Source organism: Stomoxys calcitrans, chromosome 4 (assembly GCF_963082655.1).
Source record: "Stomoxys calcitrans chromosome 4, idStoCalc2.1, whole genome shotgun sequence".
Classification (NCBI taxonomy): domain Eukaryota; kingdom Metazoa; phylum Arthropoda; class Insecta; order Diptera; family Muscidae; genus Stomoxys; species Stomoxys calcitrans.
Genome location: NC_081555.1, coordinates 182,651,776 through 182,773,598, shown reverse-complemented (window position 1 = coordinate 182,773,598; position 121,823 = coordinate 182,651,776). Strand labels below are relative to the sequence as shown.

At 37.8% G+C, this 121,823-nt stretch overlaps 2 protein-coding genes and 2 long non-coding RNA genes across 4 annotated transcripts; 3 read left to right on the top strand and 1 right to left on the bottom strand.

Moving 5' to 3' along the window:
- Nucleotides 1–1,097: 1,097 nt before the first annotated feature.
- Nucleotides 1,098–14,903, top strand: LOC106095882 (protein lava lamp). Its single transcript, XM_013263315.2, has 7 exons — nucleotides 1,098–1,174; nucleotides 1,458–1,699; nucleotides 1,762–4,114; nucleotides 6,327–13,883; nucleotides 13,946–14,057; nucleotides 14,119–14,267; nucleotides 14,334–14,903. Exons 2-7 carry the CDS (start codon nucleotides 1,622–1,624, stop codon nucleotides 14,423–14,425), a joined length of 10,341 nt encoding a protein of 3,446 aa, XP_013118769.2. The 5' UTR covers nucleotides 1,098–1,174; nucleotides 1,458–1,621; the 3' UTR covers nucleotides 14,426–14,903.
- LOC106095883 (uncharacterized) lies at nucleotides 14,836–15,371 on the bottom strand. Its single transcript, XR_001222818.2, has 2 exons — nucleotides 15,087–15,371; nucleotides 14,836–15,032 (listed from the first exon to the last, which is right to left on the bottom strand). It is a non-coding gene; the product is annotated as an uncharacterized LOC106095883 (long non-coding RNA).
- A 4,902-nt stretch (nucleotides 15,372–20,273) lies between these two features.
- Nucleotides 20,274–118,352, top strand: LOC106095884 (uncharacterized). Its single transcript, XM_013263318.2, has 5 exons — nucleotides 20,274–21,777; nucleotides 68,620–68,841; nucleotides 106,270–106,444; nucleotides 112,951–113,096; nucleotides 116,976–118,352. Exons 1-5 carry the CDS (start codon nucleotides 21,115–21,117, stop codon nucleotides 117,540–117,542), a joined length of 1,773 nt encoding a protein of 590 aa, XP_013118772.2. The 5' UTR covers nucleotides 20,274–21,114; the 3' UTR covers nucleotides 117,543–118,352.
- Nucleotides 30,751–33,020, top strand: LOC131996685 (uncharacterized). The gene is made up of 3 exons (XR_009397933.1): nucleotides 30,751–30,924; nucleotides 31,002–31,159; nucleotides 32,541–33,020. It is a non-coding gene; the product is annotated as an uncharacterized LOC131996685 (long non-coding RNA).
- Nucleotides 118,353–121,823: the final 3,471 nt, after the last annotated feature.

The following is a 121,823-nucleotide window of genomic DNA, read 5'->3' as shown; positions in this document are numbered from 1 at the left end:
TTGAGTAAAATACTAATTTTCCACCTATTTTTAGCCAACGTTTCGCCGAAATTTTTTTATATGGAGTTTGACAGCAATCCGCTTGAAAAGCTGAACAGAATACTCAGCCTTATGTCAAATGATTTGTTTAGATTTTAAAGTTTTTTCAACATGTTTTTATTTTTTCACATTTGTAATGTTTTAATTTATAATTCATACGTTTGTAATCACAAATCTCTTAATTTTTTGGCTGCTGCACGTGGCCTTGTAAATAAAACTAAAATGTCAATTTGACAGTGTACATAAGTTTGACAGAAGAGTGGGAATTTCCATGACATAATTACCAGTTAGTGTACCGTAAACTGTTGAGTACAATTTTTTTCTCGCGAAGTACACTATCTGTTAACGATTTTTGGTTGTTTGTGTGTGTATTACAGTTAAAAACCACAACACACACACAAACAACGAAAAATGGCGCGAGCTAGTAGCATACACAAAATCAGAGTTGCACTAATCACTGATTTTGACAGATACAACTCTGATTTTGAGTAGTTAACACTTCGCGTCATTTTTCGTTGTTTGTGTATGTAATGGTTCTTAACTACAATAAAAACACTTAACCAAAACTCGTTGACAGATAGTGCACTTCGCGAGAAAATATTGTACTCAGCTGTTTACTGTACACTACCTGGTAATTATGTCACGGCCCTTTTCTGACACGAGTGAAACCACCTTTTTAAATCAGCCTTCGCAAGTGGCTTAGGGTTGGTATTCAGTTCTGCTTTCGAAATAGTCGCAGGAATGTTAAGTTGTTTCACGAGCAAAATTTGACAGTAATTATTTATTTTTAAGCAAAATAAGTTTTTTATTTGCACTTATGGCTTTATATTTTTTCACTATAAGCAGGGTTTTACTTTGTCGCCTATTTTTCTCCAACGTTTCGCCGACTTTTTTAATTTGGAGTTTGACAGCATTTCGCTTGAAAAGCTGAACAGAATACCCTACCTTAATAAATAGATACGCCATTGTCTAGGTCCTAATTTTTATGAAACTGGGATCTCTGTTTAGAACACCACTGTGCTGGTTCGTATTTTATCATCGCTGTAATTGTACCACTGCAGATTTTACCAACACTGTTATTTTTGCTGACATGGAATTGTGTTTTTCTGTTGTAAATTTGTTCAATAAATTTATGGTAAATTAAGCAACTAGTGCATTTTTTATTACAGAAATATCTTTAATTGAGACAGCTTTCGTAACTTTTTCCAACGACTTTCAAATTCCATAAAATTAAGAAGCAAAAGTGTCATAATGTCGGAGAAAAAAAATGAATGAACACGTCAGATGGCATTGTTAGAAGAGAGGATAAATTGATGTCATATTTATAAAAAAAAAATACATGGCTTTCCGTGCCACATAATTATGGGCAAGTTTTCGAATTCGGACCCTGGTAATAATATGTTTTATTCTATTTTCAGTACAAGTACCACCAATGTTGATGTCAAGCATACGAATTAATTACGAGCCAACCCTAAGCAAAAGAAAAAACTAATAAATGCCTCATTTTCTGTGGCCACAACCAATACCAACACAAGAATTCGATTTGCACAGTAATTAATATATAGAAAATCCCTTTACGAAAATGTCGTCCGATCCGAACGAGCACCAGCAACAAACTCCAGATATAACAAATCTGCAGGAAAGTTTTTTGCAACAACAAGTAAGTAAAATTTATTTATCAAAACCCAACGCAATGTTTATCAAATAGGACTCATATTCTAGGAGAAGATATCAGCCCTAAAGGAATTAGTGCGGAAGTCGGGAGCAGCACATGGCTCCAGCAAAACGGCTGCTCAAGAGAAAGTAAAGCACATAGCTGAAAGGTTACTAAAGTCCAAAGCTAAATCAAAGCAGGGTTTGAATGTGTCCACCTACTCGACAGAAGTGACTTCGCATGAAGCCTCTTTGGTGTACGAGAATAAGCCCGCCAGCCTAAATGTTTCTCAAGTGTCGTCCCCAATGCCTCCGACGCATTCCTCTACTCCCAATCCGACGCCAAACAGGAGTCAACCCTCCATCGCTACCACATTCAGTACACCTGGTAGTGAGAAAATCGCCTTAATGAGGCAACAACTAGAGCAGAATAAACTTCGTATGGCCAAAAAAGCTTCTAGTAAACAGCATCTCGAACAGTTGGTTTCGCAGTTGAAGGAAAAGTTCGACTCTACACAACAATGCTTGGAAAACACCACGGAATTGGGTAGATCTATGTCAGACCTGAGCCATCTTATATACACACCAGCTAACAGAGACCGGCACAAATCAGCAACTGATTTGTCATCACAAAATTTCAGTCTCGAAAAAGAACGCATAAAATTTCTGGAAAATAGATGCCGACTTCTAGAGAAACAACTGGAAAAGGAGAAACAGAGCAACAATCGCAGTAATAACCCTGTGCCCAATACAGCAGACCTAGAGAGGCGGGCCGACGAGCTACAAAATGAGTTATGCGAAAAAGAGAGAACATTCCAAGGAGAACTGTATAGGCTGCAATCTATAATTGATGGCTATGAAGCTCAGCACAAGGATGCGTGGACCGACGGAAACCTACTCATAGATCAGGAAAAAATAAAATTAATTGATCGCGTAGATACTCTGACCAAGGAAAACTCTAAGCTTACAAAGGAACTCGAAGAACTATCCCTACAAATACAGGTAAACAAAAATGAAGGTGACGAGCATTTGAAGAAGCAACTGGACGAGCTCTCCTCAGAAGTTCCTACTCGTTCCTCCGATTTGGAAATGGAAAATCAACAACTTAAGAAAGAACTCGAAGCGCAACTGGAACGTATTAGAGAGTTGAATGAAACCAACGACATACTTGAAACAGCCCGTTGCGACCTTACATCCAAAGCAACACAACTGGAAGAACAAATTAAACAACTTCGGGCAGAATTAATTGACATCCAAGAGAAGTTCCGCGTTAGCGAAGACAATTGCAAGCGACTCCAAATGGAGTTGGAATCAACTCAGAAGCCTGCTGACAAAACGGACACCGATGTTCAAGTGAAAGCTGAAATGGCCAAGCAAATTCAAGAGCTTATGGATGAAGTTGCAGAGTTGCGGGCGCAAAAATGCAAACTCGAACAATCAGTTGCCGAATGTGAAAAACTTGAAGTTAATGATTCCTCCATTGCCGAAAAGATTGCCAGTCTGGAAGCAACTGTTATATCCCAAAGAGAAGATTTACTTAAAGCACAGGAAGCCCAGCAAAAGAACGAGGAGGAGTTAATGGAAAAGACTATCGAGCTTAATGTGCTCAATGCTCAATTCAAGGTTCTGGAAGAGAAAATGGAAAACTCAAGTAAATCAAAGCCATTATTTTCATCGTCATCGGTCGTTGGTCACGACAGTGGTAGTGCAGAATTGGAAGCAGAAAATCAACAGCTAAAACAGAAACTTGATGACTCCAATAAAGCCATGATTAAGTTGAAACTCAAGTGCAAGCAAACCGAAAAGCAAATAGAAAAACTGAAAAAGGGTTCGGATTTGCACCAGGAAGTGGTTAGACTGGGCAAGGAGAAGGAACAGTTGCAGCAAAAAATTACTGAGTTGGAAGACGAAAAGGGTCAATGGCAACTGACGCAAGTCGAACCAGTTGTACCAGTTTGTTCACATGACGATAAGTTTAAGGAATATGATGACAAAATAGCATCTCTAACGGCGATACTGGAAGAGAAAGAAAAGCAATTTGAAGCTCTTCAACAAGGGGAACAATCTCGTGTGAAAACCGAGCTGAATGAAGTCCAACTAGAAGAGCAGGTCAATGATCTTTCCGATCAAGTCACGTCGCTGCGTAACGTATTGGAAAGTAAAGAAAAGTCTTTACAATCACTACATGAAGAAATGGAATTGGTCAAGAAACAAAAGGATGAACTGGACAAGAAACTCGAACATTATCTCAATGAAAACCTTGAACTTTTAGACAAGGTTGAAAAGCTTAGTAAATCGTCCTCGTCCGCAGAATCCATAGAAATAGTGGAAAGACTTACGCACCAAGAAAAGCAAGAACTAGAGGAATTCAACAAGCGTTTAGAAACAGGAGAAGCACAGTCGGATATGGCGGTTCACAAAGGTGAGTCTAATGCCTCATGGTTTTTGCCAAATATGAGAGCTGAATTCGGCTTACGTAATACCAAAAATGCAAGTCATTTTTCATCTTCGACCACCACAACTTCAGTTTGTAAAAATTTTCTAATTTGACTACACTTTCGATAACCGGTATAAGAGTGATTATTCCTGCCTATGTTATTTTGTCCTTAGTGACATACTTAGGCCAGATTATTATTATACCCTTGTTAAATATTAATGCTGTGCTGTTAAATACAATGCTGTCAGATCAAACAGTTGGACAGGTAAAGCCTTGTAGCAATTTAAACTATTCAGCAACGCTAGACCAACTGAACAACTAAGGCTCAGTTGTCATTCACCTGCCCTTGCAATGCAGGAGAGTAAGTAATAAGGGTATATTTTTTTTGAGAAGCTTTTTGAAAATAGATTGTTTTCAAAATATTTTGTGGCTTGCTCCTAGATGATTAAGTCATGCAGGACTATGAGTTCATTTCACATCCATTAAATCACATTTGGTAATTTGAGGTCCTTCCTGTTTCAATCCAAATTTGAGGCATACATTTGTATCCCGCTACCGAATTTTTATCATTGGGCCGGGACAACCTATATGTCCATTTGATGTTTTTTTTTTTTTTTTTGTTAAATACACCTTTCATTTGTCCCAGTCACCTTACGTCTCTCTTTGGTCTTTTTTGGGGCATGCGACCATAATTGGCGTATCAACTTTATACTCCACTCCCATAGACTTTGCATTTGAGTATAACATAGTCTTGTTGGGGGTTTTTGGGGGTTACGGCGACCTTCAGGCACTTTGCGATATATTCATACCAGGTTCGATATCTACTTCCAATGATTTTTCATTTGATACACATTTTTGGGTCGGGCGGCACAATACAATTTTTTTATCTGATTTGTACTGTACTTCTAACTACCTTTTATTTGAAACATCCTAATCGATAAAAGTGCCTTGTTGGGGTTTAAAATCAAATTCGTACTTTACTATTAAATGCCATTTGATACCTATATTTCCTCAATAGGTTGTTGTTATTGTGGCAGTGTGTTGTACACTAAAGCGGTAGCCCTTCATCGGGTCGATCCGGTTTATACAACCGGCTGCCATGGAATTGTCCCCTATAGTTAAACAGGTCCTATTGAGGGTTATTTGAGGGTAGGGCGATCCCCCAGACACTTGGGCACTTAATATCAAATTCGTTCTCTACTCTTAAATGCCTGACAATTGATATCGCCTCAATAGGTAAACACGTTGTTGTACCAGTGTGTTGCGTTCTTTCTTTCGTCTGTATAATTCTATTGATTATCCTGATCCAGGAACTCTACGACTAAGATGGGGTGCGTCCAGGGGGATCTGGGTCTGAGTCGAGTGCGACTGGCTGTGCAGTTAAACAGGCTACGTATGGTCCCAGGTAACAATCAGGACACACATCCTGCACGTTGGCCTTAATCCTTGCTCTGTAGGAGTTGAGGCGGTTGCATCTGCCGAATCGCAATTGAGCCAGAACTAATCTGGTTACCCGAGGGATCTAATTACTTCTTGCTACCTCGTCTGCATAAATGTTGTCTAGACCAGCTTAATATAGAGGTTCTCTCTTGTAGCGTTCATGTAGATCCACCTTAAGGCTTCTGGGCAATGGATACCTATCCACAAGATGATGATTTGGATGGTCGCTGCGATAACAGCCCAGAAGGTATTGCTTAAACAGCATGAAGTTATGTCTTCGCACAGGTAGGATGTTTGTCTCCTAATGGAGGTGGTCCACGTGGGAACTCAAGAGACAGCCCGTCGCAGTTCGAAAAACGGCATTCTGACAGATTAGAATATTATTCCACCACGTGTCACATAGCTGATGAGGCCACTCTGGCGTTGCATAACTCTTTGACTGGCCATTTGCTCAATTGTCAACAAAGTTTCTTTGTCAGCACATGTCCTGTTGGGCGGGGTTAGTACTAAAATGGAGTGGTAATGATGGTGAGAGACGGCTTGCATTGGCCATTTTGACCACCATTTTAATTCTTGACTACTTTGCCATTTCATCAAAGCATTCTGCACTTTTGGGCTAACTTCCGTATTCAAATGCGCAAGTAAACGGCTTTACGAGGTCTTGTTTCTGTTTTTTGTTTACTTACTTTATTGGTTCCACTTTTGACAGCCACTGCATGGTACACACAGCTCAAAGATAAATTCCTTTCTTTTTCAGAATCAATTAATGAACTAACCCAAACTGAAATGAATCCTGAATTGACGGAAAGTCTCAACCAACTTCGAGAAGAGAGCTCAGAATTGATTTCTAAAATAGAGCTCTTTACGAATGAACGCAGGGAAGTTTTGGAGAAAATGGAAAATTTGACATCCGAAAACGTTGAGCTGTTGGCGCGTATTGACGAACTGAAGGAAGAAAAGGGTGATTTGGAATCGAAACTGGATGCTTCTAAACAAAAACAAGATGAACTTTTGTCCCTGCTTGAAACAGCCACCAGGGAGAAGAACTCTCTTACTGCCCAAATTGCTGAATCGAAAGCAAACAAGAGTCAGCTGTCACAAGAACTGACTTCGCTCCAACAATCTTCGGAGGTAGTCGCTGCCCTAGATAACAGTGACACTCTATTCGATAAATGTGAAAAGTCACTGTGCAAGTTGAACTGTGAATTGGAAGCATATCGTAAGGCGCACGACAAAAAGTCAAAATTCAATGTGTCCAAAAAGTTAGCCAAAGAAGCTGAAAATGCACACACACAACTAAGCGAACTGTTGGTTAAGGTAAAGGAAGCCAGCAGTGCTGTGGAAACGGTGACAGTGGTGGAAACCGTGGTGGCCGTCACAGCGCCCAACGGCAAAGCTTTGGCAGAATATGAGCAACTGACTGCGCAAAATAGAGAATTAAAAGCCTCCAACATGGAACTTCGAAGGCTATTGGATGAAGCCAGGTACAGTCAGGATGATCAAGCCGACAATAAATTTTCAGAAGAAAGGCAGGCTATTGCCTCAGAGAATGAACTTCAAGGGAAGCTAGACAATGCACTGCTACAAAATGAGGACTATGAAACTCAAATGGCCGAGTTGCAGTCAAGAGTGGAAGACCTTAGACGTGAGTTATATGAATCCCGAACGGCTGATGAAGAGAAAATGGAAGTGATAAGCAAGTTAACCGAGGAAGTGGCCAGCTTGAAAAAGCTGTCGGAAGAATTTGATAGCTTGATGAACGACAAAGAAATGGCGCATGAAAAACAGGTAGAGCAATTAACGCGTCTTCGCAAGGAGCTGGAATCCAAATGTGACACCTACGAGCAGGAAATGGAAATCCTGCAAACTCTGGTGACCGAACAAAAACAACAACTGATTGAAGCCTACAAAGAACATGAACACGAAATGAATGTCAAGCTCTTGGCCCTGCAACACAACGAAGAACAAGTGCTCGAGCTAAGACAAGAGCTTTGTGAACTCAAGCAAGCATCCACAACGAATGGATCCGATCTAATGCAAGAATTGCAAAGCGAATGCGACAAACTCAGAGAAGCTTTGAAAATCAACAAAAATTTAGTTCAAGAACAGCTCAACGAGCTTTCCAACAAACAAGAAACAATTGACACTCTCAATCAACAAATAATAGACCTTTACAAGACAATGGAAGACAATGCCACGAAGATCATCGAAAAAGAGGATGAAATTTCTTATCTACAGGAAGATCTCAATGAAAACAAGCGGCAACTGCAAGATTTACAGAGACAATTGGAAACGTCGAACAAGGATCTGCAAGAACACTTGCGAAAACTGTCGCAAAGCGAAGGGACGCACAACCAACTTGAGCAACGCAACAAGGATCAATTGGAAAAACTAAAGAAGTACGCTGCTAATCTCAAGAAAAAGGCGTTACAATGCCAGGAGTTGGAAAATAAGCTGCAAGAGGTACAAGACCAAACCAAGGAATTGGATGGCCTGCGCGCTGACAGAAACGATTTGCAGCAACAGTTGGTGGAAGCAAGAAAACAACTGGCCTCAAAAACCGAAGAATTTGTGGATCTTTGCTCGGTCAGAAAGACATTGGAACAGGAAGTGAAACAACTACAGCTAGCTGTCAGTGAAAAGGAGTCTTCCATACAGGCCCTTCAGGCCAATGCATCGGCCAATATTCAATCCTCATGGGCCATTGATGATCCTTCTGAAGTTGAGCAATTGCAGCAAGAACTTTTACTGAGTCAAGAGGAATTGAGAGTGCGTAACCAACAACTTGACGACATCAAAAAGTCTTTGTCACAAGCCGAAGACACCATATCACAACTGGAACAACAACACCTAGAAACAGAAGCACTACGTATGGACTTACAGATCGCCCAAAATAAAATCATCCAGTTTGAGAGTGAATTGGCATCCGCCCGGCAGGAAACCTTCGAATGGGGCGATAATTCAGAGGCTGATCGGCTTCGGGAGGAGTTGATATGCACCCAAGAAAATCTTACTCTTAAAACACGAGAAATCGAGGAGCTGCGACAATCACTGATGGCTGTACAGGAGCAACAAAATGATTGGGGCAACTCCACCGCTTCCATCAAAAATGCTGACTATGAAAACTTATCTAAAGTCCTTGCCGATAAAAGCGCCCAGCTTGAGAAGTCCGAAAGTGTAATAGATGAATTGGAAAATGAACTTATGACACTCAGAGAAAAGGAACACGAAAGCGTGCAGACAATCAATGAGTTGCGGGTGGAATTGCAAAAAGCTTCAGTGCCAGCACACGATGATTCTTCAGAGCTTTCAGCCATTAGAAGTGAGTTGGCGTCTCAGGAGCAGCGTCTAAAGGAAGTTTCTGAAGAACTGAAAGCCAAATCTCTCAAGTTTGAGAAGTCCAAGGCTGTTATAAAGGAACGTAATGGCCAAATTCAACGTTTGCAGGCCCAGCTTAAAGATCTACAGGAAAAGCTGTCTTCATTGCCCGAAGAGGAGGCCACTGTTTCGCCCATGCATCAATCTCAAGTTGCTGCTGCGAACACGCAAGCGCCTCTAAGAGCTGAGCTAGAGGCTTTAAAGGATTCCTACAATCAACTCAACGACAAATACCAGCACGAAAAAGCGAACTTCCAGCAAACCATAACACGTTTAGAAACTCTCCATGACGGTATTCAGGCCAAGCTGCAGGAGGATATGTCCTACATTGAGACTCTCGAGCAAGAGAATGCCAAGTTCAAGGATAAAATTGGACGCTTGGAGGAATGTGTTGCCTGTTTTGAGGAACGCAGAGCTTCGATGGAGCGCAAGGTGAATATAATGGACGCCCAGCTGCAGTCGAATTCTGAGGAGCACGCCAAGACCGAAGATGAGTTAATATATCGACTGAACATGCTCTCCGAACACGATGAAGTTATTGCCCAACGATTAATCGAATCACAAAGCGATAAGGAAGAAATGGAAGACAACTTCAGCAAGCTTCTCACAGAGCATAACAATCTGCAGGCAAAATACACCAAATTGGAAAGGGAATATGCAGAGTTCAAGACGGACAGTAACTCAGAATTCGAACAGGAAATGGATGCATTGCGTGAACAGCTTTCGAAAACCGAATCCGAGCTGGAACGGCAAAAGGGCGTTTATGATGGCAAGTTGGCTGCCAAAGTCACCGAGCTGGACGAACTAGAATGTGAGTTGAATGAGCAATTGCAACAGACGAATGTGGAGAAGCGTGAACTCTTGGAGAAACTCGAGAGATTATCGGATGATTGCGCCCAGCATCAGAATGATATTTTGCGTCTTCAAGAAAACGTCAACACCCTAGAGCAGGCAAAGACCGAATTAGAGCGTGAGACATCATGGCTGAGGATGCAAAGTGAAAATTCACAGCAGGATTTGTATGACCTACAAGAACTGCGCATGCAGTCAATGCAGGACAAAACCGAAATTGAAAACCTGCGGCATCAAATCGAAAGCCTTTCCTCGAACCACGAGAATGAACTTCAGGCTTTGCGCACTCAAATAGCCGAACTAGATACGCTAAGAATGCAAGTGGGTCAGGGACAGAACCAAACAGATGACCAAGTTTTCATTGAGACAGAAAATAAGCGCCTTACTGATCTATTGGCTGAAAAAGAAGCCATCATCGAAAACTACCAGAGACAAAATTTACAATTGCAGATGGCAGCCGCGGCAGCAAACAACAGCAACCAGGTCGATCCATTTGCCTTGGCATTTGGTTTGCCACCACAGAGTTCTGCAGCCGTTTCAAACGTGATTCCGACTGCAGATACCAATGACATGGAACGTCTTACTCAGGATCTAAATGAGAAGAATGCTCTTGTATGTCGTCTACAACTGGATCTAGGCAACCTTCAGACCGAATTTAGCAGCCTTCTTGAGGCAAACCAAGAAATGCAACGCCAAATAAATGAACGCCACGAAAATGCTACCAATGTGCATACTTTGCAAAGCGCCGTCCCCCTAACGGAAGCACAGCCTAGTGATGTTATACCCGCACCGCCAATGTTCTTTACCTCAGAGACATCTGTTCGCTCGCCCTTTGACGACATTATGCAACCCACTGCCCATAGTGTGGATGCAGCGTCATTAGCTCCGGCTACAACAGAACAACCCACGATTGAGGACCTTCAGCGCAATGTTTCTGACTTGGAGAAGCATGCACAAGATTTGGAACACAAGTTGGTAATGCGTAATCAAAGGGATGCCGAACACGAAGAACGCTTAAGAGATCTTGAAAGTCGTCTGCACGATAGGGAAGTAACGCTTCAACAAACTACTGCCGAGTTACAAGGTGTAAAAGAAGAATATAAAAACGTTATGGAGAAGCAAAGCGAGCTAGTCCCTCTCCAGATCGAGCTAGATTCCCTTAAGCATCAAGTTCAAATCCTTGAGGGTCTTCTCCGCGAAAGAAATGACGAGTTGGATAGGCTGAGGCGTGAGCATCGCGAACACAAGGAAGAGTTACAACTAAAGAAGACAATCAGCTCCGTGGAGAAGCAAATTGTAGACCCAGTCATACAGCCAACACTGGACATGTTCTTTGCCAATACCCCAGATCAAGTTTTTGAGCCGTTCATTATACCTCAAGTGTCCCAAGAACCTGTGGTAGAGGAAATTATTGTTCCTAAGAAGGTGTACGATTGCCATCCCGAAGTTAAGCAAGACCCTATCTCAATTGCATCACTTGATATTGGTGGTGACGACTGGGGTGATTCATGGGGCAATAGCGAAGCAATGGCCGAGGCAGAGCACTACGAAAAACAAACCGTTTCCCAGAGCGGTGCCATGGCCCAGCCGTCGTTGATCCCTAGAGAAAAATTGTTGGAGATTCAAATGCAGGAACTCAACGAGCGTTTGCAAGAGCTGCAATTGGCCTTGGATCGCAGTGAGGACCAGAAGAAGGAGCTGCACATAAAGTCAGGCAAACTTATGAAGAAATTAAAGGAATACAAGGTAAAGATTGACGAACTTCAAACTTCAGCAAGTTCAACCGCAGCATTCCGAAAATCTTCCTCCATAGAATCGGGCTCAATGTTTGATGATCTCGACGCAGCCATTCAAGATGAGCTCAAAAACCAGATCAAGACATTGGAAGCAAAATTGGCAGAACAACTTAAGGTGCAAGAGCACATGAACACGGAGAAGGATAAGCTGTTGAAGCGAATTGATGTGTTGACAGCCGGCAACGAACGTATAACCGAGATGAAAGAGCGCCAAGACATGGAAGTGCAAATGTATCAAGCCCGCATAAAAGAACTGCAACAAAAGCTCCAATCTTTAGATGATTGGGGCAATGATGGCAATAGCCAGGAACAACCGGAAACACATAAGGATATTGAGACTAAGGAAAAGAATTCTGCTACCACTTCTACTACTATCGGCGAAAGCGGTCTTCAGCAGAAACTTACAGCTCTCTCGTTAGAACTTCAAGATAGCAATGGAGATCGTATAGAACTTCAAGCTCTGCTGGAAGAGGAGAAAGCAAATTCACAGCGTGCAGAGAAAACTATTGAAACGTTGCGTCAGAAACTTGCCCTTGTGGAGGAGGAAAAGACTAGCGAAAACGAATCTGCTATTCAGCTTAGTAATCTTAGAATTGAGGTACAACACCTGCTGGACGCCAACAAAAAACTTTCTACAGATTTTCATACGCAAGCCGAAATCTTATCCTTGTCACAGTCTAATGAATTGCGGCTCAAAGAAGAACTTGAGAGTCTCCAAAAGGAAGGGGAGAATTTGAGGGAAACTCTTGCCAATACCAAGCAAAGTCTTATTGATTTAGAATCCGAATTATCCTCATTAAAGGCTCTTAAGGAAAAGCAACTGGATGATGCATTGCGCAAACCAACAGAAATTCCAAACCCAGAGTGGGAGCAACTCAAATCGGAGAAAGAACTTTATGAAGAGCAGGTGCGAACACTTAATCAACAGATGGAGGAATTGAAAGTGGCCATGTCTAGCGGCAGACATTTGGAAGAGGACCAACAGGCCATCGAAGAAAAACTCAGCAGGCTTCAGGCTGAAAATGATTACTTAAAGCAGGAGAAGAGTACAGCAAACAACAGTGACGAATTGTGCGTCCAGCTCCAGGAAAAAGACTCGGAAATACTACACTTGAAACAGCGCATCAATGACCTCATGAACGAAGATCAGACAGAGAAACTTGTACTGGAAATATTGACCAAAAACCAGGAAATCCAAATGCTTAAAATGCAGGTTAAAGAGCTGGAAGAGGACAAACACGAATTGGAAAACAATCTGTCAGTGCAGATAACCAAAGAAATGCATGCCAACAAAGAAGAGACCTCAAAAGCCCAAATGGATGCCTCCAAACAACATGAGCTGGAAGCCCAAATCAAGGAGTTACTAACGGAGAAAAAGCAGATGGAGGAGGAGCTGCAGGTTCTCAATGCTCACATTATGGAGAGTCTACATCAGGAGGATAGATTGAAGGTGACTGCTCTGGAATTGGACACCAAGAATTTGGAAATTTCGGAACTGCGTAAAACCATCGAAACTCTGCAGAAAGCTATAATGGTAGGTGGCCACAAAGTAGAGCAACCTGAAACCTCCGTTGACATTACGGCTCTCAACGCTCAATGGCAGGCCGTGGTAGAACAGCGTTGTGGGGAAATAGCTAAAATGTGGCAAGAACATGTTGAGCAGCGCGAAAAAGATTTCAAAGCCCTGGAAGATCGCCTCCGAGCGGAAATATCTGAACTAAGAAAAGGTCACCAATCAAACGTTGCCATCGAACCTGTGCAACAAGGTGTTTCGGTCGAAACAACTTCATCTTCCACTCCAGTCTCCGAATCGACCACTGCCTCGGGCACTACCTCAGCCGAGGCCTCCCATGATGGAACTCCATTGCGTATCAGAAGCCATGACAACGAGGCGAACGTCGACGCAATAATGGAGCAAATGCAAAGTGCTTTAGAGGCACAAGAAATGGAAATTGTAACCCTAAAGGAACAATTAGCCATACGATCGGCCGAGTATGCTCGACTTGCTGCTCAGTACGATCCATTTAAACTGCAAAATACTTCCTCTCACATTGGTTTTATGGAGAGTAGAAAATCAAATGTAACAGCTGACGTCGCCACAGTTCCTAAGTCGGAATTAGATTTGGCGCTGTATATGCTGCACCAGCGCGATATGCGTTGCGAGGAAATGACCGTGGAACTGGTCTCCCTACTAGAAGAAAGGGACACCCTGCAGCTTAAACTGTCCAATACACTTAGACAGATGGAAGCAATAAAGTCTACCACTCAAACCGGAGGATCGTCTGAAGGTACTTTACTAATGACCCACTGCAACACAATATATTTATGTTTTTCTTTTTGCCTACAACAGCGCCACTTTCCAGCAGTCCATCTGCATCCCAACACAGGGTAGACACTATTCCGAGCACCTCCTCAGTTGCGGGTTCAACTGCGGCCCCTGTTGACGATGAACTGAGTTTAAAGTAAGTTAAGTTATTGGGTAAAACTACCAATGCACTGGTTGGTACCTTTTCTCTTTTCTAGATTGTCCCAATTGCAAACCGTAAGCCATGCCAAGGACAAGGTTATTAAAGAGGAACGCGAACAACGAATACTGCAAATGGAGAAACTAAAACAAGATGTAGCTAAAATGCCTCCAGCTGCTGTTTCAGAACTAACGGGGAGTGATATGTGTACGTATAAAGCCCCATCTCATTTTGATATGTACCGAGTTAACAAATTTTCCAACACCTTTTTAGCGCAAGCGAATCAGCCTACGTCGAACGTTTTACTCAATTGGCTCTGGGGCAACAAAAGTGGCCATCCAGGGAGCGCACCGCCAGATTTCTAGGAATTTCCCAACTTAAAGCCCCTAATGTTTCTTTCAATTTCTATAGTCCCATTCGATTCCTCTGACGATATTCGTTATTCTTGTATTTTTATTGCATTGTGTACCTTTTGGCATCTGCAATTTCTTTCCTATATCTATATATATATATATATGTAACATATATGTAACAATATTTGTATATATCGTAAGCAATAATTTTAACGATCATTGGGCTCTACTGTCCGGAAGTACTCAAAGCCTTCTCGAGACCTTTGGATCTTCGATTCGTTTGTTGTTGATGCCCATGCAACAGTTTGCATGCGATAACCTAATGTTAATTCTAAATTAGTTAATTTTTTTTTTTTTTATCAGATGTAAGTTTTTATCTATAATTGAAACATTTTGCGTATAGCTTCTAAAACAACATTCAATTTAGGATAACATACCATTTAATGTAAACTGTTTACAAAGAATACGAATAAAATATCTAAAAAAAATATCAACTTCGTCCTATCTTGGAGCATTAGTTTGGCGTTGGGATTGGCAAAAAACAACACTCTCGGAAAGTTGGGCATGCACCTTTGATTTCTCATAATTTCGAGTACTGAAAGTCAAGACCCTTCATAAACTATAAGGTAGAGTCAAGTAGCCAGCTCAGTACATGTTTAAAATAATGTCTTACTCTATCCGATATTCAGGACATAACCAACAAAATAATTGTTGTTATCAAGCTCCATAGGTGAGCAAGATCGTTCGAGCCCAGCCGGTCAGATTTGATACACAAGAAAAAAGAAATAAAAACTTTAAATTTCTCAATAAAAAAATTGTGCTGACTGGTTCGCGGCTAGTGAATTTTGTCAACAATCAAATTGTATAGCAGGCAATCTGTAAGACACGCCCGTAGATATGCCATATCGGTGACAAAAATCAAATTGTCTCAAAGAAGTATTTGAAGACAATGTCAGGATAGACGTTTGGACTGCTGGGTATATTTTGTAAATCAGCTTAATTTCAAAATGGCGAATTCTATATATTTCTGCCATATTTTATTTGTAGCGTTTTGTCATGACTTCCATCTTTACCATGACTTCTTCCCTGAAAGGCACATTTGTTATCCGATTTGGCTGAAATTTTAACAACAAGCGTGCTAAGTACGCTCGATAAGCCACTCGCTTCATACCAGCTGGTCGAATATCGGTTCATTTCCCGGTTTAGGCAGTGGTCTAGCTGACGAGCGTGATAGTATTCGTTGCACTGACCCCACTAACCTCAAAATCAGCGAGCTAGATTTTGAAATAGGGTGGTCAACGAACGAACGTAACTATTTGTGACCGTAAAAGCGAGCTGTGGTCAACAGAAAGTCACTCGCGAACCCCGGAAGGGATGACGGGACCTCTGTCACTTTTGGTGATGTAACTGGGACTGATCCGAAAAGATGCGCCAGTTTGATCAGTTGTCAATTTATTGAGCATCCCGAGAATGAATGATAGAAAGCCATCACAATTACCCATGGACAAAGTTACGAATGCAATTCGCTTCCCCAAGTCCTTCAAGACGCTGGTTCCCGACAAAATCTCAACAGTAATGGCAAAACAAATCAGAATTTTCCTGGAGTCGAGTACCTTACAACTGTCCCAAACCCGTCTTTGAGCACTCTTAAAGTAACGTTTGCTGTGCTTTATTTAGTCTTATCCAGTGCAAGTCAGATGTTCTGGATAAAATATTAGTGCAAATATTTAAAGGCGACGAAATATTTAAAGGTGGTCTCATTTGTACAACAACCACAAATCATATGGTGCAATCCGACATCTTGCCATCCGGCTGTTAGCAGCTGTTTGCGTGAGACCACCTTCTTAAAACCGCCTTGAGTGCAAGGTTGTACTCGTAAAAAATAATAAATAACGATTAATCACGATTTGCACTATATAGCATAGATGTTAGAGCTGGCAAACTATCGATAATCGCAACATTCGATATTTTCGATATTTTTAAAAATAAATATCGATAGTATCGATACTATCATTAATGTCCCATCAACTTTATTTCAAACTCTCCAATAGGCATAATCAACGAAATTCCTGACAACGAATCTTCGCATTACGAGCTACCGCAATTCTACGTCAAGACAACGTCTGGTTCACACAGAGGCAGATACTACAAAACTAAAAAGTAATAACAGAATACTAATAATGCTGATCTTTCATAATAGCGGACACATCAGTTATAGATTATATATAAATCAAAGCAGTTTAAGTAATTTTTTTTCATTTTAAGGCCGGTACTATATTCGGTTTTCGCGTTGAAATTCCATACCAAAAAAAACGGAAAAATCTGCCAAAACGTGTTCGTTTCGTCATAACTTGTTTTTTCATCTAGGGAAAATTTACATATCACGACGCCCAAAAAGAGCACAACCACAGTCGCTGTGCAACAAGTCATTTTCTTACTCAAAATAAACGCAATCGCCAAGCTTCTTATTGTAACTGAGGGTGATAGTGTTATTGATGTTGGTCACATGTATTTTCTTGGGTGAAAAAATAAAGTGTTTGTGGATGCACAGAAAGAAAGTATTTTGTAAATATAAATAAATATGCTCGAAATAAATATCTCTTTACAACAAGCAACTCAATCAATCTGTACGAGGTAATAAGGTTTGTGTAAGAATGTGTTGTGTTTTTGTGTTGCAATTGCAACAACAATATTTGGATAAAAGTGGAGGATGCTGACAAAGGCTTTTGGAAAGTTGTGCTAATTTAATTTATAACTGCGACAATACTACAAAATCTAATTATTTTAAAAATAAATGCTGCATTTGTCTCTTTTAAATTGTTTTGCACCATCTAAAATTGCACACTCTATATGCCTAATGTATCTTAAAGGATAAATTATGTGTCGGATCGCTTATTTTTGTTAAAATTTGCAAAAAATTTAACTTTTTCGATAGCGTCCATCGGAAAAATATCAATCGAAATACAGCCATCTATTGGGTTGCCCAAAAAGTAATTTTTTAAAAGAAAGTAAGTGCATTTTTAATAAAACTTAGAATGAACTTTAATCAAATATAATTTTTTACACTTTTTTCTAAAGCTAGCTAAAAGTAACAGCTGATAGAAAGAATGCAATCACAAGCTGTGAAAAAATTTTTTCAACGCCGACTATATGAAAAATCCGCAATTACTTTTTGGACAACCCAATATATTTTGCCAGATCTAATAGATGTTAAATATGGGGATAACAAGTTGAGACAAAAAGTCGTCTTTAAGACTTTTATCCAAATAGTAAAAGTCGATTTTTCGATATATTTTTGTAGAAGTCGATTTTTCCTCTTTCCTACGAGTCTTCGTTGACTTTTGCCATATTGACATAATCTTGTCTTTGTATTTTCATAATGGGGGGCATAAAGAATAATTTTAAATGCGAAATTGGGGCAATATGGCTTATTACAAAAGTTTCCACATTCTCGTTTATTTTTCACATTTTTGTTTTTGAATTAAAGCTTGAAAATTGTGGGTACGTTAATACCCTACACCTAATGTTGGACCCACTTAGACCACATTCACATTTTATGGGCTTAAGATTTTTAATATGGAATACAGTTGTATTGAAAATATATAGCTATATTCAGCCCATCCTCGAACGTAAACGCTTAATGGATAAAAAATACAATTATGCCTTCCGTTTAAATAACTATTCAATTTAAAAAATATGTTTATGGCAACAAGAAAAAACCAAAGAGCAATGAATCCTATCACTTGAGAATAAAGTATCCAAATGCATCTCAGAAAAATTGGAAACAATTTTTACCTAGCAGCAACATAAGCAAAGCGAACTTGTATCTCTGTGCAGCTTTCTTTTCGACTTCAAAATCGATTATTCGACTTTTTAATCATTGAAAGTTGACTTCGACATTTTTACATAAAGTCATCAAAAGTCGACTATGGGATTGCTTGTTCAATACTAAACATGTATTTTCCGACTCTTTCTTAATGCGCTAGGTCTAAAGCTTAGAAATAAACGAAGAAAATTGAGAGAACATAGAGTTTTGAGTGCTGTGAAAGAGCAATGAAAGAGATTTAGCTAAATTTAAATCGTTTGTGGTAATTTTTTGCTTTAAGCATAAATTTATTTCAACAAAACATGTTTTTTACTTTGTTTTTAGCTTCTTATTGTTAATTTATTGTGTTTTTTATTAGTTTTTATGTTGACTCATTTACTTTTTTCTCTTGAGTTGACTTTTAAGTCTAGTACTGACTTTATTCGCACTGAAAATGCCTATTAAATTATTTCGAAATACGAAATTTGTATTGGCGCAGCGACATGTCGCTACTATTTTGCTCATAGAAATCAGTACCACTCAAGATATATTTATTTACAGGTAGGGGTAGTTGCCCAACAACAAATTATTGAGTACACTATCTGTCAAAATTAGTGATTATGATAGTCAAGGAGTTTTGGTTGTGTGTTATAGTTAAGAACCATAACACACACATGCAACGAAAAATGGAGCGAATTAGTTACGTACACAAAACTAGATTTGCACTAATCACTGATTTTGACAGATATTGCGCTCAATATTTTGTTGTTGGGCAACTGCCACTACCTGGAAATGACTATATATTGGTACCACTCTAGGTAGATTTAAGAAGGTAAAGTCATAGGCCTGACAACAACAATACAACCTTGTGGGAATGGAGGTAAAATTCCCAATCTTGTGTCAAACTCTACACACACAACCAAAACTCGTTTACAGATTTCTTATCTCAAAAAAGTAATCGGCGAAAAGATAGCGAAAAACCAATAAAGTACCAGCCTTTATACGTTTTTATGGAGTTTGACAGCTGTTCACTTGGAAAGCCAAATAAATAACCAGCGAAGGCGAAGGCGAAAAACTCCTCTTAAAGCGGGGTATGAATCTCTAGCGAAATTTTCGGCTAAATGAATTAATAAAATATAATGAACAATTTATCGTCCCGAATTGCACAAATATCGTTCAATTGGTTTGAACGGAGGATCAAATTGGGGTATCTATGGCGAAACAATTAAAGGCGGTCTCATTTGTACAACAACCACAAATCAAAGGGTGTAATCCGTCATCATGCCATCAAGCTGATCGACGTATTGCCAACACACTCAAAGAAATTTGTGTGCGCGTATTTATACATGTGCATACATGAGCTGAGAAAGAAGTTGACAACAAAGAGAATGCAAACAAAAATCTGACATCTTAATACTATCAGACTTGGCCGGTTGTTAACAGCTGTTCGCGTGAGACCATCTTCATAAATCCGCCTTGCTGGAACACTAACAAAAGTTCAATCCCATGGCAGCCGGTTGTACGTACTGGATTGACCCGATGAAGTTCTTCATCGGCAAGGGCGGAGGCCTCGGTGTATAACACTGCTACAACAACAACTCACAAAAGTTAAACAACAACGACAACATCTTTGAAGCAGAGGTGATTGGTGTCCATCTCGAGAGTGTTTAATTGCATTGGCAAATACGTATAGCGAAATTTTTTATTGGCGCAGCGACATATCGCTCATATTTTATATATAGAACGCAGTACCACTTCTACAGAAAGTGTTCGTCACCACTTTTTTATTATGCGTTTTGACAGTTGCTCGGCCGAAAAGTCGAAGTCAGTAGTAGGCTTTACCGATCAAGGTAATTTCGTTGGGGTACATTTTTTGTTGTTGTTCTAATGAGCCTACCTCTTAATTGTACCATGCTGTGTAGCTTCCTTTTCGACTATACGACTTCAAAATCGATTATTCGACTTTTTAGTCATTTAAAGTCGACTTCGACTTCTTACACAAAAATTCGATTAATCGATTAGTCGAAAGTCGACTTTAGGTTCCCTATCGTGCTCTGGTATTTGTTGTGTTGTGTTGTGGAAACGAAAGTCATCGGAGGAGAGAGCGTAGCGTGAAGCGATTCGGATTCAAATTCATAAATTCGAAAATACGAATATCGGTTAACACATTTTTATGTTACTATCTAAGAATATGGACAATTTAATAGAGAGATGCGAATATTCTGACTTACTTTATTGTATTAATAATTCGAGATCATTTATTACTTCAGTGACCTTCGAAATTTGGCAACATTGAGTGCGAAAATTCTAATCATATTGTTGCCGAAAAACGAAGTATCAAAAGGAAAAAATCAAGCAAACGACGAAATATATTTAAAGAAACAACAACAATTTGTTTTTTGGCTTTGTTTTATTTACTTTGTTTTTGTGGTGCAGAAAGAAAGAAGGCGAAGTAAGGCAAATGATATCTCAGATAGAATCCATTCGGAAAGTGGGAACTTGTTGAATGCATTTAATAAGTGAGAAACAAATTCACACACGAAACCATTTCCATGAGAAATTCGAAATATTATCTAAGTTTGATTTGATTGTAACATATATAACATATAATAGCCGAAATTAATGTACATTTCGGTGGTGGTGTTTGTCGGTTAAATAAAGAAACGAGAAAACGAATATTTCGAACAGCAAGAGTGTGCTTTTGTCATACACCATACGGTAAAAGAAAGAAGTGATCGATCATAACCTCAATATACATTCATACATACATATTAGCAAATAAAGTGAGTGGAAGTGAATCAATTTTTGGGGTGTGCGTGCCAGTGGAATAAAAGTGGTGAGCTGTTCTCGGCTTTTGCAGCATTTTGGGGGACTTATACGCCATCACATATCCACCATGGACCTTTTGTGCACGGAGAACATAATACAAGAATATGAAACGGATATATTGTGTCACAATCGCCATCACCAACAGCAGCAAAGTCGTCCAAAACAGTCCTCCTCGACAACGTCGTCTACAATATTCAAAGTTGAGCATAGCAAACAACATCAAGAACCGCAGTCCATAATTACCACCATCAGCAGCAACAGTAACACTTCACCACCTTCGCTGTATTCGAGCAGCTCGTCACTATCCTCATCGAGCTGCTGTTCATCGACCAACTCTTCGGGTTACAACTCGAGCAACAGCAGCAGCAACTCAAGTACTGGCAGCAGCAGTAGCAGTTATCCACACACTGCCAAGCTGACGTGTGAGGAAAATGCCAACAAACCATACCTGGAAACATGTGCTGAACCGGCGCAGGGCTACCTTCAACAAAAGCAACTCACCGGTGGAACATCAACGACTCAGAATGTTTATACAAGCAATTTGATAAACCGTTCGTTGGATTACGTGAATACAGCCACCGAGGATCCAACCTTTCTCACCGATCGTTGCTTAGAAAATGCCCTCAAAGCAGAGGAGAAAAGACCCCAACCAGTATGTACCTACTTCAAGACGGTACAAAAGGATATAACTCCACCCATGCGAAAAATCGTGGCCGAGTGGATGATGGAGGTGAGTGTGAATTTTGTTTGATCAAATTTTAAGTCAGCCGCAAAGCAGTAAACCGGCCACAGCTGAATGATACATACATACTTGCATAAAACCTGCCATTGGTATGCTAATGCTAATTTCCATTTTAATAATGCCAGGGCACAAGTTACACATGAACTTAACTAAGTGGTCCATAATGGTATTTTATACAGTAATAACGCCATTTAATGAAAGGGTATGAAATAGTTCAAGTTACTACTCAATTCTAAAGGTTGATACAAAGCAATGCAGAACGTTTCATCAGCATGCTTGCTTAACCCTTTTGTGTTTACTAACTTCGCACCAGCATCAAAATGATCGGATATGTCGAATTTGGCCATTCCGATGCATACTCTGCCATTTACTGATCTGTTGTGTCCAACCGAGTATTGCTGCATAAATTTACTTACGGATCCATCGGAATTGCGTTCTCAATGCCCGAATATGAGCCAAAAACAAAATTTTCCATTATATATTTGACCCGACCATCCGTTAGTTGTTTCTATTTAAAAAAAATATTTTGGCAAAATTCAAAATGTAAGAGAAGTGGGTGCTTTTCTTAAAGCACTTATTAAAGCGATCTACATGTGGACACCACCTATCCATGAAGAAATAGTAAGTAGAGTACATTGCATGCAATTACAATAAAAATTTGTTTAAGTGATATAAGGCTTTTGGACAGAGCAAACGCATACTTTTTTTTTATCGCTTTGTTACTAATGAAAAAGATTTGCGGAAAGTGAATATTTCTTTGAAACTTAACCCATTTCCGAATGTTTGGGTCCTCTGTGGATGCATTGAAAACTGTTTTCTCGTCCTTCTCAGTCTGCTTTGCCCTAACGGCTTGCTACTAGATAAGTCGGAGTCAAATAGACCAAACTGCGACCGCTAGATTGGAAATGCTTTATATTAGGGCGCTACATTTTGGTCTTTCCCACTATGCCTATAGGTCTAACCAATGTCGGCACTCATCGCACTCGCGATCATCCAGCATGTTCAAGATAAAAAGCAAGACTGACTCAACATTTCGATAATTCTTTTATCAGCATAATTTTATCGCTTCTTGATAAATATAAATTTTGTCTAATTTTCGCCTCTGCCATTACTAATCTATAAATTGGAAAACAATGTTAAATGAATAGATAAGAATCTCTAATTTTGCAGATTCTTGTCAATCTGAAAAAAAAAATCGTAATGCAAAATAAATAAAATGCAAAAAAAATATACTTGATCATCCAGCCTGCTTCCAAACTTATCACAATGAGGTATACGCTGTAGGCCATCATTTGCAATGTGTTTTGTGTATGTTGTGGAACTTAAATCCAGATATGAGGCGTTATCCAAAGATGCCTTTTCCATTAAGGAAAGGGGACAAACTTCTCACACATCTATGTTGTCCAAGTCAAGTTTTACCACAATGAGTTTTGCCGCAATGCGACACCTTTTTGGGAAGTAATTTTTACATTGCACATTGCCTCAAATGTTGCCAGCATTAGAAGGGGATAACCACCGCTGAACATTTTTCTGATGTTTTTGCCCGGATTCGAACACAGGCGTTAAGCGTCATAGGCGGACATGCTAACCTCTGCGCTACGGTGGCCACTAACTTAATCATTTATCTAAACGTTGGAGAAATAAATGTTTTGAGTGCTTTATTTAAGCACTGCAGAGTGCATATCAAGATTTATCTTTTATCGCATGACATCGATAACTATCAAGTAAAATTTTGCACTGAAATTCTATCCAGAGCACTGACATGTACTGGATAGGAATAAAATTAAACACCTCAATTATGTGAACCCGACTAACACTATAATAATATGGTAAGTCGAAGAGCAATGATATAGATTATGTTATAGTTAGTTTGAAGACGATCACAACATTGCACTAATTTTAAAAATCGATTCTAAATTGATTGATTTGGGAGAGCGAGAAATTTGACACATAGAGAAATGAGAACCTGCAAATTTGCAACTTTGAGAAGATGAGCTTCGCTGTTTTATGCAAGTAGCTATTTTATGAAAACAAAAACTTAATTTTTATGTGGAGGTAGCGATCCTCATCAAGCTCCTGTAGATGAGCAAGCTCGTTCCGGTCCAAAGAACCGATCACCGCGGGAACAGGTCGGCCATTGGTTATTTTAATGCGCCAATAACTCGTCTTGTCAACATATGCGCTCACTATTTGTGCAAAACCGGTGCCGCCTGGCCTTTCACAGAGACTCTCCTCTCGATACCGGTGAGTGTCCGCGACTGCCGTATGGAGCTACTACTCAGTGTTCAACATACTGCTACCAACACAATGGAGAAGCTAATGTCCAAAATTATAGCCAAATCGGATAATAATTAACCCCTTTAGGTGTTCAAGAAGTCAAATCGATGGAACGTAGCTCTCTGCTGAGAGATGCGGTACTCATACTCATCTTGAGCCAGGAAGATTATGAAGCGCCTCATTCATTTGTATATTGAATCAGAGTATTTTATATGGTGTCACTTTACCAGTGCATTGCGAAGCCCTTAGATTTTACCTAGAAGTCTTACTCTTATGAACACCCAGTTGGGTTAGAAATGAAAAAATTTATTACTGGTTTTTATTCGAACGGGCATTGCAATACCAAATAATTGCCTCAGATCGTTTAGATCTCAGCTGTAATACTTTTACAAGAATTATTCTACTGTTCAAATTTATAATTTTGGAAAAGGCATCGGTAAAATTTGATATATGTTTTATAATCTAGAAAACAATGCAATTACGTCAGTTTTCCAGTTCTATGACTTTCTATTATTGCCATGGGGCTAAGGTATTGCAAAACTGTGATGTTTTCTTACTTGGAATTATTGTACTTGCATATTTTACGATCTGCTTCGTTGTGTTGTGCATCTAAGCGCATAAGAAGTCCATAGAGATTCAGTTTACATGTCATGAAAAAATCATTTGCCTTCGAAATGAAATTGAAATAAAAACATGAGCCAAGTGTTGTAATTTGCAGGCGCCACTCTAATCAGGAGAACCCCATCTATAACATACCTATATGAATAATTTGTATAACCACAACACATGCACATATGTATGTACATACGACATTGTTATTTTTATAATTTGGCATGAACATCTGTATAATATGGGGGTTTTCAAATTACAAAGCAATTATTAAACCAAACAACAGTTCTAAAACTGAAATTAACCATTAAAGCCAACAAATCTCATAGTCCCACTTATAAATACACCCTACTGATATGAAAAGTGTTAAGTGATGTTTATTGACTGGAGGGAGCGAAAAATTCTCATTTGCATAATCGAGTTGCACTATACCGCTCCAAAAATGGAGAAGATTAGGTGGATGATACCCAGACCTTAATTGTCAAGCCATGAATCTGAAAACTTTATGAGACTGATTGATTATTGATATTTGATTATTTGCCTTATGAATTCATCGCGATACTTGCCTTTGGTATTACCAAACATTTTTCATTGGTGACACATATGAATACTTCAATGGGTGTGTTCGCGGAAAAGTCTAGTAATTTTTTTAGTTGTGTTTTTAACTATCAAACAACTGAAATGGAGGGGTCCTTAATTCGTTTAGTTTCAACCCTTCCAACACCGGCTAAGCAAGAAAATGGGATATATCTATGTATTCCTATACCCATAGCGAAGAGTTGGGGTGCAAACAGAGGGCTTAATGGCGCTTATTTTCATGGCACAAGGAAATTCGTGTATAATAGTGAATGCGACAATCAGCGCTGAAGTGATGTCTGTTCCATGTGTTTTGCTTTTATGTCAAGACAAGACTAAATCTTGTTGTTCATTTGTGTTTTTAAAACTGCTGCACACGGCAATGGATTCATCTGGTGAAGAAAATTTTGCTTCTTCTAGTGTGATTAATGGAATTATTAACACCAAAGAAATTGGAAAAACTTCTAATTACACTAAAAAGGAGCGAATTTGGTGCATTTCTTTATGTATATAATGCTGGTAAAAAATATCCACTTTTTATTTGATTGATATGCATATTTTTTTTAATTTTAGAACATTAAAAACACGACTGAACGCTAAAAAAGTAAACTTCAACAATGCAAACAAGAGCGGAAAACGCTTTGGAATTCTGTTCTCATACTCAATCGGCTTTGCTCTGCTCGGCGTTAACTATAATATACACAATGTTATTTGCATTGACTTGTGTGTAACCAGTTTAATCGCACTGACAATCTTTATCGCATTGACAATCTCAGCTCGGCTGCACTCTGATCGCACCCTTGGGTGCGATCAGAGTCAGATCATTTCATTCCCTTCAAGTTAAACCCCATATAGACCAATCTCTCGATAACACTTGCAAAGCACACTAAAATTGTTTCTTTGCTTGATTTCATTGACACGTAAATAATTTCGCAGATCGAAACTACCAAATTGGATCCATCCCATGGCAGCCGGTTGTACGTACCGGATTGACCCGATGGAATCTTCATCGGCAAGGGCTGCCGCCTCAGTGTACGTGTTCGTCTTTTTTCGTCATGGGAGAGGCACATCCCGGAGTGCCTTCTCCGTATGCTTTTGGTCCGTGCCGGGATTGAAAAGAACCCCGGACCCTGGTTCTGTTCCGTTTGCCAGAACCGCCTTCATCATCGGTCAGTGTCGGTGAGGTGTAACAGGTGCTTGGAGTGGGTACATTTCCGTTCTTGCTCTGGCCTAACTTCGCTACGGGAGTATAGTCATACTGGCTATGTCGCTAGGTGCTGTGCGAACATAGCCAGCAGTGGGTCACAAGCGTCGCCGTCGTCGCCTTCGGCGTCCTCGTCGCCTTCGGCGTCCTCGTCGTCGGACTATGTGACCCCCCCGACCTCTCCCGTACGGCAATTTATGCAAAGACAGCACCCTAGCCCTACTATTGCCAGGCCAGTGTCGGGAAATGTATCGTTCCTGCAGTTAAACTGCAATGGACTGCGAGGCAAGATTGATGAGATTGTGGATTTTATGAGTCGGAAGAGCATATCGGTCGCAGCGATCCAGGAGACAAAGCTGACTAACACCTGCAGCTTGCACAGTTGTCACGGCTACAATGTGCTACGTAAGGATCGCTCAAGGAATGGAGGTGGGGGATTGGCCTTCGTTATACACCATTCCGTGCAGTATAGACCTATCTCGCCTGCGCTTGACGCTAGTGACCCATACATGGAATGTATGGGGGTAGCAGTCAAGTCTGGTACTGCCGAGATAGAGATATACAACGTGTATATACCGCCGGTTGGCAGCTGTGACCCGATTAATGGCCAGGCCTACAGCCCCGACATAAGTGGGTTGCTATCTGGCCATAGTCGTCTGGTTCTGGGGGATTTCAATGCACATCACTCGTCATGGCATTCTCCCCTAGGCAACGACCAGCGTGGCATAGCTTTGGCAGAGCAAATAGATAGCTCCACGTTTTGCACGGTGAATGAGGATGCCCCCACTAGGATTACGAGGAGGTGCAGCAGCTCGCCAGACATCTCAATCGCATCCCCTGATCTCCTGAGTGACGTATCCTGGCAAGCCGTCATCTCTTTGGGGTCAGACCACCTCCCCATAATCCTCACCATCGACCGACCACCCGACTTCATAACCTCTGAGCGCCGAACGTTCATCAACTACAAGAAGGCCAATTGGACTGGCTTCAGAGAGTATACCAATCGCCGCTTCAATGAACTGCCACCCCCCTCTGATGTGCTTGTGGCCGAGAGGAAATTCCGGACATCATCAACGCAGCAGCCGCTCGCTTTATACCAGCCGGTCGAATACCGCAAGTGCGACCCAATTTCCCGGCGCAAGCAGTGGTACTCGCAGACGAGCGTGAAGGGATTCGTGCTATGGACCCCGCTAACCCCAGAATCAGCGAGCTAAATCTGGAAATAAACAGGGTAGTCAACGAACATAAGCGGAATTTGTGGCTGGAACACTTGGAGCAATGTAACTTACGCACCGGTGCAGGCAAATTGTGGGCCACTGTTAAGTCTCTCTCGAACCCCGGTAGACGGGACGACAGGACCTCAGTCTCTTTTGGCGAGTTAACCGTGACTGATCCGAAGAGATGCGCCAGGTTGTTCAACCGTCAATTTATCGTGCATCCCGAGAGAGACAGGGCAAGGAGGAGAGCCATTCGCCGTATTCGTGGTCTCCGAGCCGATGAACAGCCATCACAATTTACCGTGGGCGAAGTTACGAATGTCATCCGTGGCGCCAAATCTTCCAAGGCGTTGGGCCCCGACGGAATCTCTACATTGATGCTGAAGAATCTGGATTTACCTGGAGTTGAGTACCTTACCACTGTCCTTAACCTGTCATTGAACACTCTTATAGTTCCCGATGTCTGGAAAATGGGCAGAGTGATCCCGCTACTGAAGCCTGGTAAAGACCCGAGTTTGGGGGAGTCGTACAGACCGATCTCCCTTCTCTCACCAGTGGCTAAGACGCTTGAGGCATTACTCCTCCCGAGCCTCGTAGGAGAATTTCCATTCGCCGAGCATCAACACGGATTTCGGAGACTGCACAGCACAACAACAGCTTTGCATGCCATCACCACACACATTTGCCGTGGCTTCAATCAACCCAGGCCATGTGATAGGACGGTCCTCGTGGCATTGGACCTATCGAAGGCATTCGACACGGTCAGCCATGCCAAATTATTTGAGAACATCGCCAACACGTCCCTCCAGCCAGGCCTTAAACGTTGGGTCGCGAATTATCTGTGTGGCCGCCAGTCATTTGTGGAATTTAGGGATAAGAAGTCAAAACACCGTAGAGTGAAACAGGGAGTTCCCCAAGGCGGGGTGATATCTCCGGCTCTGTTTAACCTCTACCTATCCTCCATCCCACCTCCTCCAGACGGCATAGAGATCGTATCATATGCGGACGACTGTACGATCTTGGCATCAGGCCCCCCACCCATTGATGACATCTGCGATAGGTTGAACGTCTACCTCAACGAGCTTGCCTCATATTTCGCTGCAAGAAATCTGAAGATATCCGCCACCAAATCTTCACTACAAATACGCGTGAGGTGAATTCTGAGCTGACTGTGATGGTCGATGGAGAATTGATTCCGACCATCAAGTGTCCCAAAATACTTGGCGTCACATTTGACAGCTCCTACACTTTCTCCCCACATGCCACAGCAATCTGCAATAAAGTCAAAAGTAGAAACAAGGTCCTCAAGTCACTCGCTGGCAGCACTTGGGGTGCAGACAAAGAAACCTTGTTGACCACGTACAAAGCAATTGGCCGGACTGTGGTAAGTTATGCAGCGCCAGTGTGGTCACGTCAGCTTTGTGACACGCAGTGGAATAATATTCAGATCTGTCAGAATGCCGCCCTCCGAACTGCGACGGGCTGCCTCCTTAGTTCTCATGTGGACCACCTCCACCAGGAGACAAAGATCCTACCAGTGCGAAGACATAACTACATGCTGTCTAAGCAATACCTTTTGGGCTGTTATCGCAGAAATCATCCAAATCATCATCTTGTGGATAGATACCCACCGCCCAGAAGCCTTAAGGTAGATCTACATGATCTAGAGCGTGAGGTCCAGCGCTACAAGAGAGAACCTCTAGATCAAGCGGCATATCAAGCGGGTCTGAACAACATTCATGCAGACACGGTAGCAGACGCGTTAACTGGCTACCGGGTGAATGTAGTCCTTGGAGAACGACCGCCACCCATTGCACCCGAAGAAATCGACCTCCCCCGGCAAACCAGAGTGATTGTGGCTCAATTACGTTCCGGCAGATGCAGCCGCCTCAATTCCCACAGAGCTAGGATTGATGCCGACGTGCAAGATGTATGTCCCGACTGTAACCAGGGACCGCACGATACACGTCACCTGTTTAACTGCCCGGCCAGACCCACTCGACTCAGACCCAGATCCCTGTGGACGCACCCCATCTTAGTCGCGGAGTTCCTGGGTCTTGACACTCAACAGAATCAAGCAGACGAAAGATAGTACACAATAAACTGCTACAACAACAACAACAACAACCAAATTGGATCAATGCCATGGCAGCCGGTTGTACGTATCGGAATGACCCGATGGATTTCTTAATTGTCAAGGGCTGCCGCCTCAGTGTTAAACACATTGCTACAATACCAGCAACAACCAAATTGGGTGGGAAACTACCAGAAACATCATCACTGCTCCATATATATATGATGCAAACAAAGTTTTTAGATATTAAAGTACTTATAAACAAAGGTTCCTCCGCCCTGTTCCTTAATGGAATGTTCATGGGCATGATTTTGCTATTCGCAATAAACAAAAGGTAAACGAAACAGAGGTAGAAAAGCGAAAACATAGAATAAACATATCCAAGACTAGACAGGCTTTAGCGATGAATCCACAATCATTCACGCCGCCAAGAATAGAGAGCTGCTTACCATCACTTTCCAATAATTTGAGTTACAAAATTTATGCAAAATGGAAACGTTGTTGATATATTGCATATATATTTGCGGAATTGGCATTTTCAAGTTAATATCAGCATTTTCAAGTAAAAATACCACTGCATTTGCCGAATAAAAGATACGAAAATTTCGACTTTGCATAAAAATCTGGAATCTGCTAATCCTGTACTGATCATATATTATATAAATACAATTGCCATATTTTTTTAAACATCTAACAAAAGTTAATATCAGATAGATGCATCGAGTATGAAGGGGTTGTTTTGTTCATCTGGTTTGACAAACGAGTAATCATGTGGGCAAGTGAAACGAATTGATGAAAGCTATAGGTTCCAAATGAACAACTCAAATGCTTGTTTTGGTTAAGAGCCTGTAAATGATTCTGCCGAATAAGTTGCTATGCTATCCTTTTAATCGAAAGCATTGATTACAATCTCGAGCTGTAATGTTTTCGAAAAAAAACCTTTTTAATTTGGTTTTATGTCATTATTCTAATATTAAGAATTTAGTTTTATTAACCATGCCAAGCAGAGTATGAGTATTCTCATAACGATAACTTTACGAAAATTCAAAAGTTTGGGTAAAACGTCACATTGTGCCATTAAATGGAACTATTTAAGCTGTTACATTAGTAATCACTGGCGATTCCTCATTAAAATTGGTGTCACTGCTTTGTGAAGTCTCTTCGTCACTATCAGATCTGTAAGCAAAAAGTCTTCATTTCGCTTTTCTGGTTCATCTACTGAAACTGTATTGTTTTCGTTATTTTGATTTAATAGATTTTGCAATATTGATTTTGTGCATACTCACTGGAGTCCCAATTTTATAATTTGGACCAATCCTTTTTTAACTATGTTTGAGGCATTTCATTCCCAACTTGTTGTTGTTGTAATCACATTTTCGTGTGAAGGTAGCGATCCTCGTCAAGCTCCTGCAGGTGAGCAAGCTCGTTCCGGTCCAAAGGATCCGATCGCCGCGGGTGGCCATTGGTTATTTAAAGGCGCCAATAACTCGCCTTGTCATATCGAGCATCGTAGGCACTGAGTATTTGTGCAAGAGCCGGTGCCACCCGACCTCTCACAGAGACTCTCCGCTCGATACCGCTGATTGTCTGCGACTGCAGTTACAGCTACTTCGGATGGAGCATTCCACTATCCGTAACCTGTGGACGCTACTCGTAGCTCGCAGCAAAGCTTCTCGTGACAGCAATGACCACACAGATCGGACCTCAATGGTCCAGCTTTGGTGGTGCTCACAGCTATCCCCTGCCGGGAACATGTTTCAACAACATGTTGCATCTCGAATTCAATGCTATTTTACAAGGTGGATGCATTGAAATTTGAATTCCTGTTATAATTTCTGGACAGTTTGAAATTGTGATTATTCGAATCCGAAAGTCTACAGTATAAGGCTTTTGTAATGCATTTGCGTTGTTGATGAATAAAAAAAATTGAGGGAGCAAAGAGTTTCTTATCGCGTAGTAGTAAAAATACGATTCCGAAAACAGTAGCTCTTGTGAATGTGTGTAATTGTTATATGTACTTCTTTTTGCTCTATCCGTTGTATGTTTGTCTTGAAGGTATTTAGATATTCTTTTTGTATCCTGTGGTTTGGTTTTTGGCCAACCCTCTCCGAAGAGTCCTAATATTGGAGACAATAAACCAAAGTTCAGTTTAATTCTTTCCGTGGCATCAATTGAAACATTTGCGCAATTATGTTACGGTCGAAACCCAGTTTGTCCTGCTTTTTCGGACTCATAGGCCGGAGGTTAACTGTGGCCTGCAAAATAAACACCAAAGCGAAAAAAAAGGAAAAGCATTTGGGGATAACATTTACTGGTTTTGCAATGACAAATGAGAAGTATGACCAAGAGCTCGAGTAGCCAACAACTCATGTGGTGAATATGTTGATATTTCCATTCTACGCTATGTTTATATAAAACTTAGAGAATAAAATGCTGAAACAATTGTTCCACTGGCCGCATGTAAATAGTATATGTTCAGCTTCACATATACCGTTTATACTATGCACATATTTGTACGTATGTACGTATGACCGTTTATTTGTTGTTATTTATTGTCAATCAAACTATTTTTTGTCTCTTCTCTTGTTTTTGCTAAAATAAAATAGGTATACGACGTCGCCGCCAACATTAACGCCAACGCCAACGCCACCGCCATCGGCACCGCCCGCCTGTGCTTGTGTGCGAGTCCCACATTTTGGGGTTAATTATAGCATTTTGTTCTTTTGTTTTTATGTTTCGCACATGTATGTATGTTATCAACAACACTAACCAACACTTTTATTTTATTGTTTAGTCACACAAAAAATGGCAAAGTTTCAACCACCTCAAAACGATGTTAATCCGTTGGGAGAAAAGTGGAATTTCCGCAAAGAGGTCCCTAAGTTGGTACAACGTGAAATCTCATTCCCTCTCGGCCCCTCTATTCTTCTCTCGCACATGACATTCACGGTGACTGTTGTAAAGGCCGCAGCCTATGTGGTCTGGCACCCATCAGGAGAATGTGTCTCGGTATCGTCTGAAAATTCCATAAAGCGATAGTGAAATCTGATTTTATTACAGTTCTGCTACCATTTGAGCGAACTGAACATGCCAAGTGATGGGGAACAAGAGAAAGCCAAGTCGTTAAAACCGTAGAATTTCTTTTATCAAAAGCCGTTGCCCAGCGGACACATGAATAATGGAGAAGTTCAGAACTTGATTTGGTTAGAAAAAAAAAATATATAAATATTTCTAATTTAATTCTAAAAAAAAACAGTAGCTCACACTAAGAGCCATCAACTCGATAATGGAATTTGACTTGATTTTGTGCTCGAAACAAATTCGAAATATCGATAGACAGAATTGTCTGTATTCTCTTAGGTCGCGCCTGAGCTTTCGCTTGTCAAAATGAAAATAAGCAGACATTGATTTCGGTTGTAAATAATTATCCCACGAGTGAATGTTTGAGGAATCGTCCGAGATAAAATAACAAATACTCTAAGGCATTATAATATGTATTTTTTGCCTTTCTATCAAGTAGGGTATCTGGCAATTGTTTTGTTGTGTTTTAACATGAATTCGTCTTTGGGATCACAGAGGCGAAAACAAAATAACACACTGCAACGAACAGGACAAGTGCCAACGGATTTGAATGCGAACCGGCTGTTGCAATTCAAATTATCCGCAACACAGTTGATGGACTTGTATGAGAGTAGAGAGTATATGATTTAATTAAATTTTTTTCTGTACGCTTATCGATTGGACCGTTCTCTTACATTTGTGCTTGATTTATTGCATAATTACTTGAAGTGGAATTTCTGATAAGATAAACTAATCGCTCATAGTGGTGAAGTAATAAGTCTTTATAAAATCCAAATAAATCTTAACCAGAATGCTATAATTTTTTTTGTTTGAAGGCACTGCTTAGCATTTCGACCGGTTGCTTCGAATGCAAAGATATAAATCTCGAAGAAAACATTTAAAACATTCTTCACATCGCTTATGCGGGCGACGCTTTTCAGCTACGCAAAGAAGGACCCATTTTTTACCACAGGATTGAACGCCAGCTCATCTAGGACCATCTTAAGAAATAGTCAAAATAAAATCCTTCTCTGGTAATATGCAACATGGCTCTGATAGGATGTAAATTGGGAGTGATTAATATTTTCATAGATCCTTAGATACATACATGGGAGGCTCAAAAATATTTCTAATCTTTTGCGTAATATTCATATAATTATCCCCGATTGCGTTTCATATCCTTGAGTGTTTCGGGGGTGTTGATACAAAATCACCATTTTGAAAGTTAGCCCTAACATGGAGAACCAACGCTTTGGCATTGGATTTTGCACGCTTTTTCTATATATTAATACATCGATATTCAGTTTTTTGCCTTCTGTGTAAAACGTTATCCAATACTGTTCATCTCATTCTCGTCTCATTTCTTATAATTCAACGTTTTCCTGACACACACAGTTTCTCAGTTATATATGAGTATTTATAAATGGTAGTCGAAACTACATTTTATTCATCTATTCATCAATCCCATGGCAGCCGGTTGTACGTATCGGATTGACCCGATGTAATCCTTCACCGGCAAGGGCTGCCGCGTCGGTGTACAACACATTGCTACAACATAAGAGTGAAGCTGTAAAATTCGACCAAATGCCTTCAATATATCTGGAAAGAAATATTGTCCTACAAATTGTTTGTATGACATTCCTTATCGGTGGGATCAGTTGAAACCGAAAGTAGCGTTATAATGACATGAAAATTTTGATGGTACCAGTTAAGTGCACAATATACCCCAAGGGGTTTGCTCATGCAATCCCTTGCAAATATGTTGGCATGAATGTATTTATACTGCATACATACATGTGTTCCTCCCTTGTTTGCCTTTGTAACAAAGCCTAATACCACATGTTGTTGGTTTCACAATGACCTCGTATAAGTCTGGATACGTACGTAGCAACTTGTTGAGACGACAGATGTAAGTTGAACGCAATGGACTTTTTAAGCTTGCTCTGTGATCACATCAAAAGCAGTTCAGTTCGTTAAACTAAGAAACAACATGTTACCGCATGCAGTTTCTTATATACATATAGTATATGCTTTGGAACACCTTTCGTGGTTTCCTGTGTGTCCTTGCGACCGGAGAAACACCATTTTTTCCTGCAAATTCTTTTCTGCTGCCAATGGAAGTGAGAAAAATGCAGCTGCCTATGTTTTTAGTTGTGACTCAACGACTAAGAAACGATAACTTTAAATCTTTCTACAAGCAATATCGATAACAGTTAGCTAAAGGCGAGAAAGCAAAGATGTGTGTGTGTATGTGTACAGCACACATTGTGTTGGCGACGGAGTTGATTTTCTTACACCGTTTGTTGTTGATCCTCTTGCTCTCTCACGCAGAAGTGTAGTGGTGCAAAGGTGGAAGATTTTTACCTGTATTTTTGTTTCTCCGCTCGAGTGTTGAACTAACTATTCGTCTTCGTATGGTGCTGCAAACCTTTTTATAGAAATTCATAACACAAACATTCATTCTCTGGTGGCACAATAAGCAAAGCATTATTTTTTTTCTCTTCGTTAGTTGTTTTTTTTGCATGTCAAATTCGATCGAGTGCGGGGTAGTAGATATCCTTTAAGGATATGCTTGGTTTCCAACAGCCACTGTAGCTTGTACTTGATAGCGTAGTTAAATTGTGTGTGTGAACAGAAGAAAGCATGCGGCGCACGTCTAGTCTCTTAAAGACTCTGAGGAGGTACAGTTGCAAACAAAAGGGATTTTTTCCTTTAGCCTTTGCACGATATTTTTGGAAACAGTCGTATCGCAAAATTATATCCCTCACTGTTAAAAATTTATTGAAACAACTTTTTGTGTTTTTAATTTCAAGCTGGGTAGGTACTCCTATCTAAAACTGTAAACAATGCAATTTCTGGTGTACTGCCGCCTGCCTTATTTTTGGCTTTAACACTTGTTTGTGACACTCCTTCGGCAGTGTCCCGATAATCTATAACAAACTTATTCAACAATTTTACTGCCTGACATTCACTCACTGTATAAGCACTTTTGTTTGTGCAATATGTCTTTCTACAGCGTTATTCAAGTCAAGTCATTGAACTTGGCTGATGGAATTTGCCCGAAAACCTTCAACTTGAAACTACGCTTTACAAATTCTGGCTAAAACGGGTAAACAAATGTTGCTAATTTTGCAAAAGACAATGGAGATTCTTAATAGTTCTTTCTTGTTTGGAAAGGGCATTGATATGTCTGTTATTTGATAGGTGTTTGTATGGGTGCTGTATGCATTGTTTGGAATCGCTGCTCTAATTTTCGGACTCAATTTGGGTAATTTCAAAAGAAGTAAATTTTGTAATCAATAACAATGGTCTTGGGCCAAGAAAGCTGTAGCGTAAGCGAGCAGCAATATGGTTATGCCTAGTACTTGTCTGTTGTTCAAAGCGGCGTCTTAGAATCATCCAAGTGAAAAAGCAAATAGCGGATTACAGATAAAAAGTCAATAAATAACTCATGTCAGCATTTGAAATACAATCCTCATTTATTGTTACCCAAAAATAAAAACAGATAATATATGCAAATTGAAGGCGAGTTTTTCGACGATTGTTATTTGACAAATAAATCTGCACTTTGTATTTCATTTTAAGACTTCTTTTTGTCTTTTCGTTTTTTGCCTTTGTCATAATTGATGCTAGCCACCTGTTGGCAAAATTGGAATTCTTTAAAATCAACTTCCCCTATAACCTAAGTTGGGCAATGCCAACCCTGTATCTACACTTAGTGTGTAAATTGGGCGGTACCATTTTATCAGCGCCATCTTAATGCTGGCGAGATTTGTGGGTTCAAATCCTGGCGAGACCATCAGAAAAAATTTTCAGCTGTGGTTTTCCCCCTCCTAATGCTGGTGACATTTGTGAGGTACTATCCCAAGAGGTGTCGCACTACGGCTCGCCGTTCGGACTCGGATATAAAAAGGAGGACCCTTATCATAGAGCTTAAAAGTTGAATCGGACTGCACTCATTGATATGTGAGAAGTTTGCCCCTGTTCCTTAGTGAAATGTTCATGGGCAAAATAAATGGTAGCTTTAACCATTATGATTTGATTTCCTTCACATTTTAAATGTCTCGTTTCCAGGTCTTCAAAATTGAAACTCCCATCAAAAAGCAGTCGTGAAAGCATTGAATTTTAAAGATTCTATCTCCTTTAACATATACCTAAAAGAAAAATCAGAGTTTAAAATTGACCGAAATAATAAATCGGTTATTAAATCAAGCTATCAGCTAAGATCTAGCTTTGATTAACTATATCGCCTATCCAAATCCAGAGTGTCTCATTAAGTGTTCTATTACATACCAATTTCATAAAAGACATCCACAATCTAGTCGGTTATTCTGGGTTGTGGACACCCACGCACATGGAAATGTCTTTGTCACAGTGTCGGGATGGTGGTGGTGGTGTTGGTATTTATCATCCATGTGGCTAGAAAGCTGGCGGCCAGCAACAGCTTGCACACTTTCCGCCACTGACTAACGCAATGGATGGCTGAATGAGTGACTGTGTGAGCATCATGTCAATTGAATTAGTTTTTAATTGCTGTTACATTTTAATTTAATGTTTAATAAACAATTGTGGCGTCTTTTATCACTGGCGTGTTGTTAGTGGGCGTTATTTTTATTTAAAACAAAAATGAGTGTAGAAATAATAATGCAAAAACGGCCAAAGTTTATCATGTTCCCATCCACATTGTTTGTGGAATGTGCTGGTGTGTCAGAACACAACATCAAATAACTGATGCCATAGAATTGAAGTTGCAAAAATGATGGACGTTAAGGTTGGTATCATGTCTTGATACCTTTTCGTCGGTTGCAGCACTAATTTTGTCTTCGGACTTAAGGTGTTGAGTTGCGTCCTCCTCAACAACAGCAATGCAATGCAAAATATGATATTGGACATACCAAGAACTCCTGTTACAAGTCATTGTTGCTGTGTTTGGCATTCCTATTTAGGCATCCACATTCTACATACGAACGAACACGTGTTATTTGACTGACCAAACTAAGAGGAAGACAGTCACATTCTAAGACAGTCTGCCATTTAAGCAACTTTAGCCCCAGCTCGATGAATTGTCGCCATAAAATGGCCGTTTAAAGAGATTGTCGTCATGTAGCACTGCTCCATTTTCCCCACATATAACATGCGTACTTGTGCTCGTATCACTTAATTAACCACAAAACCGCAATCGAATTCTGGAATGTCCAAGGGGAGAAACCAGAGGCTCTTTTAACAGTGCTACAATGTTTGCTTGCAAATGATATGAATGACTCGTAGAGTTGTTGGACTAGCAAAAACCCTTTCCTTTTACTCCCAACACTTTTGCCATGCGACCTCATCCGTATCGGGAATGATTGGAATTTCTCAATTCTCATTTGTCCATAAAGCAAACGTTATGTAATGCTGCTATCACACGATATGTATTATCGATAATAGCAACTCTGAAAGTTGTACACATCGTGTGAACGTACAAAAATTTTCAAAAATGAAAAATTGATTTTCGAATAAATATGCAACTCTTTCGATTTAAGCTAACTTTTATTTCATCGAACATACATGTATGCACATGTCTATGAAAAAAATACAATTCATATGAGAATACATACCGATTAGAGTGCACTCAATTCGTGTTTGACGTACATAAGGAAAGTCTTATGAATACAGAAAGTGACAGCACACATGTAACACACATATCGTGTGATAGCAGCTTAAGTTTGCATTTAAATACAGAGTTCGAATACATTCGAAGTATGTAAATATTATTAAATAGTCATCAGGTTACTTAGTTTTTTTTCATATTGGAAAGCGATCATGCTCCAATATGTTGTAATTAAATTTATTTATGAAATTTGATTTCAACCCTTTTTTTTGAGTAAACTATTTTTGATGTGATTAATGTAAGCTAATTTTTTTGGAATAACTCCAAAAAAGAGCGCACCTTACAGAACGGGAATACAGACTGTAATGTAGTTTCCAGATGCTTTATACACAATATAGCAGGAAAGTTATCTGAGAAAAACATAAACATAATAAAGGGCAATTTTTTTTTTTGCTATTTTGGCAGCTCACGCACGTTTCGTGTTTTTTTTTAACTGTCAAACATCTTCAGTGGGTCTAATTTAACCATGAATCGTCTTACAAATGTACAACGCTTGCAAATTATTGAATTCTATTATGCGCGCGTTCATCGCGCGCTTCTTCCATTTTATGGTCAGTTTAATTGACCCATTGAAGCGGCTGTTCGGGCTATTATGATTAAATTTCTCACCAAATTTACATTGTTGGACATTAAACTACCAACACGCTTACGTAGAGTGCGAACTGAAGAAAATATCGCGCCTGTATCGGGCAATGTTAATGATGACTATCAATTATGAATTCGTTGCTGTTCCCAGCCATTGGGCCTCTGTTACACAACAACGTGGAAAATGTTACGAAAGGATTTAGGTATAAAGCTTTTCATAATACAGGAACTAATGCCGAACGACCTACCGCGACGCAGAATTTTTGGTGAATGAGCTCTTGGAAAGTTGGTCGAAGATCCACTTTTTTTTATCGAAAAATTGTGTTCAGCGACGAAGCACATTTTTGGCTCAATGCGTACTTAAATAAGCAAAATTGTCGATTTTGGAGCGAAGATCAGCTAGAAGAATTGCAAGAGCTACCAATGCATCCAGAAAAAGTCACAGTTTGGTGCGATTTATGGACGGGTGGCATCATTGACGGTTAACATTACGGTGCTACAAGCCACACAGTGCGCGTAACAATCGACTTATTGAGAGGTGAGTTCGCTGAACATTTTATTTCACGTTCGGGACCGATAAATTGGCAGCCGACGAGTTATTAAAGGAGCTTTATCAGAGTATTAACGATTTTGACAATATTTTACACGGAAATTGGAAGTCATAGCAGAAGTCATTGTGCAAAATTACCGCCATAGGGTTACAATTTGCGCCTTTTAAGAGCTAAAGAATTAAACTCCAGAGATCGGATTATATGGGAGCTATATCGGAATATAAACCCGTGTGTCTGTCATGTATGATGGGAGTCATAACAGAAGAGAATGTCAAAAATTTCAGACTAATCGGACAAGAATTGCGCCCCTTAAGGTCTCTAAAAAGAAGCCTAATAAGGAGATCGGTTTTTACATATGCGAGCTTTAACCAACCGTTACGATCCCAGGCGACATACATCATTGGGAAGTATCGTTCGAGAGTTAACATGCTTTTGACAGTCCGAGTATCCTTTGGTAAGTGATATAAGAAGTAAAAGCTTGCTAAATATGGTGATTCCGAAAAAGAATTTTATATACAATACGAAAGATCGTTGAGAGATAGAATAATAAGTGGTATAATGTCTATGTGACAGCTATTTCTAACTGAAGTCCAAATTTATAGCAGTGAAAATGGGTATTCTGGATGGGTAATAGATCTAGATATTCATTGATTGATATTCAATATTGTTCACAAAGATTCAAACTTCTATTTTTGGTATCGAAATAAAAAATAAATAAGAAAAAGTACGGCAAAACATCTACAGTGAACTTACGCAGAAGCAAGCAGTCCCATCCCTGGAGGACCCCTTCTTAAAATAGGCAAGTTCGGATGACCTTCGCTGTCTCTTGGGAAATTTAAAAGTATTCGAAACCAATTAGTGGCAATGTCAGCAGTTATGAACCATTTGCTTGAAAGCCACTCACATTTGCATTGTACAGATACCGACGCATCCCGGTACATAGTGTCCGTAGATAATTTTGCGTTTTTAACTCCCAGACTTCTTATACCAACAGTTGATGATGTTATAGGTTTGGAGAAAAATCACAAGCACACTTGGCCCAATTACGTTTATTCTTCATCCATGTCGTTTACACATGATATGATTACATTATCATGGTGACTTCGAGAATATCTTACCATTGGTTTCATAGATTCAAAAGTGGTAGACCATGTATGACTGTTACAACCCCACTGTGATATCTTTACAATTGGCTTTTAATATTAGCTTTTGTGGATGGGGCAGTACGTTTTTGAGGCATATAGCGGCGTAAAAGTACTTGCTTGGCTTTTATTTTGATGCATGGGGTTTACTGACGAAGAACATCACTCAGTCATGCGTAGATTACTAAAAAAACAACAACAACACAATGAGGAGTACCAACAATAATGATAAAAACAATAAATGTATAAACTTGTACTAGATATTGAAAAAAATGAGCAAATGCTTCGTTGTTGTTGTGTAGAAGAATGTTTGTTTCTTGACGGCGCATAGCTAACACCCCACTTGGTATCACCAAGCAGCACTAAAAAAGGCCCACACCTTTCTAACTTTAAACAAATTAGAACGCTTTATCACTGCTTTGCTGTGTTAGAAAGGTGCAGAACAAACCAGGCAAAGAAAACAAAAAACTGTTGTGATCAGCTGATTACATTTCGGTATTTGTTCACCCCACCCCACATGCCCCTCTTTATTAGACAGTCCGCATCGTAAAGAACAATGTGAGTTGTTCTCCTTTTTTGTGGGGGGTTAGCAGCTGATATTCTTGCTCTCATTGTCATTCTTCGTTTCGCACGCACACCATCCTACAGGCATGTGTTCGTGCGGTTTTATGCAAATATAATTATTTACCCTGCAAACATTTTCTATCGCGCGAGTCACTAAATTGGCAAATAAAGAAGTTGGAAACAATCGCAGAAGATATCGTTTTTTCATCTAATTATTGTCTCATACGTGAGGAAATGCGCCACTCGTTCAAAATTCGATTATGCGTGTGTTTTAAAAAAAAGAGTAGAATTTCTTTTTTTTTGTCTGTTAGGGCGAAGATTATTTTTTCTTGACCTCTCTTGAACTTCCGCGGGGCGATTTTGATGACTGAAGCTGTTGCACTGATTCTACCCGACTGGGATTTGAACAGCCACACAAACGTCTTATTTGATTACAGAAGTTAAGACTGGATTACACAAGAAGTAAACATACTTTCTCTTGTGTGTGTTTTTTTAGAAAGTGTCACAAGCAACAACAAAAATTTAATTTTTAAATTTCAACCAACAGATTATGAAAACCTTATTGGTGTATTGCCATAGATACTCCAGATGTACCTTAAAAGTGACAATTAAGCGAGGGAGCGAGAAATTAACTCCTAAATGTTTGCAGGGTAACCACAAATCAACACAAAACGCGTATTCGCAAAAACGGGGAACAACAACAAACATTTGGTTTTGTTTCTTTCTTTGCTGCTGCCTTCATTACTTCTGCTCTTGAATAAAAATTTGGCAAATTTTATAGCTGCGCAATCAACAAGCTGCTGCTGCTGCCACTGGTGCGGTGCGTTAGTTACGAATCGGGTCTACGTGCCTTGCCATATCGTATCTGGTTTGTTTTTATTTTATTTATGCCGGCCGTATAAGAGCAGCCGGATGATATTTGAATTATTTGTTTCTGTTTGTTTGCATGAAAAAGCAACGTTGTGAAATTTTGACTGCAATTGGTTTTAACATTACCACATAGAGAAAATGTTGGGAAACTTCAGTCTAAGTCAAACACAATCCTGTAATTGAATAGATTAAAAAATATATTCATGTAAATATTGTCCTCGGCACCGGGTCAAGTGGTCCATTGGTAAAGTTCGATTTTGCTGCATTTTTTCGAGCATTTCGGCCTGTATTTCACGAATCACGCATTTCATTTTATACTCTAAAGACCGGTATTAAGTTCGTGATTCACAGCAAAAATTTTTTGCCATGTTCAAAAAAGTAATCGTTTTCAATCATGTTTGGCTTGTCCACAGAGACTAACGAAATATTTACTGACCATATCAATATGAGGCTCAAATGAAGGTATTTTAGAGAGAGTAGAGAACTAAATTTTTTAAATAAAATTCATTTGTTACCACAGAAACTACTGTAGCGCATAAGTTAGCATGTCCGTCTATGCCGCTGAACGCCCGGGTTAGAATCCTGGCGAAAACATTAGAAAAACATTTTCAGCGGTGATTATCCCCTTCTAATGCTGGCGAGATTTGTGAGGTCCAATGCCATGAAAAACTTCTCTCCAAAGAGGTGTCACACTGCGGCACGCCGTTCGCACTCAGCTATAAATGGGAGACCCCTTATCATTGAGCTTAAACTTGAATCGGACAGCACTCATTGATATGTTAGAAGATTGCTCCTGTTTCGTAATTGAATGTTCATGGGCAAATAAAAGGGAAGAGATGTTGTGTCAGGGTATCGATTCCCACCAGAATCCTGGTCTGTCACTACTGTGGAAACACAACGGGCTACCACTCTTACCTTACAAACAGGTACTGGCCGCAATTCGTTGCGTTCATCCAACTCACATTGTACCAAATTCTTCAGAAAATATGTCCAATAGGTGCAAATCAAAGCACAATTAGCTCACCATGAACATTTGTGTCAAAAATATTCAAGTTTTATCAAATATTTGGACGGAATGAGTGCACCACTAATATGTGAGTAATTGACCTTGACATCAAAAATCGTCGCCTTTGCATACTTTTTAATTTTTGTTGCACGTTTTGTTAATCCTTTTCAAAACGTTTTCATATCGTATGTTATTATGTTGAAATACCTAAGATATGTTTTAAATGTACCTATGACAAAATTAAAATAACACCATTAATACCAAAAGCATCATCGACGGTGAATAACGTATGTACGCAGTATACTAACTATGAAAAAAATCCACCCACCCACACACACTGAACTCATTCGGTAATAAATAATTGTGTTGGTTTCTTGCGTTTCCTTTTTTGAGTTGAGGGGGAGAGAGAGAGCAAAGAAAGCGAGTTAGTGAGAGAGAGAGAGAGAGAGGAGGATAGCTATGTTTGTACAAAATTACTCATCACAAATTGTTTCGATCTGTTTTTCTTCTTTTGTTTGCCTTAACTCAATTGACAGAAACGTGACGATCTTTGCTTTCTAAATATGGATTGAAGACGGCAACACTAAAAATAAATTTGGGAAAGAAATCTCGTACAAGTATTTATGCTAGTGTACAACAATAATTATTAAAACAATTAAAGTTTTGTTTATTTGAAAAGATGTTGCCGGTTATTGGCCTCTCGTTTTTTTGTTTCAATACATACCTACATCATATTGTATCCGTCAATTCGTTAAGCCCAAGAGTTGATCATTGTCTCGACACGGCAGTTAGCATCACTCACTCACCTGTTCAGTGTTTTGCAGCGATGATGCTATGCCACACCAAGCGGCCAATGACAACAGTTAATAATAAATTAGTAAAAAGAGCAGAAAGGGGGTTTGACACTTTAAGCCTTTTTCGCGGTGCGTTTGTTTTTCTATTATCTTTCCGTTTATGTCATTATCGCCACAGAAATGTCCGAAGTTAATAACCATCAACTGTAACTGAGAATCCAATTACTCGATTATGCTGTTCCAAATATCGAGACAATTGAATAGATTACAACAGCAATAGCGTACGAATTTTACTCATACAACTGCATACTTTTTCTTATAACAATAAAACCCAAAGAAATAATTTTCTGGAATGGTAAATTAGAAAATTCATGGCAGACACTTGTACCTGCTTCCGATAGTTAATAAACTTTTAATTTTTATAATGGGACACTATTTGCTGCAGTTAAAGTAAAAGTGTTTAGATTTTAAGTATGAAGTAGTACTACTTTTGGGTAATAAGAAGAAACAAAGTGATTTTTAACTAAATTAAAAACTAAGTTGAGGTTATATGGAATTCTTCTTGGCTTGACCATCGCTACAAGAATAACGAGCCCGATTCTAATTTGAATAAATAAACACAAGTAGGTATATAGTTACTTTTTTTTCATACAAAACAATTGTCAAAATTTTTTTGTAATTTTTTCTTCCATTTTGATTTGAAAAAAAATTTGTGCTCTTTTTCGTTAAGATTTCCCTTAAGCATAGATTGTTTTTGAAATATGAATAAGAGCTCATAAATAACGTGCTCTTCCATAGTGCAAGTATGTTCCCGCAAATGAATTTTCAGGCAACTACGTTACGAGATGCTTTCCCAGACCACCAATTCGATTGTTGTGTTTTAAGAAGGAAAATTAAAAGAAAAAGTATGGGAAAACATATTGCCAGTAGAATTTAGCTTAACGATTGTACACATTCATCATTCAAGTTTCAATACAAAAAACACGTTTCGAAAATACCATTCTTGAAAAGTAAGAAATTTAAATTACTTAATATCTTGAGGCCGCCTCAAGCAATTTGCTCTTGTATAGTGAAGTGGTGCTCGCTTACCCATAATGATCTTTCCCCAATTTCTCTAAGTACCTCAAACGAGAGCAAGCAAGGAGACAACGAAAAAAAACGAAGCGATTGAAAAATGTTGATTGGAAAAACACGTGTAATGATTGTCAGCAGTGTTGCCAAATGGTTGTTTAAACACATATGCAGCAGTAACATTGCCGAGTGTGGTAAACCAGGTAAAGGGTGATTTTTTTGAGGTTAGGATTTTCATGCATTAGTATTTGACAGATCACGTGGGATTTCAGACATGGTGTCAAAGAGAAAGATCCTCAGTATGCTTTGACATTTCATCATGAATAGACTTACTAACGAGCACCGCTTGCAAATCATTGAATTTTATTACCAAAATCAGTGTTCGGTTCGAAATGTGTTTCGCGCTTTACGTCCGATTTATGGTCTACATAATCGACCAAGTGAGCAAACAATTAATGCGATTGTGACTAAGTTTCGCACTCAGTTTACTTTATTGGACATTAAACCAACCACACGAATTCGTACAGTGCGTACAGAAGAGAATATTGCGTCTGTTTCTGAGAGTGTTGCTGAAGACCGTGAAATGTCGATTCGTCGCCGTTCGCAGCAATTGGGTTTGTGTTATTCGACCACATGGAAGATTTTACGCAAAGATCTTGGTGTAAAACCGTATAAAATACAGCTCGTGCAAGAACTGAAGCCGAACGATCTGCCACAACGTCGAATTTTCAGTGAATGGGCCCTAGAAAAGTTGGCAGAAAATCCGCTTTTTTATCGACAAATTTTGTTCAGCGATGAGGCTCATTCTTGGTTGAATGGCTACGTAAATAATCAAAATTGCCGCATTTGGAGTGAAGAGCAACCAGAAGCCGTTCAAGAACTGCCCATGCATCCCGAAAAATGCACTGTTTGGTGTGGTTTGTACGCTGGTGGAATCATTGGACCGTATTTTTTCAAAGATGCTGTTGGACGCAACGTTACGGTGAATGGCGATCGCTATCGTTCGATGCTAACAAACTTTTTGTTGCCAAAAATGGAAGAACTGAACTTGGTTGACATGTGGTTTCAACAAGATGGCGCTACATGCCACACAGCTCGCGATTCTATGGCCATTTTGAGGGAAAACTTCGGAGAACAATTCATCTCAAGAAATGGACCGGAAAGTTGGCCACCAAGATCATGCGATTTGACGCCTTTAGACTATTTTTTGTGGGGCTACGTCAAGTCTAAAGTCTACAGAAATAAGCCAGCAACTATTCCAGCTTTGGAAGACAACATTTCCGAAGAAATTCGGGCTATTCCGGCCGAAATGCTCGAAAAAGTTGCCCAAAATTGGACTTTCCGAATGGACCACCTAAGACGCAGCCGCGGTCAACATTTAAATGAAATTATCTTCAAAAAGTAAATGTCATGGACCAATCTAACGTTTCAAATAAAGAACCGATGAGATTTTGCAAATTTTATGCGTTTTTTTTTTAAAAGAAAGTTATCAAGCTCTTAACAAATCACTCTTTACAAATATTAGAATTGAAAATAAATTCAAAGATTTCTTGAAATCATTCATTGTTCGTATCACAGCAATTGTATGAAGAGGTTTTTACTTTTTTTACACCCACCACTATAGAATGGGGTTGATATATTGATCTGCGACGCTATAAATTCTTGATATGTCATGACATTCCATTTCGATCTAGCCATGTCCGTCAGTCTGTCGATAAAGAAGTTTGAATTTTACACAGATACTTCTGAATACAATCCGATTTGAGATCTTGAGCTTCCGGATCGCTATTGTTATCCGTTTTGGCGGAAATTTTGGACATGGAGTTTTGTTACGAATTCCCACAAACGTGCTGAGTACGATTAAGGCCGGCCTATAACCTGATATACAGGGCATAGATAAGTCTACAAATGAGGATAAAGCGAAGAGAACAAATTCTAAATATTTTTAAGACAGGTGACCATAGTGAAATCTTTTGACAACATGCGATATTTTTAGGAAAAACTTTTTTGTATACACATTTTGATTTGTAAAACGTTTTTTCTGAGATGGGTATGTAAACTTTTCTTTGAGATCTTGAGCCCTCGGAATATGCAATTGTTATCCGATTTGGCTGAAATTTTGCATGTAATGTTCTGTTAGGACTTCCATCAATTGTTTCAAGTACGGACGATCTCCTGACCTGAAGATTTGAAATCTTGAGCCCCTGAACGCCCCAATGTTATCTCATTTTGCGGGAATTTTTCCACGTAGTCTTCTACTATGGTTTCCAACATGCGTGGTTAGTATGATGCAAATCGGTGTATAACGTGTCAGGAGATAAGTAAATATGGGAGCTATCCATATTTACTTATCTCCTGACTAGTCTTCTACAGTCCCAAGATGCTTAAAATTGTGGCTGATTTGGCAGTGAAGTATAAACATTAACAGTGCCGTAGTATGTATTTGCGTAGCTATCACAAATAATTTAATCTGTACGGGGTAGCTGACTAAAGCGTTACCAATTCAAACGACAGCATTTTTTTGTGTTAAAGTATGTTTTTTTTTAATTCAAACAACAAATATTTGTGGAAGTTATCTAAATTTCCAAATCCTTGACTTCACTTTTGCCCGAAACGACCACGTTTTGCCTTGACTATTGGTCTGAGTCGGCCAAAAAAGTTTGCCCGAAACGACCACGTTTAATCTGCCATTATTTTGGCCCATTCCCGTACAATGGCTTTTTCAGCGCATTCATACTTTCAGTCCTTAGCTTCGTCTCTGAAATGGCCCGAATAGAAAAGTCCATTGGAGTGGCATCTATCGAATTGGATAGCCACTGTCTGGACGAAATGAAGTGCTGAAAATGAGTTTTTAGCGATTCTTGGTTTGCAAATGCAAATTTGCCCATGGACATTCCATTAAGGCACAGTGGAGATACATCTGTAACATCAATGAATGCTGTCCGCTACAAGTTTAAATTTGGGGATTAGATAACTCCTTTTTATTGCCGCCGAGCCACACTACTTTAGTAGAGAAGTTTACAAGGCTGCATATCTCACAAGTGACGTCAGTAATGAGGTTCTGGGGACTTAAACCAGGCGTACAGTTTTACAAGAGGATGCACTGACCGCGCAGCTACGGTGGCCCCACCATTCTCGGTTTACATGTGCTTACTGCCACGGTGCCGAGTTCATGCTCTGTGACCGAATTGTTTGCGTGTCACGGCTCAACAGCTGCTTTCAAAATGTTTTCCCGATAATAAGTCGCATTTACTTTGACGCTAGGCTGGATGAAAACGATTGAAGAGCGACCAACAAGATGGTAAATTCCTTTACAAAATGCTCAATTGAGAAACTGTTCGTGCAAGCGGAGCAGCTCCTTTCTCTTTCGAGCCTAACTTTATTTGCTTTGCAGTTTTTGCAGTTTTTTTTTCGGATCACCTCCCTGGCATTTAGGAAAGCTATCCGATACACAAACATTTTGTTAACTTTGAGGGTTTGAATTCTATCACGAATAACTTTCAGTCTAGATTCACATATATGCTTGTGTGAACTTGGTAACAGCTACACTCATAGAAATTTGTAAATAAAAATAGCAAAAAATGGGACAGCAGCAGTTTTTTGCTAAAACAGCAAATATTTTCTGCTGTTTTCAGATGGTAGAAGGACGACTGTAGCTTTATAATCATTTTAGTTAAAACGTTTTCAGAGTACAATTTTACCAGATTTTTTACAATTTAATAATTTTTTAATGATTTTAAATAAGAGCAGACAAAATATCTGCTAAAATCATATTTATGCTTGTAAACAAAAAATTAACGTCTGAAATTGTCAAAAGTTATATTAATGTATGGGAAATGCTTTTTAATTCAGATGTTCATAAATTTAAAGGTGTTTTCTTCAAATCTAAAAGAAATCTGTTTATTAATTCAGTGTTTGCTGATATCAGCAAACTTATTTTCCTGGGTGTACTCTGCCTTATAATATTCAGCATAATAACTAACATAAATTATTACTAAAAAAATATATTGTTTAATTTTGATCGACTTCGTTTTTTTTAACTGTTGTGGCAACTCTGAATGCAAGCATGGGGACAATTCACGACGATGTGTTTTCGTGACGAACAGCACATACACAATCAAATAACTCACGCAGTCGCACGTTCTTTTTTTTAAAAGTTACTTTTTTCTTCTTTCCTTTATTCGATGTGTATTTCAATAAATTTTTGGGGTTGAAGATGATGGTTTTTGGGTGTTTTCCAAAAAAAATGAACCTTTGTTAGTTGCCGATGGATGAGAAGATTCATAAGCATTTGCTTCCATTCTGTTATGGCCATGTTTAGTTGTGTACATTACAGCATATGGCCTTTGAATGACAATCGAATTTGACATTTTCCAAATCGAAAAGTCTTGGAAATAATTCTGGAACTTTTGAACGAATAGAGATGTATGTGAACATGCAAATGGCGAAAACACACACACATAACAACAACAAACATCTATAACATGCACAACTCTAATTTTTTTTAAGTTATTTGATTTCTAACTCGCATAACTTTTGACTGAAGAATCTGATTTCAAAACACGATGCAGCAAAATTATTGTAAATTTTGTAAGCTATCTGAATCTGTATATAAGATACAAATTGCGCAAAAAATCTTCAAAATCACGTAAAACCATCACTTTTGCCAGCCCTGGTGCCAAGTAAGGTCTAAATCAGTTTACGATATACCATATAAACCGATCTCCCGATTATATTGTTTAGCCTCTAGAGGGCGCAGTTTTTATCCGATTTGGCTGCAATTTTGTACAACGACTTCTCTTATGACCATATGACCCATATAAACCGAACTCTCGAGATTTTAGTTTTTGAGCCTCTATAAGGCGCAATTCTTATTCGATTTGGCTGAAATTTCTGCTTTGGTCCCCAAGATTCAAACCAAGTATGGTCCGAATCGGTCCATAACCTGATAACTCTCCATAGCATAACAATTCCTATCCATTATCCTTTGTTTGTCTGTAAAGAAATACCTGGCAAAGAACTTGACAAAATACCATCGATGTTGGAAGGTGTATAAGATTCGGTCCGGCTGAACTTAGCACACTTTTAATTATTCGATTTGGCAACACTGTGCATTCGTGGAGAAAGGGAATTCCTTCGTAAGACCAAGTTGAGTGAGTAAAAACAACTACTGTGTTTTATTTTAGTACTCTATAGTGCGAATCACGATAAATCGGTTATTATTATCCGTTATCGCATGATATCGATAACTATCCAGCAAATCTTTGCAATAAAATTCAATCCAGATAAACCGACTTTTAATGGATAGGACTTAAATAAAGCACAGCAAACATTTGCGAATGTAGAGGCATCGGGTATGAATGAAAAAAAAAATAGCATACAACGCTCGGTGGAAAAAAAAACAGTAAAAAATAAGCCACGTGAGAACGGGTTGAGATATCTCTTTAAATACCTCATAGGGGATTTTTGCAAAGATACACTGCCCAGCAAATAAAGGATTTTGAAAATCGGACCACAAATGAAGATTTAGCAGGCCAAACAATTTTTCGAAACCACCTAGGGCCTTGAATCGCACACGTTCTCGCTAACACCTCAGCTTTAACCATTCCAAATTTCAAAGAGATATTCCCACCTGTTCTCACACGGCATATTTTTTTACTAGTTTTTAGCATGGCAGCTTTATCGAAATATGGTGCGATTAGGACCAAATTCGACATGGATATTAAGTGGTCTAATAAGTAAGTCATTGTTCAATTTTGTAGAACAAAATTTTGGTCTTTTTGGTAGCCATATCCAAATGTAGACCCATCTGAAGCATTTACGACAACGATGTCGAAAAGCCTAACATAAGTCACCGTGTCTAATTTAAGCGAAATCGTATATAAAATATGCCTTTTATTGGCCCAAAACCTTAATACCTATATCCCAATCTGGGCAAAATTGCAGAAAGATGTCGAAGAGCCTAACACAACTCACTGTCCCGAATTTCGGCGAAATCGGACAAGAAACCTTATATCGAGAGATCGGCCTATATTGCAGCTAAAGGGTGATTTTTTTGAGGTTAGGATTTTCATGCATTAGTATTTGACAGATCACGTGGGATTTCAGACATGGTGTCAAAGAGAAAGATGCTCAGTATGCTTTGACATTTCATCATGAATAGACTTACTTACGAGCAACGCTTGCAAATCATTGAATTTTATTACCAAAATCAGTGTTCGGTTCGAAATGTGTTCATTCACCGTAACGTTGCGTCCAACAGCATCTTTGAAAAAATACGGTCCAATGATTCCACCAGCGTACAAACCACACCAAACAGTGCATTTTTCGGGATGCATGGGCAGTTCTTGAACGGCTTCTGGTTGCTCTTCACTCCAAATGCGGCAATTTTGCTTATTTACGTAGCCATTCAACCAGAAATGAGCCTCATCGCTGAACAAAATTTGTCAAAATTTGAACACATTTCGAACCGAACACTGATTTTGGTAATAAAATTCAATGATTTGCAAGCGTTGCTCGTTAGTAAGTCTATTCATGATGAAATGTCAAAGCATACTGAGCATCTTTCTCTTTGACACCATGTCTGAAATCCCACGTGATCTGTCAAATACTAATGCATGAAAATCCTAACCTCAAAAAAATCACCCTTTATATCCAAATCTGGACCGATCTGAGCCAAATTGAAGAATAATGTTGAAGGGCCTTACACAACTCACTGTCCCAAATTTCGGCGAAATCGGACGATAGATGTGACTTTTATGGGCCCAAGATCTAAAATCGAGGGATCGGTCTATATGGCAGCTACATCGAAATCTGAACCGATATGGGCCAAATTGAAGATGGATGTCGAGTGGCCTAACGCAACTCACTTTCCCCAATTTCAAAAAAATCGGATAATATATGTGGCTTTTATGGGCCTAAGACCCTAAATCCTTGGATCGGTCTATTAGGGGGCTATATCAAGACAAAAAAAGAATCTGTGCAAAGTATCAGCTCAATATAACTATTTTTAAAGACTGTAGCGTGATGACAACAAACAGGCGGAGGGACATGACTAGATCGTCTTAGATTTTTACGCTGATCAAGAATATAGGTACTTTATAGGGTCAGAAATAGATATTTCGATGTGTTGCAAATGGAATAACAAAATGAATATACCCCCATCCTTCGGAGGTAGGAATAAACAAATAATATGAAGTTTTTAAATGGCGAATGGGATACATGAACAATTATAAGCTAAAGTTGCCCACTGTACGGCATCTTAGGCATTAATCGCTGGTATTTAAAATGTTTTCTCCTGAGGGAGGGAAAGTTAAAGCTATGACCATTTGATTTCATTTGTTTCGGTCCATAAGCAATGCCCCCTGAACCTTTTAAACAGCGAGAGGGTGCTACAACGCATAGCATATGCCATTTCTATGTAATCGTTCATGAAACGAACACTTAATTAATTGCTGGTCCGCCCGCCCCATTTACGGCAAAGCACTTGTTGCAAAGCAATGCACACTCACTTGACTTCTTGCATGATTCTTTGCGATAATTTCCCAAATGGATGAAATTGTTCAATGTACTTGTAGTATATACACACAACTTCAAATAGGTGGCCACTTGACGCTGTTGTCAGTCGGTTGGGTCAGTGAGCTTTTTATCGGTTCTTCTTACTCTTGCTTATTATGGTACCAATTGTGACTGTGTCCCCTTTTTACTGATCCAAGAAGCGATGCAATAAAGCGTAAAATCAAGAACTGTTCCAATGGTCACGAGACAAGGTGTCGTCGTGTAAGGTTGAGCATGGTCCTAACTCTAACCTACCCCAATCTACCCCAGCTAAAACGCTCAGAACTAAATGAATTGTTGGTATTGTATTCCATGGTCGGTAGGTAAGAATTGCTCACACGACATGGTGCATGTTGCTGCATGGTGGCAGTGGTCATAACTCAACCCAAGCAAAGATAGTTAAGTCATAGACTAGGTCATTAAACCCAGGCAATGTTATGAAAATCAGCCAAAACAAAGAAGATGATACCTCTCATTGTTTACATCCGCTGTCCGGTGGATCGAGCGAGAAATTACTATGGCAGTGTCAACTCTTCATTTCATTTTGGTTATTCTCTTTCACATGCAGATGTTTACATAGGGGTATTGTTTGAGGATTAACCTTTAATTTATGTAAACTATTCAAGGCTAGTTCCAGTATAAGTCTGTTGATTAATTGATCTAAAATCAAACGCTTTTTTTTAATTCTGTAAAAATTTGAAAATATTTTATGGAAAGTTGATTTTTATAGACATCTTTATGCTATGGTGTGCCTTACTGCACTGAAAAAAACCAAAAATGTATATCAATCACAAAAATAATTGATCCAATTATTTTTTTTTTTTTTTGATTAAATCCGACTTAATCACGAAATGAAAATGTCAGTCACTGTTTTCGAAAAAGGTTATTGAAAACAAATGAGGACAGACTAAAGTCGGTCACGATACCCTACTCCGAATTGAGTATGTAAGCCAAGTTGTCGAAACACAAATTTGCCTGAATTTTAAATAAAAAATGTCATCTAAAATGTGTACATATTGTGGGAATCATAGAGAAAATCGCAGTGAAAATGATTGACTGTTTCAAAAAAAAAAAAAAAAAAATGATCATAAACCCTCTTTTGTTTAATTTTAAACCGAAAGCACGTGGTCGAAAACAAACCTTTCGACCCCCTTTCACAAAAGATTGTTGGGTTCGAAAGTCCAGGCTTCGCTGGTTGATTGTTGTTCCATTGGGGGTTCTGCTGTGAACACCGCTCCCCTGTCCTTGTCTGATTTAGGCATTTTTTAGGACAGAGTTGTGTTTGGGTGGGTCACATTATTGTGGTTTAGTTTAGGCTCCCGTTTTGATGGCCAAACTTTTGGCGATGTCTGTGTGATTTTCCCAATTTTTTCCCACGCTTTCTCCAGAGCATTTCTCACGCCTTTGGTCAAGAACCTTGTTGTAGGTTAACCTGATTTGTTGCTTGATTGCGTGGTGCACGTTGTTTCTGCATTTTACATAATCCATTAGTACAGCGATTTGCTTTCCCAATGCAGCAAAGGCATCATTTTATTAGGGTGGGGTTGTCTTCCTCTTATAGCATTAGCTGTTATCCCAGCCAAGCCTGAAACCGGGGTAATATTGTAGTCATTGGATGACGACGAAAAGTAGCCTGCTTGCGTACTACGTTCAGCCGCCGCCAGTACTGGGGTTATTAATCCCTGCACCGTAACTATTTTTTTCCTCTTGAGACTTTTCCATTTCCATTTTTTTCGGGATCCAATCCGTTATGATTTTCGCCTAGCCGGTATAAGACGCTAACCAGGAAGCCGCCCAATATGGGTCAGACGCTCCTGGATTTTGGTTCCAATGGATGTGGGTGCACCGTCCATTCTTGTTGCAGAACCTCTTACCCTGCTGCTTTTATTCTTCGCAGCTAAGCTTCATATCTGAAGCCCGTTCAGCCACCCACCACCTGCTGACCCCGGAAGTAGTCTGAGCTTTGCAATTAGCCTGTCTGTCCGTCCGTCTGTCTGTCAGTCCTTGCTGTTCTATTCGATAATTAAGTAAGTATACTATATTAAGTTCTGACATGATTTAGACATAGGTTATATTTGTTAAAAATAGTGTTGGGTGGTTCCGAATGGAACTAGTTCGTTGGAACTTATCCAAGAAAGGAACTTCTGGAAGTAGTTCCATCTCTTTCTTTCTTATAGTTCCTTTTTATTTGATGTACACTTTTCTTTTTCTTCCTTTAGTTAATTAGTAGTCCAGCTGATTGGCATGCAATATTTTGCAGTTTCGTACAAAATACTAAATACTAAATAAAAGCGTCAACTTTTTCAATAGGCAACGGCTGTGTACGTTGTGATTTAGGTGAATGGATAATAAATGATTTGTGGCAACCACATTAAATGAATGTGGTGGCAAAAATAAATAAACGTAATGGCATCCACATATTATTTTTTTTTAATGTCAACAAATTTAAATTGTTTTGGTGCGCTTCGATTCGTGTTTTTTTTTTCAGCATCGAGACTTAATACTTGTTTAAACCAAGGTACAAAAAATGATTTTTAAGTGTAATAACTTATGCAGTCTGAATTTTTTTATCTATGTATACAAATAAGAATACTCATTTTATGGTTCAAAACAAAATTCATTTCTTTTTTGTATTTTCTATGAAAGAAACAAAAAAGGTGATCACCAATGAAAAGGAACTAGTTCGTTTTGTGGAACGTAACTAAAAGGAGCGATCACTAAAATGCCCACCTCTAATTGAAAGTAGACTTGGTGGTTGCGCCCGACCTTTCCTTACTGGTTTTTATTCATTTTTGAGTGTTGCTCCAATACCAAAAACTAAACAACGTGGTGGCTTGAAACATTAAAACATATGTTTGAGAAGGTTTCAGGTCGGCTAATTTTTGGCAGCGCCCCCTAGTAGTATGCCCTTTTCCACGCGCTATGGTTTTTTGTCTAAATTAAACTGCAGCATTTTATAAGATTGATAAACTTTTACTTAATATATTTCCAATCTGTCTTCCCTTTGCAGTTGGTAATACTATAACAGAAGAGTCATTAATTAGGGAACATGTCTTTTGTTAGTCGTTTCTCCACATGTTTAGCCACTTTTGGTTGTTGTTTTTGAGCCAACAATGACATGCACTACATAAACTTCTTAATTTTGAAGTCTGACAGTTGAGATCATCATGGCCAATGGCAACGCCATCTCAATCTTCATCATCACAACTATCACTGCATGCTCACACGAACACGGATGGTTCTTTACACATCCGAAATTGTGGTAATCATGATGTAACTCTGAGGAATAACTTCCGCAAAATGAAAAACGTCCCCACCATCACCACCCAGGAAACTGAAGAGCGAGCAAAACTCCAAAGCAATGATCTGGAGCCAGAGCAAAGAAGATCGACATTGAGCAGCTAGCTCTGCGGCGGACTACTTGCAATTCAAGTCTGCGCGTGTGTCTTAAACGCTTCTAAAGTGCAATAAAAAGCAACGGTTTGTGGGGCAAGTACATAAAGTGGTTCGGTTTCGGTTTTGAGTCATGAAATGACTTAACACGCTATTTTTGATGTACCCATACATTTTCTCCCCAAATGCAATGATTGTGGACTCTGATGAACTCTTTTTGTATTTGCCATGTGTTCTTGTGTTCATGTTTTGGGTTGCTTTGCTCCCCGCCGTCGCCGCTGCCAGCGTCCTCATTATATAAATTAGTGCTCTGGAGGGGGAAGGTGTTAAACCACCGGAGGCAAAAAATCTCCCTCTCAATTGGTTGATCAGGAAATCACAAGTTTAGGGAAACTGTTAAAAAAGTAATTCCTTAAATTGTTCACTTTGGAAACTGAATTTGAAAAAGAAGCTTTGAAGAAGTCTTAGTCAAAGAAGTGCCAGTTTAGTTTAGTTTAAAATCTCATAAAAGAACATCACTAAAGTCACTCTCTTTTCCGTTTAGCACAGAACCCAATAGTTGAGTTTCTATTTAGATTTGTTGCCCATTTCAAATTGATCGCCACAAAGCGAAATTATTGCCCATTATTTTTGCAAGCACACACGCACATGTGTACGTACGTACATTCATATGTAATAACTGTTGGCCTTGAAATGTTACCAAAAATTGCTTGGTCCGATGGTTGGTAATTTGGCCGATGACAAAGCAACAACACCACCACCACAATCAAACAACTCTCTTTAGCAGCAGAGGTAAGCCTATCTATATTTTGGGCATTCGTTTGATTTTCGCACGTCTCGCACCAGTGATGATGGTGTGGATTTTTTCTGCGTGAAGTGTTTTCGAAATATGCGTGAGTTTCGAATTGAAATCGTCTATTGTTTGTATTTCCTTTGCTAAGTCCATGCTAAAGAACCCAACACACCACACCACACCACATCACACATGAGCAAAATTTACAATAATTAATAGTTTTGGCATCGCTGCTTGGATAGTTGGTTGGGTAGGTTGGTGAACGTTTGGGAAAAAGAGCAGACAGACAGACAGACACCCAGATGAAGAATGCCAAAAACGAATCATAAACTGGTTCGGCATTCTTCCCCTTAACAGACTTAAACAGCAGCAGCAGTCAACGTTCTAAAAAGACAAACTTTTTTTTTTTGGGAAGAATAGGCAACAGAATACACAGGCAATTCATTAAAAACATTATTTTATGTTTTATTTCAAATCTTCTTTTGGCTAAGCCAACAAAAAAGGCCAAAATGACAAGAAACTGTTTTATGGTGTTTTTGACACCGCATTTATCCACGATTTACAGGCTTCTTTTATTTCGTCTTTTCATTGACGGCACTCTAAATGTGGGGACAGTGGTTACCTGCCTCCCAAAACGTGTGTGTGTGCGAGTGTGTGCAAATGTGTGAAGCATGACAAAAACAATATTTGGACAATTGCTAATGTTTTAGGGCATGTGTTTATGTAAGGAGATTGACAGACGGTTGAAATAGGCCATTCTCTCATTGACAGTGCTACCAGATCATCATTAACCACTTGAGGGTGGCACATGTCATATATCGATAATTGTTAGTGTTACAATGATGGCCAGACGTTTGTGAATGTGAACAGTGATGCCAGCTAACTATTTAAGGTTACAAATTCTTTGTAATCTAAGACAAGTGATGGACACCAGAAAAATGCCACTAGTTTCTGAAAATAATAGAAATGAGGCAAAGATGTATGAATGAGAGAAGAAGAACTACACCAAGAAGATAGATTTGGGAAAACAAATGCAAAAGAATTGATTTTTGGGGGCCTTTATCGCTTAACGATCGGGTTAAAATCACGGCGAGAACGTTTTGATGCATGTTGTGGGGCATGTGTGTATGTGGAAACCTTTGAAACATTCATAATATCCTTACCTATGAAGCGGACTATGACTAATGAATGTATGTAGGGCTTTGGTGGCCTTAGCTTTTGAACTGTGTTTCTTCTTCTTTCTTAATATATTTACGCCAGAGTTGACAGTTGCTATTCTAATTTGATGGAGCAATACTTTCTCTATATATACCATTCTCTTTGCTAACAGTTGTTCTGGAATATCAATGCATCAAATAAAACTTCGTTACTCTTTGAATGAGAGTAAGTTTTGTAATGAGGTCTTTAATTTTATGAATATGAGCGGTTTGATGGTGGGAATAAAAAATCCATTCTTTTTTTGGTATCATAATAAACTTCTTTGAAATGTATTCAGTATATCCAGAACTCAAAGTGATCATTAATCAATCGGAGGCGAAATTGACACAGCTTGGCTTACTCACTTTTCTTCTCGTTAAGGTTACATGTTACACGTAACATTTGTCGGTGAAAACACTGCTTGCTTTACCTTAAATATGGGGTTGTCTTTTCTTTACATTCCTTTGGGCAGCAAACATTTTCTTTACAGTAATTAATTTATTATTATCATTCCTGGAATTAGATCTCACGAAACTAAATGATGAAATCATTAGGAAATGTAATTCAAACATATTGTATCTTTAAATGCGAGTAGCACATTTGAGTACAGTTTAAACTACTTAACTGAAATGAAACATACTTTCTTCTAAACCAAGTTTGCATGCATTACAAATCAGGTTTCTATTTTCTTGTTGTCATTAAAGAGCAAGAAGTTGGTTTTTTTAATAAGACTTATGCAAATGTATTTTTGAAATTTTTTTTTGGAAAAAGAAAAACCCAAAGTTGACAAATATGTCTGTTGGAATGCCTTGTAAGCTAAAAGCCTGGTTTTAAATTCTTGACAGAACCTAGAAACAATAAAGAGATAGAAATCATCAGTATGCAGCACATGGCAAGTTCTATTGCGAATAAAACCCTGATCAGAAATATCATCAAAATTAGTTTGCATATTCCACCTGGAATGTAAGATTTTGTTTCATCCCCATGTTTATACACTCCACCATAGGATGGAGGTGTACTTACATTCGCTTGTAACTCATCGAAATAATGATCTAAGACCCAATAACGTATCTGTGATAGAATGTTTTGACAGTCTAAGTCTATTTAGCCATGTCCTTCCGTCTGAGTGTCTTCCGTCGAAAGCACGCTAATTTTCGAAGGAGTAAAGCTAGGTTCCTGAAATTTTGAATTAACATTTCATATTAGAGTGGGTCTGTTGGGATTGAAAATGGGTCAAATCGGTCCCTGTTTTGATATAGCTGCCTTATAAACCAAACTCCAGTTTTTATTTCTTGAGCCCTAAGAGGGCTACCTCAAATTTTGCTCAATGGCTTCTACTATGGTCTCCATCGCCCAAACCAAGTATGGCTCGCAACGGTTCATAACCTGGTATAGCTCCAATAGCATAGCCATTCTTATCCTTAATCCTTTGTTTGTCTATAAGCACAGAAAATGAGAATCTAGGTTCAATTAAGAAATTTGTACATTGAATTAAAAAAATTGCTAAAATCGGTCCTATAAAGGAATTTGTATTATTGATTTACAATTTTGCAATTTGGATTTATGATAAGCTCAAACCTCCAATTAAAGTGGTTATTAACTCCAAAAACCAATTCTTTGAAAGTGCCAATTTCTTTTAACCTAATTTTTTACTGTGGATAACTGTGAATAATGGATATTTTTCACATGAATAAAAAAACGTTTTATTCCATTGGATTAAATTGCGTATAAAACATGAAATATATTGCATAAAAAATATATTTATCTTATTTAATGATCCCAGGCTTCAAAAAAAGAAGAAAAATTGTCGTTTCCATTATTAGCCTGTTCTCTTGTCGGGGACATGTAAAGAGAACTAAAAGCAAAGTCATAGTCATTCCGTTTGCAACACATCGAAATATCAATTTCCGACCCAGCAAAGTAAATATATTTCGGATCGTCGTAAAATTCTAAGACGATTTAACTATGCCCGTATGTCTGTCCGATTGTCCGTCTGTCTGTTGTAATCACTCTACAGCCTTCAAAAATTGAGATATTGAGCTAAAATTTGGCTCTGGTACGTCTTTTTGATGCACGCTGGTTAAGTTCTTGATCGGGTCAAATCGGACCATATTTAGATATAGTTACTATATAGACCGATCTGCCGATAAAGGGTCTAATGCCCATAAATGCTTTATTTTTTATCTGATTTAGGTGAAATTTTATACAGTGAGTAGTTTTAGGCCTCCCGATATCTGACCCAAACATGGTTCAGATCGGACTATATTTAGATATAGCTGCCATAACCTATCTGCCGATAAAGGATCTGAAGCATGTAAAAGCTTTGTTTATTACCCGATTTCGCTGAAATTTGAAACAGGAAGTTCTTTGAGTTGTTAATATGGATTAGATCTATGGATCTGAAGCCCATATGTTATTTATTACCCAATTTCGATGAAATTTAAAACAGCGGGTTCTGAAGCTTCCCGACATCTGACCTAAATATTGTTGAGATTAGACTATATTTATATATAGCTGCCGTATAGACCGATCTCTCTATAAAGGTTCTGATGACCATACAATTTGGAGCAGGGTTTAGTTTAAAGCCTCTATCTGACCTAAATATGGTACAGATTGGACTATGTTCAGATTTAGCTGCCATATAGACCGATCTGCCGATAAAGGTTGAAATTTCGCTGAAAGGTTGAAATTTTGCCGATTTCGCTGAAATTTGAAACAATGAGTTGTTTTAAGCCTCCCGACATACGCTTTATATATGGTTCAGATCGGACTGCAGTTAGATATAGCTGCCATATAGACCGATCTGGCGTTTAAGGGAACCCATTAAAGTATTTACTCGATTTCGCTGAAAATTGAATCATTAAGTTGTTTTAAGCCACCTGTCATCTGAACCAAATATGGTAAAGACTGTATTTAGATATAGCTGTCATATAGACCGATATGCCGATTAAGAGTTTGAAGCTCATAAAAGCCTTATTTGTTAACCGATTTCGTTGAATAATATTTGACCCAAATAGGAGTCAGATCAGACTATATAGATATAGCTATCATATAGACCGATCTTCCAAATTAGGGTCTCAATCCCATAAAAAGCAAATTTATTGTCTAAAAATTTTACTTGTATATGTGTTCTCGGGACCTGAATAAAATATGATCGAGTCCCCTATTTAGATATAACTACGGATATAGTAGTGGAGTTATAATAAAATAGGATGATTATTATATCCTTGTGCAGATCGGTCCAAATTTTAGTTGCCAATAGAACTATCTCCCGATTTCAAGTCTTGTCCCTACATATGACATATGTTAGGCTTTTCTGCATCGGTTTATATTTGGATATAGCTTTCAAAATTACCAACATTTTTTTCTACAAAAGTGAACTGTGTAAACAGGTTTCAATTAAAAAATCAATTGAATTAATCATTTTTTAATTGAATCCCATTCTTTTCATTTACGATCGTGATTATATTTAGGCAATTTCTTTTAATTGAATTTAAACTTTTTTCAATTACTATCGTGATTGAAATATTTGTCATTTTAAATTAAAAAATTTTTTGATTTAATTAATTAATTTTTTTCATTGAATCTGAACTGTTTTTCATTTAAAATCGTGATTGTAATTGGTTCTATCATATTTTTAATTGAATCTTACAAAATTTTATATATAAAATGTGATTGAAAATTTTATCTTTTTCAATTAAATAATAACAGCCTAGTCTACGAATTTATTTTTCTTGGATCAATTAATTTCGTGATTGAAACCGATTTTTATTTTTTTCTGTGTAGGTAACAAAAGACGCCTGTGCCAAGTTACCAGATAATTTGATCAAAAAGTCCTTCAGATATACAGCTGAACAGACAGAATAACATCGCTAAATCGAATCAAATAGCAATACTGAGTCGAAGTGTTTATTTAACAATGGGTCTATCTCTTCTCCTAAGTAATAATTCCCTGAGAGACGAGAACAAGAAAAGTCCCGAATAGTTGTGAAATATGTTCGTGGATAACCCGTTAGGCTTTTATGCACAGGCAAGTTTGGCGATAGGTTTAAAAAACTTCATGGACAAATAAGTTCTTAATTTAGCAGCTCTTCCTATCAAACACTGTTTGATGTGGAAAGAAAGCTTCAGGAAATCCTATAATGCAACATCTGTTTCAGAAATGCAAACTAACCTTCTTATTGGCCTAAGCTTAGCTTTTGATACTCGTCGTTTCCTTGCTATCATCACAATAGAATTGAAAACAGAATACAAAGCATCATTCAATGATGTTTGATAAAAGATTGAAAAATCGCAAAAAAAAAAAACGGAATCATGGTACAATTTGGCATAGGTTCGCTGGCATTACCCAGTCCCAGTGTGACATGTGTTCGCTGTGGTTTCTTGTTTCTTTTCGAAAAGATGTTGGTTTGGTTGGCTGCTTGGTGGCTGTGTGAGAACTTTTGCAAAAATCACACCATCTCTGACTAGAAACCATCTTATCTCACGGACCACAAAGGCGTCATTAAATTTATGAGACCTGAAAGCAGACACACAAGCAAAAATAAAACCGAAAAACGAAAGCAACAAACAAAAAAAAACTAAATCGCACATGAGAATGATGGGCATATGGGCATGATGGTGGAGCAGTGCCCCTCCGCGCTCCTATGAAATGAAATGGAATAAAATGTAATTTATCAATTTGTTAACTAAACAAGCAAAGATTTTTGGATGAGCGAAGATCGGAAAACGTTTCTTGGTGTAGTGTTGTATGGATGTTGTTTGACTGGACTTTCGTCTGCGGATTGGAAATGTCAAAATCGAATTTGCAAAGCTTCCCATCACTGGTTGCAGCCTCTTAACTCTCCCCCCCCCCCCACATTGCAATTATGATGGCGCTGTTACAATGATGTTTACAAACGAACCTTGTCGCCCGATTGGCTTTATCTCTCCCTGAAGCTTAGACCCTCACCCCTTGCCTCCTCTCCTCTCCTTACATCTCACTCACTTGATTGTATGTTATCTGTCTCAGGTCCAAATAGCCCATCATTCATTCATTCATTCATAAAAACCATATGCATCTCATAAAGTAAACGTCTCTCCCCATAAACAGAATAATCATGAGATTCGGACCTGATGGTTGATGTCTTACGTCTTGTTGACTATTGGCTGCTGCATGGCTGGGTGATGCGATGAGAGAGTATCTGCCTACCGCCAGCCCCCAAGTTGCAGCAGCTCTTGGTGGTTTTTCTTTAATTTTCGTTGTCTGCTCCCTCTTTTTTTTTCCTTGGAGAAGCGGCAATGAGTGGAATCCTTTGTTTGCTTAAATAATCTGCGCAAATATAAAAATGATCATAAAAATATATGTCATCGGAGCTGAATTGATGCGTCCGCTTGCTGTATATGGTGCGACAAGTCAACTCTCATTCGCAGGCATTGCAAAAGAAAGTGGAACAGAGGGCACAAAAAAACCGCAATGACATGAATGAATCGCCACAATGTTGGATGGATTATATTGACATGAATGTCCGTCCGTCTGCGTAAATACTTTCGCGTATGACAATGTGTTATTAGATGCTGATGCTTAAGCGATTAAGTCCTATCCCCTTTTTGCTTCTACCGCTAAGCTGAAAGTTGTTTTTCTTGGTGGTCAGTGACGATGAAGATGAATTTAAAGGCACATTACACCATTGCCTTTGAAAATAATGCGAAACATGCGTTTGAAAAGAAAAAATCTTTTACATATTAACATTAAAAATAGGTTTACGAAATTTCAAAGATGATGTGCAATATGTAAGGACCGATGCCTATTGGCCTCCTTACATATGGATGGTTTTTTCCCACTTTTTTTTTTACTCATCCCACAGTACGACGTGTATTAGATTCTTATACATCGGTGCCCAGTAAGCAGCCTATAAGTCTACTATTTACCATAGCTTCCTTGTTAAACGGTATCCATATTTGATTGCTGGAGATCACATTCGATGCTGAATACAATTCACAAGGGCCCATTTTTAGATATGGCCATCCTTTTGGCTTGGGCTCGGCACCCTATAGTATTCTTCTTCTTCTTGAGACACTGGAAGTTTTAATGTGGGTATTATTTGGTTGGGATTGGTGTGAAAAGTATACTTGTGGTCTTTTAAATCTACACTGAATGCGTCTCGGATTGGTACAGTAATATAAATAGCCCCTATACCAACTGTCCTCCAATTTGACTTTTCTAACTCGCAGAAAGCTTAGTTTTTGACTGTTATTTGAAATTACTTATGACCTCTACTACCCTAATAGCGACATCCATGTAAATAATTTCCCCCAGTTGAAATCTTGAGCTCCTAGTTCTTTAAATTTTAGTCTTTTTTGGTATGTGGGTACATTTTACAACTAGACCAAATACGGTCGTCATAGGTCCCTAAGTGATATGACCTCCATATTAGCTGCTTCCTTATTTGTCTTTTTGAGCCTCATATAATCCTAAATCTTTTTTCCAACCCGATTTTTTTTTTTTAATATAATCCAATTACAAAGTGAGCCAAACTTATCGCCTTCTTACTGGCGTTTCTTTTGTTTTTTTTTGTTGGCTCGTTGGCTTTCTTGCTTTTTAGTTTGTTTTTTTAATTAGTTGTTGCAAAATATTCAACCAGTAATTGCTCCTGTTCCAGTTTGAAATGATTATTAATAATGATTTTGACTTTAATTGGAAATGGTGCTAGAACGATTAACTTTTTTTGATTGACTTGGGGTGGTTTAAGACTCTGTCTTCAATAACGGTGACTGTGCCTCTGTATTGACGGGTCTGAGGAAGTACCGTCAATTACACCAGTTAGGTCCCCCGTTTATGGTCTCCACTTCATTGATCTTTGACTGTTTACGCTGTGGCCTGTCTCTTGGGTGCCTGTGAGAGTCAATGAGTGCAGCAAACAAACTTAAACCTTAGTTCCGTTTTGGTGGCTTTGCGGAACAAGAGCCGCCGAGCAGCAGTAACGATATGACGATGATAATGCAGCGAAACACACCACGTGGAGTTTTACAACTTCTGCACTCGCTCATGTTGATTCTGCTGCGTCTGCCTCGGGGCGGCCTCAAACCGGAAATGTAGTGTTTTATTAAAGCTCTTTTGCTTTTATTTAACTTTTCGTTTGTGTTTCGTTTCGTTTTGATGAAGGGCTAATAAAAGAAGTCGTATTTACTTATTTCGACTACCATAATCAGTATGTAACTCCATATTGAGAGCAGCCGCATAGTTGTCATCGTCATCGTCCATCTACTTTGTTTAGTACAAAGTACAAATGGTGGTTTTTGGTGGCCGATTACCCCTTGGCGTTTTGTCTTTAAAAATAAGAAGAAGAAGAAGACGAAGTAAAAGAAGAAGAACAAGGAAAACACATACGAAGTTGCGTCACACCGATGCGAAGTACTACAAGCCAAACAAAAGTTTAATTGTCACAAGTCATGCAACTCATGGTGACTTTTCGTTTGCTGACTGCCAGACCGCAAGAAGAAGCAGGTAAATAAATTAACTCGCTAATAGGTGATATGCGCAAGCGCTTGCTAGTCTTGAAGGAATTCCTTCTGAATCGAATGACAAAATGCCTCGGTAGTTTTTTGTTGTTGTAATTTCTAAAATTGAATATGAGCGCATCATGCATATTCACTGGAAAGTTTATTTTTCAAGTAAAAATTGTTAATTGAATATAAAGCGAAATGCAGATGTGTAAAGTTGTGTATAATAAGTGTTAAAATCTTTACATTTGATTTCGATATTTGTAAGTAGATATGAGTTAGACAATTTGCTGCTTTTTGTTTATTTATTTCGCATATGAGACAAGAATATATCTATTCGTTCGACCACAATTTGTATGCTTATAGAGTGCATTAATGGATTTGATGGAAGTTTTAGGGAGAGGGAGAGAGAAGTGGAGTTGAAGAGATAGGGAGGGAGAGAGATAATAGAGTGGAAGAGAGAGGGAGGAAGAGAGTGGAAAAGAGAGAGAGAGAAAGAGAGTGGAAAAGAGAGAGAGAGAGAAAGAGAGTGGAAAAGAGAGAGAGAGGGAGGAAGAGAGAGAGAGGAAGAGAGAGAGGGAGGAAGAGGGAGGAAGAGGGAGAGAGGAAGAGAGAGAGGGAGGAAGAAAGAGAGAGAGAGGAAGAGACAGAGCGAGGAAGAGAGAGAGAGAAGAAGAGAGAGAGGGAAGGATAGAGAATAAGAGAGAGGGATAGAGAGGAAGAGAGAGGGATAGAGAGGAAGAGAGAGGGATAGAGAGAGAGAGGAAATAGAGAGGGATAGAGAGGAAGAGAGAGGGATAGAGAGAGAGAGGAAATAGAAAGAGATGGATAGAGAGAGAGGGATAGAGAGAGAGGGATAGAGAGAGAGGGATAGAGAGAGAGGAATAGAGAAGAAGAGAGAGGAAGAGAGAGGGATAGAGAGAGAGCGATAGAGAGAGGAAGAGAGAGAGCGATAGAGAGAGGAAGAGAGAGAGGGATAGAGGGGAACAGAGAGGGATAGAGTGGAAGAGAGAGGGGTAGAGAGAAAGAGAGGGATGGAGAGGAACAGAGAGGGATAGAGTGGAAGAGAGAGGGGTAGAGAGAAAGAGAGAGGGATAGAGAGGAAGAGACTGATAGAAAGATAGAAGGATAAAGAGGAAGAGAGAGTCACATGATATAAAGAGGATAAGATATAAAGAGGGAAGGATAAAGAGGAAGAGAGAGACAGTGATATAAAAAGAGAAAGATTAAAGTGGAAGAGAGAGACAGAGATATAAAAAGAGAAGGATAAAGCGGAAGAGAGAGACACAGATATAAAAAGAAAAGGATAAAGAGGAAGAGAGAGGGAGAGGGAGAGAGTGAGGAAGAGAAAGAGAGCGAAAGGAACAAAGAGAGGGGGAGAGAAGAGAGAGAGGAAGAGAAAGGAAAAGAGAGGGAGAAAGGGAGAGAGAAGGAGAGAAATAGAGAGAGATGGATGTAGAAGAAGAGATAGAGAGTGATAAAGAGATAAGGAGAGAGAGAGAGTGATAAAGAGAAAAGAGGAGAGAGAGAGAGAGAGAGAGAGTGATAAAGAGATAAGGAGGGAGAGAAAGAGAGGTAGAATGAGGAAAAGAGGGAGAGGAAGAGTGAGGGAAAGAGAGAGAGTGGAAAAGTGGGGTAAGAGAGAGAGAGAGAGGAGTGAGGGAAAGAGAGAAAGAAAGGAAGAGTGAGGGAGAGAGAGTGAGGAGGAGTGGGGGAAAGGGAAAAAGGAAGAGTAAGAGAAAGAGAGAGTGGAAGAGTGAGAGAAAGAGAGAGGAGGAATGGGGAAAGATAAAAAGGAAGAGTAAGAGAAAGAGAGAGTGGATGAGTGTGAGAAAGATAGAGGGGGATAGAGAGGAAAAAATAGTGAAGAAGTAAGGAGAGAGGAAGAAAGAGTGTTTTTGATAGAGATGGGTAACACTCATGCAACTGTTCGTCTCAAATGTAATCACAGCCGGATGAGTCTTTTGTGAGATCACAAAGTTATTTCGAGAAATACGTCTTTGAGGATCATGTCACATAATTGACCTCTGCAAACGACATTCCATTCTTTGAGTTCTAAATGTGAAATAAGAAAATATGTTAATACAGTGTAGCCATGTTCACCAAATGAATAATCTTGTCTTAAATACGGAAGTCGAAGAGCAGCACTTGGTTTTTGAAATATTAAAGTAATGCAGAGTTTGGGCGTCCAATGAAAAAAGGGAACTCTATTTTTAGATATCTTGAGGGGGCTGAGACACCTTTACCCTAATTTTCAAGAACGCCAGTATAAATCTACAATTTTTGTAAATGCTATAAACATTTTTTAAAAGGACTTGTAGGGTTTAAAGAATATTGTATCCGATATGGTATTTTGATAAATTGAATATGAGAAGGAAACAGGGTCCTGAAAGTCTTTACGGGCTTCAAAAACGATTTAAGGTTGTGGCGCAGCCAACTTAATGTAATATACTACTAATCTGTACTAAGTTTGTACTTAATGTCTTCTTCGATGTTAATGACCTACAAAATGACAAACACTCGCATTTATGTATTTTGTCACTTTCGTAATGGTGAAGTCTAATCCAAAATATCCATCGTTCAGGATTCACAGTACATTAAATTCCGCAGCTCAATAGTTTCTTGGCATTTGTATTTAATGTTTTTTGTTTTTCAGAGTTCACAGCAATAAAAATCGTCGCCACAGCCACACCATACAAGTCAATCATAAGCTATTTGATAAGTTTTTTTTTTTGCTTAATTCATTCTTTGGTTATTTGTGTCTAGCCTGGAAGTTAATCCAATCACTAGATAATGGCAATTGTTTGACCACAATTGCGAATATTGCCAGTCGGCGTTGGGAACAAAACACTATCACATACCGGGGGGTTTCCAATCATTGGGAAACCAATTTCCTGTCTTTGGCCACCGTTTACGGTAACATTTGAGTGTGAACATAATTAAAGTGAGTTCAAACTACTTCCGAATTATGTTCAATTGGTGCTTTAATAATAATTTCAGCAGTAGTTGTAAATTCTTTTGGCTTCTTGAGGCAAGTTGTTGTTCTTTGTCTATGGGAATAGATGGAAGTTCCTTATTTTTGTTTTACTTTTTCTCACTAGTTGTGGTTAAGTTTTTAATGATTTGTGTTGCTTTGTTTTCTTCTTCTTTTTTTTTAGGTTTGTGCCGAGGAGAAATGCCAAGAAGAAGTGGTTCTACTGGCCCTTAACTACATGGATCGTTTTCTGTCTACAAAATCGGTGCGTAAGACGCATTTGCAAATTCTAGCCGCCGCCTGTCTCCTGCTTGCCTCAAAACTGCGAGAGCCCAGTTGTAGGGCTCTATCCGCCGAACTGTTGGTCTTCTATACGGACAACAGTATTCACAAAGCTGATTTAATCGTAAGTATCATCATTGAACATATAAATAATGATTGAAACGAACATGGCGGCAAATACATTTAAATTAAGGTGGGTCAACGTTTGGTTTGAAGGGAATATAAGAAGACATAGCATAAAAGTAATGTAAATTGGTAACTCGTATGTTCGCGTTCCAGCGGTCCTTGAGTATGCAACAGCTTAAATTGCTGTTACTCGAACCTTTAGATTTGGTTAAAAAACGAACCTAGGGTTCGCATGTGATTCATGATTTTTTTTTTAATTGAATAACTGATATGGACTTTATAAACATTGTCCAATTCGTGGGCGAGTAGAACGGTTTAATAAAAATCGTTGTTTATATACCCTCCACCATAGCATGGGGGTATACTATCGTCATTCTGTTTGTAACACTTCGAAATATGCGTCTAAGACCCCATAAAGTATATATATTTTTGTTCTTCATGTCATTTTAAGTCGACCTAGCCATGTCCGTCCGTCTGTCTATCGAAAGCACGCTAACTTTCGAAGGAATAAAGCTAGGCGCTTGAGATTTTGTTCAAATACTTTTTATTAGTGTAGATCAGTTGGTATTGTAAATGGGCCAAATCGGTCCCTGTTTTGATATAGCTGCCATGTAAACCGATCTTGGGTTTTGACTTCTTGAGCCTCTAGAGGGCGCAATTATCGTCCGATTTGACTGAAATATTGCATCATCCAACAACTGTGCTAAGTATGGCGCAAAATCAGTTCATAATCTGATATAGCTGCCATATAAACCGATCTGGGATCTTGACTTCTTCAGCTTTTAAAGGGCGCAATTCTTATCCGATTTGGCTGTAATTTTGCACGTGGTGTTATGGTATCACTTTCAACAACTATGCTAAGTATGATTCAAATCGGTTCATAACCTGGTATAGCTGCCATATAAACTGATCTTAGATCTTGACTTCTTGAGCCGCTAGAGGGCGCAATTCTCATCCGATTTGGTTGAAATTTTGCATGAGGTGTTTTGTTATGAGTTCCAATAACTATGCTGAGTATGGCGCAAATCGGTTCATAACCTGATATAGCTGCCATATAAACCGATCTTCGATCTCGACTTCTTGAGCCTCTGGAGGGCGCAATTCTCATCTGATTTGGCAGAAATTTTCTACATCGCCTTCTTCCATGACCTTCAAATACGTGGCTAATATGGTCCGAATCGATCTATAGCTTGTTTTTTCTTTTTCCTTTTCCCATCTACTCCCCTTGATGTTAGTCTCTTCAACAGTTTAGACCTTGTTGTCGTTGTTTAGTCCTATGTGCTAGTTTGTTTTGTGAACAAATAGTGGATGTTTATTTCTCTTGGAATATTTGTACACCTTCATCCATCTTCTGCTGGTCTTGGCAAACAAATGGGTTCTGGATGGTATTGTGGTTGTTGTTTGTTTGCTTAGTTACTTTGTTGCAGTATTTGTTTTGTGGTTCATTTCGGACGAGGTTTTTTTTCTGCGCCTGGCTTTCTGCATCAGGTTTTTGTTTTTGTTTCATCCACCAATGGAATGCGCAAATATAATTTATTCCATTTAATGTGCAGCAAGTTTTACAGGATGTTTGTGCGGCTTTTCATGTTTGAGCACTTATACTTTTTTGCATTGAATCGAGGCTAAATTGCAGTTTGCGGCAGATTAAAGATTCGCTGAAAATTAGAAACAAACAAAATTCCTTTTTTCCTGTTAGAATCGATCTGGAATTTGAAAATTTATTTTCAGTTTAAAAGTTTCTAAACAGAAAATAGGAAGATCGGTCTATCTGGACCAAAGGATGTCGAGCGATCTGTAGAGTGATTACAACATACTTATTCAAGGCAACCATATTCATGAAATATACCACAACGACGTAACAATAGAGCTGAAATACTATCGATAATCGATATTTTTATACCCTCTACCATAGGAAGGGGGTATACAAATTTCGTCATTTTGTTTGTAACTCCTCGAAATATTCATCTAAGACCCCATAAAGAATATATATTCTTGATCGTCATGACATTTTAAGGTGATCTAGCCATGTCCGTCCGTTCGTGTGTCTGTCGAAAGCACGCAAACTTTCGAAGGAGTAAAGCTAGCCGCTTGAAATTTTACACAAATACTTCTTATTAGTGTAGGTCGGTTGGGATTGTAAATGGGCCAAATCGCTCCATGTTTCGGACCATAACTTGTTAATAATAAATATCGATACCATCACCACCGTAGCGCAGAGGTTAGCATGTCCGCCTATGACGTTGAACGCCTGGGTTCGAATCCAGGCGAGACGATCAGAAAAAAATTTCAACGGTGGTTTTCCCCTCCTTATGCTGGCAACATTAGTGAGGTACTATGCCATGTAAAACTTCTCTCCAAAGAGGTGTCACACTGGGGTACGCCGTTCGGACTCGGCTTTAAAAATGACTCGGACTGCACTCATTAATATGTGAGAAGTTTGCCCCTGTTCCTTAGTGGAATGTTCATGGGCAAAATTTGTATTTGTGGAGATCACAACAAACACCAACCACTATGGGACGCGTTTCCTCATTAGGTTAGGTGTGGAGGCTTCAAGGGCCATACATGAGTAGGTCGTACTTATTACGAATATACCGCGAAAACGTGCCTACGATGTAAGCTCGACACTGACCCAAGTTTGACTCCTTTCACACTAGCTGTTCTTTTCCACCGCCTGTGTTTTCTTTGTAATGATAGGCTTTTTTTCAAAACGACTAGTTAGCTTCCATGGCATACATCATTTTGTGATATTTTGGAAGTTGTGTTGATGGCCTCGAAAGCTAGACAACGGCTCTCGCTGTTGCTCCATTGCAAAAAAAATCTTCGATCATTGAGCTCGTCTCGAAAGAGAAACAAAACGTTATTTAATATTATTTTTGTACGCAAAGCTCGTGTTTAGTGAGAAAATAAATATTATTCGAACTACAAGGAAGATATTAATTATTAAAATAATTTTGAATGGTAAGTGCTTTAATTTGTTAGGAGATGGAATGTGCAACTAAAACGAGAGTGCGAATAACAGTTTAGTATTAATGGTAATAAATCTAATATCAAACGGCACTTATGGTTTTTATATTTTATCCATGCCAGGCGGTATTGTTTTGATACCATATGGGGTTACTTCACTATCAATACCGTTTGGTATTAAAATAATCATAATTGTTATCAATTTTTCTAACAGTGATTAAATTCCCCTCTCACACACACTTTGTTGAAGCGACATCTGTTCTTCAACAACAATATTTACAGCTCCATCTATGTAGTAGAAGTGGGCATGCCGACAACTGGTCCAAACTTAAAATAAGGGTGGCAATTTCAATATGCCAAACGAAGTTGCAATTTGTCAGCTGATCACTCGTTCATCATTACCATTTTTTAATATTTGTTCGCTTGCAAAATAAAAAAAAAAAATTTCAACAAATTTAAGTTGTTTGGCTTTACGGTCTCCCTTACGGAATGACTTTAATCACACCTTATTCAAGTTTTGCTGCCACTTACAAAATAAGGATTTTTGCTATCGGAATTATAACGATTTTAGTGTTTATGAATGAACATATTTGCTCTAAATCGCCAAGCAAGATATTTGAAAACTCGTTTAAACGAGGGTTAAACCAACTTAACATCGAAACTATCCTCCAATCTAAGGGTTTTCTAGGTTTTTAAAAATAAAATAAAATAGACATATCTATTTTCTATGCAATGTAGCCGGCCACCTTTGCTCCTAGCCTAAAGTTAATTGGCAGATACCAAACATGGTAGACAAACTTGTTTCAAAAACCAATGATTTTATGCAAATTTGAAAAGTTTTCGAAACCACTTAGTTGTCGAAAAGACACTCTAAATTTTTCTCCACCTAAATTCCTGTTTTGAACCACTATTTTAATAACTCTTCCAGGTAATAGGAATTCTTCCATTAGCACTAATAGTTTAGGCAACAGTCAATAGTCGTAAAGCTCAATCCGCCAGTGGCGGGGGAATACGTATGATTAATAGTAATAAATCCATTAGTGCGTATGATATACATTGTGAAATATGTTACTCATTCGCATATGCCCTTAGGCAACTATGGATTTTGGAATTGAAAATTTTGGTTAATGACACAGACCTTCCGTCTGCAATTAACGTAATTTCTTTTTAATATTTTTCAAGAGGAAATTATTGGATTGATTAATGATCTATGTGTTAAGAAATATTTGCAAGAATCTTTAGGCACTGTTCTTTAAATCTTAGAGAGCTATGTACTTATTTAAGAAAATATGTATGAACATGTTTTAGATTGCAATACAGACCTTGAGTTGTATGCAGTGCCATATTGAGTTACTTCGCGCGGGCAGATTGCGAACGACAAGAGCTTCTGCGACCGCTCCCCTACCCTTAACGCATTCCTCTCAGATCAAAGAAAGGAAGACGGTTGAAAACAAATGTTTAGCATTGCTGGCATATTGTTGAGGCGAAACAGTCAAAGCAAAAGTGCAACAAAAAGTTTCTGAATGTTCCTTTAAAGTCCTTGAAACCGCAAAATGCGAATTCATTTCAATTTCACTAAAAAGGCAAACAAAAATGCACCCAACAAAACAACAATCGATCGACATCATTGGCGGCCAGACGGCTATGGGAGGCTGTGGCAACATCAACATCAACAGCATCGGCAACGGCATCAATATCAACGACAATGATGTTGTCGTCGTCTTCCCAAAATGCACGATCAGCAATTTTAAACGATACTTTTTAAAATTGCTGCTCTCATTTGCTGTAGGGTCGGTCGTTCCGCCACAAACACAAAAAAAAAATAGTGCTTGCTGTTATTGTTGTTGTTGTCGTTCTGTCATGATCTATAGGCATTTTTAAAAGCAGTCACAAAACCACAACCCAGCAATCTTGGAAAAAAGGCAGCTGACATCGGCAGCAGTTGATATTCAGCAGCTCTGTCTGTCCACCTGCCTTAGCCTTTGGAATTTCGGATAGCAATGACAATGGTCGCAAAAAACGCTTTTAAATCAAAATTAAAAGTATTTCATGTAAGGCTGTGCTTACAACAAAAACCACATTCGCTATCCACATTCGACCATCGGCCAAGAAACCTGAGGGTTTGTCTTGTTCCTAGATTGCCCAGTTCGATATATTTGCTCGTATGTGGTGTGGTGTGCATATTTCATAGGAAAGGATTCTGCCATGATGCCGTAGCATGCAATGACCTTGCAGATCCGTGACACTTGTGGGGTGGTGCAGAGAGCGGGTGGGTCACTACAATATCAGCGATAAAATCAAAGCTTCTTGGAAGTCCTTTAATTGAGTAGGTCTCCCACACGCGTTCGAGGCCAGTGGATAGCAGCTACCTCAATGGCATTGTCACAAAGGGTTAACGTCAGTTCCGGTCTCATTTGGTGTACTTATAAGGACTGCATGCATACAGCATTAACTCGCTATTCTGTGTTCAGCTGATTTAGCCCCAGTCCTTAGGCTGGAGATTACCGACCATAGTCATGAGAACTTACAAACGATGGAATGTGAATAAGCCTAAAATTAAATATCTCCGCAACCATTCTTTGGTGGAGCGGTCGCCGGATCATCATCAACATCGTCTGCACCAAACTAGCCACCGATCGTCGAATTGTTGTTCTACCTACGCCTTCGTTCGTCCTCTATGGCATGCAGCCAAGTGCGGCTTTCATTGCAAAGCATCACCGCAATGCCTGGGCCACAATGTGAGTTGACAGCACACAAATCAAAACTTGGCCTAAGGAATTTTCTTCGTCCTTCTTGCTGCTTTTTTGGTTTTAGGTAACATCATCATCGGCTGCAGCAGGCGCAGGCACTGGCAGAGCCACAAGACTTGAAGACGGAATGTGGCATAGAGTTGGGCCATGAAATGGAAATGAATATTATGTTGCAACTACCTCCCGCTGCTGCTGTCAGGAGTGTGCCACACTCGATGTAGCATTGCCCTGGCTTTTCCTTTCATTCCTATGGACGGCAGACGGCAGACTGCAGTCTGCATTCTAAACTCCAAAGAGCCTGGGAAACTAAACAAACGAACGGACAGACAGACGCCTAGTGTGGCTTAAAAGGAATAGTTCTGTTGTGCCTTAGCATCGTCTTGCGTTGTTGCCTCGGCTGGTGTTGTTTTTGTTTATTTAGCACAACAGCAACATGCTTTCGACCCCATGCACCCTGCCTGCTCTTGAACTTGTAAGCCAGCATTTGCCATCAACATAGGCTGACTGAGCTGGTCCCAAATAAAAGTGGAAGTGAACATAATTTTGTTCTTCAGCGTGGATGTGTGAATGGGCCAGTATGGAATGGCATAGATGGCTGCTTGGCTGGCTTCATGCGATTAGTTGCCGATACCACAAGTCATATTCAGTAAATGCGGACGGAGGTGTTGAGGCGAGTGGTTGTTTAGACACGATTCTAGTTTATCCACCACCAGCCTGGGCTAGTGAATCTGCACAGCTCTGGTGCATCCTCATCGTTATGCCATTTTGTCTGTTTACTTTGCAGTCAATAGTTTTGTGTTCCTTCATTCGGGCTGATTTCTGCAACAATTTATACGTTGGCTGAGTGGGCTGGAACGAGAGCTCCTGGTGGATAAAAGAAGCCGACTGGGTTAGTTTCATTGCCTAGTCATAGTTTTTAAAGAGGGAATCCAGTGTTGTGAGATAATGTCTGTCTAGAGCAAAAGAATGTGGTTTTAGTTGAATGAAAAACGAAAACGAAAACAAGGGCATCCTCATCCTCTTGCATATGTTTCTCAACTACAAGGAATGCAGTCATCCTAAGGGAAGTTTGCCAATTCACACCGATCAATAGACCAAGCCAGCGATCGGTCCATCGATCGATCAATTGGAGAGAGAATTTTAATTGGTGCTATTTACAAAAATGTGGGAGAATTTGCTGCCAAGCGCAGATAAGTGCAACTATTTTAAGTTCTAATTTGGAATTAAGATGACATGCAATTGAATGGTTAACATTTTTCTACGCTATTTCTAAAAATACTGCGGTGATCCGAAATCAAGACTCAATTCTTGTGAGGTTTTTCACCCTGCCCGAGATGTGAAATACTAACATGAAAGAAATTTGTACTAACCAAAACTGGTTGGACCATGCTAATGAAGAGGGAGACTTGATAGCAACGACTAAATCCAAATTTTTAATGTAGCTTAGATATCAGGCACCAAGGTTGCAGCAGTCAGTTAGTAGGCTGGTTGGACCATAATAATGAAGAGGGAGACTTGAGAGCAACGACTTAGTTCAAATTTTGAATGCAGCTTAGATATCAGGCATCAAGGTTGCAGCAGTCAGTCAGCTGGCTGGTTGGACGATTATAATAAAGAGGGAGACTTGAAAACAATAACTAAATCCAAATTTTGAATGCAGCTTAGATATCAGGCATCAGGTTTGCAGCAGGCAGGCAGGTTTGTTTGTGTCCAAAAACACAGTTTGTGTCCAAAACCACCGTCCATGGGAAAAGCCAATTAAAAACACACGCACTGGGGATGTGCACGTGAGTGATTTTTCACGTAGAATATTTTTCATTTTGATTCACGCGTACGAGAGAAACATTTTAATCCCGTGAGTGTGTGTAACCGTATTTTTTGAAGTCTTCATTTTTTTCGTGGCCTGTGACGTGATTTATCTCGTGTGCCGTTATTTTCTCGTGATTGCTGTCGAGAGAATTCGCGCAAGCATGCGCACGAAAAAGTTCTATTTAGTCGCCGTCACGCATCATCTCATTCATAAATCACTTGACTCTCGCGTGCCGTGACATATCTCGCGCACACTTCTTTTTCTCAGGTCAATCTTGTCTTGTCTGTCTTGTTTGTGGTAGAAAATCTTGTCATGTGGTAGAAATCCATACCAAATCTTAAGAAATGTGTGTGCATGTGCAGGAAGTGTGTGTACTGACATTTAAATACCGTCAAATTTGACCGGCTGATACCAGCTGTTCGCGTGAGACAAGTTTAATAATTGAGCCATGCTCCTTAGCATGCTCAAGTACTCTAGATCGTAAATTCTATAAAAATTTCTGTAGATTCCCTTAATGTTCGGGAAACAATTTGGTTTCAGCTGGGTCGAATTTTGCGCCCACCCAACGAATGTTTTGGGCTCACCCACAGAATATTGGTAGTACCCACCGAATATTGGTCCCACCAACCGAATATATGACACACCCACCGAATATGGGGCACGCTCACCGAATATTGGGATCCAACCACTGAATATTTGGTCCTCCCACCGAATATTGCACTCACCATCAACTATGGTGTAAAATTAAGCAAATCAGTATATATTTGAACTATTTTTAAAGAAATCAAATCGTTCAAAAATTAGTTGCTGAAGAATAGCAATTGGCAGATTGGTTGGGTTGTATTTAATAATGGAGTCAGGTAAAAGTTGAGGCTTCAAGAGGCTCAAGTTTTAAAATCGGACGATCGATCGGGCTATTTTCAGTCTAATCCCCAGAATGAGTCCTAAAATCAAATCTAAATGATTTTTTGTTTTTATACCCTCCACCATAGGATGGGGGTAATAATTTCGTCATTCTGTTTGTAACACCGCGAAATATACGTCTAAGACCCCATAAAGGATATATATTCTTGATCGTCATGTCATTTTAAATCGATCTAGCCATGTCCGTCCGTCTGTCTGTCGAAAGCACTCCAACTTTCAAAGAAGTAAAGCTAGCCGCTTGAACATTTTGCACAAATACATTTTATTAGTGTAGGTTGGTTGGGATGGCAAATGGGCCAAATCGGCCAATGGGCATAACTGTGCTAAGTATGGCGCAACTTGGTACATAACCTGATATATCTGCCATATAATACGCTCTGGGATCTTGACTTCTTGAGCATCTATAGGGCGCAATTCTTATCCGATTTGACGTGGTGTTTGAACGTGGTGTTTTGGTATCACTTCCAACAACTGCGCTAAATATGGTTCAAATCGGTCCAAGTTTTGATATAGCTGCCATATAAACCGATCTGGAATATTGACTTCTGGAGCCTCTAGAGGGCGCAATTCTCGTGCGATTTGACTTAAATTTTGCACGTAGTGTTTTGGTATCACTTCCAACAACTGTGTTAAGTATGATTCAAATCGGTTCATAATCTGGTATAGCTGTCATATAAACCGATCTTGGATCTTGACTTCTTGAGCCAATAGAACGCGCAATTCTTATCCGATTTGGTTGATATTTTGCATGAGGTGTTTTGTTATGGTTTCCAATAACTGTGCTAAGTATGGGGCAAATTGGTACATAACCTGATATAGCTGCCATATAAATCGATGTGGTATCTTGACTTCTTGAGCCTCTAGAGGGCGAAATTCTCTTTCGATTTGGAAGAAATTTTCTGTAACGGCTTCTGTCATGACATTCAACATACGTGTTCAATATGGTCTGAATCGATCAATAGCTTGATACAGCTCCCATATAAACCGATCTCTCGATTTTGCTTCTTGAGCCCCTACAAGGCGCAATTCTTATCCCAATGAACTGATATATTACACAAAGACTTCTACAATGTTCAGCATTAATTTATGGTCCGAATCGGACTATAACTTGATATAGCTCCAATGGCGTAACAGTTCTTATTCAATATTCTTTGTTTGTCTAAAAAGAGATACTGCGCATAGAACTCGACAAATGCAATCCACGATGGAGGGTATATAAGATTCGTCCCGGCCGAACTTAGCACGCTCTTACTTCTTTTTTTGGTCTATTCAGCGCCAAAAAGGCTTATTGATGACTTTGGGGGATACATTGTCATGCCCACAACTTTTACTCAGTGATTCTGTAACGTACATCTCTTGTGCAGTTGTTCGATTGATTTCAAATACAGTCCTGCATCTACGCACAGTTCTCTTCAATTATCCATAGGGAAAATGTCTATAAGTTGTCTTAAGATTATAACCCCAAATTCAAAACCAAGCGTTTCAAAATTTTAGTGCGACTATCAAATTTGTTCTTGAAGTTATATAATAAGCCAAGCGCCGGTAATATCTTTAACTTTCGATGCCGAATATGTTCATCCCACGCTAAATTCGACTGCAAGTGTAATCCTAAGTACTTTGTTGTGCTCACTTCCTCAATTTCTTTGCCACCAATATTTAGGCTGAAATGCGAATTGAAACGTTTGAGTAGCCTAAAGCGCATTACCTTAGTTTAAGACTCGTTAAGGAATAGTTTGTTTACTCAGATATATTCACATATTAACGAAGCGTCCCGTTCCATGTAACACTTTACAGCAGCAGGGTAAAAAACACATGTGTCATCTGCATACATAAATAATTTTCCGGTTAGTTCCAAATTGATCAAATCATTCATATAGATAATAAACAATAAGGGGCCCAAAGTACCTCCTTGAGGTACGCTATTTTTCATCGAAATCTTTGAACTTTTGCATTCATTGATCTGAACAATTTTCTTGCGATTCTCCAAATTAGACTTAATTGTCTAATTTTTGTATCATCGATCATGTCGATTGCTTTTATCAAGTCAAAGAAAATACCTCAAACGACGTTATCTTCATCTAGAAGTTTACATATGGAGTTGATTACATTTATTGTTGCTGCATAGGAAACACAGCCTCTCCGAAAACCATATTGGCATCCTAGCCAATATGGTTTTCGCAAAACTAAGCACACTTTAGTTCGAAGTATGCAGATGAAGGATCTTCTTTGTCAACGGGCGACAGAACTGAATTCGGGCGAAAACTAGACATTGCTGTTGGCAATCTTTCCTTTGGTATAGGCACGATTGCACAAATTTTCAACACTACAGGATATTCACCGTTATTCCACATGTTGTTAAAAATATTAACTAAATGTGGCACTACAAGCCTGTAGGACTTTGGGGGATATATGGTCATGCCCACAACTTTTACTTAGTGATAGACCCAATACTATAACAAATACAGTACTGCATCTACGCACTATTCTTAAGGAGTAAGGAGTAAATTATCCATAGCCAAAATGTCTATAAGATGTCTTAAGATTACCACCCCAAATTCAAAATCACGCGTTTCCCCTGCTCATTGCTCGGATTCATCGTTAGGTTTTTCATTCTTACTCGTGTTTGGAAGCGTTGTAATCAAACTCTTCTACACTCAGATAGACGGTGGACGAGCGCAGCGCCAAAGAGGAGGCGGAGGAATTTGTGTGAAGTGAACATGTCTAACAATTTTATTAATGATTTCGGTGTGCCTACTCAACCGGCATTGCTGGTGGCCTTTGGCGATGTTTTATGGTGTTTTCATATCACTGTTGCCCGACTATGGTTCTTTCTGTTCGCAATGTTCGAACACAACTTTGTTCAGGGCTCAGATATGTTAGACGGACAAGCGGTTGCTTGGCTTTTGCTTTCGGTGTCTTCACATTTGCTTGAACTTGGCCTTGGCTAAGGTTGGATGGGCCAAAAGCAAGCTTAAACTGTTTCGAAAAATTGCTGTTTCTATTGTGGTGTTGTATCTCAAAGAATTGTGGATGGCTTGTTTTGTTTTACGGAGCAAAAATTGGGCAGACTAGCTAATGGTAAGTTAGGTCGACTTTCTTTCTGGGCCTGAAATATGTTTTGGTAGAAAAAATTAAGAAAATTGTTTCTTTACAATGAATGGTAGGCAATTGAATTGGTCTTTTTGCCATTTCCTTTCCCAGGTCAATCTAAGAACACAGATGAGATCTCCCTATGCCGCCATAAGTGACACTTTCCTGTTTACATGTAACACGTAACCCTAGCCAATCTTCACTACTTCCGTTAGCATAACTGCTAGCTGGCTTGATTTCACTTTGCCTAATTTGTTGGAGGGCTCTCGAGCTCACCTTCTGGGTGAAAATTAAGGCCTAACTGTGTTTGTTACTCTCAGGTGATGTTAATGAACTCCATGCCTAGACCATCGGCCACAAGGGTCAGCCAGTTTGGTGCCATAATGGAAAAATGTCAAAACAAAGCCATGTTCACTCGTTTCATCCGTGGTCCATCATAACATAATAACGATCATTACAAATGGATTTTTAATCGATCCTTTTCGTTGGTGGCCAGCAGATTGCAAACAGCTCTAGTTGCCATAGGCCTAACAACACCAGTTCTACGTACAAATACTGTTTGGGTTCTTAGTGAAGCCTATCGATTGGCTCAGATACCAAGGTGACTTACTGTGATTTCATTTTACGGGCTTCCCTTGGATGTGCCGTCGGTCGTGAAAATATTCGGCAATTTTTTCAACGTTTATCTCTGTTGTTAAACTTCAGTGATGCTGGCTGGCAAGCTTTTTGGTCGGCAGCATCTTTAAAGTTGGCTTTTAACCTTTTGTTGTTTTGCTTTGAGTGTGTTTGTTGGTGGCAGAGTACATTTTTTGATTCATTTCTGGCAATTGTTGGAAACTTTACGCTCCTGCTCCTGCAGCAACCGCTATTTGTTCTTATTGTAGTTATTTCATATTTCATTATACACTCTGTCTTTGTTCTCTTCTTAACCAAGTAGGAGCATTCAGTCCTCCCTCCCTCCGCACTACGTTTGTCTGCCTTCTTTCCATTAAAATTGCTGCCATTTGCCCAGTTGGAAGTTTGTTATTGTACATGCATCGATAAGTGGCGATTGTAGGCTCTGGTCAGACATACTGAGGATGGACGGACATTCGGACGACCTTACGCCAGGAATTCGCATTTGTTTGCGTTTAATAAATTACAGTGTTTCCCACAACTTGATTGTGTCTTTGGATGAAGAAGTTGTCCATTGCAAGCATCCTCAGTCCATTCATTGTTATTCATTAACTCAAATCGCTTGATCGCACACAGGCTTGCAACAATGCATCGTGTGTGTGTGTGTGTCATCTAAAGGTGATCCCAAGCCTGCGGTGGCTAAGCAACCTTCGGAAAGTTGCAAGTATGAAAAATGTGTAAGCTGCCTTCTTTTGCATTCAAAAAGGTCATTGAGTAATGCTGAGGTCATTTACTCCAGCTATATGATATTCCATTATCATCAAATAGTAGCGTACGTATGAGGGATTTTTGCCCATAGCACATCTTTAATAGCTGAAAGGATCAATGGAGTTGTCTTCGAAATAACAATGTGCTGTGTTTATTTTAGCACCACACCATAGAGCTGGCAAACTATCAATAATCGCAACATTCGATATTTTCGATAGTTTTAATAATAAATATCGGTAGTATCGATGCTATCGTTAATTTACCATCACCTATATTTCAAACGAAAATGAGAAGTAAAAATCTGGATATCGATTTATATTGAGGCAATATCAATGCACCAATTAAAACCAAGGTTAATAAAGTCAGTTGGAAGTCGTCAGTGAAATCATTGTACAAAATGTTAGTCTAATCAAATGAAAATTGCGCCCTCTATAGGCAAATAGTATCTTAAAGGATACATTCAGTGTCGGATTTCTTTTGCGCTGGTATCCATCGGATATCGATATTCAGTCAAAAAATTAAATATTGATAGTGCCATCGATATTTTGCTAGCTCTACCACACAATGCAAATAACGATTTATCGATTATTATTAACTGTTATCGATAACTATCCAGTATTACTTTGCACTGGAATTCTGTCCAGTATATCTGACTTGCACTTGATTAAACTAAAATGAAACACCGCTATTGTTGATAGTTTCACTGATACGCTGGCACTTTTCATAGTTTGTGAACCATATACCAACCTGCCAATTGCAAGCTCAAGAAGGCCGCATTGTTGAATTTAAGTAAGCCAAGTTATAACAAAATGCCGAAGAGCCTAACACATCTCACTGTCCCAAATTTCGGTGAAATCGGACTATATATGTGCCTTTTATGGCCCCAAAACCTTAAATCGAGAAATTGGTCTATATGGCAGCTATATGCAAATCTGAATCGATCTGGGCGAAATTAAAGAAGGATGTCAAAGGTCCTAACACAACCCACTGTCCAAAGTTTCGGCGTTATCGGACAATAAATGCGCCTTTTATGGGCAAAAAACCTTAAATCTCTATATGGCAGCTATATCCAAATCTTGACCGAAGTATGTCGAGGGGCTTAACGTTACTCACTATCCCAAATTTCGGCGACATCGGACAATAAATGCGCCTTTTATGGGACCAAAACCTTAAATCGAGAGATCTGTCTATATTGTCCTGTTTGTTGTGGAGCTTGAAAGTAAAACCTTCTAAATCAAAAATTCTTATTTTTCGTAAAGGTCCTAAAATTTCCTCCAATTTAAGGTGGCGCTTTGGAAATCAGGGTATTGAAATTGTTAATAGTTACACATACCTTGGCGTTGAAATAACTTAAAATTTATCATTTAGGAAATACTTACAGAAGAAGCTTTCACATTCCAAACTGGCACGTTGCCTAGGTGTATGAGTCACCCTAATATGACAAAGACTAATAAAATAAAGACATCTGAAGCATTTTCCAGATGCATAATATTTAACGGTGCACAGATTTGGAGTTACACAAGGTTCGATGATGTAGAGAAACTGTTAAGCTTTTTTTTATTAAGAAAATGTTTTATTTGCCTAAAAATGCATTAAGTTACGTGTTGTACGAGGGTTGCCTTTTATATTTCGAGAACATAAAAACAAAATCGCTTTATTGTTTTTCAAAATATTCCCCATTAACATCTACACACTTTTCCATGCGTTTAAACCAATTGTCGTAGTACTTTTGCCACTCTGATTGAGGTATCTCCAAAATATGCATTCTGAACGCATCCAACTGCTTCTTCAGATGTCGAAAAACGTTGATCTCTCATCAATTCGCAGCATCAATGGTTTTTGAAACAACAACTAATTTTGGACGACCTTCACGAAATTCGGCTGGACCTTGATGGTCGTTCATCGACAAAAATTTAATTAATTTCATCGACGTATTGTTGTTGAGTTAATCCACGTCGAAAGTTGTATTGGGTTGCCCAAAAAGTAATATTGCGACTAAGCTCTCACCGTATACTGGCGGAGAAATCATAGAGTTCAATGTATCGTGGGCAAACGAATGGTCGAAAATATTCCAAACTCGACAATATATTCCTGCTAATGCAACAACTCTGATAGTAGAATTACTGGGAATTCAAGAACGAAATGAATTCGAAAATAATGCAAGAAATTCAAAGTTCCACGATTTTCATTCTGTGCTAAATTATAATATTATTCCATTTAATACTGTTGATTTATCTTCACGAGTTACTAGCCTTATCATTAAAACTAGAGGCTGTTTACTCGATATCACTCAAAAGTAACACCGATGGCATTTGTTCTATGTGCTATTCAAATCAAAACGAAAATACACTTTATTGGCGCCTGCCCATTGTACAGGGAATTTAGAAAAAAAAACTATTTAGGAAAATATAAAATAACTCGTCACTATATAAACACACAGAAAATTGTACAAAGTATTGAAAATTTATTTTGAATGAATTCAGTTTTTAATAAGCGAGCGAAGAAGAAAAAACGTATATTTGAAACAAACAACAATTTGGTTATAAGCATTGTATTACGGCTAACAGCATGTTTGTTGAGCCTTCACAGATTGTATTTCAGAACTTTATGAAAAATGATTTAAAAATCCTTGAATTGTAAGTTAAAATCAATCTATTAATGAATAATAATATTTTCCTCTTATTTATTTTTTTTCTTTATTAATATTTTTTCTAACTTTTTTTAATTTTTTTTTTATATTTTTTTTATTTTTTTTTATTTTTTTTTTATATTTTTTATTTTTTTTTTATTTTTTTTTTATTTTTTTTATTGTTTTTTTTTTAATTTTTTTTTTATTTTTTTATATTTTTTTTATTTATTGTATTTTTTTTAATTTATTTTTTTCACTTTTAATTATATTATTTTTTTTAGTGTTTTTTATTTGATTTTTAGTTATATTTCTTTCGGACTTCCCTTTTAAAATAACCAATAATCTTTGATTTTAAGCTATTTCTCTGCTTATGAATGATTCATTCTGTTGCTTTTGATTACTCGATGTTTGCTGCCAAGATGATAATCAGAACTGGGAACTTCACTTTCAGTTCTACCAAATACAAATATCAACCACCATCACTTTTCAGCGGCGGAAATTATGTATTGTCGGGCCTTATTGATTTCTTCGTGAACACCCCAGTGTCCGAACTGTGATTGAAATCTCACAACTGGTGACAGCAGTAAACGGCAGGCTTGCTAACCTTTGTATTGCATTTGCCTGTAGAAATAAAGACCTTTGACAGGCTATCTATTAGCATATGCAAATCATACTTCTTCATTATGTGCAAGACAGACAATTTCGTTATTGCACGTTGTATCAGTAGCTAGCAAAAGCTTAAATAACACCTTTCCTTTCCTGACCTCATTTATAACTTCAAAATGCTTTATTTCAAAAAGAAATGTTTAAATACAAACGGATCTCATTGGGAGTTTTATGATAAAATATGAATTGGATATTTTATAAGATTTTTGCATTGCCTTTAGAAGGCCTTATGATGACATAACTCATAAATTCCGCCGCTGGTTTGTTAATGCACCTTATTGCGATTGGTCGACGACGACTTCGTGTCTTTATTCGTGGCTTCGTAATCTTGTTTAAGCATTGCGAAACAAACGAACTCACACGCACACTCACTCACTGACTGGTGGCTGAGAGAACAGTTGATGATCAAATTCCTGGAAGTACTTGTTATTTTCACTTTGGACATGGTACGGTGACCGATTGAAAAAATAACAGCTACGAAATGAGTTTGCGCCGCGTACATTTTCCACAAATTCATACTTCACTCCCTTGGTCATTATCCCCATGTAGTGCTGGTGGTCGCAGAAACGTAAGCCAGGGGGGTCGCAGGGGACATCGTCCGACGAGAAACCAGCCATGCTAATGCAAAGATTTATGTACAACTACACTGTGAGACAAAATTGAGTTTATAAACCATCTTTTGTATTAGCATGTGTGGGGTTCGCGACAACGATAATTAATGATTTGTGAGTAAATTTAAACTTGCAATGCAAATGCAATTTTTCGCAAGAACATTCCACCATTAGTAGGGGATAACCACTGATGTTCTCGCCAGGATTTGAACTCAGGCATTTAGCGTCCTAGGCGAACATGTAAGCCTCTGTGCTACGGTGGTCTCACACAAATACAACTTACAAGCAGCTAGATATTTAAAAGAACATGAGGTAAAATAATAAATAATATAGGAGGCCAACGTAGCGCAGAGGTTAGCATATTCGCCTATTAAAGCCCGTTTACACTGCTCATTAAATCCGAATTAAGGCTCTCGTCAGCTGATTGCATAAAGGGAAAACAGATTTAAATAAATAAAACCATTAAATCCGGATTCAAAGAGCAGTGTAAATGGGGTTTTACATTGAGCGCCTGGGTTCAAATTTTGGCGAAAATTGCATATCTTATGTCCCATAGCAGTTATATCGAACTATGTTCCGATTTGGACCAAATATTAATCAGTACAGTAGCTACATCTTAAAATAAACCGATCTTAATCATATACGACACGGTTAGCGAAAAGCCTAACATAAGTCACTGTGTCAAATTTCAGTGAAATCGAAATATATATATGGGGGCAAGACTTTAAATCGAGATATCGGTCTACATGGCAGCTATATCCAAATCTGGACCGGTTTGGGTCAAATTGAAGAAGGACGTCGAAGAGCCTAAGTAAACTCACTGTCTCAAATTTCAGAGACATCGGACACTAAATGCGCCTTTATGGCCCCAAAACTTCAACCGAGAGATCGGTCTATATGACAGCTATATCCATATCTGGACCGATCTGTGCCATATTGCAGAAGAATATAAAGGAGCTTAACTTAACTCACTGTCCCAAATTTCGGCGATATCGGGCAATAAATGCGCCCTATTTGAGCCCAAAACCTTAAATCGAGAAATCGGTCTATATGGTAGCTATATCCAAATCTGAACCGATCTGGGCCAAATTGCAGAAGAATATCAAGGAGCTTAACTTAACTCACTGTTCCAAATTTCGGCGATATCGGGCAATAAATGCGCCCTATATGAGCCCAAAACCTTAAATCGAGAAATCGGTATATATGGTAGCTATATCCAAATCTGAACCGATCTGGGCCAAATTGAAGAAAGATGTCGAGTGGCCGAACACTGTCCCAAATTTTGGCTTAATCGGATAATAAATTTGGCTTTTATGGGCTAAAGACCCAAAATCGGAGGACCGGTTTATATGGCAGCTATATCCAAATCTGAACCGATCTGGGCCTAACACAACTTACTGTCTTAAATTTTAGCAAAATCGGATAATAAATGTGGCTTTTATTGGCCTAAGACCCCAAATCGGCGGATCGGTCTATATGGGGGCTATATCAATATATATATATATATATATATATGGAAGTGTTCATGCTGGAGGATACTTTGAAAAGCAACTAAACCCTATTTGATGATAAAAATTAGCATTTTCATACCTAGGCCAGAAATGTATATAGCAGCCCTCGTTTTTGTGTGTCATTTTTTTTGCAGTCAGTGTAGACAACCGAAAACTTGGGGCTAAAAGCTGTGTATTTTTTTTTTCAGAGTGTTAAATTGGCATATGATGTGCTGGTTTGAGTGCGTCTGCAAATTTGCTTTTCTTTGTCCGCATGAGTATGTGATAGATGTCCGTCTGACTTTGCATTGTGAATGGGATGCTGAACTGAAGCTGGAACTGTGGCTTTGCTTTGGTGATCATTTTTCTTTTTGTTCTGCTCGAAAATGAATGCGCGTCCGCAGAGACATGATGGTGGTGGCGGCGGCGGCGGCGATGTTGGAGCCTCTGCGCCACAGTTTATTAAAGCTGCTGCTCTTCTTAGACTTGAGATGTGGATCGTGTGGTTGGGCTGTTTCTTGTCTGCTTGCTATTTGTGCTGTTTTTTTTTGGATGAGTTTCCAATGAATTTGTCGGCGTTTTAAGTTGTTTCCTTTAAAGAACAAGTAAATACGTTAAAGAAATGTTAAATCTTTTTCTTTCCTCCATTAACAAAGGCTTCAGCCTCATTGCTGTGTCAGGAGCTGAGGATAGTGTTCATTGATGTCTGGCTGTGTGTTGGTCTGCCTTCGAGTCGCATCTTCCTTTCTACCTACCTACCTAATGGATGCTTTAAACAGAGCCTCGTACTAAGTGGCGTTTAGATTGCTTTCGATTCGAGTAACTGAGGAGAAGAGCTGTCTCGCTTCAGGTCCTCGCTATTCCCCCGCATTGTATTGGTTGGAAGAGATTCTTGATTATTGGCGAAAATCGTTTCCTTTTTGGTACACCTCGTTGATTTTTTTTTTGTAAAATTTGTTGGTCAGTTAGTCAGTTGTTTGGTAGATCTGTCGTTCGTTGCAGTCGTCGGTTGGCTGCTGGCTGAGTTGGGACATTATATTACATAAGTGAATCTGTTTGTAGCATATACCCCCCTAGTCCAGGCCACTAGTTCCAAACCTGTTTATTCACTAGTTCCAAAGTAATCACAACTAGTTCTACTTCTGACTTACTGGCAGTGTTAATAACTGTTGAATTTAAAAAGGGTTTGTCATTAGAGTAACCAGTTGACCGTGGAACTAGTACTTTTGCTAATTTCAAGGAACTAGTTCCGTACATGATTTCTTCTGATATTTGTCAATGTTTGAAAAAATACAGCGGTCAAAAAAAGTATTCATCATTCAATGTTTTTTTTTTTTAATAAGTCTACAAAAGACAATTGGAATAAAAACATATTAAACTAATGATGCAGTAGTGCTTGCGTGATATATATGTACACAATTTCATTGTTTTTAAAGAAAAAAATAGTATTTATTGGAACAAAAAGGGCCATTTTACAGCTGAACACAAAAAATTAAACAAAAAAAGTATTCATCATTGCAAAAAAACAAAAAAATAAATAACATAATTTAAAAAAATTAATACTTTGTTATTCGACCACCGCGTCTTATAACTTCTTTTAAACGGTTTGACATCGATTGGATTGGAATTTAGCGGTTATATTTTGGTCTATATTAGTCCATTCCTCCATTATCACCTGTTGCATTTGACTCTTGCTCGAAAAATTGCGCGTTCTCAATTTGCGTTCGAGATGTTCCCAAAGATGTTCAATTGGGTTCAAGTCGGGACTTTGAGGAGGAGTTTTAATGGCTTTGGGGCAGTTATACAGCATCCACATCTTGGTATTTAAAGCAGAATGTTTGGGGTCATTATCTTGATAATATTGAAAGTTATTACCAAGCCCAAGTTTTACAGCACTATCTTTTAAATTCCTCTTTAAAATGTCAATGTAATACTTATGATCCATTACTCCATTAATAATTTCAAGATTTCCCGCTCCTGAAGCCGCCATACACCCCCAAACCATTAAACCACCTCCACCATGTTTTACAGTAGCAACTGTGTTTCGTTCTTCAAGCTCTGTATTTGGTTTTCTGTACACTATGACCTTTCCATCGCACCCAAAAAGATTAAACTTGCTCTCGTCTGCAAAAATGACTGTTTTCCAAAATGATTCGGGCTGTTTTACATACATTTTTGCGAAGTTTAGCCTTTTCACTCGGTTTATTTTATTTATAAAGGGCTTCTTACGTGCAGTTCTTCCTCTGTAACTATGCCTTTTGAGTGTATTTCGAATTGTTTGTGTAGTAACTTCCTTCCCTAAATATTCCATAGTGTTTTTACGAAGAATGGTCGCATTTGTCTTCGGAGTTTTCTGAACTTGCCGCACTAGCCAACGCACATCTCCAACTGAAAGTGCTTTTGGTCGACCAGATCTTGGTTTATTGTCATCAGTTTTCGTTTCTGTCCACTTTCTGATGATGGATTGTATAGTAGATCGTGGTCTATTTAATATTTCACTGATAGTTTTTTGAGTTGAACCATTCCTGTGGTGTTTTATTATCAAAACTTTTACCTCATCAGAAACCTCGTTTTGCTTACGACCCATTTTGACAAAAACTATATTTTCAATGAAATTAAATATTTGCTGTCAAGGGCAAAGCCTCCTTTACTAAATAAAACAGAAAAGGGGGATTCCCAAATAATATTTGAATTTGACTTTGATGATAGCACATCAATGATGAATACTTTTTTTGTTCTGTTTTTGGTGTTATTATATAAAATTGCATTTTTTGCGCTAATTAAATTTATTTTTTGAATTTATTTTAAAACATATTACGAAAAATAAACTATTGCATAAAACTGCATTATTTGTTTACTTTAAATTTTCTTCAATTACCCAAAATAAGTGAATTTATTATCAATTTTGCTAATGATGAATACTTTTTTTGACCGCTGTATTTTCTATTTTTCTGCTTGCCTTCTGCTTGCCCTCTGTTTTTTCTCTGTCACTCTCTACTTAAACAATTTTATAAGTTTTGCCAGTGGTCGAGGAGAAAATTTGAACTCAGCATCCTATGTATAGCAGTCTTTTACGTATCCTCTAGCCTAACCTAAGTTTCTCTAATTTAATAGATTAATTCTAATTATTTTAAATTAAAATAAAAAAATTTAAATCATTAAATTTTTTTTAATGAGGAATACATAATTGCTTCAAATTTTCTAAAACTAGTTTAAAGAAAAAATGTAGAAAAAAATATTTTCCGGCCGGGGGAGCAACCGGGACTCGAACATGGGTTTTCGACTCTATCAGTGGAATGTGATAGATTCTGGTGAAAATTTATTCTCGCACGTAAGAAGCACGATCATATTTTTAAACCGACCCCTGTCGGCAGTACCTGTAACTAGTTCGCATATGCATAAATAACTATAATTCTTAGAATTTTGCATAAAATAGAACTGCGGAGACAAAATTGGCTTTAAAAGTTAGCTACTGAACTAGATGATGGTGCCAACTGGTTGCTGGTTGGACAACTGGGTATCTACCTTCCATACATATGATTGTATGTCTGAACGTTTTATTTTTCATGCGAACAAGAATGTGTGTGTTTTCATGGTGTTCTTCTTTTGTTTACATTTAAGATGAGTTTTTTTGCTTAGCTCTGATTAAAATCAGTTGGAAAAAAGAATGTGATTGTTTGGAAAGACTAAAATTGTTAGTTTAGAGCGTTCCCTGTAGCTGAGACTGTGGCGAGCTCGCATCCCAGTGCGGGGGTTCTGTCCCTACTGTAGTATCACAAGGGACTTTAAATTTTCTAGGTGAGTTCTGTAGAGGCCTAACCTCACCATTTAACCCTCTAAGCCATATGCCAATGAGGAGTATTGCCTAGTCAAGTCTGAACCATTTGAAGCCAAGTTTTACAAGGGGTTTTCCATTCTGAATAAAAGTACATTTTTGTTTACATTATACAATCTGGGTAAAGATGAAAATTCAACAACAAAGTTTTAAAATTGGGTCAAAACTGGTTTTTGTAGTTAAATAATCGATTTGCTCTTACATCTGTCATTCCTTTCGAAACCTTTTTATGAAAAACAGCTCGACTTGTTTTCGCTATGGTATGCTGTCGGTTCGATTGGATCTCTGATGTCCGTCCAGAAGTCCGTTTGTCTGTTTCTTTTTTGAATTTTTATTTTGCCATCTCTCGTTTAGTGTTGCATGCACGTATCCCACACAATTTGTGTGAGGTCCTTTGCTGCATGAATGGATTTTGTTTTGGTATTTCAATGAAATTCCATTTCATTATTTTTCATGTGCGAATGATGAAGGGATTCTGTTACAAAACCGCATGCATCACATACAGATCGTGAATTATTCGTGCTAAATGTAAAAATGCATCGTGCATTTGTTTTGGGACGGGCTACTTTCAAGGAGCCAAGGAGCAATGTCGCACTACTCTGTGTGGTGAATACGTTCGAAAAATTGAAATTTTTTTGCAAGAGAGCAAGAAACTGATATGGCATGGCATAAGACCATCCTAGACCATACAAGTCAAATTTTTGCCCTCCTTCTTCTTTATCGTCGTCATTATGCGAACAGAAACTGCAACTTAAATGTGATGAATATTCACTATCCATATGTTTGTTTGTCTGTCTGTCCTTCGCTAAGCCTGAACATGCATATTTCGTGTCTCAATCAAGAGACGCATTTCGTCTAGATGCCTTTGCCGCAATCCTTCATGTGGCTGCCACTGATATTTGTATTCCAGCACACTGATAGTTGGCCATCCATCCCTACGTCTGTCGACAGTTGATCACCACATGTATGGTGGTTGTTTTATAGCTTCTGCGGTGGTTGGTTTTTTGGTGTCCAACTGAATTAAGATTTACTCACTTTGTTTTCTTCCTCATCTGTAGTTGTTGCGATCCAATCAGCAGTTGAATACACACACCATCCATGCGAATGCTTATGATGAATGCTTGCTTCAAAAAATATGATGCTTTCATAGTTTCCACATCCTGTGACTCTTGGTCCGTCTATCTGTCTGTGAAATTGCCAAACTGTTGTCTCCGAAGACAATTTGTGCTGCGTTAATCACCTCAATCCAAGCATTCACTCACACTCTCGCCGCAACTTCTGCACTTCATTCGCCCTGATCATGCTTATCATCGCCTCATCTCTTGCTCATGGCTGTGGCGGTTGTCATATCTTTTTAATGTCCTATGATTCAAAAATTCTCACACTCAACTGGAAAAAGACAGCCCAAGAGAGCTTGACAACCAATTGTGGGGCGGGTTAAATGTTCTCTCTCTCTCGCTCTAGTCCTATTGGAAGAAGATGTATTCATTCATTGTTTCTAGTTTTGTCCACTGAACTCTAAAATGAGTGTTGCTCTTAACATTGTTGCCACTTTTTCAATTAGACATGTTCTTTGTGTGGATAATTACAAAGTCACTCAATGGTCGTAACGTTCGATGTGGACTTAACCCAAGCAGTTAAATGCAACGCACATACATCGTAAAGGCTATAACAAACTATGAAGATGAATCTCAACCAATGTATTGTTCGATGAGGAGGAAGCCAGAGAGAGAGAAAGGAAGAGCGGCTTTGTAATATTGAGAGATGATGGTAGCCATAGATATCGTCAAATGTATTTTGAGATATACAGATATCTAGCCACACAGGTTCATAGATAGAGCCAGATAGTATGTCGGTTAGCGCAATGAAGGTGGAGAGATAATTATAAATAGGGAGATTGGGCGTTAATCTGATGTAAGATCAGAGAAAGATGCACCCCTTTGAGTAAGAGTAAGATAATAAGAGGGAGTTACAGAGTGCTAGAGCAAAAGAAAGTTTTAAAGGAAATAAGGGTTCAAAAAAATAGTTTGGGACATTTGACAGAAATGATTCGATAGCTTGAGGAAATTAATGAGTGATTAATGAAATAATAAATATAAGAGGTTCAACGCTAAATTGGTAAAGTTGAAAAAAGGGAAGGAAGAAATATGGAGTTGGGACAGGGCTGCCAGAGCAATATGGTGAAAAATCAGCACTTTCAAAGAAAAAAACAGCATTTTCAAAACTAAAATTTTAAAAAATCGACACACCATCAAGTTTTTTTAATAATAAAATCCATTGTTTTAATGAAAAAGAAGAACAAATGCCAAAAGTTCTTTACATACCCACCGCCATGAAATTTTTTTTGTAACCCGGCCAAAAAATCTGTATTTTGTGATGCTGGTGTGTATGATACCTATTTTTCTATTGTAATAAGGACATTTTTGAAATAAAACACAAACCGGTACAGATATTTCAAAAGCCTAATTATCGGCTTGAAGTACAATCAAAACGATTATGAATTGAACTCGTTCATATGGCCACCGTGGCACGTTTTCATCTGTCAATGAACCCAATTTTCGATGACTTCTGGCCGAATCGTTTCAGCCGAAACGGTCGCTATTTCACGTTCAATGTTGTCAAATCGCAAAATCTTGGAAATAATTCTGGATCTTTTGAACGGGTAGAGATATTGACCGGAGAACTGCATAAGGCCCAATATTCCATAGACACTTTTGTTTTGTTTTGCATGCCACCACAAAAATAAGTTACATATAACTTAAAACGTAAGTTATAACTTAATATTTAGATGGAAAACTATTTAAAGTTGTAACTTAAAAATACAACAAAATATAAGTGTCTATTGAGTGCTTTTCATTGAATGCCAAATATTGGGCCTTATGCAGTTCTCTGATATTGACACGAAATTTGTCATAGTTAATATTGAGATGTTTCCCTATAAGTATGCAACATTTGGGGACCCTAGTAGGTCCAGAGGCTGATCCATAGGGCTTGAAAGTTGGTCACCTCGAGCATGTCAAATTTTGAACTGCTTGCCAAACAGTATACGCCGATCGACTTCATTCTTCTTCTAAAAGATAGAGCTCGTAAAACCCTACAAATATTTTTTTTGGTTTCTAAGCCGCATAACCTTTGACTGAAAAATCGGATTTTAAAACGTGGTGCAGCAAAATTATAGTAAATCTTGTAAGCTATATGAATCTGTGCATAAGTTAAAAATTGGTTTATAAATGCCTTCGCAAATCATAAAATACGAGGTCAGCCTTGAGATTTTCAAACAATTCACCTGAGGTTAGCAAGAAACCTTCCAAACGACCAAAAGAAATACAAACCTCACTAAAATGTAAATTTTTAGTAAACTACCTGTTTTTCACACGTTTATGGCTAGGATGTAGAAACCTTTTGTAGTTAGTAGATGTGTGGGGTTAATTAAAGTTAAGAACTTGGGAATTGGAGCTTTGCGATTTTGTCTAAAGATTGTCAAATTTGGGACGGCACTGACTTATATATTGGTTGGTCAAATCGGGACTTTCGCATCATTATTCGCAACTACATTTAGTGCTCTTTAAAACATAAAAAAAGGAAATAATACGTACTGGAAGAAAAAACCAGCAAGGAAACGCAAAAGTCGGGTAGAGCCGACTATATAATACCCTACTCCACCGAGTCTGCCTACTACTATTAAGCATATGTGAGAGCAGTAAAATTTTATATCGATCCCAACAATATATGGCTACTATTGCCATAAAAGATATATGTGGAATATATATCTAAACCTGAACCAATTTTAATGAAATGAACGAATATCATAACAAACACCTCGTGCATATTTTGTAATGATCGGATTAAAATTGTGCCTGCTACAGCCATAATAAGGCATATCGGATGAAAGATATTTATGCGAGCTAAATCTAAAAATGGATCGATTTAATCTAAGTTTTGTAAATAAGTTGAGATGTTAAATCAAACATCTTGTGCAAAATTTTGTAAAGATGGGAATAAAACTATGGCTGCTACAGTCATAATAGGCCATATCGGATGAAAAATATATATGGGAGCTATAGCAAAAACTGGACGGATATTGATGCAATTTTGCGGCCAAGTTGAGATATCAAATCAAACACCTCATGCAAATTTTGTAAAGATCGAATTGTGGCTTCTACAGCCATATCGAATGAAAGATGTATGGATATGGATATATGAGCCAATTTTTCCAAAATCAATGGCACAATGGGTCTTGCTCGTCTCCTTCTTAGTGTTGCAAACAAATTCACAAAGTTATTATACCCAGATCCACAGTTGTGGTGTAGGGTATAAAAAGTTGTGAAGGAAATAATTTTTTGATATTACAACAGCTGTTTGATTTGTTTCGATTTTACTGAATTTTTTTTTCGGAAATTTCAAATTCTTAACTTTTAATAGGAACGGACAATTTGCACATTTTTTTTAACTCGTAGAATTTTGTAACCTTCTTAACGATGTAAAAATAGTCTCACAAATGCAGAAATACCGACGATACCTTGAATAAAATTTCAAAAAAAAAAATTGTTGTAAGTCCAATAACTCATAAACCGTTAGAGATGTACTAGACATTTCAGTATGTTTTTTGTAGGGTTTCAGAAAAAGTTCCAGCGGTGATTATCCGCTCCTAATGCTGGCGACATGTGTGAGGTGTTTTGACATGTAAAAACTTCTCCCAAAAGCGTTTTTGCACTGCGGCACGTCGCACAGTGGGGAAATTGACCCCAAAAGTGTCGTTTAAATCAACAGATAGGCCGATCTTCATGAAATTCGGCAAATATGACTTATAGGTGTAGGAAAAGAACATTTTTAAGTTTGAAACAAATCGGTTCAAACTTATATATACATATATATCTCATATATATATATATTGTTTAAATCATTTATTGATATTACAAAGGCTCTTTGATTTCTGTTTCGATTTTATTGAAATTCAGCACAGGAAGTAAGGAAGTTGAAAGGAAGATGTTTTATGAATATCAAAACATTTGGATATATATCCGATATATATGTTTTGAGATATGTCTTTTCAATGCCATTACACCTTTAAACAACAACCGATTGGGACGAAATTTGTCTCAGACATTGGCTTTACATAGAAGAAAATATGTAGTGAATTTCAAGAAAATCGGTGCAGATTTGTATAAAGATTTGTGTAAAAACCTGGTTGAAGCTTATGAAGAAATGTATGGTGAGTTTTGAAAAGTTCGGTTCAAATTTGGATATTTTTCGGATTGAGATTCCATTGCAGGATATTGTCCAGTTTTAGACTATTCAAAGAATAGTATAGGAATCAAAATTTAAAAATCAGCAAAGAGTCTGTTGTTGCTAGAAGCATTTGACTGGTTTCCAGTATCGCGATTTAATTTTCGACCAAAGAATTTTTCGGATATATATAATTTTTAAGATTTTTCTTGTAAATCCTATTGTCCCACATTTAACAATCGATTGGCCCGAAATATACAACAGGTGTCAGTTAATGAGTAAAATAGGTGATCTCAAGAAATCAAATCTAATTTATATATAGTGGTGATATATATACATTAGGGTAATGATTTTTTGAGTTTTATTCTTAAAAAGTATTTCTTGTTGTACGCATGGATGAAATGTTGCCTAATAATGACTAAAATAAAATTTATTCCACTTAAATATTGAAAAAGGTTGCGTACAACCCGCTTTGAAATGAAATTTTTGTGAAATTTTATACATCGTTTTGTGCGTGAGATTTTTTTTACGAATCACCTTATATGTAAGATTTTATCTAATCTTGAATAAAACTCATTAAATATGATACAGGGATATGACGTTGTAAAAAAGTCATCACCCTTGTAATATATTGAAAATGTCTAGAATGGTATTGCATAGTGGGTTTAGAGTTATCACCGTATATGGATTTACTTATATGACAATAAAGATCAAGAAGAGAGATCTGCATAACATCTCAGATTACTTATTTAAGCTTTAGTAATCTTTATTTGCAATATGCGCCCAAAAGGTTGGGCAAAAATTGGCGTATACGCAATACAAAGAGCATAATACGTGAAATAGGTGCATTTTTGGTATCGACTTATTTAAAAAAAAAAAATCAAAAAATTCAAATGGGGCAAAAACTGTCAAAACTTTTTTAACATATATATAATCGAGAATCTCCTGAAATTGAAGAACTAAGATTCGAAGCTCAATATGATTTAATAGTCCATGTTTTCCAAAAAAACATACAAATTTAAAAGTGGTCAGAAATTTATTTTTTAACGATGTTTAGAATTAGTTCAACGCCATACCATAAGACTATTAGGCGGATATGAATTTCGCTCTGTATATGCTCAATAAGTCAACTAGGTAAATTTGTTTCTTTGGTTATACCTTAAGGGCCGCACTGATTCGTGCTCTTCGAACAAAGGTGTGAGGAGTCCCCAAAAAAAAAAACAACTTTTGGAGTATCTTAACGACGATCTTAACAAATCTGTTTCATTGATGAAGTACTACTTTTTTACAGTAGATGTGTTTAATTTTCCTTCACTGGTGAACTATAGTCGTGAATTTGTCATTCTATATATTTTGCTTTGTTATTAGTATGAATGTTTATTTCTTTTTTTTTTTAAATGGCGACTAAACTTTAGATCGTTGGTTAGTTACGACAATGAGTTGTTGAAACATCCCCTTGCAATTGGAGTTCTTAAATTCAACAGACACACACAAAATGTCCATTTTCAATTTAAGAAAGATTAAACTCGTATTTTTTTGAAGTGTAGCCAAATAACTCCATCATAATGTGGTGGCCCACATGTGTTGACAATGCTGTAATGCTGGTCCTGCTTTGACTAGGATCAGCATCAAAAGCCACCACATTTGTGTCTTGTCTCTGTGGTGGAGTAAATTAAAATTGCATTGAGCTGTTAAAGGCGATGAATGCCCTTTGGACTTTGCAGCGCATATACATATCGGAATCCTAAATGAGTCTCTTTGCCCAATGTCAGGCTAATGCTGGTGATGTGGTGGTTGATCGGTTCATTCATTCATAAATTTGTTCCGAGACCAAGAATACGACAGCATAGAAATTGAAGAAAGCAAAAAGAACAAAAAAGAACAGGAACACAAACATATGTGGCTGTTCAAGAATTCATAGCACGTCACATGGCTGTGATCGCGGTCTGTGACTGCTCTGTTGTGTGCTGTTGGGGACAGGAGAAGAGTGTGCGTGTATTCCTTAGCGGCGGATTCATTGCCACCGCTTGCCTTGAACTAAACATGCAAATTGTCTGCCAGACTGGTCTGGATTAAAGTCACTGAGTTATGTGCCAAGTCGAACTATCCGGGCAACAAACATTTAGGATTGCCACTCTGTGGGAATTGTATGAGTTTGGCAAACATCGCCATCGTGTACGTCCGATGGGATGGTTGGATGGATGGAAAACGCCGCCGCCGCCGCAGGAAACACGTTTTCGCTTAGCATGTTGGAGCACTTTGGACATTGCGGCGATATGTTTCTACATTTTTAACAGTTTTTGTTTTTAGGAAACGCCGACCAATTCTGAGCGTCTCTTATGGCTCGCTTGTTCACTGGCATCAAAATATGATGTTTTATAGTTTATTACCTTTTTATGGCAAATAAATCTGTGGCGAAATACCATGAACTGAGTGAATTTGACTCCCTTGTTGGAGTTGGAACGAGCGCCCAGCGAGGAACTGGACGCGCTGTGCTTTGTAATGCTAACAATGTACGAATCATTACAAGTCCTATGATAATTTTAACGACAATGAACAAAGGAACGTTCCGGACCTTATGGAAATAATGATGAGATGACGAGGATAATGCTGACAGTTGTTTTTGGCATGTGTTTAAGAATTCTACCACGGATTCATCCGACATTGATGATTCTTGCTTGGTTTCTTATTTTTATTGTGGCCTGTCTAAGGACCTGGGTTGTGTGTTGCGTGTGTGTGTTATTGGTATGTCTCTCAGTGCTTGCATACATAATGGGCTCGGGGATATTTGGTTTAAGATTCTCTTTGGAGAACTTGTTTGTGTAGGAGAGTGATTTCATTTCCGGTTTCACAAGAATTCAATCAATTGCCCACAACTATAGTTGGAATTCAATTCACTCACCTTAGGCTGGTGTGAATTATTAATTAGTAATTGAAAAAAGAAAAAAAAAAGTGTTAAAATTTTAGTTCCAAATCTTTGTCTAGATTGAAAACATTTCATTTCCTTTCTCATTTCCTCGTTTTTATGTCATTATACATTTTTCGAGTTGGGGCACGTGGTTATGAGCGCCCAGTTTTGAGGCATTTGGGTGTTTTTCCTTCTATCGTATATATTCTAGACACCTGTCGTGGCATTTTCCTTTGGTTTTTTTCCCCCACTATGACTAATTCTAATACAAATAGTCACAAAACTAGCTGCAAATATTGAAATGTGTTAAGCTTATCACAATTTTTAACGAAAAAAACCTAGGGGAGTAGCTAAAATGCAAAATGTTGTAGGTTGTAAAAAAGGCAATTTTCTATTTGTGTTTAAACAAAATTTTTATACATTAAAAAAAAGAAACTTGTTGGGGTTCCGTGCAAGATATTTGTCCGTCTATACGCTATTAAGTTAAATGCTTCTACTCAAAGAATAGCATGGTAAACAACTTTAAAAAGTTGGGCAAATTTGTGATGTCGTAAAAGCAATTCACTGAAATTTTGTACCTTGTGTTTTGATTTGACTTCCAATGACTGTGTCAAGTACGATCCAAATCAGTATTTAATCTGATATAGCTCCCATATAAACCGATTTCCCGATTAGTCTTCTAGGGTCTCTAAAAGCTTCAATTTGTGCCTGATTTTTAAGAATTGGGTACGTAAAATACACACATGTCTTCAACTGAGTTCATTTGTGAAAATGGTGATGGGTTCCTAAGATTCGGCCCGGCCGAACTTAGCACATGTTTACTTGTTTTAATTGTTTTATATTTATATTCTTTTTTATTTTATATAATTTTTTTTAATTTATTTTATATATTTATTTTATATATAAATATTTTTTATACATATTTTTTTATTTTTATCTTTTTTAAAAATTTTTTTATTTTTAATTTTTTATATATTATATATATATATATATATATATATATATATATATATATATATATATATATATATATATATATATATTTTTTTTTTTATATTTTTTTTGTAGAGATGTCATTGCAGGATATTGTTCGGCTTTAGACCATTGTTTAATGCTTTCTATTCAAAGAAAACATTTAAAAGTCAAAAAGCATTTAAAAAGCATTTGTTATTTATTTTTAATTTTTTTTAATTTTTTTTATCTTTTTTTTTATTTTTTTTTTATTTTTTTTATATTTTTGTTTTTAATTTTTTTATATTTCTTATTTGTTATATTTTTTTGCATGTATTTTTTATATATAATATTTTATATTTTTTTATATTTAATATTTTATATAATTTTTATATTCAATATTTTATATATTTTTCTAATTTTTTTTTTATTTTTGTTATTGTTTTATTTTTTTATTGTTTTATTGCTTTATTTTCTTACTATTTTATCTTTTGTTTATTTTTTTTTTTATTGTTTTATTTTTTGTTTATTATTTTTTTATTGTTTTATTTATTTTTTGTTAATTTTTTTTATTTTTTTCTTAATTTTTTTTTTATTTTTTTTATTTTATTTAATTTTTTATTTTATTTTATTGTTTTATTTTATTTTATGTTATTGTTTTATTTTTTTTTATTTTATTTTATTGTTTTATTTTTATTTTATTTTATTGTTTTATTTTTTATTTTTATTTTATTTTTTATTTTTATTTTTTATTTTTTTTTTTTTATTGTTTTATTTTTTGTTTATTATTTTTTTATTGTTTTATTTATTTTTTGTTAATTTTTTTTATTTTTTTCTTAATTTTTTTTTTATTTTTTTTATTTTATTTAATTTTTTATTTTATTTTATTGTTTTATTTTATTTTATGTTATTGTTTTATTTTTTTTTATTTTATTTTATTGTTTTATTTTTATTTTATTTTATTGTTTTATTTTTTATTGTTTTATTTTTTTATTGTTTTATTTATTTTTTTTTTAATTTTTTATTTTTGATTTTTTTTTTACTTATTTTTTAATTTTTATTTTTTTTATGGTTTTTTCAATATTTTATATTTATATATTTTTTCCTTTTTTGTATTTCCTTTATTTTGTTACTTTATTTTTTTAATAATTTAATTTTATTTCCTCTATATATTTTTATTTTTTATATATATTTATTTTAATTTTTTATATACACATAGTTTTAAATTATTTTTGTATTTATTTTATGTTTCAATAATTATTTTTTATTTTTTGTCTGTTTATTTTTTATCAAATTAAACTCACAATGCATTTAGGTTTATATTTCGCTGTTTTTTAATGTCTTATTCAAACAAATTGCTTGTAACACAATGCGAGTTCAAGAAAAGCGACTACGTAACCATGCTTGACGGGCACCCACAACGCTTGGGTTCAACTCCCAAAGGGAGCTTTATGAAATTTCCCCCCCGTGATAATTTCCCAATTTTTTGTGTCACGCTTATGTTCATTGGGACAATATGGGTCAAATCGCATTCAAAAATTGAATTTGGATTTTTTTTTTAATTTGAAATTTGTTTCGAATTTTAGAGTCAAAATTCAGCAACATGAAAAAGATTGATGACTTCTTTTCCCTATCACCACCATCGACATTTTTGTATTTTAGAGCAGTGTTTAGTTTGTATAGCTTTTGTAGACAAACATTTCATGGTTCCATAACGTGTCACATTGATATCTTCACATAAATGTTCCACTGACACTTTTTTTTTTGCAAGCCACATAATTGCAAACCGTTGTACATTTGCAAGCACTTGAAATCTTCAAGGTTAGCGCAACAATCATTGGTTTCGTTAGGGGTTTTAGTTTTTGTTCTCTGGGTACGCTATTATGGGCAAAAGAGAAATCCTTTAAGTTGACGATTAAAAAATAGAAGTTTCAAGTGGAGCTTGAAAGGGGATATATTTTGACTATTCATTCATATATAAGAATATTTCGATCCTTTCATGGATAAATGAAGGATTGTTACAGACAGTTTTCTATTGGCGAGGCCATTGCCTATTATTTTGGGCCATGTGTCAATTAGACTACTTCACACAATGCCTTGAAGTGTGGTTCATATTTTTGTTAACTTGGTTAATAGGTTGGTGGGTTGTCTGGTTGGTTGGTTGGTTATCATCACCACTTCACTACATTGTATTAACAATAATACTGAGGTACTACGTGTGAGAATAAGTACAAGCATATTTCACCTACAAGTAGTCCGACATGACAGTTCTATATTTTTTTATCGGTCTGTTTTGTGTGTGTGTTTTTTTTTTCTTTTTTGTCTGCTCGTCATTGGTTACATAGCCTTTTCTGTAGTTTCATTATCAGTGGCGCTTTGCAACATTGTTAGAAACTTAAAACAAAAGTAGCAGAAAAACTAAAAGTGTTAGCCAAGAGAAATAAAATGTAAATATTGTAAATAAAACTATCGACGATTATGAAAAATTGATGTGCTTGGCTACAGTTGGTTTCTGCTCGAGATAAAAATGTCAGTTTTTTATTACACTTGCACACTTTCTCGGGGCTTGGCAAAGAAACATTTCTTCACATTAAACAATCCAATGCAAATTTTAGCTTTTGAGTGTAATTGGTTTTTAATGACTCTTAGCCCTTTACTTTGTACTTTTTGAATATGTGAAAATGGAAATGGTCTTTTATTAAGTGATGAACAATTTTTTTATTCTTTTTATGTTATGCCGCAAAACTTTAAAAAATACTAGACATATGAAAAGGGAAAGTACCGCAATACTTGCCACATTTTACAGGTCTTCATTTGTTTTCCCCAACAGAAAAGACTATAAAAAGTAATTTATAATTGATGTCGAAGGTTAGGCTAGGCTTGAGTGCCAGTATTTGAACAGACTCACCTATAAAATTTGTGTGCATTGTGATACCACAGATCAATGCCTCTCAATCCCATGGCAGCCGGTTGTACGTACCGGATTGACCCGATGGAGTCCTTCATCGGCAAGGGCTGCCGCCTCTGTGTACAAAACACTGCTACAACAACAACAACAACCAATGCCTTTGGTGGGAACCGAACCAAACACGCTACCATCTTGGCTACCGGGGCGCTTTATGTGACATAAAAAACAAAAATCGTCGACTGAAGTCGGCCGTTCTCTTATTTAGATATAGGTGTCATACATATGCATTGCTTGATATAGAGTTGTGTATAACATTTTATATAAGTCTGTTGACGGACAGAATGTGCCAACTACAGAGGAACAAATCTCCTCCCTATCGAATAAAAGATACTCTCGAACGTACTGTGTGAAAGATTAATACCTAAAGTCCATGAGATAATTGGGCTCTATACATGCGGCTTTAGACCTGATACATCCGGCATAGACCAGATATTCGCACTGTGCCAAATCCGGGAAAAGTCCCGAGAAGGACAAATCAACACTTACCATCTCTTCGTTTACTACAAAGCCGCTTTTGATAGCCCTATAAGTTCAAAATTATTCCAAGTCATATCTGAGTTTGGTATCTCTGCAAAATTAATAAAAATCTGCAATATGACACTTGCTGAGACTCGTTCCTCGGTAAGAATAGGAAAGAATCTCTACTAACTATTCTATATCAAACAAGGTTTCAGTTAAGGTGATTTACTTCGCTCCATAGAGTGGGAAATTAAAAAATAATAATAAAAAAGATAAACAAAATAATTTTTATTATAAAACAAATTTTTATTTGCGTGACAGACGGACGTGCGCGAAAATCAGATGAAGATCAAATGACAATTCGCATTGTTGCCATCTGATTAAATTAAGTTTAGTTGTATTTACTTCTGTAGATGGCGCTGTGGATGTAGTGTTGTTAAAGAACAGTTGATGTCGCTTCAACACAAGGAGACAGCTTATCTTGCGATTTCTTTAATATCCTGCTGGAGAAAATTATACGAAATGCGAATAGATTTGAATAGATATGGCACACTGCTCACCAGAGAACACATGTTATTCGTCTATATCGACGACATCGATATCATAGGTCGGTCACCGGAAGTAGTAACTACAGCCTTTGAAAGAATCGAAAGAGAGTCACTGAAAATGGGTGCGGCAGTAAATGGAGATAAGACGAAATGGATGGTATAAAATCCCAAAACGCCTTGTACAACCAATCAGATCAGAAAATTGATCAATTTATCTACCTCGGCACCGCCGTAACCGAAACGAAGGACACCTGTTTTGAGATAAAGCCATTAAGTAGGAAGTTTAAATACAAAACCACCTCTCGACAGAAGAAGATCGCACTCTATACTCATAGAAAAAGTTTGCTGACAATAGCAAACACTGTCTGTTGAATATTAGTAGTTAATTTGTTCTGCTATTGTAGCAGTAGTTCTGCTATTACAGCAGTAGTACAGCAATTTCAGAGAAGAGTGGGGTAACTTACTGCTGAAAAGTCTTTTGTTTGCTGAAAATGACTGCTGCTTAGTTATGAAGGGGATGTTAGAAGAAAAAAAAGAACACATAGGTAAATGTGTGTCTCAGTGAATGTTTATAATCACCACAGGATGTACTTTCGATAACCTTTTTTCTTTAAATTTAGATGCCAGTCATGTGCACATTAGCAGAGCCATAACAAAAAAAATTGGAGATAGCTCAGCCACATTTCGAAATGTATACTAATGGATAGATCAGGTAGCTTCTTTACAGAAATATTCCACAAATTTAAAATCATCTCTTCCAACAAAATTTCTACAAAATGCCTAAAGTAATCAAAACAAGTAAAAGGCAACCATAAAAAGTAGCATACCATTTTTTTTTTTTTTTCAGCAGACTTTTGTACTCGAAACAGCAGATTTTGTTAGTTGAAATAGCAGAAAGAAATGTTTTCTAATATGGCAGCCCTATGTTTGGTGAAACATTAGTAATGTCTGCTTTCCCATTTTCAGCAGACAAAAACTGCTGTTTTAGCAAACATTTTTACTGTTTTGAATAACAGATGTGTTTTAGTGTACAAGACACTGAGTGTACAAGAAGCGGAAAAGGCAGTGCTTGGAGTATTTGAGAGAAAGATTCTTGGGCAAATTTGTGGACTAGTTTGCATTGATGGAGTATATGGTTCCGAGACATGGGTACTTGTGAAAGTGGACGAGGCAGTACTTGGAGTATTTGAGAGAAAGATTCTTCGTAAAATATATGGACCAATTTGCGTTAATGGAGAATATAGGCGACGTATGAATCACGAGCTGTATGACGACGATAGCATAGTTACACGCATCAAAATACAAAGGTTGCGTTGGCTAGGCCATGCTCTCAGAATGGATGAAGGAGCTCCAATAAAGAAGTCTTTGAAGTCAACCACGATGATAAATGCGAACCGGGACGAAAAAACCCAATGGAAAGATCAAGTGATGGGAGACACCTTGAAACTTAGAGTCATAGATTTAAGAATGAGCGCAGAAGATCGAGGCGCTTGGAACGGTATTCTACTTTCGACTAATGGGACATATGTTGTCATAGCCAATTAAAGCAAGGCAAATTAAAGTAAGTCTGTTGAAAAGAAGGAATTTGACTGATTTCAATTCGTGCTTTTTTGTTCTTTTTACCCAGGTCAATTTAAAAAACAACTTCGTAGGATTTTCCAATATTTAAACTTTTTAGATCATACATTTATCATACCAGCATCTTTCAACGACGAACACATTTAATGTTCGCCACACATGGAGAGTTAGACATTCTCATTTATGCACTGCAATGGAGCTGTTAAAGTGCTACAATAATAAATTATGCAAGCCTATGGCTGGCATTGGCTGATCACATCTCGATTTTATGGGCTGTTGCATGCAAATGCATTCGATTACCTTGGCATGGTATCATTCTCAATACAGGCAGTGAAGGGGGAAATAGCAAGGGTGGTTGCTGTAGGAGAAATAGGACTGGGTGTTTACCACACAACTATCAATTAATCGAGTACCCTTATAAATAACACATTTCTAATGGTGCATCAAGCGAAGAGGAACGCCACAAACCCTTAGCCACACATGTGTCAATTTGATTCTATTCCAAATATGTACTCGTATATGGTCTACTTACTAACCTACATAAACGCAGATCAGCCCTTTTAGTAAAGATATTTTTTTTCATAATTTCTAACTAACCTTTTTCTTATTTTTCTCGTATTTCACTATTTTTTGCAGAAATGGGAATTGTTCGTTCTAAGTCGTTTGGGCTGGGATTTGTCTTGCGTCACACCATTGGACTTCTTGGAATTGTTGCTGATACGTCTGCCTATCAGATGCCCGGACTATCCCGATTTGGAAGTGGACAAAGTGCGACAACATGCCCAGGCGTTTATATCGTTAGCAGCCAAAGGTAAGTGTCCGAGTATTTGCCCAACTAGCACTGCTGGTTTGTTCACATCTCGCAAAGAATTTTAACATTGTGTTGACATAACGTTTCCCTATTCCAAAGGGAAAAGAAAGCAAGAAACTAAACCAAAGGCATTAGGAAATAATTTTGATTCTAAGGCGTGACATACAGAAGGAGTTGAAGTGCGGAGGACACCATGATTTGTGCTTGAAATGTGTGTCAGTCGTTCTTTTGAGATTTCCTCTATTTTGTTTGCTGCTTAAATGTTTACCTTCTTGTTCAAATGAGTAGCGGTAATGCTTCATTTGTCCGGTTGTTTTGAATTCTTTAGATGCCCATAATTGATGCTAAAAAATCTATGCTAAAAATGAAAAAAATTATAAAAATAAACTAGTGACGCTTGGAATGCACAACAAAGATGAAAGCCAAATCCAATTGTAGAGGCACAAGTAAATACGCGAATCTTGGTGATATCCAATGGATGGAAATAAAAATGTACACAAACAAGCTTAGTTTATATGTGGATAACTAAAAAAATCAAATCGGCAATCGAATGAAGTCTTTAGTGAAAAACATGTCAAATCGGGCATATTTAAGTTCTCGCAAATAAAACTCACTGAAACTTAGGCTTTCAAGTTTTCCAAAAGTCACATTGAGAAATGGTGGATATCATATGGTGGATATCTAAAAGTCATCGAACAAAATTTCAATCAAATCGAATGAGAATTACGCCCTCCAGGGGCTCAAAAAGTATAATCGGGAGATTGGTTTATATGGGAGCTAAACACTGATAGAAAAAGGAGATATTTTGTCAATACCGGCTAGTATTATTTTTTAATTGGCGTTATTAACATATATTTTTCAGGAGATCGGTTTATATGGGAGATATACACTGATAGAATAAGGAGGTACTTTGTCAATACCGGCTGGTATTATTTAATTGGTGTTATATTCATATATTTTAAATACCATTTGGTATCAATTTAATACCAGGAAAGAAGCTCTTCAGAATTGACGACGTCACATTTGTAGTTTTGTCATCGCGGCAAGCGTCAATTATAAAATATTTGTTTTAGTTAAATAAGATGTTCTAATACGATTTGTGTGCGTAAAATCAAATACTTGAAAGGGGTAAAAATGGAGGTAGTACAAACTCTTAAGGTTAAAACAGAATGAGCGCGTTGAGGAGAGTTGCGCTGCGTTGCTAAATACAACTCTGCAAAAGATACCACAAATGGAACGCACAAAAGCTAAATAATTTTCAACTTTGACGAATGAAATTGACCGTCATTCTTTGTTGCCATCCGTGTCTATTATTTTTTGGTGTCAAAGTTAAAAATTGTTTAAATTTGAGCTATGCTTTTTTGACATTTATTTGCAGAGTTGACTTTTTCAATGCAACGTAAGTTATCTTTGTGAAGAACATGATTAGGTCTCTTGGTGGCAAACGGTGTTGTATTGGTATATTCATATGAAAACCACATCTGGGTACAAATTGGTAAATACAAAGAATTGAGGTCGGCCATGGTGTAACATAATTGTTTGTAATTATTATGATACATAATCGAAATAAAATCAAGATTGTTTTCAAAGCTTTTATTTTGGTTCATTAGGGGGTGGAAAATTCAAGAGCCAACGAGATTGGTATTAAAACAATAACGGTTTGGTACTAAAACCAATAACAATTTGGTAATAAAACCAATACCAGTTCGGTAATAAGACAATAGGAAAAGTTATGGTGCAAAAACTCAGCTAAATCGAATGAGAATGATGATATTCGTGAGGTCGGTTTAAATTCTTGCAATATCTAAACGTAAAGCGATATGACCCATAATAGTTCCAACCGACATACAATAGTAAGTATTTGTGCGAAATTTCGAGTGGCTATCTTTCGATAGTTAACGTGCAATCGTAGATGGACGGAATGATAGACAGACGCGCTAATGGATAGACGGACTGATTGACAGACTGATGGACAAACAGACGGTCTTATGGACAGACAGACGAACTGATGGACAGACAGACGAACTGATGGATAGATAGACGGACTGATGGACAGACAGACGGACTGATGCAACGACAGAGGGATTGCTAGACAGACAGACGGACTGATGGACAGGTGGACAGATAGACGCACTGATAAACAGACAGACAAACTAATGGACGGGCAGAGAGACGTACAGATGGACGGACAGACAGACCACTTTATACTTATTATGCGTTTGCTACACTATGAGAACTATGAAATACAGTTTTTTTCATTCACACAAATTGGGCTGATCTTGCAAGTGCAAAGTATTGAAAGAAGTTTCTCAAACACACCAGACTAGGAATGACAAAAGAAATGTGCAGCAAATTTAATCAACCAGTAGTTGTCACTCATATTTTGCAACCGGAAACGGGCGGTTACCATGCGTTAACATTGAATGCATATTTGAGTGAGGATTTCCATGGTAGTGTATGTGTAAGTTGAGGGTATCATCTCTGGCCTAGGCCTTGTGAGTGTGGTGTCATGAAAATGTTAGATATCATGAGGCAGGAGTTGAATTTTCTTCGTGTGGGCCGCGATGCTATATCTTTAAAGAGTGATCTCTTCTTTTTGTGTTGTAACACGAAACGGTCCTAAGCCAATGTTCAAATATTTTTTTTTTTTGCTTGGCATATCTTTCTTGACAGGGCCAGACTGTTGTTGTCCTTTGTTTCGTGTTGCATTTTTTTTTTTATTTCTGTCGTCTTTATTTTTTTTTTGTCAAGGAGGAGTTATTCGTTACACAAAAGTGGCGTGGGAAAAATATGCGAAAGGCTTAAAAGCAGAAGCGACGACAGTCTTTACATGATCCTCTTTCACACAGTCACGAAGCAGAAAGGCTGACGAACGGACAGACAGACAGACAGACTAAAAGGCACCACTGCACTGTTCGACCGGCCGACCGACCGACCGAACGAACGGCCAGCCAATCGTCCGTCGACAGTCAAGAGTCGAGCTTCAAAGGAAGTGCTAAATGTTGTCATTTTTGCTTTGTTGTTGTAATGTTGCAATTCAGTGGAGTGTTCAGTGGAGTCCGTTTTGATTCTTGGATATTAAATATTTCGTTGTCGTTTCATTTTGATTTTTTTCTGGAGTTTTTGTTTTCAAAAATCGATGCATACCGAGTAGTGGTTCGTTCGCCTTCTGCTTTCGTTGCTGCTGCTGCTGCTGTTCCACCAGTTAGTGCCATACGTACATATGCATATTGTGGGTTTGTACATTTGGTTTGGCTTGTGTGTATGGTGATGTAGACCAAAGCCACACTCTCAAGAATTCGTAATGACGATGAAAAAGGGCATGGCTTTGTTAAATTCATTTGATTTGTGGCCAATTGTTGTTGTCGTTGTGGCTGCTCCTGCCGTGAATGCCATCGTACATGTAAAGCAATTATCCGAAAATTCCTTAAAGTCTGGCTTTGTTTTCTCCTTTGCGGTATTCTCTGGTCCGTCTGGCCCGGTGTAGGATGGTGATGAGATGCTGGTCTCGCAAATATTTCACCGTGGTGGGTTCGTTTTGTTTTTGTTCCCGTTTTACGAAGCATGACCCAGTGAACAAAAGCTTTGCTAGCATCCCAACTTATTTGGTTGAAAAAAACTTTGGTAAAGGTAGATTGCGAAATTATTTCGTAATAAATTCCTCGGATCATTAGCTCAAAAGTAGTTTGCTGGGTTGCATACATTCCGTTGCACCTTTTGGCAAATGCAATCACAGCAGATCTTCTGCGTTTTGCTTTGCATTCATTCTTAAATTTTGTTGCGCTGCGCTGCGTTGTGGTGGTCGCCAATGAATTATTTTACATTATTAACAATGCCATTATGGAGTACGGCTTTGAGTTTCTTCCTTATATCGCTGCTTCTTCTTGGTGGCTGGGCATATATCAAGACATGGATGGGCTAACATACCAACGTACTACTTAAGCGCAGATATTAGGGTAGGTCAAGGGTTGTCAATATTGTAATTTACGAAGAGTTGTTGCCCAAAATATATATCAAAACCCGAGCTTCGGGTTTTGAAGGACAAAATTTTTTGGTCCGTAATTCGTTTTCCGAAACAATATAACTGCACTGATAGAAAAATGAGGATACTTTGCCAATACCGCCTGGTATTATTTTGTTCGCGTCATTGGCAAAGAATTTTAATACCATTTGGTATCAATTCAATACCAGACACAGGAAGCTATTAAGAATTGACGGCGTCACATTGATATTCTTGTCATGGTGACAGAAGTGTTGTTGAGCTTTGTACTTAAAATATTGTCGTCATTGTAAAATATTTGTTAAACCAATAAATAAAATGTTTTAATGCAATTTTAAGTGCATAAAAACTTGTTCAAATACTCGAAGGCGGAGAAAATCAAAATTGTACAAATTCTAAGGACATTCTACATCCAAAACATGATAGTCCATTGTGTGGAAAACAATGCTGTGTTGGTGTATTCATATGAAAACCACTTCTAGGAATCGATGGAATCAATACAAAGAATTGAGGTTGGTCACGGTGTAACATTACTTCCTGTAATTATTAACATGAATAATCGAAATAAAATTAGATAAAAATTATTTTCAATGGTTCCTTTGGTTTATAATGGTAAAGCCAACAACAGATTGGTATTAAAACCAATGCCAGTTCGGTGATAAGGCTATTGCCAAACGGTACTAATAATTTTATGGTTCATCCATACCATTCGGTATTGTTTTTGTACCATACGGTGTTGCTTTACTATAAATACCGTATGGTAATAAATTGAGAAGGTTTGGTATCAACTCTCTCTGGCTGTAAAGCTAGTGTCTTTGGATTTTTGATGACAGACAATGTTGGCGAAAATGCGTCTATAAGTAAAAAATTTTACGAAATATAATCCCATTGAAACAAGACTTGTACCAATTAAGCATTTTCTATAAAAATTTAAATATTGTCAAAATATTTATTTTAGACCATGTGGTGGATGCCAAATAAGGAACCGAACATTTATGGTACATATTTCCATACACTCGACTTATTCTACGTCTTTAGTACTATTGTACGATTTTGTCGCAACCCAGTTCAATCTCGTACCTTAACACCATTGGTAACCCTTATAAAAAATTCAAGCGTTTCAGCTTCTGCCGTTTTGTTGTTGGTAGTTGATGATCGTTCAGGTTTTCATAACTGAAATGTTTTAAAACCAGAAATTCGATTTTTGACCCAAGGTTTCTTTGGTGAAAATTCTTAGGATTAGTCGTAGATTACATAACAATTTTGCAGTCAGAAAAAATTGACCCACCCTAATAGGTATATCCTTAAGGATGGTTTGTATGAGAGGGCGGTGGAATTTTGTCTTTTGCCGAAAGTACAACAATGCCTATGATGGAGGTGGTGTATTCTCAAGATTTTCACTGGAAATGTATGTCGAAGATCACGCAGTGGGACACTGCCATAACACCTTCACCTCCACCTTAACATTGCGACGGAGTTGGGTGACTAACAGCAAACCACCATAACCATCAGTCAGTCAGGTTATTATGGCGATGGTAAATTGCGGCGGGGATGAAAAAGCTCGGCTGAAACCGGCTTTCGATGCGCCACCTAAAAGGCTTCTTCTTCCTTTGTCATGTGCTGCACTGGCGAGACGGTCCGACAAAAAAAAATTAAAAGACTGACTTTATGTAAATAATTTTTCCAATGGACAAGGCTTCTTTGGGCTTCTTCGTGTCGGTCGAAGAAATCACCGAAAATGAAATGCGGCGATTTAAAAAAGGCGACAATGTCGAAGACAAGACCCACAAACACCAAGACCAAGGAATACGGCTGCAACAACAGCAGCAATGGATTGAGTAAGTGATTTTAAAGGTTTCCCTGAAAGGCTCTCAATTAAGACATAAATTGAACAAATTTATGCCTTTCCCTGTGTCTGCCCGACCCCCTCCCTCCATCACCATTCTATCGCATCGCCTTCTTTTATCCTTGTGCGTCGGGTGAAATGACCAAAAAAAAAATCTAAAAATTGGAACGGTGCTAAGGTTTTTCTCTTGTTTTTGTTAATACCAATTCTTGTTGTTGCTGTCGTAATCGCAACGTGATGATGAGGGTGAAGAGTTACTGATACATTTTATCTGAAATCGGAGACTTTGCAGCTAGTACATTAAATGTACAAAATATGCGCACTCGTATATTGAAGCAGCATTCCTTGGACCTTGCCACATAACTCTTTGAATGAATTCTTGTTTTTAATTCGTTTTTTTTTAATCTTAAGAGTTTCATAAACAGTTCTGGAACAACTTGACAAATGGAAAAACACACAAAATTCTAAAAAAATTCAGTTTTTTTTTCAAAACTAATGCAACTTAATATTTAAACAGCAAAATCAAATTTCAAAGCTCATGTGATGAATCAGGGATAGTGTGATAATTTCAACTTAGTTTAAAACGCAGTAAATGTGATGTACGAAATATTTTTGTATAATGTTTTTTTTTAACAGTTTTATTTGTTGTTTTATTTGTAGAACACCATTTCTCCATGTACTCCGCCAGCACCATTGCAGCTTCTTCGATTGCGGCCGCCCTCAGTGGTTTGAATTGGCATTTGCGTACGGGTCAAAATTTACGCTATTTACTTAATCTTCTTACGGATCTGACCAGTGTGGAACAGGTATGCAATTTCCCTAAAGTTTTGGAAAAGTTTGTGTTTAACCCATTAACGTCTTACCCTCGATTCTCTTGTTCGAATTTGTAGAAATTTTATATTTTTATTATTTAGAGCAGTTGCATTGCCATAGTAATTATTTTAATTTATTATTATTATTTTTTTTAATTATAAATATTTTTTTAAAATTTATATAATTTTTTTTTTAATTTTTCTTAAAAAAAAAATAATTTTTGAGAATAAATTAAAATAAAATAAAAGTTGAGTCCAAGTACCTGGGGGCCGCCCCAGCCCCAAAACCCCTTAAAATAGGGGTGACGTTCATGACAATAGTAGATTACGAATATGACCAAGCAGTAGGAATAGGCGTAATAATTAATAATAATAATCTCTAGATCAAGCGGGTCTAGACAACATTCGTGCAGACACGGTAGCAGATGCGGTAAATAGCTACCAGGTGAATGTAGTCCTTGAAGAACGACTGCCTCCTATTGCACCTGAAGAAATTGACCTTCCACTGCAAACCAGAGTAGTTCTGGCTGAATTACTATCCAGCAGATGCAGCCGCCTCAATTCCTTGAGAGCAAAGATTGATGCTAACGTGCAGGATGTTTGTCCCGATTGTAACCAGGGACCACACGACACACGTCACCTGTTTTAACTGCCCAACCAGACCCACTCGTCTCAGACCCAGATCCCTTTGAACGCACTCCATCTTAGTCGCAGAGTTCTTCGATCTTGACACTCAAAAGTATCAAGCAGACGAAACATAGAGCATAACAAACTGCTACAACAACAACGGAAGCACAGGCCTAGATCGTCTATATAATGACGATCTAGTACTTTGTAACGTTGAAAATGTTAATTTTAATGTGTTGCAAATGGAATGACGAACTCTTGGGTGATGGGTATAAAAAAATATAAAGCATTTTTGGCTAGTGCAACGTTTGGTAGATTTTAAAACAGATTTGGTAGGATTTTTATTAAATTTTGGTAGGAGACAATTTTCTTGACTGGCAACACTGATGGGGACACAATACCATACTTGAACCAACTTAGCGGTGTTTTATGGAAAACAATTAAGGATTTTGTAAATTTTTAAAATTTAAAGATCATTCTGAGTTCCGTGCCGAATCTTGGGAACCACTAGCATGAATTCTGCTAAAAATTTGCACAATGTAATTGTAGTTGAAGTTCATATTTGTACTTTACGTACCAAATTTCTGGCAAACTAGGCAAAAATCGAAGCTTCTGACAAAAATGTTCACCTTATCGGGAGATCGGTTTATATGAGATAATAGACCGATTTGGACATTAGGTTAGGTTAGGTTGAAAAGAGGGTGCAGATATTAATGCGCCCGATGCCACTGAGGACATACACCTAAGCCAGTTATCGGTTTGTTGTGCGCTCTAAAAACCATGAAGTAACCCCTATATAAAGAAAAATTTAAGTTAGGAATTCCGTGCTACTTATAAAATCCTTAATTGTTTTCAACACCACTCCCCTAAGTTGGTTTATGTCTGGTATTGTGTCTCCGCCGGTATCTGTTAGACGCGAAAGCTGGGCAATGACAAAGGAAATGCTCTATTTGGACATTACTTGCCATGTAAGTTTGAAGCCATAACCAAAAAACTCCCTGCGAAATTTCAGCCAAATCGGATTGCAATTGTGGTGTCAAATCGGGATAAATGTTTATATGGAAGCTATATAAGGTTATAGAGCGATTTGGACCGAATTTGGAACGGTGCAAAATTTCAGCCCAATCTGATAATAAGCACGGCTTCTCGGGGCTCACGAAGTCAAGTCGGATTACTCAATATGGAAACTTTGTCCAGATATGAACCCGTATGGCTAGAGATGGGTTTCTACCGAGTAACGCTGGGTTTCTATTGGGTATTTAATTGGGTATTTGTTTGGTTATTTATTTGGGTATTTATTGGGTATTTATTTGGGTATTTATAATGTATCCGTTATCTTGGACATAAAAATATTTTCCAAACAATTTTTGATGATTTCGTATTCTTTGTATATAAACCTGATCTTCTGATCTCATAAAATCGGATTTTAGTTATATATAGCCGCTATATAGACCGATCTATAGACTTAAAGTCTTGAGGCAATAATTTGGTATTTTTCATTCGATTTCGATAAAATTTGGCAAAGTGAGTTCTGGTAGACCCCTACCTATTCTAGTGAAGTGTGGTTCAGATCGGACTATATTTGGATATAGTTGCCCTTAGATCGACCGCCCGATCTCCCGATATATGGTATTGAGGTCATAAAAGATCCATTTTTTACCCGAATTCGAATTAAATTCAGATGAAAAATGCTCCTTTTATGAGATCAATACTCCATATCGGAAGAACGGTTTATATGGCAGGGTAGGGGTCTACCAGAATCACAACCAGTGCCAAATTTCATCGAAATCGTATGAAATTAGAAGATCAGGTTTATATACAAAGATTACGAAGTCATTAAAAATTTTTTGGAAAATATTTTTATGTCCAAGATATCGGCAAAATTAGAAATACCCAGCATTTGGGTATAAGTGGGTAAATACCCCCCAGGTATTTACCCAATTTTCTGGGTAAATACCTTTTGGGTATTTATTTATGGCCCATTTATAATCCCCCACAGCCTTCAACGGATCAAATCGGTACATACAGCCGGCTGCCATAGGATGCTGCACGCGTTCAACCGCTAGATCGTCTTGAAATATCAAAACGATCAAGAAGACCTTGTGAGGTCGCAGATCAATATTTCGAGGTGTTACAAACGGAATGAGAAGATTAATATATCCCCCCTCTTCAAATAAAAAATTAAAAAGTTTAAAAATTATAAAATCTTAAAAATGAAATAATTTTATAAAAATAATGATGCAAAAAGTAAAATAAATGAATCCAAAATATTTTATAAAAAAAAAATTACAACAAAAAAAAAAAGTAACAAATTTTCTAAAATTTACAAATTCGTTTTTATTTTAAATATGTGCTAAGTGATTAAAAAATAAATTCTAGCCGAGAGGCACAATAATCCACCACTTTTTGCTGCATTTAAGGCCCTATATCAACATTAAGTCTTTTTATTATAATTAAATCTACTCATTATGAAATGGTAAACCATACCGTGCACACATTCAGCGAAGACTTTCATATCTAAAAAAAAAAATGTGGCAAGGTTAAAAACCACACTCTTCGTAACTAAGTTAGTCTAGCACCTCCCAAACCCGACTTAAACTTTTGTAAAAAAAATTTTCCCTTATGTTTGCTGGAGAAACGAAAACAACAAAAAATCCTAAGCAAAATAAATTAATATCCAGACGTTTCACTTTTTTTCCCAGGATGGCTGTCTATATAGTCTTGCCACCGAGTGTGGAGGGGGGAGTGGGGGAAATGTGCCGTTGCTTCGAACTCCAACACCGCTGTTGCATTTAATTAATTTTAATTGCGGTGTTAATTTGCAAATTAATTAATGTCGAGGTCAATGCCTAACCACTGAAGTGTCTCTGTCCTAAGGAGCGACAACCATAGTATAAGGAGCACTACCACAAGAATTTATGTTATTGCTTCCAAGTTCAAGTTTAATTGTGTTCTATGCATCATTTATTTGCAAATGTTTATTTGCAAAAGGGTTTCCTTAAACAGAGGATTTAAAAGTGAAGCATATGCGTGAGAAAAGATGGAAATATGCAGTTTTTCAATTCGCACGCCGCCAGGATTAGTGAGATTTGTGTGAAGGCGATCAACTTTTAGAGTTCCCACAGGGTTATCAAATGCATGCATGATATGCATATTCGAGAATGTTTAAGCAAATGATTTGTAGTTTGAACCTTCTCCTTTGTATACTAGGATTTAATGGTTGTATTTTTTGTATTTTTATTTAAGGATTTTCTTCATGACTGCATGATGAAAATGGAAACGATATTTGAAGAACACAGCCGTAATCTCCAACCGTATTTGGGAAGTGCGGAACAGTTACAACATCATCATCATCAGCAGCAGCAGACACAAGGCCCTACATGTTTGGGAGTTGGTGGTGGAACATGTACATCATCATTGTCGCCTAATGCAGTGTCTTTATCGTCCTCACCGTCAATACCAAATCAATCTCAATACCCCACAAATCCTCTCTACCATCATCAGCACCAGCATAATAATTATGATTATTATGATCAGCAGCAACAGCAACAGCAGCAGCGTCAACAGCAGTATGTACACCAGCATCAAGTTCATTATCATCACCACCAGCACCAACACCACCATCAGCATCATTATAAATCTCTACATCATCATTCCACAGCGTCCTCGTCTATTTCTGCCAACTCGCCCACGTCGTCGAACCATGATTTGGTCAATGGGAGTGTCACTGCCAATGTCTTACTACCCGATCTAACACAAACCTGCAAAATGCAGGCCAATGCCCAAAAAGAGGTGCAGGATATAAAATTCTAAGTCGTATATTTAAGTCAATTTTCTTTACACCATTTAACCAACCAACTAACCAATCAATCAATCAACCATACACAACCATCAAGCGTTGTTGTTAGTTAAGCTTAAACATTTGAATTTGAAAATCGAAGTGATGTAAAGCCTTCTTCTTCGTTCGATCCCTAGATCCGCTCGCCCAATAGGCCTGCAACATTTATTTTATATATTTTTTTATTTTATTTTATTTAATATTATTTTCTTATATTTTTCTTTTTTGGTGCTTTTGTTTATTTTGTATAGCATTTTACAAAAACTGGATTGTATTCTGTGTTCATAGCGATTTTTTTTATCTATTTACTTGGATTATTATTTTTTTTTATTTATCGCATTTGCTTGAATTTTTGTTTTTTTTTTTAATTTTAATTTTATTTTGCTACTAAATTAATTAGTAACTGCAAATCTAATCTATCTATTGTAATTTTCTATACACATGTGTGTGTACACAATCTATTCACATATACATACACACTCGTACTTCTTGTGTATCCTATACCTAAGTAATCTTCTGAAGATTTCAGTGTTGATATCTAGGCAACGCATCAATGTTCGGTTTTTGAATGGGCTGTAAAATGTCATATTTATTTAAAACAAAAAGAAAGAAAGAAAAAAAAAAAGAAAATACCTCTTATATATTTTTCTAATTTTATATATATATAAAAATATAGAAATGAAAATCAACTGTAAATAGTGTAGAATCTGCCAGAGTGTATCCCGACCGCTCCATAAGTATCGAAAATAAAAACAAATGAAACTTTCAAAAGAATTAAAAAACAACCAACAAACAAGAAAATATTTTGGCCGGCTGCATGAGGAACCACAAGTAATTATAGACTGAATAAAATAAATTAAACAAAACAAAAAAAGAGAACAGAAACAAAAGTTTTTAAGGGAATTTTTATACTAAAAGAAAAAACAAAACACAAAGAACGAAAACGAAAAACATTGAATTCTTTTTCATGGAACCCATAAACAAAACAAAAACAAAAGAAGTAATAAAATTCAAAAAAACACAAAATCGTTTTAAATTAAATATATTAAGCTATACACACGTACATACATAAATCATATGCATTAAGATGTCCTCTAAGAAAGCGAAAATTTTCACGCACAGAAGAAACAGAAATGCAAAATTCAAAATGCTGAATTTTAAGAGTTTTCTGCAATCGACTCAAGCCGAAATTGTCACAATTGTATACAAAAACACACAAACAAAAACAAAATGGAACTTAAAATCCTCGCTAAAGTTACCAAAACCACACAATTGGTTGCTCTTACAATGTACACCTAAATAAGCCAAGGAAATCAGTTATAATCCTTGTAACATTTAAATGTAATTTTAAGTTAAAGCAAACAACCACAAAATAGATTCTCACCAACACCCACACCAACACGCACACACACACACACAACCACCCACCCGAAAATAATTCACTTAAACACAGAGCCAACAGACTAACAGATAGACATTACGAAATAATGGCAGGGAATCATGCAAAAACCTCAAAACAAATCCCTTAAATTGTGATGAACTTGAAGGGCACATACAAAAAATGCAGCGCTACAACCTCATTCACGCCTGCATGTATGTGTTGTACATATATAAGACATGAAACCAATACATATTAAACCATGAACGGCGGCTGCAAATGCAGCATGAACCAATGTACCAGGTGGTAGGGGAAGACATACCGATACGCTTTTCTTAAGAGACAAAGAGAGAAAATAAATACAAACACGCACACACACACCCATGCACACGCACGCATACGCAACCTTGGGGAATATGTAAACTATTTGAGTGGCCAAGCAAGCAAACAGAATAAAGAAGTGAGAAGGTGTTGCATTGATTTGAAACCAGCTTCTCAGAATATCGGCAGTGAACCAAAGACACACACACACATACACGTATACAAGCAAACAAACACTTAACGCAAGCAAGCAATAAGTTTTTACCTCATAATTAAACTGCCAATCTTTCATTTATTGCATTGTTGTTGAATAGAACCTCAAAGACCCTGCAGACACATTCAAAGCCTCTCCTGCAAGTTGAAAAAAAATTTTTTTTTTAAATAATTCCTCCTTGCTAAAAGTTGACTTTACTGTTGAACCATTAAATTACCTTTGGGATTTTTTTTGTTGTGTCAATATTTAACAAGTGAATCTGTGTTACAAGCAAAAGCTTTCGTTCTCTCTTGGCGCATTGAAATCAACAATTTTGCCCCCCAAAAACTATGAAATCAGTAAACTTGGAGAAAATTTTAATTGTTTTTTTTTTTATTTTCTTGAACTAAAATTTCATTGGAATACATTTCATTGTGTTGAAGGAAAATTTCATTGACATTGTGTCCTTAGAGAGAATTAAAACTGGGTTTTTAGGGTCATTATTATTAAAAAAATTTAATAGGCAGAGACTTCAGGCTTTAACCATTGCAAATTTTGCCCATGGACATTCCAGGGCAACTTCTCTCATATCAATAAGTGAATAAGTAAATAAGCCGAGTCCGAACGGCGTGCCGCAGTGCGACACCTCTTTTGAGGAAAGTTTTCACATGGCATAGTAACTCACAAATGTTGCCAACATTAGGAGGGGATAACCACCGCCGAAAATTTTTTTTGATGGCCTCACCAGGATTCGAACCCAGGCGTTCAGCGTCATGGGCGGACATGCTATGTAGAGGTGTCGATACTCGTCTAGCTCCTGTAGGTGAGCAAGTTCGTTCCTGTCCAAAGGACCGATCGTCCCGGAAACAGGTTGGCCATTGGTTATTTAAAAGGCGCCAATAACTCGCCTTGTCATATCGAACATCATAGGCACTCAGTATTTGTGTTGAGGAGCCGGTGCCGTCCGGCCTCTCACTGAGACTCTCCGCTCAATACCGCTGATTGTCCGTGACTGCCTCTGCACCTACTCTCTATGGAGCATTCCACTATCCGCAACCTGTGGACGAGCCCCGTAGTTCGCAGCTAAGCTTTTCGTGACAGCAATGAACACCACACAAATTGGAGCTCAATGTTTCAGCCTGTGTAGTGCTCACAGCTATCCCGTGCCGTAAAGGTCACTTTTTTATGACGCCGCATAGATTTTCAATAACCACTGCCTTACGACATTGGGCGTGTGAACCTTGCTAAAGAATAATAACAACGCATTAGGAGCCGATGTTCTATCAACCAAATTTTTTCTTTCGATCCTCAAATGTGTATATATTTCTGGTACACTGTACACTGAGGCGGCAGCCCTTGCCGATGAAGGACATCATCGGGTCAATCCGGTACGTACAACCGGCTGCAATGGGATTTTCGTCTGTCCGTTGTATTGGTCCATAAAGAGTCCTTGAAACAGAGTCCTTGATCATTAAAATTTGATCTTCAGAGAAAATTTTTGTCGAAAATTTGGCCTTGCCAGAAATTTATATTGAATGTTGATCTCTGGAAAAAATTTCATCAAAATTTTGTGTTGATTTTGTAGAAAATGTCATTGAAATTATTTCTTAGCTCTGCTAACGACTGTTTTCGCTACTGGTAAATTCTTTTCGACTGTTAAGTATTACAAATGTTACGAGTGTTAATGTTCCTTTAGAGAAAATTGAATAAATCGGTTTCTGATTTAAGTTTTTAAAATTTGCACGGGATTTGGGGACAACCCACTTTTCGAATAGCTCGGATACCGATTTTGTGAACAAATCTAAAGAAAAAGTAGTGAGGATATATTCGAGATTCATCAAACATCTTGATTGCTTTTCATATCAAGCGGCCCGGTAGCCGAGTTGGTAGCGACCCATTGCTGGTGTTGTGGGTACTATTTCCACCATGGCCCATGCCCGTGTCGCTGCTGTGGTGTTACAAAGGACGAAAGTTGTCTTAGTGAGTCAGTTAAAAAAAAAGAAGAAGAAAACAATTGAGTGGCACTTTAACTCTAAACCTGATAAACATTAGTTTTACTCTACTAACGGCTGTGGGATACGATTTATCGGTTGTTGTTGTAGCAGTGTGTTGTACACTGAGTTGGCAGCCCTTGTTGATGAAGGAATTCATCGGGTCAATCCGGTACGTACAACCGGGAATTATCGGTTGTTGTTGTTGTAGCAGTGTGTTGTACACTGAGGCGGCAGCACTTGCCGATGAAGGACTTCATCGGGTCAATCCGGTACGTACAACCGGCTGCCATGGGTTTGGGGAATAATCGGTTGTTAGTGATTGTTATCGATAGTCATCCAAAAGTAATGATAACTAGTAAGAGCATTTGAC

What these genes read in the sequence shown, in the direction of transcription:
- LOC106095884 (XM_013263318.2), top strand. Translation starts at nt 21,115, where the DNA reads ATGGACCTTTTGTGCACGGAGAACATAATACAAGAATATGAAACGGAT. An exon ending in TATATCGTTAGCAGCCAAAG is followed by an intron (nt 106,445 to 112,950) that starts GTAAGTGTCCGA and finishes TTTTATTTGTAG; the next exon opens with AACACCATTTCTCCATGTAC. An exon ending in ATCTGACCAGTGTGGAACAG is followed by an intron (nt 113,097 to 116,975) that starts GTATGCAATTTC and finishes TTTTTATTTAAG; the next exon opens with GATTTTCTTCATGACTGCAT.
- LOC106095882 (XM_013263315.2), top strand. Translation starts at nt 1,622, where the DNA reads ATGTCGTCCGATCCGAACGAGCACCAGCAACAAACTCCAGATATAACA. An exon ending in GGATATGGCGGTTCACAAAG is followed by an intron (nt 4,115 to 6,326) that starts GTGAGTCTAATG and finishes TTTCTTTTTCAG; the next exon opens with AATCAATTAATGAACTAACC. An exon ending in AACCGGAGGATCGTCTGAAG is followed by an intron (nt 13,884 to 13,945) that starts GTACTTTACTAA and finishes TGCCTACAACAG; the next exon opens with CGCCACTTTCCAGCAGTCCA.